The sequence below is a fragment of the Salmo salar genome, chromosome 06 (assembly GCF_965601325.2).
Source record: "Salmo salar chromosome 06, fSalSal1, whole genome shotgun sequence".
NCBI classification, from domain to species: Eukaryota; Metazoa; Chordata; class Actinopteri; order Salmoniformes; family Salmonidae; genus Salmo; species Salmo salar.
In genome coordinates this window covers 87,000,491-87,144,669 of record NC_138296.1, presented here as the reverse complement: position 1 = coordinate 87,144,669, position 144,179 = coordinate 87,000,491, and the positions used below count along the sequence as shown (strand labels likewise).

Sequence of the window (144,179 nt, the reverse complement as noted above, 5' to 3'; positions counted from 1 at the left end):
TTTAATTCTCAAACTTCACACCTATGGAAGTAAAAAGTACCAGAGATTCCTGTGAGACTCCTGGATATTGTCCTGGCACTGTATTACAGATCAGCCCCAGTGCGATTTAAAAACGACACCCGACTTCAGACAGGGAAATACTGCATTCCTAAATGCTCCACAATAGCTGTGTACACTGAGTATACAAAACATTAGGAACTGAATAATGAGTTGCATCCCCCCCCAGAACAGCCTGAATTCATCAGGACATGGACTCCACAAAGTCCATGTGGTCCACAGGGATGCTGGCCCATGTTGACTCCAATGCTTCACACAGTTGTGTCAAGTTGGCTGGATGTTCTTTGGTTGGTGGACCATTCTTGATACATGGGAAACTGAGTGTAAAAAGCCCAGCAGCGTTGCAGTTCTTGATACACTCAAACCTGTGCGCCTGGCACCTACTATTGTACCCTGTTCAAAGGCACTTAAATCTTTTGTCTTGCCCATTCACCCTCTGAATGGCACACACACAATCCAGGTCTCAATTGTCTCAAGGCTTAAAAATCATCTACACTGATTTGAAGTGGACTTAACAAGTGACATCAAGAAGGGATCATAGCTTTCACCTGGATTCACCTGGTCAGTCTGTCATGGAAAGAGCAGGTGTCCTTAATGTTTTGTACACAGTGTGTGTATACTGTACATAAATTAGAAGTGTAATTCATGTACAAAGACATCAAACTGGGATATATTTGTAGTGTGCCTTCAAAATGTTGATAACAAACCCGCCCCCCCCCCCAATGTTGTTGATCTATCTTCAGTTTTCTCCTATCACAGCCATTAAACGCTGTAACTTTTAAAGTCACCATTGGCCTCATGGTGAAATCCCTGAGTGGTTTCCTTCCTCTCCGGCAAATGAGTTAGGAAGGAAGCCTGTATCTTTGTAGTGATTGGGTGTATTGATACACCATCCAAAGTGTAATTAATAACTTCACCATGCTCAAAGGGATATTCAATGTCTGCTTTTTTTATTTTTACACATCTACCTATAGTAGCCCTTCTTCGCGAGGGATTGGAAAACTTCCCTGGTCTTTGTAATTGAATCTGTGTTTGAAATGCACTGCTCGACTGGGGGACCATACTGATAATTATATGTGTGGGGTACAGAGATGAGGTAGTCATTCAGAAATCATTTAAACACTATTATTGCACACAGTCCATGCAACTTATTATGTGACTTGTTAAGCAACATTTTACACCTGAACTTATTTAGGCTTGCCATAACAAAAGGGTTGAATACTTATTGATTCAAGACATTTCAGCTTTTCATTTTTAATTCATTTGTAAAAATGCTGAAAAAAAGATTTCCGCTTTTACATTATGGGGTGTTGTGTGTGTGTGTGTGTGTAGGCCAGTGCCAAAATATCTCAATTGAATAAATTTTTTTAATTCAGGCTGTAACACAACAAAATGTAAAAAAAAGACAAGGGGTGTGAATAACAAATGTATACTTACATCTATGTCAACCTTTTGTTGTGTGGTGGTGATATTTTCCCATGCTCAAGACGTAATGTGACTTTCAGAAAATAACAGAGAAGTTAGTAGTAGATAATAAAAAAAGAAATACTGACTATTTTAGATAGGGAAAAACATTTGGAAAAATTGAGAAGCTTTCCACCAAACCAAACACTGACGTGTAAAGCAGGCTGTAGCTATAGAGAGGGATTAAGGGACACCTTCTGCTAATGACCGCCCGCTTGCCATCTGTACAGCATTTGAACTGCGCTGCGACATTTTCAGAGAAATGCTAGGGAATAAACCTTGCTGGAAAAAGGGATAATTTTGTACTTTTTTTCTTTCTTCGAGGAGGCCAAAGTAATTTGCAACTCTTCAGTTGAGCTAAAAAGAGGTTCTTGGCCTTTTGTTAGATTTTGATGGATTTCCAAATGTTCTGTTTTTTTCTTTCATAGAATGAGAAAAATAATTTATTGATACAATAAGGTTACTAGTCTTTGATACGGATGGACTGTGGTATAATAAAACAAAATACAGCCATCAAACCCATTAGAGGGGTGAGACAGATCTTGAATTCACCAGAGTACATAATGATATAACACAATTACAGTATGTTCTCCCATGGCACAAACTAATCAAATATTCATTAAACAGAAAAAAGACAGTCATGGTCTACTGACAGGGTCAAACAAACTGACTTGTGTTTCATTGAATCAATTTCATTCCATTCTTCTCTCTAGCTCTATCCTGGCCCCTTCCTCTCCTGGTATAAACCTCTCACCTCCCAGCCCTATCCAGGCCTGGCCCCTTCCTCTCCTGGTATAAACCTCTCATCTCCCAGCCCTATCCAGGCCTGGCCCCTTCCTCTCCTGGTATAAACCTCTCACCTCCCAGCCCTATCCAGGCCTGGCCCCTTCCTCTCCTGGTATAAACCTCTCACCTCCCAGCCCTATCCAGGCCTGGCCCCTTCCTCTCCTGGTATAAACCTCTCATCTCCCAGCCCTATCCAGGCCTGGCCCCTTCCTCTCCTGGTATAAACCTCTCATCTCCCAGCCCTATCCAGGCCTGGCCCCTTCCTCTCCTGGTATAAACCTCTCATCTCCCAGCCCTATCCAGGCCTGGCCCCTTCCTCTCCTGGTATAAACCTCTCATCTCCCAGCCCTATCCAGGCCTGGCCCCTTCCTCTCCTGGTATAAACCTCTCATCTCCCAGCCCTATCCAGGCCTGGCCCCTTCCTCTCCTGGTATAAACCTCTCATCTCCCAGCCCTGGCCTGGCCCCTTCCTCTCCTGGTATAAACCTCTCATCTCCCAGCTGCTCCTCAAATAAGCAGCAGGGCAGGGCTCTTTGGATGGACAATGTGCACCATGCTGCCATATTGGGTTTCTCTACTCAAATACAGTAGAGGGAGATGAGAGACAGAGAGATGATGTGAAAGAGCGTGTTGACTTTTCACTTCTTGTACGCTCGTCTCTACGGGTCAGTAGGTGTAGTCAGTGAGCTGCTCTTGAATGGTCAAGTAGTAGTCAATGTGCTGCTGTTAAAAGGTCAAGGGCCATCCTCTCATATAACTACTGGAGTGTTACACCATGCTCTGCTAACCTACGCAAAGACAAAATGAAGAGAATGATGAAGTGGACGACAAGAAAAAAACACTCCCTCCTCTCTTTCTGATTCATCAAGTGCTTCCAGATTCTCCAGACTGAGCACCTGCCGTCATGCCATGCCAGTGAACCACACACACATTAACATGAGACAAGTCACGTAATGAACTACATCACACGTCCCAAGTCTTTAAATAACAGCCAGTCGTTCACGATAATTGGATGGACTGCAATGTCCACCATCAAGCCTGCCGACCTGGGTCAAATACATGTTATATACATTCAAACACATCAACCAAGTTCACCCGGTAGATTATGGTCATGAGACCTGGGATTTGAAACTAACTACCTTTTGGTCACTGACATGCCTCTAACCTCTATCTCACTGCACCTTCTGTTAAAATTGTACAGCCCAAAAGAGACACCACCTGACGTCGGCAGACCCTTCAGTACGTCAGCTCTAACTGTACTCCAGTGCTCACTGAAGACTAGGCTGCTTCCTGCCTATTCCATTGGGAGTATTTAGGGTCCATTATTCCTCTTCCACTCCGAGAGATTAACTAGGACAAGACGCCACCCTCTGTTTTCCATTTCCAATCAGTGGCAGAATCCACATGACATCTTAGTCATTTAGCAGACACCCTTATCCAGAGTGACCAACAGTCAACTACAGTAGGTAGAACTAGCTCTCTATATTAACTGGGTTCTAGTCCCATTATTACTGTTAGGTTCTAATTCAACTACAGTAGGTAGAACTAGCTCTCTACATTAACTGGGTTCTAGTCCCATTATTACTGTTTGGTTCTAATTCAACTACTGTAGGTAGAACTAGCTCTCAATATGAACTGGGTTCTAGTCCCATTATTACTGTTTGGTTCTAATTCAACTACAGTAGGTAGAACTAGCTCTCTATATTAACTGGGTTCTAGTCCCATTATTACTGTTTGGTTCTAATTCAACTACAGTAGGTAGAACTAGCTCTCTATATTAACTGGGTTCTAGTCCCATTATTACTGTTAGGTTCTAATTCAACTACAGTAGGTAGAACTAGCTCTCTATATTAACTGGGTTCTAGTCCCATTATTACTGTTAGGTTCTAATTCAACTACAGTAGGTAGAACTAGCTCTCTATATTAACTGGGTTCTAGTCCCATTATTACTGGTAGGTTCTAATTCAACTACAGTAGGTAGAACTAGCTCTCAATATGAACTGGGTTCTAGTCCCATTATTACTGTTAGGTTCTAATTCAACTACAGTAGGTAGAACTAGCTCTCAATATTAACTGGGTTCTAGTCCCATTATTACTGTTAGGTTCTAATTCAACTACAGTAGGTAGAACTAGCTCTCTATATTAACTGGGTTCTAGTCCCATTATTACTGTTAGGTTCTAATTCAACTACAGTAGGTAGAACTAGCTCTCAATATGAACTGGGTTCTAGTCCCATTATTACTGTTAGGTTCTAATTCAACTACAGTAGGTAGAACTAGCTCTCTATATTAACTGGGTTCTAGTCCCATTATTACTGTTAGGTTGTAATTCTCAGAGTAAAAACTCTACGGACACTATGAAAGCTTAAACCAAGTTTATTCTTCCCACAGGATCAATACAGCTGCATTAGACTAAAACATTTATACACAAACACTCGTATTTAACCCTTTCTCCTAGGCTGAGTCTTCTCCTACCCATCTGAACAAAAAATCTTTACTGCTAGGCAGGAAACGAAGTAATACGGCCATAAACTTTTCTTTCTCCTTTAACATGACCTGACCTCGGCCCCCAACACCACTAATCCATGTCTCTCCCCTTATCGACGCCTGCCACGTGATCGCTTCCCTGCACTCAAAACATTCCAAGCTTAACTGCACACACTATATACCTTCCTCCTATAACCATTAACTTCTGGTGTAGACCCTAAGCCCTCCCTCAGTGACATGAATAAGTATATTTCATATTCTCAGAACCCAACACTACCACATGTTGTATCTCATCGTTACCCATATTACAACACAGGGCCTGTATATCAGCCAGGTTGGAATTAGGGCAACACCCACATAACCCGGCAGACTGATATCAATTATTTAGATTATCCCGTCCAAATATGGAAAATGGGGATAAAACTAAAGTGATTCTGGGTCATTTTCATCACAGTAGTATAAGGAATGTATCTGATCATATTTTCAGATGTAAAAAATTTCAGATCTGAAATCTCAAAACGACTGTGAGAAAGTATGTGAAATGTAGTCGCCTTTCACCTTCATTCTTTTATTTTCTGAAGTAAGAAGATCAGGAATTCTTAAAACTTCTACCCCTGAAATGTCATGATTATACTATCCCAGTAAAGAATGCCATACACAAACCAGTTTTCATATTACTTTAATACATTTTTTAGCAAAGGCAAAAAACTCAATGGGTCTGTTCAATAAAATACTACTTTCTCTAATTAGTTGTATTCAAAGCACAGCCTTCCAAGTTATTGTCATTTACAAAGATCTTTGATTTAAAATTAAAAAACACTATGATTTATAAAACAAACAATTCATTTCCCTCGCAAACAGTTATTTGAACAGCAGTTGAAACACATGGTACATGAAAACAAAAGTTTCCAGACATCCTCTTTTGAAATGCTTATTTTATCATTATATATTTGGATAGCTGCAAGCCAAATTAAAATCCAAAAGGCACGTGTACGAAATGACATCAGGGAATTGGAACACATGGAATTACGAACTACAATAAAATCATTTTGGAATACATGGCCAAAACCACTTGAGCAGGAGCAATTTATTCCAAAACCACTTGAGCAGAAGAGTGGCTCTGGCTTATGTCATATGCTACTGCTTGTCTTAGCCACTCTGTTCTAGAACTAGAAGCCACTCTGTTCTAGACCCAGAACCTACTCTGTTCTAGAACCTGCTCTGTTCTAGAACCTACTCTGTTCTAGAACTAGAAGCCACTCTGTTCTAGACCCAGAACCTACTCTGAAATGTTCCGTTATGCGTTCATCAACAGAATGACTTTTGGGCCATTGTGTCAGACTGCACAGCCATGTGTATATACACTAAACCCAAACAGAATCAAAGACACTAAGAAAATCTGAAAACAGTTGACTTCTTTCAGAGAAAAAAAATATGCAAAGGGTACTGTTAAAAGAAAAATGTAAAACTGCAGAGAACACACGCCAAGTTGCCTCCCAGTTGAACCTGGCGTGAAGAGGACTTTTATAAAATCATTATCATGATTAAAAGTACACGACAGACAGACAGACAGACAGACAGACGAGCGCTATACATACACACAGCGCTATACATACACACAGCGCTATACACACACACAGCGCTATACACACACACAGCGCTATACACACACACAGCGCTACACACACACACAGCGCTACACACACACACAGCGCTACACACACACACACACACACACACACACACACACAGCGCTATACATACACACAGCAGTCATGACGTGGAGCACAGCACATGATGGAGCCTAGTCCAGCCAACAGAAAAACATAGGGAGAAAAGCAACACGTGGTTATGGTCATAAGAGCACAGTTTGGTGCGGCTTCTTGTCTTCTTTTTACTCTCAAAAATATAACAAATCGCCTGAGCTTTCAGGAATAAATACAACAAAAACATCTACAAAAAAGAAAAAAAAATGTATCATAAAAATATGATGCATTTGTACTGTAACGTCAGAAAGAGGATGTGGGTGACCATTCCAACAACATTGAACTGATGACAAGATCAAGCAGTGAACTCAGACAGACCTCAAACGAGTAACACTCAAATACACACAAAGACACAGGAGAAAAATAAGCCAGAAGGATTGGGCATGTTGTGGCTGTGGACAAACTCCACTGACTGACTGAACAATACATTGACACTGACAGTGCAAATCTCCCACTGGCTGATCGGTACTGATCGGGTACTGAATCAGAAGACCGGATCCACAAAATAGTAAAACTCTCAGATAAGTGTTTTGAAGACATTTTTTTTTTACAATAATTGTATCTATCCATTCATTGGTTGATTCTTTACAAAGGGACAGTCAACAATAGGATGATTCAGGATTAGGGCATGAAGCAGACAGGTTGAAATCAGAGACATATATTTAAATATATGACTCTGGAAGAAATGTTTAGACTGCACTCTCAGAGAAAATAAAAACATCCTTTTGCCTTTAGTGTTGGTCTTCATCATAATAAAACGATATTAAAACAGCAACAGGAGGGGAGCTAGACTGCTGAACACAGTGGCTATCACTATCAACAAGATAAACAGGAGGGCATTTTTAGTACGGACCATCAGAACATGTGGCAGGAATATCATATCAGTGACATGGACCCAGATCTACAAGCAGATGAAGCTAATAACGTCAGCCTTTTTCAAACAGCCATCTTAACTCAATACACTGGTGTCAACTTCACAGTGTAGTGCCCAGTCGCTGAAAAAAAATGTGATTGACTGACAGGTTTCCTAGCCAATCACTGGGCACACAACTGGGATCGAAAGACTCACTGTCCAGTCACTGGATATTTTATCTGACCTTCGACCCGGATTCAAACCTATTGGCATAAAGTGTTTAGGGTGGGTCAACTGAAGTCAGTGGTTATATCTGGTCCACTATAAGTGTGGGAGAAAACAGTCATGTCAAAATAGAGGTGAAACAAAGAGCCTAAGAAGATTTCTCCTTTGATCCCTCAGCCGTGCCGCATGGAATCCTCAGTGTCTTGTCTTGGGAGGCTTGTAGGGTATTGGGTGTTAATACAGATATACCATTCATACAGATGTGCATCAGTCAGTATCACAGTTTTGGGTGGTGTGTTACGTTTATTTCCTTCCCAAACCAACCCATCCCAGGTCCTCTGGCTGAAATATGATTCCCTGGGTCATAGTTATTGATGAGTCTCTTTCTCAAACTTGACAGAAAGTTCCAGAGTTCCTTCGTGGTGTTTTTTTGTTGTTGTGTTCCTTTTCTGTGTTCCAAATGGCACCCTATTCCCTATGTAGTGCACTATATAGGTAATAGAGTGCTATTTGGGACGCATACTTTGTGCTGTGTGTTTTACCACTCTGCGTCCCCGATGGCTTTGGAGAAGACGTAGTCTCGGCCGTTCAGGTTCATGATCCCATCCTTCAGGTGGAACTTCCATTTGTTCTTACTTCTGTGGATCTGAGGGGGAACCAATGGGCATTAGGAATGTGGGCGAGGGCAGCAGACTGGGCTATCTCTCTCACTACAGTCTGTGTGTGTACTTCTGTGGCTCTGAGGAGAGGAACCAATGGGACAGTGTCAGTGTGGAGGTTAGGAGGGGAGCAGATGGGGATACCAGTCACACATTCACTAACTAACACACACACACACACACACACACACACACACGAAGTCTGGGGTGTCCTCACTGTGATTTCTCCTATACAGGAAGTCTGGGGTTTCGTCACTGTGGTTTCCCCTATACAGGAAATCTGGGTTTCCTCAGTGTGGTTTCTCCTATACAGGAAGGCACACATGCGCTAATGTAATCCGGAGATATCTTACCTTGTCGTACTGGCACACCACCACGTTCTCTGTATCAAACAGTTCTTGGTCCTCCTCATCACTCACATCATCTTCACTATTCAGAGGCTCCTGAGAGAGTGAGGGACGGTTAATTATATCTATCCCTCTCAATCCAGTGTTTCCCCTATATTCATTTAGCCCCTGTACTACTACCATTTATATTTATCATCATCATCAGATTGTCCGAGAAACATCCAAGGTACACTAGTATGTGGACACCTGCTCCTTGAACATCTCATTCCAATATCATGGGCATTAATATGGAGTTGGTCCCCCCTTTGTTGCTATAACAGCCTCTACTCTTCTGGGAAGGCTTTTCACTAGATGTTGGAACATTGCTGCAGGGACTTGTTCCATTCAGCCACGAAGGCAATAGTGAGGTCGGGAACTGATATTGAGCGATTAGTCCAGGCTCGCAGTCGGCGTTCCAATTCATCCCAGAGGTGTTTGATGGGGTTGAGGTCAGGGCTCTGTGCAGGCCAGTCAAGTTCTTTCTGTTTGCATGTCGCTTTGTGCGCGGGGGCATTGTCATGCTGAAACAGGAAAGGGCCTTCTCCAAACTGTTGCCACAAAGTTGGAAGCACAGGATCATCTAGAATGTAATTGTACGCTGTAGCGTTAAGATTTTCCTTCACTGGAACTCAGGGGCCCGAACCATGAAAAACAGCCCCAGACCACCATTCCTCCTCCACTAAACTACAGTTGGCAACTATGCATTGGGGCAGGTAGTGTTCTCCTGGCATCCACCAAACCCAGATTCCTCCATCGGACAGACAGATGGTGAAGCATGATTCATCACTCCAGACAACGCGTTTCCACTGCTCCAGAGTCCAATGGCGGTGAGCTTTACACCACTCCAGGCGACGCGTGGCATTGTGCATGGTGTTGTTAGGCTTGTGTGCGGCTGCTCGGCCATGGAAACCCATTTCATGAAGCTCCCGACGAACAGTTCTTGTGCTGACGTTGCTTTCAGAGGCAGTTTGGAACTCGGTAGTGAGTGTTGCAACCAAGAACAGACGATTTTTAAGTGCTACACGCTTCAGAACTCGGCCGTCCCGTTCTGTGAGTTGTATGGCCTACCACTTCGCGGCTGAGCCGTTGTTGCTCCTAGACGTTTCCACTTCACAATAACAGCACTTACAGTTGACCGGGGCAGCTCTAGCTGGGCAGAAATTTGACGAACTTGTTGGAAAGGTTGCATCCTATGACGGTGCCACGTTAAAAGTCACTGTGCTCTTCAGTAAGGCCATTCTACTGTCAATGTTTGTCTATGGAAATTGCATGGCTGTGTGCTCAATTTTATACACCGGTTACCAACAGATGTGGCTGAAATAGCCGAATCCACTAATTTGAAGGGGTGTCCACATACTTTTGGCCATGTAGTGTAACTGGCTTGTAATCTTGGAAGTGTAGCCAACCTTATTAATAGATGTAATAATTGTTATGTAAAGCTCAACTATTTGTCGGGTTAATCTAGACTTGGCTTGTGATGTCATGAGATCAAGATCAAATTAAACTATCCTCGATTTACAGATGAGATTAAAAGATTCATACAAACATTCGACGGTAAAAGGTTTCAGAATCGTTGACGTCTTTCTCTCATCTCATTGAGAGTCCTACCCACCTCCTCCACCTGGCCGTCCTCTCCATCTTTTTCCTTTTCTTCATCTTCCTCCTCGTCATACTCTTCCTCCTCATCTTCTTCCTCTGAGGACGTGTCCCCCGCTCCGTCCACCTGCAGCATCATAGCAGGCTGCTGCTGTTGCTGTGGACCTCCTGGTGCAGCTCCGCCCTGGACCTGTTGAACTTGTTGGACCTGCTGCTGGATCTGCTGCACCTGACCGGGCTGGCCTGTCATCTGCATTACCTGAAGAGAGCGATGGGTTGAGAAGGGTAGGTTAGTGAGAGATGGTTGAATGTGGGATGGGGTGTTCAGCAGAGTAATCATGATCGTCTGTATAATAACATAAAAAATCCCCTTTTGGCATCTGCATATCTATAGCTTGTTAAGAGCTGAATGTAAAAATAAATTGAATATAGCTATACTAAAGCATATTTTATTAAAATAAACACTTTGTATAATACGCCGTGTGTAGTGACTAGTGAGTAAGGTCTGACCTGTGCATTCTGCTGGACCTTGTTCCCAGTGAGGATGACCTGTTGAGGCTGGATGATGACTCCTGTCTGCTGGGGGAGGCCTCCCTGGAGAGGAGCCAGCACCTGGGGGAGTCCTCCCTGGAGAGGAGCCAGTACCTGCGGAGGAGGGGTACAGCAACATGGTATTACACCCCACACAGTAATGACCATTTGAATCCACCATTCAGTTTTCAATGGCACTTGTTGAATTGAAAACTGAATTAACCCCAACTCAGATCTACCACAGCTCTGACACAGGACCAAGGGTTCTGGCCCTGGTTAGTGAGCAAGTGGCCTCAGAAAATACTATTAACTGCATGATGTTGTTTAACTGTGAGTACCTGCACCAGGTGTCTAACTCCAGGGAGCCTATACCTGCATCAGGAGGCCTATACCTGCACCAGTGGGCCTATACCTGCACCAGGAGGTCTAAATCCAGGAAGCCTATACCTGCATCAGGAGGCCTCCACCTGCATCAGGAGACCTGTACCAGGGGGTCTAACTCCAGGGAACCTCCACCTGCACCTGGAGGCCTCCACCTGCACCAGGAGGCATCCACCTGCACCAGGAGGCTCAAACTTTTACAAACACTGGGAGGACAGTGATAGGACCTACCTGTGTGATGGGGCGTACCTGCTGTATGACGGGGGCCTGCCCACCGCCAGGCTGCATCTGAGGAAGGACCTGCTGCTGAAGGACCATCTGCTGCTGAGGCTGGATAATGTACTGGGTCCCGTTAGCCGCACGCAGCACCTGGAGGATCTGACCTGGGGTCAGGGACAGGGTAGAGGTGCCGTTTAGCTATGAAGAGTATGTTCAGGATCTGACCCGAGATCAGAGGAGAGAGAGAGAGATGGAGACCAGAAACCCCAAGACCCAGACCCAACCTCGTGAGACTAAACCCAAGACCCAGAGTAGCGAAACCATGACCACATCAAGAACATTTTCAATGTTGAGAAACAAGTATATTAACAAGTCTGAAAAATTGTTTGTCATTCCTAAATGTTGTGGGGAGTATAAGTTGTACACACCGTCCACTGTTTTAAGATACATATTCTGGGGCAAATTGCCGCCTGATGTGCATCACCCGGGAAGGACAGAAGAAATTCAGGGCAGAACAAAAAACAAAACAAATTGGTATTTGGTGAGGTAATCTTTCTGCATTTTATAATCAATCAATATGTACTGTTGTAATATATTATGAAGACTGGAGCTGGTGGGATGTTAAATGCTATACCTTGGCTAGTGATGAGTTGTTGGTAGGGACTGATTCCTGTTGGTAAGGCCAAGGTTGCTGCTGTGGTTGCTGCATTCTAGAGGTCAGACAGAGAAAACACATCACAAACCAGGCAGATACCAGGAGAGATGGGTACCCCTAGTCACGCAGGAACACACACACACACACACACACACACACACACACACACACACACACACACACACACACACACACACACACACACACACACACACACACACACACACACACACACACAGAGAGAGAGAGGTTATTTGAGTCTGCTCAGATTTAAACACCTGGAGAAGCTTTTAAAATGTAACCTAGCAATTTGCTATAATAATCCTATATTCTGTACAGAAGACAGGTGTCAGTTGAGAAGACAACACCAGATGGTGGGTGGGGGAGAGGTTGGAGAGGAAACAGGGAAGAAACTAGAGATAACTTCCTATTTAGTCTGAAAAACACACACAGAGTGCGAGAGAGACACAGAGAGAGAGAGAGACAGACAAAGAGAGAGAGACACACAGAGAGAGAGATAGAGACAGAGAGACACAGAGAAAGAGAGAGACACAGAGAAAGAGAGAGACACAGAGAAAGAGAGAGACACAGAGAAAGAGAGAGACACAGAGAAAGAGAGAGACACAGAGAAAGAGAGAGACACAGAGAAAGAGAGACACAGAGAAAGAGAGAGACACAGAGAAAGAGAGACACAGAGAAAGAGAGACACAGAGAAAGAGAGAGACACAGAGAAAGAGAGAGACACAGAGAGAAAGAGACACAGAGATAGAGAGGAGAGGGGGGAGGGAGAGAACAGACGAGTGCAAAGCACTTCAAGGTTTATCTGCTCTGTAATCTAGTGTGAAATCCTTAGCTCTCAGTAAACTATTTCCTGCGTGGCCTCTCCTCCTCTCTCTCTTCCATCTGTCCTCCAGCTGGCCTGGTCGATCATGTTCAGGGCCAGCTCTCACGTTTACACTGTGTGTGAGTGTTTGGACAGGGGTCCGTGTGTGTGTTTGTGTGTAGAGGGGTCTCTGTGTGTGTTTGTCTGTAGAGGGGTCTGTGGGTCTCAGCTATTCTATAATCCATGTGAGTGAGTTCAAAGGGAAGCCACTCATAATGGTGAGGCTCTCATCATTGACACATGCATTATGTCAGCTGGGGGGAATCTGTCTGCAGTGGTTTCATCGTGGATAACTTTACAGATGCCATTGAAATATGACATCAATGAAAAAGTATCACTCGTAATGTCTTTATAATTGATTGGAATTAATTCTTCAAGGGTCCTATGGTGGGAAACTCTGGTCCTATACCTGTGGTCCAGCTACAGCCAAACCCACTACTCCACTCACCATCCCTGTTGCACTCATATGCTGCAGAATTTTAGGATCCTGCACAATGACTTGCTGCTGGGGTGCTGTGGAGAGAAATTATACAAATGTATTCAGTATTTATTACATTTTGTCAGTAATTATACATTTATGATACAGCTCCTTATAAATGCTGCTTTGGAACAAACTGTGTGTGTGTGTAATAATCATGTATAATATTACCGCTGGTGACAGTAGGCCGGGTCGATTGCCAGCTTGTCACTGTGAATGAGAAAGGATTCTCTTTTCAATGCCTTCATTGTTGTTGTTCAATCATATAGTTTGCAGATATGATAGCCATTTTAAGTAGTTATTGAAATGGATTTTGGGCAACCTTAAAGGACCTGTTGTACCTGGGTTAATGGACATAACATTTTATATAATACATTGTGAGTATGGGAAGTGCTATAGAAGGTCCTATAAATGAGAGAGAGTGTGGACAGAGTTAGCCGGCAGGGCAGGGGCTAAGGTAGCTGGCTTCAAATGGGCTAAGGTAGGTGGCTTTAAATGGGCTAAGGTAGGTGGCTTTAAATGGGCTAAGGTAGGTGGCCTTAAAGAGGTGTAGGTAGGTGGTTTTAAATGGGCTAAGGTAGGTGGCCTTAAAGGGGTGTAGGTAGGTGGCTTTAAAGCGGTGTAGGTAGGTGGCTTTAAAGGGCTGTAGGTAGGTGGCTTTAAAGGGCTGTAGGTAGGTGGCTTTAAAGGGGTGTAGGTAGGTCGTTTTAAATGGGCCAAAGTAGGTGGCTTTAAAGGGGTGTAGGTAGGTGGTTTTAAATGGGCTAAGGTAGGTGGCTTTAAAGGGGTGTAGTAGATAGGTGGCTTTAAAGGGGTGTAGTAGGTAGGTGGCTTTAAAGGGGTGTAGTAGGTAGGTGGCTTTAAAGGGGTGTAGGTAGGTGGCTTTAAAGGGGTGTAGGTAGGTGGCTTTAAAGGGGTGTAGGTAGGTAGTTTAAAGGGGTGTAGGTAGGTGGTTTTAAATGGGCTAAGGTAGGTGGCTTTAAAGGGGTGTAGTAGATAGGTGGCTTTAAAGGGGTGTAGTAGGTAGGTGGCTTTAAAGGGGTGTAGTAGGTAGGTGGCTTTAAAGGGGTGTAGTAGGTAGGTGGCTTTAAAGGGGTGTAGTAGGTAGGTGGCTTTAAAGGGGTGTAGGTAGGTGGCTTTAAAAGGGTGTAGGTAGGTGGCTTTAAAGGGGTGTAGGTAGGTGGCTTTAAAGGGGTGTAGGTAGGTGGTTTTAAAGGGGTGTAGGTAGGTGGCTTTAAAGGGGTGTAGGTAGGTGGCTTTAAAGGGGTGTAGGTAGGTGGCTTTAAAGGGGTGTAGGTAGGTAGTTTAAAGGGGTGTAGGTAGGTGGTTTTAAATGGGCTAAGGTAGGTGGCTTTAAAGGGGTGTAGTAGATAGGTGGCTTTAAAGGGGTGTAGTAGGTAGGTGGCTTTAAAGGGGTGTAGTAGGTAGGTGGCTTTAAAGGGGTGTAGTAGGTAGGTGGTTTTAAAGAGTGTAGGTAGGTGGCTTTAAAGGGGTGTAGGTAGGTGGCTTTAAAGGGGTGTAGGTAGGTAGTTTAAAAAGGTGTAGGTAGGTAGTTTGAAGGGGTGTAGGTAGGTGGTTTTAAAGGGTGTAGGTAGGTGGTTTTAAAGGGGTGTAGGCAGGTAGTTTAAAGGGGTGTAGGTAGGTGGTTTTAAAGGGGTGTAGGTAGGTAGTTTAAAGGGGTGTAGGTAGGTAGTTTAAAGGGGTGTAGGTAGGTGGTTTTAAAGGGGTGTAGGTAGGTAGTTTAAAGGGTGTAGGTAGGTGGTTTTAAAGGGGTGTAGGTAGGTAGTTTAAAGGGTGTAGGTAGGTGGTTTTAAAGGGGTGTAGGTAGGTAGTTTAAAGGGGTGTAGGTAGGTGGTTTAAAGGGTGTAGGTAGGTGGTTTAAAGGGGTGTAGGTAGGTGGTTTTAAAGGGGTGTAGGTAGGTGGTTTTAAAGGGGTGTAGGTAGGTAGTTTAAAGGGGTGTAGGTAGGTGGTTTTAAAGGGTGTAGGTAGGTGGTTTAAAGGGGTGTAGGTAGGTGGTTTTAAAGGGGTGTAGGTAGGTAGTTTAAAGGGGTGTAGGTAGGTGGTTTAAAGGGTGTAGGTAGGTGGTTTAAAGGGGTGTAGGTAGGTGGTTTTAAAGGGGTGTAGGTAGGTGGTTTTAAAGGGGTGTAGGTAGGTAGTTTAAAGGGGTGTAGGTAGGTGGTTTTAAAGGGTGTAGGTAGGTGGTTTTAAAGGGGTGTAGGTAGGTGGATTTAAAGGGGTGTAGGTAGGTGGCTTTAAAGGGGTGTAGGTAGGTGGTTTTAAAGGGGTGTAGGTAGGTGGCTTTAAAGGGGTGTAGGTAGGTGGTTTTAAAGGGGTGTAGGTAGGTGGTTTTAAAGGGGTGTAGGTAGGTAGTTTAAAGGGGTGTAGGTAGGTAGTTTAAAGGGGTGTAGGTAGGTAGTTTAAAGGGGTGTAGGTAGGTAGTTTAAAGGGGTGTAGGTAGGTAGTTTAAAGGGGTGTAGGTAGGTGGTTTTAAAGGGGTGTAGGTAGGTAGTTTAAAGGGGTGTAGGTAGGTGGTTTTAAAGGGGTGTAGGTAGGTAGTTTAAAGGGGTGTAGGTAGGTGGTTTTAAAGGGGTGTAGGTAGGTAGTTTAAAGGGGTGTAGGTAGGTGGTTTTAAAGGGGTGTAGGTAGGTAGTTTAAAGGGGTGTAGGTAGGTAGTTTAAAGGGGTGTAGGTAGGTGGTTTTAAAGGGGTGTAGGTAGGTGGTTTTAAAGGGGTGTAGGTAGGTAGTTTAAAGGGGTGTAGGTAGGTAGTTTAAAGGGGTGTAGGTAGGTGGTTTTAAAGGGGTGTAGGTAGGTAGTTTAAAGGGGTGTAGGTAGGTAGTTTAAAGGGGTGTAGGTAGGTGTGTCAGGGAACTGTGGGTTTTTGTATAGTGCTTTTCATGACCCAAATATTCTTATACACAGGAGGTAGACCCAGTAGGGATGAAATAGGATGATCAGAGGTGTTAAAGGCTTCATTCGTACTACAACGGTGGACTTTGCTCGTCCGCCTGCCGCTAAACTCTAGCAGGCTTGTAACTATGCAACCGGACTCTTCATTGAAACAATGCTGAAACATCAATCCATGGGTGAGTCCATTGAAATGAATGAAAAATTATATTGTAAATTCCAGCAGGCGATGGGGGTGATATAGACTCTTAGAAGTACACATCTTTATTTTATTAATTATCGTTAATGCCGTCTTCGGTGTGCTTATCAATGATTATCAATTATTGTATTAAGTCATACAAACCTTACTGTGTGTGAAGCTCAAAACGCATTTCTCATGACTATTTTAACGTGACTATTTAAACACAAAAACACATCTGACTAATAAAATATTTAAAAATCAGTCGTCTTCTTCAAATGAAGGGGATGATGACGCAATCTTTGCAAGAGGGAGGGAATCTGATTTCATTGGTCCTCAACCAGTGGCTCAGTCATTTCATTCAGGGTAAGTGGCTTAAAAGCTTACCTGGCTTAAAAGGTGAGCCACTTTCATTTGAACGGTTATCCCAAGTTGAACTCAGAGTTGACCAAAGTTACCTCTCTAACTCCTCAAACCTGCTTGGTAAAATACCCCTCTGGACAGATTAAGCCAAATCCTAGTATTAAAAGCATAATCAATTGACAATCTCCATTAGACATATATTTTTTGTCTAGGACTAGGCTTAATCTATGTCTAGGAAACCAGCCCATTATGGCTGCGTTTAGACAGGCAGCCTAATTCTGATCTTTTTCCCACTAATTGGTCTTTTGAACAGTCAGATCAGCTCTGAAAAAGATCTGATTTATCAAAATACAAATTAGTGAAAAGTAAAATAATTGGACTGCCTGTCTAAACACATCAAATGTAGCCTACCGGGAACAACAGAGATGGTGTGTCAGGGCCAATGCCTGGGACTCACCTTGCTGCTGCGGGGGCAGGAGGACCTGCTGTGTCTGGGCTTGCTGGGTGGCCTGCTGGGCCTGTTGTGCCTGCTGCTGGGCTGCTGCCTGGAGGGCCGCCTGCTCATCTGTGTTGAAGCCCTCCACTGCCTTACTCTGCATTAGCTTGTTCTCCCACAGCTAAAGGAGAGGGGAGGAAACTTTAAAATGGAGGGTAGACTGTTGACCACCATTTTGACATTTGTATTGTCTATTCTACTTTTTTTTAACTACAGGGAGAGAGGTTATCATAGTGGAAACTACATCAGATGGGAGCTACAAAAGGGAAGCTAACACTAGCGCAGACAAGAGAGAACAACATTCTAGAATGGAATGTTACTAGAAGGAAGAGTTCTGTGTTCTGTACCGTTTTGAGTTCCATGAGGACCTGCTCGTCCACCCCCTCATCCAGGAAGAGCTCCCGGACCTCGTTGATAACATCTTCAATCACAGACCTGTACAGTTTAGGCTGAGAAAACAGAGTACTGTTAGAAGTGCTCTAATGTATATTATAAACTGGGTGGTTTGATCCCTGAATGCACGGGTATGATAAAAACATTACACTATATACAGTGCACTTGGAAAGTATTCAGACCCTTTGACTTTTTCCACATGTTTACGTTACAGCCTTATTCTAAAATTGATGAAATAAATAAAAAAATATATCATCAACCCACACACACAATACCCTATAATGACAAAGCGAAAACAAGTTTAGATTTTTTTGCAGAAATATCTTATTAATATAAGTATTCACACCCTTTGCTATGAGACTTGAAATTGAGCTCAGGTGCATCCAACCAAGTTGTAGATGTTTCTACAACTTGATTGGTGGCCACCTGTGGTAAATTCAATTGATCGGACATGATTTGAAAAGGCACAGACCTGTCTATATAAAGGTCCCACAGTTGACAGTGCATGTCAGAGCAAAAACCAAGCCATGAGGTCAAAGGAATTGTCCGTAGAGCTCCGAGACAGGATTGTGTCGAGACACCGATCTGGGGAAGGGTACCAAAACATTTCTGCAGCATTGGAGGTCCCCAAGAACACAGCGGCCGCATCACTCTTAAATGGAAGAAGTTTGGAACCACCAAGACTTTTCCTAGAGCTGGCCACCTGGACAAATTGAGCAATCAGGGGAGAAAGGCCTTGGTCAGAGGTGACCAAGAACCTGATGGTCACTGACAGAGCTCCAGAGTTCCTCTGTGGAGATGGGAGAACCTTCCAGAAGGTCAACCATCTCTACAGCACTCCACCAATCAGGCCTTTCTGGTCGAGTGACCCCTTGGAAGCCACTCCTCAGTAAAAGGCACATGACAGCCCGCTTGGAGTTTGCCAAAAGGCACCTAAAAACTCTCAGACCATGAGAAACAAGATTCTCTGGTCTGATGAAACCAAGATTGAACTCTTTGGCCTGAATGCCAAGCGTCACATCTGGAGGAAACCTGGCACCATCCCTACGGTGAAGCACGGTGGTGGCAGCATCATGCTGTGGGGATGTTTTTCAGAGGCAGGGACTGGGAAACTAGTCAGCATCGAGGGAAAGATGAACAGAGCAAAGTACAGAGAGAACCTTCATGAAAACATGCTCCACAGCGCTTAGGACCTCAGACTGGGGGCGAAGGTTCATCTTCCAACAGGACAACGACCCTAAACACACAGTCAAGACAACGCAGGAGTGGCTTAGGGACAAGACTCTGAATGTCCTTGAGTGGCCCAGCCAGAGCCCGGACTTGAACCCAATCAGACATCTCTGGAGACCTGAAAATAGCTATGCAGCGACCCTCCCCATCCAACCTGACAGAGCTTGAGAGGATCTGCAGAGAATGGGAGAAACTCCCCAAATACAGGTGTGCCAAGCTTGCAGTGTCATACCCAAGAAGGCTTGAGGCTGTAATCGCTGCCAAAGGTGCTTCAACAAAGTACTGAGTAAAGGGTCTGAATACTTATGTAAATGTGATATGTTTTTAAAAACCTATTTTTGGTTTGTCATTACAGGGGTATTGTGTGTAAAATGATGAAGAAATCAATTTATTAAATCCATTTCAGAATAAGGCTGTAACATAACAAAATGTGGAAAAAGGGAAGGGGTCTGAATACTTTCTGAATGCACTGTTTACGAAAGCATGTGGACATCTCTTGAAATTAGTCGATTTGGCTATTTCAACCACACCAGTTGCTGACAGGTGCATACAATCGAGCACACAGCCATGCAATCTCCATAGACAAATATTGGCAGTAGAATGGCCTTATTGAAGAGCTCAGTGACTTTCAATGTGGTACCATCATAGGACGCAACCTTTCTAACAAGTCAGTTTGTCAAATTTCTGCCCTGCCTGAGCTGCTACGGTCAACTGGAAGTGCTGTTATTGTGAAGTGGAAACATCTAGGAGCAACAACGGCTCAAACGCAAGCTGGTAGGCCACACAAGCTCACAGAATGGGACCACTGAGTGCTGAAGAGTGTAAAAATGGTATGTCCTCGATTGCAACACTCAATACCAGTTCCAAAATTGCCTCTGGAAGCAACGTCAGCACAAGAACTGTTCATCATGTGATGTACTTTTTACTGTTCTACTCACCTTGGTGACCAGTTTATAATAGCAGTAAGGCACCTCAGGGGTTTGTAGTATATGGCCAATATACCACAGCTAAGGGCTGTATCCAGGCACTCGGAGTTGCGTCGTGCGTAAGAACAGCCCTTAGCCGTGGTATATTGGCCATAATATACCATCAACGGCATATTATTGCCTAATGTTAGCTGGGTGCTGCATTATTTAACATTAACTGCATTATTGCTTGGTGACAACTGGTGACAACTGAAATGCACCACGGTAAAGAATGTTGGCCTACAAACGATCCAATATTTATGTTTTTTTTTTTTAAGTGTATATTTTGAGCTTGACTACCTTTGAACTTCAGTCGCACGTATTCAAACTGCATACCATATTCAAAACTAACTTAATTTAGAAAGCCCAAAATTGCAACAGAATAAATGTGCCATTCTTAACTATGTTAAATCAGTTAGAAACTATTAAATTATGCAAGTAAAACGTTTTAGCAGCCCCCCCCCCCCCCCCACACACACAGCAAAGAGAAACGTTTTAAAGTTATTTTCCTGCAATTATGCACATTTAGCCAAGGGGAGTAGAGAACATGTTGCCGTTTTAAAGCAAGTCTGCTGCAATTCTATACGTTTTACAATGGGGAGGAGAGAAGATTTAGCCATTTTATAACTAATTTCATGCCATGGGGCAAAGATAAAATGTGCAGTTGTACAGCTAATTTCCTGCAATTCTACACATTTTTCCATAGGATGGAGGCAAATGTTTGCAGTTTTAATTATGACAACTGATGATCAAATGGGCCCCACCCCAGTTGGTAATTCGACCATGCTTCCAAGTTTAGATACCTGGCCGCTAGACTAATTTTCCGATCTAACTTGGGATGATTGAGTGACTGCTGATGCACAACCCACATTTCAAAATTGCATCTTGTTTATTCTAACTCAACAGTAAGTTGAGACCCCGACTGATTAATTTAGATGTTTTATTGGGCCGCCCGGCAGTTACCCATCCCTGGCCTACCTAACGTTAGATCATCGAAAGACAAGCCCGCAAATGTGCATACGGGAGCTTTCACACTATAAACAACACACATCAATCGGCATTTATGGTATACTCAAAATGTAAACAACCAAAAGACAGTGATCAGTTGGAGCTAGTTAAACTCAATCGGCCATGCACAAAATACACTAACATTTCAATCGACCATAATTCCCCCAAACTAAAATGGTCGCATGGACAGCGACCACTGTCCTTATTCGTCGGTGTCCGTCGTGGTGGACCTGTCTCCCTCCCTACTATAAAAAGCTCGCTGATGTTTATATGTAGAGCCGGTGACGTAGCGTTGACTAGCACCTTCCCATCCCGGACAGTCTATATTAGAGAGCCAATATGGCTGTATAAAACCGAGCTGCGGAAAGGAGGAGGGTCACAACCGTCGAGAGGAGACATGGACGCGATTTTACCGAGCCGGGTTCAACGACCATTGCCTGGTGCTCGGAGTCGCTATTCAAATGATGGATGTAAATGGAATTGCTGGTATCTAGATTGTTTTATTTTAGTGAGTTAATATGTAATTTTAGAGATGGGGCCAGGAAAGAGGACATTTGTCTTGGGGCGGCTTGCTGACGTTAGCAGCCTTGTTCTAACTAGGAAACACATTTTCAAAAATTCCTCCAAACGCACCAGCAAATGTAGGCTGATGCATGCTAACTAGCTGGCAGCCAAGATTGCAAATTAGTCTACATTGCAATTAAAAAGGCTCAAGTCACATTTTACTATTTAGCTAACTATGTCGTTAGCTTCACCAAAGACTTGTCTTCTGGCTTGTATTAACATTAGCCCAAGTTACCAACGCCATTCACCAGCTGTATTCTGAAAAAATGCAGAGGATTCAAATGGTTTCGAAAAGGGGTTAAAATGGCCGATTGTTGTACTTATGGCTATCATTTTTATTAATGAGAACATCAACTGTTTGCCAACAATACTCCCTAAGTCGCTTTTAATATGCTTCCACTCAAAATGCCAACCTTTTTTTTGGCAGCTAGCAGTTTGCCATCATCAGTTTTTACTGACTACCTCTGACAATGATCCTTACCACTTGATTCGAGTTAGCCGAGCTCGCCATTACGCGTAGTGTAAAACCACACGAAAATCAAGCGAGGAATAAGAGCAAAAAAAAAAAAAAAACGACCTAAAACAACTGGGTACGACACTTAAAAATTGCCGGCATAACTTTTGTAAATAAAACACAGATTTTAACGGTCTTATTTACAAACACGGACTCTGCCTTCCCAGCCGTCCTTCGCCCGCCGTTGTCCTCCTTTATATACCGAGCATGAGCTGCGAGTGCGCGAGACATAGGGCAACCCGGTCATTACCGCGAGATTCCGCGGGAATATCGTCCAGGAGAAAACAGGGACGAGTTCAGCAGGACAACGTTTTGGACGTTCAGATAGAAATGTATTATGCAGAATCATTCAAATGCATTTCTGACCTATAGAACAAGAAATCATGTGTAGGCTCTATTCATGGAATTTCTATCTGCCACGTTCGACAACGTTTGGCAAATGAACGTGGTCCAACTTCAGCTTTGACAGCACTGGGAAATATATTGTTACATTGTGTACTGGGAAATGCATGAATGAGAATGCTCACAAAATCAAATAGCTTTGTTTTATAATTCTGATTTGCTTTGACGTTGAACTGACGTCTGAGCCCAGCGGACATTACACACATGTACACCCACCGTATAGACAACTTTACCCCTGCCTACTTGTACGTATTGTATCTACTTCAATCACCACGTATCCCTGCACAAGGTTCATCTTGTATATAACTTCATTCTTGTGTGTTTTATTTCTCATGTGTTTAAACATGTTCTTATTTAACTTGGCATCGTTGGGAATGAGTTTATAAATTATAATTTCACTGTTTTCGGTGCATGTAACAAATACCATTGGTCACATGATACCATGCTGTGTTTCCATGTGTTGCTGCCATGCTATGTTGTCGTTTTAGGTCTCTCTTTATGTAGTGTTGTGGTGTCTCTTGTCGTGATGTGTGTTTTGTCGTATTTTTATTCTTTCTTTTGTAATCCCAGCCCCCGTCCCCGCAGGAAACCTTTTTCTTTCTGGTATGCCGTCATTGTAAATTATAAATATTTCTTAACTTGCCTAGTCATTAAAAACATTTGTGTACCCTCTCCCTTCGTAACTGTGAATTCCTTTATTCTTAGTGTTCTATTTGTCACATGGTACCGCCCAAACTTTGCAAAGTACTTTATGTCATTCAATACTGTATGACATCAAAGGTGATAAATTATAATAGATAATATTAATAATATATTATTCGCCTCGTCCTCTCAGATGTTTGTAAGTCGCTCTGGATAAGAGCGTCTGCTAAATGACTTAAATGTAAATGTAAATGTAGATGTTATCCATTTCTTCCCCTAAGGGTTTTTTGCTCGTGACAGATTCAGGAGACACTTGGATGTAGTAACTCATTGCCACCATTAGAGGGTGATCACACACCGGGACAAACACACATAGGATCAGTTTCCAAACAGTATGAATTCCCACGTCACAATCAATTAACGCAAGGTGAAAGGCATACCCAAATAGTTTTTGTCCCAAAAACTAAAAGCATTGTTTTTGGGACAAATCACTCGCTCAAAGCTAAACTATAGATCAATTTGAACAATTTGGCCGATTGAGCAAGTTGAGGGGACTAAACGGCTGGGCCCTAGATAGCACGCAAGCTGTCATGGTCAAAACATTTGGACTCAATCATTGCTAAAACGGAAGAGGTCTGGCCTTGATAAGGTATTGTTCAGCTTTCTTGACATCTCAGTCAATGAGACCTAGTTTTGCCGCACCTGGAATACTGCCCAGTTGTGTGGTCATGTGCACCTGGAATACTGCCCAGTTGTGTGGTCATGTGCACCTGGAATACAGCCCAGTTGTGTGGTCATGAGGGACATACAGTACCAGTCAAAAGTTTGTACACACATACTTATTCAAGGGTTTTTCTTGATTTTTCCTATTATCTACATTGAAAAAAAATAACACATATGGAATCACGTAGTAACCAAAAATGTTAAACAAATCAAAATATAATTCATATTTTCGATTCTTCAAAGTAGTCACCCTTTGCACACTCTTGGCGTTCTCTCAACCAGCTTCACCTGGAATGCTTTTCCAACAGTCTTGAAGGAGTTCTCACATATGCTGAGCACTTGTTGGCTGCTTTTCTTTCACTTTGCAGTCCAACTCATCCCAAAGCATCTTAATTGGGTTGAGGTCAGATGACTGTGGAGGCCAGATCATCTGATGCAGCACTCCATCACTCTCCTTCTTTGTCAAATAGCCCTTACATAGCCTGGAGGTGTGTTGGGTCATTGTCCTGTTGAAAAACATATGATGTAACCACTAAGCACAAACCAGATGGGATGGCTAATCGCTGCATAATTCTGTGGTAGCCATGCTTGTTAAGTGTGCCTTGAATTCTAAATAAATCACAGAGAGTGTCACCAGCAAAGCACCCCCACACCATCACACCTCCTCCTCCATGCTTTATGGTAGGAACCACACACACGGATATCATCCGTTCACCTACTCTGCTGCTCACAAAGACACAGCAGTTGGAACCAAAGGACAGATTTCCACCGGTCTAATATCCATTGCTCCCGTTTCTTGGCTCAAGCAAGTCTCTTCTTCCTATTGGTGTCCATTAGTAGTGGTTTCTTTGCAGCAATTCGACCATGAAGGCCTGAACAATTGATGTCGAGATGTGTCTGTTACTTGAACTCTGTGAAGGATTTATTTGGGCTGCAATTTCTGCGGCTGCTAACTCTAATGAACTTATCCTCTGCAGCAGAGGTAACTCTGGGTCTTCCTTTTCTGTGGCGGTCCTCATGAGAGCCAGTGTCATTATAGTGTTTGATGGTTTTTGCAACTTCACTTGAAAAAAAATTCAAAGTTCTTGAAATTTTTCGTGTTGACTGACCTTCATGTCTTAAATTAATGATGGACTGTTGTTTCTCTTTGCTTATTTGAGCTGTTCTTGGCATAAAATGGACTTGGTCTTTTACCAAATAGGGCTATCTTCTGTATATCACCCCTACCTTGTCACAACACAACTGATTGGCTCAAATGCATTAAGAAGGATAGAAATTCCACAAATCAACCTTTAACACGTCACACCTGTTAATTGAAATGCACATCAGGTGACTACGTCATGAAGCTGACTGAGAGCATGCGACGAGTGTGCAGAGCGGTCATCAAGGCAAAACTTTTTTTTATTTAACCTTTATTTAACTTGGCAAGTCAGTAAAAAAAAAAACATATTTTTCAATGATGGCCTACCCCAGCCAAATCCCCCCCCTAACCCTGAGAACCCTGGGCCAAATGTGCACCGCCCTTTGGGAAAGGGTGGCTACTTTGAAGAATCTCAAATAGAAAATATATTTTGATTTGTTTATCACTTTTTTGGAAACTACATGATTCCATATGTGTTAATTCATAGTTTTCATGTCTTCACTATTATTCTACAATGTAGAAAATAGTACAAATAAAGGTAAACCCTGGAATGAGTAGGTGTGTCCAAACTTTTGACTGGTACTGTATATTATCATTTGTATTTTATTTGTTGTTTCCTTTTTGGATCCAAGGAAGAGTAGCCACTCATCCGTGCATGCACTGACCAACTGGCAAGTGTCTTCACTGACATTTTCAACCTCTCCCTGTCTGAGTTTGTAATACCAACATGTTTCAAGCAGACCACCATAGTCCCTGTCCCAAGAACACTAAGGTAACCTGCCTAAATGACTACTGACCCATAGCACTCACGTCTGTAGACATGAAATGCTTTGAAAGCCTGGTCATGGCTCACATCAACACCATTATCCCAGAAACCCTAGACCCACTCCAATGTGCATACTGCCCCAACAGATCCAAAGATGATGCAATCTCTATTGCACTCCACACTGCTCTTTCCCATCTGGACAAAAGGAACTCCTATGTGAGAATGCTATTCATCGACTACAGCTCAGCGTTCAACACCATACTACCCTCAAAGCTCATCACTAAGCTAAGGACCCTGGAACTAAACACTTCCCTCTGCAACTGGATCCTGGACTTCCTGATGGGCCGCCCCAGGTGGTAAGGGTAGGTAGGTAACAACATATCCGCCACGCTGATCCTCAACACGGGGACCCCTCAGGGGTGCGTGCTGAGTCCTCTCCTGTACTCCCTGTTCAATCCCTGTTCAATCATGACTGCATGGCCAGGCACGACTCCAACACCATCATTAAGTTTGCCGATGACACAACAGTGGTAGGCCTGATCACCGACAATGATGAGACAGCCTATAGGGATGAGGTCAGAGACCTGGCAGTGTGGTGCCAGGATAACAACCTCTCCCTCAACGTGATCAAGACAAAGGAGATGGCTGTGGACTACAGGAAAAGGAGGACCAAGCATGCCCCCATTCTCATCGACGGGGCTGTAGTGGAGCAGGTTGAGAGCTTCAAGTTCCTAGGTGATCCTCAAAGGTTCCGTATCTGTACCATTGAGAGCATCCTGACTGGTTGCATCATTGCCTGGTATGGCAACTGCTTGGCCTCCAACCGCGTATGGCCCAGTACATCACTGGGGCCAAGCTTCCTGCCGTCCAGGACCTTAATACCAGGCGGTGTCAGAGGAAGGCCCTAAAAATTGTCAAAGACTCCAGCCACCCTAGTCATAGACTGTTCTCTCTGCTACCGCACGCCAAGCGGTACCAGAACGCCAAGTCTAGGTCCAAGAGGATTCTAAATAGCTTCTACTCCCAAGCCATAAGACTCCTGAACATCTAATCAAATGGCTACCCAGATGCCCCCCCCCCCCCCCCCTTTACGCTGCTGCTATTCTCTGTTTATTATCTGTGCATAGTCACTATAACTCTACCTACATGTAAATATTACCTCATTTACCTCGACTAACCGGTGCCCCCACACATTGACTCTGCACCGGTACCCCCTGTTTATAGACTCGCTATTGTTATTTTACAGCTGTTCTTTAATTATTTGTTACTTTTATTTCTTTTTTTTGTGGAATTTTTCTTCAAACTGCATTGTTGGTTAAGGGCTTGTAATTTAGCATTTCACTGTAAGGTCTACACCTGTTGTATCCGGCGCATGTGACAAATAACATTTGATTTGATTTGATTTGATCATATAAGATGTGCAATTTTGGTCAAAATAGCTCAATGATGTACACTTCAGGCAAGCTGTGTCGTACAGACTATGTTAACAATACCCTTCCTCTTCTAGGGGGAAAATTCCCTGAAAGCATAAAGCCATGGAAGGAATGCAGGATGACAAAGAACCTTATTGCTACTTCCTATTGTCTCCATGGAAACCTGGCTCAATGGACATTCAGTGGGTATGGATGATCTGGACCATAGGACACAGAACTCACCCCCACATCAGTCAAGTTAACACACTCCACACATTCTTCTTTCCTACATTTGAACAGTTTCATTCCAAAACATTATTTCCATTTTCAGAAATGTTGGTAAATTAGCTTGGTGTGTTTTTTCGCTATCTATTCATGCCACGGGGTTGTTCAATGACAGACATGTATTTGTTTAGAATCTATAATTTGATGGTTTCATTTCAGAGAGACAAATAATCATGTTTTTTGTTTGCAAAATGCTATATATTTACATTTTAGTCATTTAGCAGACACTCTTATTCAGAGCGACTTACAGTAGTGAATGCATACATTTCATACTATTATTATATTTTTTTCCTGTGCTGGCCCCCCGTGGGAATTGAACCCACAACCCTGGCGTTGCAAACACCATGCTCTACCAACTGAGCTACAGAGAAATAAGTAGTACTGCTTGGCTTTACACAGTCAAATGTAACAAATAACAAAACATGTTATAAAGAAATGTACAAATGATACATTTGTGACATCAATATATATATTTTTTACTAATAATAATTCAATACAGTAATATGATACCTGTGTGTAAAACATTTCCATTTTCCATTTTAGTCATTATCCAGAGCGACAACCACATATCACAGTAAAATATATAGGATACAAACATTCCATTCCAGCCCAAAAATTCCTATATAGCATTTTGCAAAAAAAACATCTTCATACACATCTAAAATGTATGAATAAAAAATCTGAGAACAGTCACATTTGACACACACGAGGCTATAAGCGATCATTTCTGGTGTTAAAAGCACAAATGTGAAATATTGGTGGATATAGCGTTGTAGAAGTCAACTCTTCAGTTGTTGCTGTATAGGCTACCATGTATACATTTATTTAATCCGTTTCATCTTTTCATATACTGTACATAAACTGACTATACCAAACATTAGGAACACCTTCCTAATATTGAGTTGCAACCCCCAGTCTAAATTTTGTCGGGGCATGGACTCTACAAGATGTCGAAAGTGTTCCACAGGGATGCTGGCCCACAGGTATGCCGGACCATGTTGACTCCAATGCTTCCCACAGTTGTGTCAAGTTGGCTGGATGTTCTTTGGGTGGTGGACCATTCTTCATACACACAGGAAACTGTTGAGTGGGAAAAACCCAGCAGCAACGGCACTTCAATCTTTGTCTTGATCATTCACCCTCTAAATGGCACACATACACAATCCATGTCTCAATTGTCTCAAGGCTTAAAAATCCTGCTTTAACCTGTCTCCTTCCCTTCATCTACACTGATTGAAGTGGATTTAACAAGTGACATCAATTAGGAATCATAGCTTTCATGATCTGTGCTGTGCTGAGCTATGCTGAGCCGTATCTGAGCTATGCTGTGCTGGGAGGCAGTGGCTTGTATGTAGCCTTTCCTGCAGGCAAATTACCTAGTGGCCTCAAGGGGTGGAATGTTATTCATATTCTTCTTAATTTCATCATTAATAAAAAAAATTTTTAAAACCTGCCGAAAATCCTGTGTTTCTATGTCAAACGGTTTTGTTATATTTCAGACTTCTGTGATGTATAGAAAGTGTAATATTAATATGCAAACTCAAAGTTGAATGCATTTTAAATCTATATCTGAAGTGGTACAGGTGTCTTCTTTCTTTAAGTCCATAACCATGTGTGTGAGGTGTATACTTTTGTTTCACAGTAGATTTGTTTAAGACTACCAGGAAACACTCTGTGTGAGCCAATGACAGGCACTGGCCTGAATAACCTATTGATCAATTTACTTAGTATGTGAAGAGTTCAAAGGTGAGTTCAGTCAACTGAGCTTTCAAGCGTTTGCATTTCCGTTGACATTTTAGTCATTCATCCAGAGCGACTTACAGTTTGTGCATTCATCTTATTAAGGTAGCTAGGTAGGACAAACACATATCACAGTCATAGTCAACTTTTTTTCATGCACTTCTGTAACGTGTGGGCTGATTAGGGTTGAGATCAATAACATGGTTATAACATGCTTAATACATGTTTATTACATGCTTAATACATGGTTTCTTTCGCGCACAAGAGTCGAGTTCAGGTCATCTTTTGCAACTTGTATTTTTCATTTATTGCAACTGGAAGACATTACATCACAAACATTATTGTAGGTTTTAGAAAAATGGAAAGGAAAAAAACAACATTGATACTTTTTTTTGCCACAGTTATTGGACAATATGATATTTACATGAATGAATGAATGGATGAATGAATGGATGAAATAGTTTGAAATCAGTCTTTGGCAATATTATTGCACAAAAAGGAAAGAATCAAACATTCATTTGAAAATCAATCAAACAGCCGGGTGTAGATACTCTGTATTACATTGTCATCTCATAGATAAATAATTTGACATTTGACATCTCTATCTGATGGCATTCTGACACTTCTGAAATAGTTACCAACATGGCAGTATTGTAACGTATTGTCAGAGAAAATGAAAATGGCAGGCCTTGTGTGAGTCCAAAATGGCACCCCAACGGCACTTTTGACAAACATAGTGAGCTAGATATGGAATAGGTTGTCATTTGGGAGGCACACCTTATATTGAGCATGATTAAGTTTGCCAGGTTTTTAGTTAAAACTTTTGTTTTTAATTCGAGGGCTTTTCAGGCAGTGAAGCCTTTTCTTCTCATATTTTCCATGTCATTCAGTTAGTCAGTCCTAGTTCCAGGTATCGTTGTATTTGTAAAGCCGAACATTATAGGGCCATGAGTTCATCTTCCTTCCCTGCATGTCACTGGATGCGTCCCAAATTGCACCTGAGCCCTATGGGCCCTGGTCAAAAGTAGTCCACTACACTGTGTGTACAAAACATTAAGAACACCTGCTCTCTCCATGATATAGACTGACCAGGTGAATCCAGGTGAAAGCTATGATCCCTTATTGACGTCACTTGTTAAATCCACTTCAATCAGTGTAGATGACGGGTAGGAGACAGGTTAAAGAAGGATTGTTGAGCCTTGAGACAATTGAGGCATGGATTGTGTATGTGTGCTGTTCAGAGGGTGAATGGATGAGACAAAATATTTAAGGGCCTTTGAACGGGGTATGGTAGTAGGTGCCAGGCAAACTGGTTTGTGTCAAGAATTGTAACGCTGCTTGGTTTTTCACGCTCAACAGTTTCCCATGTGTATCAAGAATGGTCCATCCCCTAAAGGACATCAACCAACTCCACACAACTGTGGGAAGCATTGGAGTCAACATGGGCCAGCATCCCTGTAGAACGCTTTCAACACCTTGTAGAGTCCAATGCCCTGACGGATTGAGGCTGTGCTCGGGGGGGGGGGGGGGGGGGGTTGGAGATGGCAGCAAGGTATACAGGGACAGTAAGTGTGTGTCTGAAATGGCACCTGATTCCCTATGTAGTGCACTACTTTTGACCAGGGCTCTCATCAAAAGAAGTGCACTATATATTGGGAATATAGAACCATTTCAGACACGACCAGGTAGCTCTTTCTTCTTCATGTAAACATTGATAGAAGCACATTGAATTGTATAGAATGTCATTGTTCTCTATCACAGCTGATAGAATACTATGACAATGGAACTCAATGGAACTCAGAACATTTGCTTGTCTGTCTCCCTGTCTAGCTGTCACAGTCACTTTCTGTCATTCCTCTAAACCACTACTGTAGTCACTCTCTGCCTTTCCTTTAAACCACTACTGTAGTCACTCTCTGCCTTTCCTTTAAACCACTACTGTCGTCACTCTCTGCCTTTCCTTTAAACCAGAGTTTCCCAAACTCGGTCCTGTGGCCCTGGGTGCACGTTTTGCTTTTTTGCCCTAGCACTACACAGCTGATTCAAATAACCAACTCATCATCAAGCTGTATTTATTTGAATCAGCTGGGTAGTGCTACGGCAAAAACAAAACGTGCACCCAGGGGGACCCCAGGACCGAGTTTGGGAAACCCTGCTCTAAACCACTACTGTAACCAACTCTGGCTCTACTCTGACTCTCTCTGACTCTTTCTGACTCTACTTTGACACTCTGGACCTCTCTGACTCTACTCTGACTCTACTCTGCACATAACCTCAGTCCAAACACTATTACCTCTGCTGGTTGTACCAGAAACATATTCATTATCTCACTCCAATGTATGTATGTATGTATGTATGTATGTATGTATGTATGTATGTATGTATGTATGTATGTATGTATGTATGTATGTATGTATGTATGTACAGTATGTACAGTATGCATTATGTATGTATGTATGTATGTATGTATGTATGTATGTACAGTATTGGGCGGCAGGTAGCTTAGTGGTTAGAGCTTTGGGTCAGTAATCGAAAGGTTGCTGGATCAAATCCCCAAGCTGACAAGGTAAAAATCTGTTATTCTTCCCCTGAACAAGGCAGTTAACCCACTGTTCCCCGGTAGGCCGTCATTGTAAATAAGAATTTGTTCTTAACTGACTTGCCTAGTCGAATAAAGGTAAAATGTAACATTTAAATGTATGCATGTATATATGAACATACCAGAGCATGAACTGACTAAGGCTTTAATGTATTCTCATTATAGCTTACACTAATCTTCTACAGCAGTGGGCTAAATGTACTGAATCACTCAAAACCTAAACAATTGGCAGGGTTTAAACATCACTCATTATATAATACTTTTCCTTTGTACTGTCATTTTTCCAAAGTAAATCATCCATAAAAACAGGCTCTATTGAGTCATACATTAATATATTGTATCTGACATAACTTTGAACAAAAGGTTTGCCTATGCTAATCTGGTGTAGGCTAGGGAGCCAATTAGAACAGTGGAACTTGTTCTGAACATTCTGAGGAATTCTAAACTCCATGTCAAACAGTTCCTTATACTCCGTCAGTTTACACTGAGGTTTCTGCCAGGAGAACTAGGACCCAATAGGAACATAGTCACAAAATGACAAAATATTGTGATAAATAAAGAAATATGTGCTGCTCAATATGAAATCATGTCAATCAAAGACATTGGAACACAAAGCCTTGAGAACAGGCACAATGTTAAAGGGTGTATGGTTGTTGGACACACACAAACACTCACACACACACACTATTGATAACTTCTGAAAAACACTAGAACATTGACATATTTATCTTTTAAGAGGAAGAAGACTGAAAACCATACTAGAGGCTTTTCAATCTTATACCTAACAGACATGGGTTTAAACGCTACAGTATTTGACATAATTTAAAATACTTGGGCTGTGCTTGATAGAGCTTGCCTCAATGGAACTAATAGAAAAGTCCCAAAAGTACAAACCCTGCCCATCTGGCACTCAACGTCATTCAAAGTATTTGAAAGCTTTCAAATAGTATTTAAACCCAGGTCTGTTATACCTAAAGCCCGGAGTAGAAGGGCCTCATAATTGCAGAGTGATTTCCCCATAACATTTCTCCCTGAAGAAGATTTGTCTTTATAAACCTGCTCATCTGAAGAAATACAATATCAATTTACAAAAAAAAATATCTAAATTAAATTAAACAAAATCGAGGGTATAAGAATTGTCTGCAAAAACTTTGTTTTCTCTTGTAGGATCTAAGTTTATATGAAAATAAGTCATGCTTCATGCTAAATACATTGTTTATATTACATGATCTTTGAATAAAAAAAGATTGACTTTTGTATCTTATTTACAAGCACCCATGCAATATAACTGAGAAAGTCCTGCAGGTCAAATTGCTTCAATTAAGAAAGGAAAAATAAAATATTTTCGAACCTTTTTACAGTTGTCCAGACTGAACAAATTGCTTGTACTTTTATGAGAGTAGGTAGAGGAAGAATGGGAAACATTCCAAACAGAAATAAAACGACAACGAATCCACAATTTATGTAAATAGTTTTGTGAGTCTGTTAAATGATAGGCAGGTGTCGTAACATGGGGTATATTTAAACTGACATTCACTTTTTAATGGAAGACAAATACTGGAAGAGTTTGAGGGACATAGTCTAAGTGAAACTGTGTCTGAAATGGCACCCTATTCCCTATATAGTGCACTACTTTTGGCCAGAGCCCATGAAGCTCTGGACAAATTAGTGCACTATAAAGAGAATAGGGTGCCATTTCAGATGCAGATGAGCAACAAGCACAAGATGGAGGAGATATATTGCCTCTGACCCGGCACTAAGTCATCACCATGACAACAAAAACATTGTAACAGTAAAGTTCTAATTATCCTTAAATATTAAAAAGTGCTCTTAAAGGAATCGTGCCCCGTTCTCCATGATGTCTTTACTATTGGTAATAGAAATTGCTGTAATGAATGTCAATTAAGTGCATGCATGATTTTCACAATTGTTTAGACATTTACGGTATTCTCCTGTCTCTTCTCTGAAGATCTTCTGATGTAAAAATATTATAATAATTGCCATTGAGCAGATGCTTTTATCCAAAGCGACTTACAGTCGTGCGTGAATACAATTTATGCGAGTGGCCACGGGAATTGAATCCACAACCCTGGTGGTGCAACAGCCATGCTCTACCAACTGAGCCATACACGACCATATATGATGTTGCAATGCCTTTATATTTGTCTTTGTAAGCAGATTGGCTACATCAGGCAACCTGGTCGCTTGTCTTTGGCACAGTCTTACATTTTGTGCTCATGGGCGTAGGATGTGTGAGCAGCAAGTTTGAACAGTTTTAAAACTGGAAGTATTATTGGCTCAACTTCCTTGCTTTCATTACTGGACAATTGCTACAGATTCACAGACGAAACACTTACAGATTACACAAAACGCTCAGCTATTCTCCTCAACCATTACATTTTCTACTATGTTTTTCCATAATTAGTGACAAAACATATTTTTCTATGGCTTACATCCCCTTTACACAACATAAAAATATCAACAGAGACACATGAGAATCAATTACCCATCAGAGTTAGAGTGAAACATATAGGAAACGTATAGGAAACGCATAGGAAAACAGAGATTTTTGATATTGCCACAAATAAGTAGGATTCTCCTAATGCCCCTGGAGGAGAGAAAGAGAGCTAGAGAGAGATAGAGAGAGATAGATGAAGTAATGTCTATTGAGACTAATGCTTGAATAGAGTTCTATCTCCTGGCCCGTTGGTGGTTGATAGGTCACTGTGTAGACCTGGCGTGTAGTCCTACTGAAGGCCTCTGTGCTCAGGCCTGGCCATATACCCTTTTCACACTATTGAAGCCAAAGTTGAGCTGAGCCAAGCCGAGATGTACTGGGGCTTCCTGGCCTGGTTACCCTCATCTACCATAGTTGCTGCTGGAACCATGCTGGGAAGGACAATCTGAAAATAAATGTTCAGAGCCAGCACAGTATAGGCTTTAGTTTGGGTTTATAGTGGGAATCAGGCGTCAGAGACACAACACACCACCAATGGTTAGAAGCAGCTGGTGTCCGTCTCCTCTGACCAGAATATCTGCCGTCCTTTTCTGTTCATTTCACGATGTTTCTACATGTTGAATCTCCACCATTTGTCAACACCCCGCAGGTGATTGCTAACACACCTTGCAACACACCATGCCAACCCGCTGCTTTTAGCCATTGGTCTTTGTGGCGTGTCTCAGCGATTACTTTCTAGCCCATGGCGATATGTGTGTAGGCCAGGTGTACTGGCCAGGTGTGTTGGCCAGGTGTTCTGGCCAGGTGTGTAGGCCAGGTGTGCTGGCCAGGTGTGCTGGCCAGGTGTATAGGCCAGGTATACAGGCCTGATGTGTAGGCCTCTCTATGGCCTGGCATTAGTTAGTTTCTGAGGGCCTCTTTCTGCTCCTTCTCTTTCTGAGCAGCCTTGGCTCGGTTTGTGATGTTGTTGAGGCACGCCCTGACACCCGCCAGGTGGAGCAACGACCCAGCCGCCTCCTTCATCTCCTCATCATCGCTCTCCAACGGTGGCTTCTCCGCCAATGCTGCCGAACGGCGCTTCTTCAGCGGCAGCGTATCACCCAGGGCCCGCAGGCGGTTTTTGGTCCAGGGCAGTCCCCGTCGCCGGGCATGCTGGGATAGGAAGGAGACGGAGGCAGAGTCCAGTGGGACTTCTTTTGGTTCGGATTTAACCCCTCGGTGGACTCCCACCTCCACTGCAATGATGTCATCGTCTTCGTCAGACACGGAGGGCCCCTGGGAAGAGCAGGGAATGCTGGGGGATTTGGCATTGCTGTAGTTGTGGTCCTCCTGGAGGTCGTCGCTGGGAGGGTGGGAGGGGTAGTCACAGGGGGTCAGGTAGTCCCCCAGAGCTGACCTGGAAAAAGACACACAGGAGAGATAGGAAGGCTATAGTTACTCTTAATGTAAACAGACTACATTCTTGGTTAGAGTGTCTGCACTGAGATTGGAAGGTTGGGAGTTCAATCCCGGGCCGAGTCATACCGAAGACTGTACAAATTGGACCCAATGCGTCTCTGCTTGGCACTCAGAAACATTAAAGAGATACTGTAGATTGGGGGTAAGGCCCTGCGATAGATTAGCGTCCGGTCCAGGAGGTATACAGGTATACTATCTTAATTTGATCACTCTGTTGTTGCAGATCATTTTCCTGCTGGGGAAATCGCAGAGGAAAATCCTAACTTGTTGTGTATTCAGGGTTAAAAAGGCTTCTAAAGTTCGTATTTTCCACTTAAAAATGTTAGACTTAATTTGCCCTAACGAAAAAGGGGAGGAGCAGGAGTAGATGTGACAGATGGTTTTGAGGCCAGGGCTCTGTACAGGCCAGTCAAGTTCTTCCACCCCGATCTCAACAAACCATTTCTTTAGGGACTTCTCTTTGTGCATGGGGACATTGGCATGCTGAAACAGGAAAGGTCCTTCCCCAAGCTGTTGCCACAAAGTTGGAAGCACAGAATCGTCTAGAATGTCATTGTATGCTGTAGTGTAAAGATTTCCCAAAACTGGAACTAAGGGGCCTAGCCTGAACTATGAAAAACAGCCCCAGACCATTATTCCTCCTCCACCAAACTTTACAGTTGCCACTATGCATTGGGGCAGGTAGCGTTCTCTTGGCATAGACTGAACCCAGATTTGTCCGTCAGACTGCCAGATGGTGAAGCATGAATCATCACTCCATACAACAAGTTTCCACTGCTCCAAAGTCCAATGGCGGCGAGCTTTACGCCACTCCAGCCGACACTTGGCATTGGACATGGTGATCTTAGGCTTGTGTGCAGCTGCTTGACCATGGAAACCCATTTCATGAAGCTCCCGACGCACAGTTATTGTGCTGACGTGGCTTCCAGAGGCACTTTGGAACTCGGTAGTGAATGTTGCAACTGAGGACAGACAAATTTTGCACGTTTTAGCACTCGGTGGTCCCGTTCTGTGAGCTTCTGTGGCCTACCACTTTGTGGCTGAGCCACTGTTGCTCCTAGATATTTCCATTTCACAATAACAGCACTTACAGTTGACCGGGGCAGCTCTAGGAGGGCAGAAATTTGACGTTCTGACTTTTTGGAAAGGTGGCATCCTATGAATGTGCCACGTTGAAAGTCACTGAGCTCAGTAAGGCCATTGTACTGCCAATGTTAGTCTATTGAGATGGCATGTCTGCATGCTCAATTGTATACGCCTGTCAGCAACGGGTATGGCTAAAGTAGCCGGACCCACTTATTTGAAGGGGTGTCCACATACAAAAGTATCTATAGTGTATTTCTGTATAGTTACTGTGTCATTACAATAGTACATTTGATATACCATAAAAGCTGATCAGAGCATCGCGCCATAAATAAATCAAAGTACTCCATCTGTCCGTTCACACCACAGCACACCCCTCGCTCGGACTGGACCTCATTTTCCTTTAGCAGGACAGTCTGGCAGCATTAATATCTCATAGGAAGGACATACCATCTTCTAAATGATGAAATATTCCATGCATACCTTATATGAGCTGCTGCCCTGCCAGTGGGGATGTTTAATTCATGACATGGTGTGCGTGTGTGTGTGCATCCATGTGTGGATGTGTGTGCCTCTGTGTGTATGAGCATGCCTCTGTGTGTGTGTGTGTGTGTGTGTGTGTGTGTGTGTGTGTGTGTGTGTGTGTGTGTGTGTGTGTGTGTGTGTGTGTGTGTGTGTGTGTGTGTGTGTGTGTGTGTGTGTGTCCTTTCATGCTCTCATGCTCCCATGATGGATAAGCATGTCCAGGCCTGTTCCTAAAGCTTCTCTGAATCACCAGGCTCTTCACAGGACTAAACCAGTGTGATGGCTGGTAGAAACACACCTGGTTGTGATAAGACTTACAAATAGCACCATATTCCCTATATAGTGCACTACTTTTGACCAGGGCCCATAGGCAAGACTGAACTCAACATGTAGTACTGTACTAAACCAAATAAAATACCAAATACCTTTGTGTGGTGGTTTCAGTTGGAGTATAATAATAATAAACAAATTAATGTGTGATTATGTAAATGGTAAACGGTGGAAAAATACTTTTGGGAAGGTGGGGGGTGAGTGTGTGTGTACTCAAGGTGCAGCCATACATCATAACCCAACATTTGATTGACAGGCTCACTGACTGTCACGTCCTGACCATAGAAAGCTGTTATTTTCTATGGTAGAGTAGGTCAGGGCGTGACATTTTTTTTTTTCTAGGTTAGATTTTCTATGTTGGGTTGTTCTAGTTTTGTATTTCTATGTTGGGCTTTGTTTGGGATGATCTCCAATTAGAGGCAGCTGGTCATCGTTGTCTCTAATTGGAGGTCATTTAAGTTGGTGTTTGTCCCACCTGGGTTTGTGGGAGATTGTTTTTGAGTAGTGTATGTTTCTCCTCTGCGTCACATTTTTTTTTGTTGTTGTTGATATTCTAGTTTATTTAGATGTATTGCATAGTTTCACAGTATAAATGAAATGTGGAACAACACACACGCTGCACTTTGGTCCGCTCCTCCTTTCGACAGCCGTGACACTGACCTTATCGCAGTGGTCCTTCTGCCCACAGGGCTAATGGGTAGGGATCGGATGACAGGAAACAGACAATGGCTCCTGACGCAGGCCCCATTTTGGATCACGCCTTCAGAAACTACAGAGAGAGGAGGAGACACAAGGATTTACATAGAGATACACACCAACAAATACATGCTAACAGACACTAGTGTGCACAAGAAAACACACACACAAAAAGGATGCAAACATTTGAAAGGTCCCTGTATGCATGGAACTCAAGGGTACAGAAACACCTCCTTCTCCAAACACACACACACACACACACACACACACACACACACACACACACACACACACACACACACACACACACACACACACACACACACACACACACACCACACACACACACACACACAGAAATGCACACAAATACACATGCATACATCTATACACAGAACAAAAAGTTGTTCCACATAGCAACATTTTCGTAAACACATAGCAACATTGTCGTAACCACATAGCAACATTGTCGTAAACACATAGCAACATTGTCGTAAATGGCTAAGGTGTTGGATTGACTGGTCTGGGCTACTCCCTGAATTCACTGTAGGGAAATAATGAATAAGAAGCCAGAATCATAAGCTAGCCTATACACCTCAAAAAGACCTGTGATCAGTTCACTGATTATTCATTGGTTCTGTGAATAGTCCAGCAGAGCGTTATTGATGGGAGAGAAGAGGCTAAATTAAGCGAGCAACTGTCATAAATGACTTCCGCATTTAACCCAACCTTACTGAGTAAGAGAGGTGCAGGGGAATGCCTTAATCGACATCCACGTCTTTGGTGCCTGTGGAACAGTGGGTTAACTGCCTTGCTAAGGGGCCCAACGCTCTAACCATTAGGCTAAATGCCGCCCAATGGCTGGGGTTAACAGGCTCATAGGTCTCAGCATTGTGTTGATGTTAACGCACACAGTCTGTTGATATTTTTTATGTAGCTATACCTTGACGTGTGTGTTGGGGGGGGGGGGGGGGGGATTGTGCGTGTGGGGAGGGGTTGGGGGGGTTGTGTGTGTGGGGGGGATTGTGTATGTGGGGAGGGGGGAATTGTGTGTGTGGAGGGGTTGTGTTTGTGGGATGGGGGTTGTGTTTGTGGGATGGGGGGTTGTGTGTGGGGGGTTGTATGTGCGTTGGGGGGTTGTATGTGCGTGGGGGGGTTGTGTGTGTGGGATGGGGGGGTTGTGTGTGTGAGGGGGGTTGTGTGTGTGGGATGGGGGGGTTGTGTGTGTGAGGGGGGTTGTGTGTGCGTGGGGGGGGTTGTGTGTGTGGGATGGGGGGGTTGTGTGTGTGGGATGGGGGGGTTGTGTGTGTGAGGGGGGTTGTGTGTGTGGGATGGGGGGGTTGTGTGCGTGGGGGGGTTGTGTGTGCGTGGGGAGGGTTGTGTGTGCGTGGGGGGGTTGTGTGTGGGGGATGGGGGGTTGTGTGTGTGTGGGGGGGGGTTGTCTGTGTGGGCTGGGGGGGTTGTGTGTGTGGGGGGGGGTTGTGTGTGCGTGGGGAGGGTTGTGTGTGCGTGGGGGGGTTGTGTGTGTGTGGGATGGGGGGGTTGTGTGTGTGTGTGGGGGGGGTTGTGTGTGTGGGATGGGGGGGTTGTGTGTGTGGGGAGGGTTGTGTGTGTGGGATGGGGGGGTTGTGTGTGCGTGGGGGGGTTGTGTGTGCGTGGGGAGGGTTGTGTGTGCGTGGGGGGGTTGTGTGTGTGGGATGGGGGGGTTGTGTGTGTGTGGGGGGGGTTGTGTGTGTGGGATGGGGGGGTTGTGTGTGTGTGGGGGGGTTTGTGTGTGTGGGATGGGGGGGGTTGTGTGTGTGTGGGGGGGTTATGTGTGAGGGGAGTTAAATTTTTTTTTTATGATTTCACCTTTATTTAACCAGGTAGGCTAGTTGAGAACAAGTTCTCATTTACAACTGCGACCTGGCCAAGATAAAGAAAAGCAGTGCGACAAAAAACAACAACACAGAGTTACACATGGAATAAACAAACGTACAGTCAATAACACAATAGTAAAATCTATATACAGTGTGTGCAAACGGAGTAAGGAGGTAAGGCAATAAATAGGCCAATAGTAGCGAAGTAATTACAATTTAGCAAATTAACACTGGAGAGATAGATGTGCAAGTAGAAATACTGGTGTGCAAATGAGCAAAAAATGTAAATAAAAATGAGTATGAGGTAGGTAGTTGGTAGTTGGATGGGCTATTTACAGATGAGCTGCGATCGGTAAGCTGCTCAGATAGCTGATGTTTAAAGTTAGTGAGGGAGATATGAGTCTCCAACTTCAGCGATTTTTGCAATTCGTTCCAGTCATTGGCAGCAGAGAACTGGAAGGAAAGGCGGCCAAAGGAGGTGTTGGCTTTGGGGATGACCAGTGAGATATACCTGCTGGAGCGCGTGCTACGGGTGGGTGCTGTTATGGTGACCAGTGAGCTGAGATAAGGCGGAGCTCTATCTAGCAAAGACTTATAGATGACCTGGAGCCAGTTGGTCTGGCGACGAATATGTAGCGAGGGCCAGCCAACGAGAGTATACAGGTCACGGTTTGTGTGTGGGGAGGGGGGATTGTGTGTGTGAGGGGGATTATGTGTGTGGGGGGGATTGTGTTTGTGGGAGGGGGATTGTGTGTGGGGGGGTTGTGTTTGTGGGAGGGGGGATTGTGTGTGGGGAGGGGGGGTTTGTGTGTGTCTGTGGGAGGGGGGGATTGTGTGTGTGAGGGGGATTATGTGTGTGGGGGGGATTGTGTGTGTGAAGGGGATTATGTGTGTGGGGGGATTGTGTGTGTGGGGGGGATTGTGTGTGTGGGGGGGATTATGTGTGTGGGGGGGATTGTGTGTGTGGGGGGGATTGTGTGTGTGGGGGGGATTGTGTGTGTGTGGGGGATTGTGTGTGTGTGGGGGGGATTGTGTGTGTGGGGGGGGGATTGTGTGTGTGGGGGGGGGATTGTGTGTGTGTGGGGGGGATTGTGTGTGTGTGGGGGGGATTGTGTGTGTGTGGGGGGGATTGTGTTTGTGGGAGGGGGATTGTGTGTGGTGGGGATTGTGTGTGTGTGGGGGGGATTGTGTGTGTGGGAGGGGGATTGTGTGTGGAGGGGATTGTGTGTGTGGGGGGGGGGATTGTGTGTGTGGGGGGGATTGTGTGTGTGTGGGGGGGATTGTGTGTGTGGGGGGGATTGTGTGTGTGGGGGGGATTGTGTGTGTGTGGGGGGGATTGTGTGTGTGGGGGGGATTGTGTGTGTGGGGGGGATTGTGTGTGTGGGGGGGATTGTGTGTGGGGGGGGGGATTGTGTGTGTGGGAGGGGGATTGTGTGTGTGTGGGGGGGATTGTGTGTGTGTGGGGGGGATTGTGTGTGTGGGGGGGGGATTGTGTGTGTGGGGGGGGGATTGTGTGTGTGTGGGAGGGGGATTGTGTGTGTGTGGGGGGGATTGTGTGTGTGTGGGAGGGGGATTGTGTGTGTGTGGGGGGGATTGTGTGTGTGGGGGGGGGGGATTGTGTGTGTGGGGGGGGGGGATTTTTTGATTTGTCTTTTTTCTTTTTTCTTTTTTTCTTTTTTTTCTTCTACTGCATCATTGATTGTATGTTGTTTTACTCCATGTGATTGTGTGTGTGTGGGGGGGATTATGTGTGTGGGGGGGATTGTGTGTGTGGGGGGGATTGTATGTGTGGGGGGGATTGTGTGTGTGGGGGGGATTGTGTGTGTGAGGGGGATTGTGTGTGTGGGGGGGATTGTGTGTGTGGGGGGATTGTGTGTGGGAGGGGGATTGTGTGTGTGGGGGGGATTGTGTTTGTGGGGGGGATTGTGTGTGGGGGGGATTGTGTGTGTGAGGGGGATTGTGTGTGGGGGGGATTGTGTGTGTGGGAGGGGGATTGTGTGTGGGGGGGGATTGTGTGTGTGGGGGGGGATTGTGTGTGTGTGGGGGGGATTGTGTGTGGGGGGGGATTGTGTGTGTGGGGAGGGGGATTGTGTGTGGGGGGGGATTGTGTGTGTGGGGGGGGGATTGTGTGTGTGTGGGGGGGGATGTGTGTGTGTGGGGGGGATTGTGTGTGGGGGGGGATTGTGTGTGTGGGGGGGGATTGTGTGTGTGTGGGGGGGGATTGTGTGTGTGTGGGGGGGATTGTGTGTGTGGGAGGGGGATTGTGTGTGTGTGGGGGGGATTGTGTGTGTGTGGGGGGGATTGTGTGTGTGTGGGGGGGGTTGTGTGTGTGTGGGGGGGATTGTGTGTGTGGGAGGGGGGATTGTGTGTGTGGGGGGGGTTGTCTGTGTGGGGGGGGGGATTTTTTATGCTTTTTTCTTTTTTCTTTTTTTTCTTTTTTCTTCTACTGCATCATTGATTGTATGTTGTTTTACTCCATGTGTAACTCTGTGTTGTTGTATGTTGTCGAACTGCTGTGCTTTATCTTGGCCAGGTCGCAGTTGTAAATGAGAACTTGTTCTCAACTTGCCTACCTGGTTAAATAAAGGTGAAATAAATAAAAAATAAATAAAAAATGTGTGTGGGGGGGATTGTGTGTGTGGGAGGGGGGATTGTGTGTGTGGGAGGGGGATTGTGTGTGTGGAAGGGGTGGATTGTTTGTGTGGGAGGGGGGATTGTGTGGGGAGGGGGGATTGTGTGTCGAAAGGAGGGATTTTGTGTGTGTGGGAGTTGGGGATTGTGAGGGGGATTATGTGTGTGGGGGGGGATTGTGTGTGTGAGGGGGATTATGTGTGTGGGGGGGATTGTGTGTGTGGGAGGGGGGGATTGTGTGTAGGGGAGGATTGTGTGTGGGAGGGGAGGATTGTGTGTGGGAGGGGGGGGGATTGTGTGTGTGGGGGGGATTGTGTGTGTGGGGGGGATTGTGTGTGTGGGAGGGGGATTGTGTGTGTGTGGGGGGGATTGTGTGTGTGGGGGGGATTGTGTGTGTGGGGGGGATTGTGTGTGTGGGGGGGATTGTGTGTGTGGGAGGGGGATTGTGTGTGGGGGGGGGATTGTGTGTGTGGGAGGGGGATTGTGTGTGTGTGGGGGGGATTGTGTGTGTGGGGGGGGATTGTGTGTGTGTGGGAGGGGGATTGTGTGTGTGTGGGGGGATTGTGTGTGTGGGGGGGGGATTGTGTGTGTGTGGGAGGGGGATTGTGTGTGTGTGGGGGGGATTGTGTGTGTGTGGGAGGGGGATTGTGTGTGTGGGGGGGGCATTGTGTGTGTGTGGGAGGGGGATTGTGTGTGTGTGGGGGGGATTGTGTGTGTGGGAGGGGGATTGTGTGTGTGTGGGAGGGGGATTGTGTGTGTGTGGGGGGGATTGTGTGTCTGGGGGGGGGATTGTGTGTGTGTGGGAGGGGGATTGTGTGTGTGTGGGGGGGATTGTGTGTGTGTGGGAGGGGGATTGTGTGTGTGGGGGGGGGGATTTTTTGATTTGTCTTTTTTCTTTTTTCTTTTTTTTTTTTTTTCTTCTACTGCATCATTGATTGTATGTTGTTTTACTCCATGTGTAACTCTGTGTTTTTGTATGTTGTCGAACTGCTTTGCTTTATCTTGGCCAGGTAGCAATTGTAAATGAGAACTTGTTCTCAACTTGCCTACCTGGTTAAATAAAGGTGAAATAAATAAAAAATTAATAAAAAATGTGTGTGGGGTGGATTGTGTGTGTGGGAGGGGGGATTGTGTGTGTGGGAGGGGGATTGTGTGTGTGGAAGGGGTGGATTGTTTGTGTGGGAGGGGGATTGTGTGTGTGTGGGGGGGATTGTGTGTGTGGGGGGGATTGTGTGTGTGGGGGGGATTGTGTGTGTGGGAGGGGGGGATTGTGTGTGTGGGAGGGGGGGATTGTGTGTGTGGGGGGGGATTGTGTGTGTGGGGGGGATTGTGTGTGTGGGGGGGGATTGTGTGTGTGGGGGGGGGATTGTGTGTGTGGGGGGGGATTGTGTGTGTGGGGGGGGATTGTGTGTGTGGGGGGGGGGATTGTGTGTGTGGGGGGGGGATTGTGTGTGTGGGGGGGGATTGTGTGTGTGGGGAGGGGGGGATTGTGTGTGTGGGGGGGGGGATTGTGTGTGTGGGGGGGGATTGTGTGTGTGGAGGGGGGATTGTGTGTGTGGGGGGGGGATTGTGTGTGTGGGGGGGGATTGTGTGTGTGGGGGGGGGGATTGTGTGTGTGGGGGGGGGGATTGTGTGTGTGGGGGGGGGGATTGTGTGTGTGGGGGGGGGATTGTGTGTGTGGGGGGGGGGGATTGTGTGTGTGGGGGGGATTGTGTGTGGTGGGGGGGGATTGATTCTGTTCCACTGCTCTGTGTATGTTGTTTTACTCCATGTGTAACTCTGTGTTTTTGTATGTTGTCGAACTGCTTTGCTTTATCTTGGCCAGGTAGCAATTGTGTGTGTGGAAGGGGTGGATTGTTTGTGTGGGAGGGGGGATTGTGTGGGGAGGGGGGATTGTGTGTGTTGGGGGGATTGTGTGTGTTGGGGGGATTGTGTGTGTTGGGGGGATTGTGTGTGGGGAGGGGGAGGATTGTTTGTTTGGGGGGATTGTGTGTGGGGAGAGGGAGGATTGTTTGTTTGGGGGGATTGTGTGTGGGGAGGGGGCTATTTTGTGTGGGGAGGGGGGATTTTGGGGGGATTGTGTGTGTGAGAGGGGGGGATTGTGTGTGGGAGGGGGGATTGTGTGTGTGGGGGGGATTGTGTGTGGGAGGGGGGATTGTGTGTATGGAGGGGGGATTGTTTCTTTGGGGGGATTGTGTGTGTGGGAGGGGGGGAGTGTGTGTGTGGGAGGGGGGGATTGTGTGTGGGGAGGGGGTATTGTGAGTGTTCAGGGGGGAGTGTGTGTGTGTGTGGAGAGGGGATTGTGTGTGTGCTGGGAGGGGGGATTGTGTGTGTGTGGGGAGGGGAGGGGATTGTGTGTGTGTGTGTGTGTGTTTCTACGTATGGCTAGGACAATGTTCTGTTATGCTCTGCCTCAGGCAGATCACTCAAGATTGACTTCGATATTGGACATCTATGCACTTCGGGAAATGCATTGAAAACCGGCCACTAGGGGCAACAGTGAGCACTATTACCATTAAGTAGACTTCAGTTTTGGGAGTGGTGTTGTGGATGGGAGTGGTGGATTGCTGAATCCCATGACACTGGATCAGAAGGTTACATGTTCAACCCCAATGGTGGACACTTTAAAAACCTTTAACCCTTACGCTACACATCCAGAATGACTGCCTAAACTTAATGTTTTAACCCTATCCAAAACCTTAACCTTCTAAATTTGGCATTTGGAGAACCAGAACTATGCTGAGCAGGAGTCAACCCAGGGTGTCAAAAACATTTAGAATTTTGACATTTGGAGAAACATCCAACTCTACAGTGAGACTGCAAGAGCTTGTTGTCTGCATAACTTACTTAGAGAAAGTTTTACAGAAAGAAATAGATTAAGAGACACAGATATTTAGAAAGAGAGGATAGAGAGAAAGAGATATTTAGAAAGAGAGGATAGAGAGACAGAGATATTGAGAAAGAGAGGATATTGAGAAAGATATTTAGAAAGAGAGGATGATCACAGACGCTCCAGTTATTTGAGGCTGGCTGCTCAGCTCAGCTCATCACAGACGCTCCAGTTACTTGAGGCTGGCTGCTCAGCTCAGATCAGCTCATCACAGACACTCCAGTTATTTGAGGCTGGCTGATGAGCTCAGTTCATCTTCACACAGACGCTCTAGTTACTTTAGGCTGGCTGCTCAGCTCAGCTCATCACAGACGCTCCAGCTTTTTGAGGCTGGCTGCTGAGCTCAGATCATCTCATCACAGATGCTCCAGTTATTTGAGCCTGGCTGCCGAGCTCAGTTCATTTCCCAGTTACCTGATGCTGGCTGTTCAGCTCAGTTCAGCTCATCACAGATACTCCAGTTACTTGAGGCTGGCTGCTGAGCTCAGCTCAGCTCATCACATATGATCCAGTTACTTGAGGCTGGCTGCTGAGCTCAGCTCAGCTCATCACAGACGCTCCAGTTATTTAAGGCTGGCTGCTCAGCTCAGCTCATCACAGACGCTCCAGTTACGCTCCAGCTCATCACAGACGCTCCCCCATATATTTTCTTGTAAATCTGTACATATACACAGAGTATTCAGACCGCTTGACTTTTTCCACATTTTTTATGTTACAGCCTTGTTCTAAAATTGATTAAATAGTCCCCCCCTCATCAAATTACACACAATACCACATAATGAAAAAGCAATAACAGGTTTTCTAAATTTTTGCAAATGAATAAAAAAAAAATACTGAAATAGTACATTTACATAAGTATGCATACCTTTTACTCAGTTCTTTGTTGAAGAACCTTTGGCAGTGATTACAGCCTCGAATTGTCTTGGGTATGAATCTACAAGCTTGGAACACCTGTATGTGGGGAATTTCTCCCATTCTTTTTTAAATAATCCATTTTGGAATAAACCTGTAAAGTAACAAATGTCAAGGTGTCTTAAAACCATCCAGGACCTCTATACCAGGTGGTGTCAGAGGAAGGCCCTAAAAATTGGCAAAGACTCCAGTCACCAATAGTTATTGACTGTTCTCTCTGCTACCGCACAGCAAGCTGTACCAGAGCACCAAGTCTAGGTCCAAAAGGCTTCTTAACAGCCTCTACCACCAAGCCATGAGACTCCTGAACAGCTAATCAAATGGCTAGCCAGACTATTTGTATTGTGCTGCAATTAGCTGCAATTAGTTGGTTGTACTTTTGGGTAGACCATACATTGCCATATATTTTAGTTAGCTGCATGTGTGACATAACTCCGCTAGACCTATTTAGGATATAATTTACAAAGATTATACCTTTTTTTTATTTATCAAAGAGTATGTTTTAGAAATCAATTACTATACTTGAGAATAAAAACAATATTTGTTGTATTATTTGTTCTGCCTTTTCTGGTGGATTAAACTGAAACTGCAACCAACTTTCTATGGCTTGTTTTAAAAATAGCTATATTTTAGAGATTATTTCATTATCAAATAACCAAAAGTGAGAAATTGTAATCTGAATAAAGGGAAAAAGCCTGTTCTTGAACATGAGAGCTTCTCTCTCTAATCTGCTAGAGAACCAGTTTGGATATAAGTGTAACTTTTGTATGATGGACGCCTTTAGTGAGAGGTCTAATGCTTTAATATTTTGTGCTCTCCGAACTCATATTGATTATATAAATAAGCCCGTTTAATTTCGTTTGGCTTGCCATTAAAAAAAAAGGAAATATTTTTGCTCATATAATTAAAAAAACGGGTTGCTGAGTGTAGGCAAGACCATAAGTAAATAGGTAAACTGGGATATGACCCAAGAGTTAATCAAGGTGATATTTCCACAAATAGACAGGTATTTTCCTTTCCATGGCAGCAATATCTTATCTATTTTGCAAACTTTCTATTAACTTGTATTGTAGTGAGATGATTTAGTTCTTTCTGGATATGTATACCGAGTGTGTCCACATCCCCGTCAGACCATTTAATTGGTAAACTACACAGTAATGCAAAAGTTGTATTTTCTAGTGATCCAATATGTAATATAGTACACTTATCATCATTTGGTTGTAATCCAGAAAGGTTAGAAAATGTATCTAGATCCTCTATGAAGCTGTGGAGGGATTCAAATTGTGAATTTAAAAGAAAACATGAATCATTAGCGTACAATGACACTTTTGTTTTTAAGCCCTGGATTTCTAACCCTTTAATATTATTGTTGGATTTGATTTTAATAGCCAACATTTTGAAGGCCATAGTAAATAGATATGCTGATAGTGGACAACCTTGTTTTACTCCTCTTGACAATTTAAAACATCTGAGATGCCATTATTTACTATTTTACACCATGGGTTACTATATATAACTTTAACCGATTTTATAAGAGATTCTCCAAAATTGAAATATTCCAGGCATTTATATATAAATTCCAGTCATACTTAATCAATAGCCTTTTCAAAGTCAGCTATGAATAGCAGGCCTGGTTTCCCAGATTTTTCATAGTGTTCTATTGTATCCAGTACTTGTCTTATATTATCTCCAATGTATTGTCCATGTAAAAAACCTGTCTGATTAGGATGAATAATATCCGATAATACCTTTTAAATTCTATGCGCTAGGCTTTTGACTGGAATTTATTTGAAGCTGGCTGCTCAGCTCAGCTCATCTCATCACAGACTCTCCAGTTCAGCTCAGTAAAACAGCTGTCATCCACATCTCTCTCTGGATATCTGGGGTCAGTGTGCTTTTCAGAAATGAGTATGTTTACATGCACACTAACAATTCGATAAAAAACTAATTATGGCAGAAGGCCAAGTATGGCATTAGTCATGTAAACAACTTACTCTGCTTATCTTAATCAGCATAAGATCATAATCAAAGTAAGCATACGCTGAATAAAACACCTGGTTTTCTGAGCAATCTTTCAAATTATTACAACATGGAAATTCCTTAATCAGAGTTACAGCAGTGTATTTGATCTGCATATGTGCTAGCATGAGCAGCACGAGTTTCATTCTTTTGCGCAAGTGAAGTGAGTTCGGAAAAACTGAAAGTATTTGTCTTAGAAATAGTTTTAGGCTTCGCACAAATATCATCGTCGCTGTGGTAGAATGTTTATTTCGAGTGCCGATTTTCAGCATTCATCAAAGTCTCATCAGGTGGCCTGATATCAGATGTGTCAGGATGTAAACAGGATTAGTAGGAAAATTGTAGTTCTTGAAACGCATGTAAACATTTAAATGTAACTATTATATTAATCTGGCTATTCACAATCATCATATTATTGTGGGTATATAACCGTACTCACTGATGACCACCATTTGCTTTTGATTTTGCCTACGACAGCATGTTGTAGACAGCATGTTACATCACAAATGTGGTCTGCCACTATCTCATCACAGCACAGCACTAAGATGTAGCCCATCTGTTTTTCTATTTCCACAAGGCACTGTACATGACTGTTTTTCTCTTTCCACAAGGTACTGTATGTGACTGTTTTTCCAGCTGTATGTCTGCTGTCTAATTCTATTAGCTCCTGAGGTAGAACTGAAGACTATCCATGTTAATCCTATTGACTCTGGTTGTGGGGCTAACTATAATACTGGTAATGCGGCTCCTTATCAGTAAGTCCTTGCGTGCCTGCCTAACTGCCTGCCTACTTACCTAACTGAATCCCTGCCTGCCTGCCTACCTGCCTACCTGCATCCTTGCCTGCCTGCCTACCTGCCTGCAGGCAGGCAAGGATGCCTGCACGCTGTCTCCATTGTAATCTCGATCACTTGCTGTGTGTGTGTGCTGTGTGCGTGCCAGTATGTACGTATGTCTATCTGTGCTAGGTCTCTCTGGGTTAACATTCCCCTCTCTCCTTCCCTCCCCCCTTTTCTGCTCTCTCTCTCTCGCTCCGGTGGTGGGCAAGGCTTTCCGTTGCCGTGGCGACCGCTCCCATTCCACATGCCAAACAGTGGTAGATCATGCTACAGCGGAGGAGAGGCAGGAAATAACTCTGTTGAGCCAGCGTCTCAAATGGCACCCTTTTCCCTTTACTACCTTTGACCAGTGCACCATATAGGGAATAGTGTAATATTTGGTAGAATATAGGGAACAGGGTGCTATCTGGGAGAATATAGGGAATAGGGTGCTATCTGGGAGAATATAGGGAATAGGGTGCTATCTGCGAGAATATAGGGAATAGGGTGCTATCTGGGAGAATATAGGGAATAGGGTGCTATCTGCGAGAATATAGGGAATAGGGTGCTATCTGGGAGAATATAGGGAATAGGGTGCTATCTGGGAGAATATAGAGAATAGGGTGCTATCTGCGAGAATATAGGGAATAGGGTGCTATCTGTGAGAATATAGGGAATAGGGTGCTATCTGGGAGAATATAGGGAATAGGGTGCTATCTGGGAGAATATAGGGAATAGGGTGCTATCTGGGAGAATATAGGGAATAGGGTGCTATCTGGGAGAATATAGGGGATAGGGTGCTATCTGGGAGAATATAGGGAATAGGGTGCTATCTGCGAGAATATAGGGAATACGGTGCTATTTGGGAGGCTGCCAGACAGATCCTGTTTACACTAGATACACACAGAATGCCCTACCCTGGCCTGGCCTAACCCTAACCCTGGTCTGGCCTAACCCTAGCGCTGCACTGCCTGGCCTAAAGTATTTCTGTAAAAAACATTTTAAATCACAACTTAAGTTGTTTTTGGGGGTATCTTTACTTTACTATTTATATTTTTCACAACTTTTACTTTTACTTCACTACATTCTGAAAGAAAATGATGTACTTTTTTCTCCATACATTTTCCCTTACACCCAAAAGTACTCATTACATTTTGAATGCTTAGCAGGACAGGACTATTAGCCCACACAAACTCATTGAATAACAGATTCACTACAGATATTATCAAATATATATTTATATATGTATTACTTTTTTTAAAACAGGTTTTTAACCCCTTATTTCTGGTACTAAACAGTCCAAACTAAACATTCTGAAATTATTCTGACCCCTTACAATTTTCCACATTTTGCTACGTTACAGCCTCATTCCAAAACGGATTAAATATTTATTTTGCTCATCAATCTACACACAATAAGGCAGGTAGCCTAGTGGTTAGAGTGTTGGACTAGTAACTGAAAGGTTGCAAGATTGAATCCCCGAGCTGACAAGGTAAAAATATGTTGTTCTGCCCCTGAACAAGGCAGTTAACCCACTGTTCCTAGGCTGTCATTGAAATCAAGAATTTCTTCTTAATTAACTGACTTGCCTAGTTAAATAAAGACTTGATTGGAGTCCACCTGTGGTGAATTCAATTGATTGGACATGCTTTAGAAAGACACACACCTGTCTTTATAAGGTCCCACAGTTTAAAAAAAAAACTTTATTTAACTAGGCAAATTCTTACTTACAATGACGGCCTACCCCAGCCAAACCCGGACGACGCTGTGCAAATTGTGTGCCGCCCTATGGGACTCCCAATCACAGCCGGATGTAAAACAGCCTGGATTCAAACCAAGGACTGTAGTGGCGCCTCTTTGCAGTGCCTTAGACAACTGTGCCACTCTGGAGCCCTTGGGAACCCAGTTGACAGTGCATGTCAAAGCAAAAACCAAGCCATTAGGTCGAAGGAGTTGTCCGTAGAGCTCGGACACACGATTGTGTCGCGACACAGATCTGGGTAAGGTACCAAAACCATTCTGCAGCATTGAAGGTCCCAAAGAACACAGTGGCCTCTATCATTCTTAAATGGAAGAAGTTTGGAACCACCAAGACTCTTCCTAGAGCTGGCCGCCCGGCCAAACTGAGTAATCGGGGGAGAAAGGCCTTGGTCAGTGTAACGCCCTGGCCATAGAGAGGGGGTTTTTGTTCTTTATTTTGGTTAGGCCAGGGTGTTACATTGGGTGGGCGTTCTATGTTCGTTTTCTAGGTTTTTTGTATTTCTTTGTTTTGGGCCGTGTGTGGCTCCCAATCAGGCACAGCTGAAGTTCGTTGTTGCTGATTGGGAGTCACACATAAGGAGCATGTTTTTCCTTTGGGTTTTGTGGGTAATTGTTTCTGTTGAGTGTTTTGCACCTGACAGGACTGTTTGGCTGTCAGTTTTCTCGTTTTGTTTTGTGTAGTGTTCTTTATTAAATTAAAATCATGATGAACACTAACTCCGCTGCACCTTGGTCTACTCTCTCTTCCGACAGCCGCTACAGTCAGGGAGGTGACCAAGAACCCGATGGTCACTCTGACAGAGCATTAGAGTTCCTCTGTGGAGATGGGAGAACCTTCCAGAAGGACAACCATGTCTGCAGCACTCCACCAATCAGGCCTTTCTGGTCGAGTGACCCCTTGGAAGCCACTCCTCAGTAAAAGGCACATGACAGCCCGTTTGGAGTTTGCCAAAAGGCACCTAAAGGACTCTCAGACCATGAGAAACAAGATTCTCTGGTCTGATGAAACCAAGATTGAACTCTTTGGCCTGAATGCCAAGTGTCCTGTCTGGAGGAAACATGGCACCATCCCTACGGTGAAGCATGGTGGTGGCAGGATCATGTTGTTGGGATGTTTTTTAATGGCAGGGACTGGGAGACAAGGCAAGCTCAAGGGAAAGATGAACGGAGCAAAGTACAGAGAGATCCTTGATGAAAACCTGCTCCACAGCGCTCAGGACCTCAGACTGGTTCACCTTCCAACAGGACAACGACCCTAAGCACACAGCCAAGACAAACCCTGAGAAGCATGCTGTAAACTGAGATGGGAGAAAACACACTTTATCTTTATGCCCTGTCATTATCAAGAAGAGAGAGAAAATACCCCAATTTCACAGCACTGACAAGTAGTTCTGGACAGAGTACCAAGACAGAGAATAGGGCATACAAGAACTAAACAGAGAGTGAGTGTGTGTGTGTGTGTGTGTGTGTGTGTGTGTGTGTGTGTGTGTGTGTGTGTGTGTGTGTGTGTGTGTGTGTGTGTGTGTGTGTGTGTGTGTTACTCTGCTTTTTGGGTCAGCTTCAGCCAGAGAGAGATGACTAGGAGGGTTCCTTCATGTGCTTTATGTTCAGACTCTTAAATTTGTTCCACATGGCTCTGGTGTGTGTGTGTGTGTGTGTGTGTGTGTGTGTGTGTGTGTGTGTGTGTGTGTGTGTGTGTGTGTGTGTGTGTGTGTGTGTGTGTGTGTGTGTGTGTGTGTGTGTGTGTGTGTGTGTGTGTGGGGGCTTGTGTGTGTGTGTGGGCTTGTGTGAGCCTGCAGCCAAAAGGGATCAGACGCAGTGTCCAGATTTCAGGGTTAAAGTTCATTCCCAGCGGACCTTGGGAAAGAAACCATTTCAAAGTGTCCTCTCTCTCAGTCAAAACACTTCTGCTGCCAGGAAAACACAGAACTCACAGAACACAGAACTCCTATATAAAACACAGAACACAGAACTCAGAACTCCTATATAAAACACAAAACTCACAGAACTCCTATATAAAACACAGAACTCACAGAATGCAGAATGACTATATAAAACACAGAACTCACAGAGCTCCTATATAAAACACGGAACTCACAGAACACAGAACTCCTATATAAAACACAGAACTCACAGAACACAGAACTCCTATATAAAACACAGAACTCACAGAACACAGAACTCCTATATAAAACACAGAACTCACAGAACGCAGAACTCCTATATAAAACACAGAACACAGAACTCCTATATGAAACACAGAACACATAACTCATATATAAAACACAGAACACAGAACTCCTATATAAAACACAGAACTCCTATATAAAACACAGAACACAGAACTCCTATATAAAACACAGAACTCCTATATAAAACACAGAACTCCTATATAAAACACAGAACACAGAACTCCTATATGAAACACAGAACACATAACTCATATATAAAACACAGAACACAGAACTCCTATATAAAACACAGAACTCCTATATAAAACACAGAACACAGAACTCCTACATAAAACACAGAACTCTAACTCCTATATAAAACACAGAACACAGAACTCCTATATAAAACACAGAACTCTAACTCCTATATACAATATGCTGCAGCTGAAAAGGACTAGGGAAGAAGAAGGTGTCTTAATGTTTATGTCTTATGGAATGTGCAACTTTATTTTATTTTACATATATGGTTTACAATGGGTTGTAACTTACACAGGTCTTGTATAATTTTGAAATGGAACGTAAAGCAGTCACCCATCACCTACACTATATAAGCTTGAAGAGCAAGGCTAGAATGGAGGAGATGCAGAGACATTATATTATTACAGCATAGAAACTTCCAATAGGCCAAGGCTGTGAGCTGTGGAACTGGGATAGTGAGCTGTGGAACTGGGATAGTGAGCTATGGAACTGGGATAGTGAACTGTGGGACTGGGATAGTGAGCTGTGGGACTGGGATAGTGAGCTGTGGGACTGGGATAGTGAGCTGTGGGACTGGGACATTGAGCTGTGGAACTGGGATAGTGAGCTGTGGGACTGGGACATTGAGCTGTGGGACTGGGATAGTGAACTGTGGGACTGGGACATTGAGCTGTGGGACTGGGATAGTGAGCTGTGGGACTGGGATAGTGAACTGTGGGACTGGGACATTGAGCTGTGGGACTGGGATAGTGAGCTGTGGGACTGGGATAGTGAGCTGTGGGACTGGGATAGTGAACTGTGGGACTGGGACATTGAGCTGTGGGACTGGGATAGTGAACTGTGGGACTGGGACATTGAGCTGTGGGACTGGGATAGTGAGCTGTGGGACTGGGACATTGAGCTGTGGGACTGGGATAGTGAACTGTGGGACTGGGATAGTGAGCTGTGGGACTGGGACATTGAGCTGTGGGACTGGGATAGTGAGCTGTGGGACTGGGATAGTGAACTGTGGGACTGGGACATTGAGCTGTGGGACTGGGACATTGAGCTGTGGGACTGGGATAGTGAGCTGTGGGACTGGGATAGTGAACTGTGGGACTGGGATAGTGAGCTGTGGGACTGGGACATTGAGCTGTGGGACTGGGACATTGAGCTGTGGAACTGGGATAGTGAGCTGTGGGACTGGGATAGTGAGCTGTGGGACTGGTATAGTGAGCTGATGGCATAATGTAAGTTCTTACACTTTCCATGCCAATAAAGCTTCTTGAATGGAATTTAATTTAGGTAATAGTGTCTGTCCTCTGTCCACTACTAAACCAGTGGCGGTCAGTGTCATTTAAGATGAGGGAGGACAATTCTCTTTTTCATGAGCATGGTCTTTTTTCTATTACAGCATATTGGAAGACTGTCATTCATATTCCATTCACCCAGTTCAATGTAACGATAGGTTTAGGCTACTACATGATACTGTCATTTTCCCAATACCCATCATGAGGTTGCTACAACCTAGCCTATGAATGAAAGTTTACAATGTAGGTGACACATTCAATACCAACTTGCACACTCTTGCCTGCATCTAGCTGATCTAGGGTGTAATCATTAGTAATCAACAGTTGCAAACGAGAGTTTCTTTTGGACAAATTCTGGTATGTTTATCCCCATTTCGTTCCGTTTCTTTCCGTTTAAGAAAAGTTTTTCAACAGAATTTGTGGAATGAAAATTCACTGAGGAGGATGGTCCTCCCCTTCCTCCTCTGAGTAGCCTCCACTGTACTATACTGTATCTCACCTCTCTGTCTCTCTTCCTGTTTATCACCCTCCCTCCTCTGAGTAGCCTCCACTGTACTATACTGTATCTCACCTCTCTGTCTCTCTTCCTGTTTATCACCCTTCCTCCTCTGAGTAGCCTCCACTGTACTATACTGTATCTCACCTCTCTGTCTCTCTTCCTGTTTATCACCCTTCCTCCTCTGAGTAGCCTCCACTGTACTATACTGTATCTCACCTCTCTGTCTCTCTTCCTGTTTATCACCCTCCCTCTCTCTCTCCCTTGCTATCTGTTAACTATCTACCCAACTTCTTTATCCATCCTTTCTAACTCCTCACCCCTCCCTCCCATCCTCTAGACCCATCAGTCACAGGCAGGTCTGTAGGGAGGCCGGGCCCCTCAGACACTCTCTACATGGGCTCCTTGACCATTACTCCATTATCATGGCCAAGGCATGGTGGTGGAGGGGATGGAGGACATGGACCAGACATCTAATGTATCCATTTCCCTCCATTTAGAGCACCGCTGTCCCACTGTACTCTCAAAATAGACTGTGATTGGGATTGAATGTCCATTTAAACTGCCAGCCAGCCCACAAGGGACAGAAGAGAGGGAGGAGAGAGGGAGAGGAAGTCAAGGAGAGAGAGAGAACGTGAAAAGAGAGAGAAGTGATGAGGAGGATGGGAGAGAGAGAGAGAGAGAGAGAGAGAGAGAGAGAGAGGAGAAGGAGGGAGGGAGGGAAAGTGATGAGCAATGGAAAGTGAAGGGAGATAGAAAGGCGAGAGGGGGATAGAGAGATAAAGTGGAGGTGGGGGGGAAAAATCACAGGATGCCTTCCCAAGCTTCAGATCAGATTGCTTTACTTGCAAATGCCCACTCAAACAGAAGCATCCTCTGGAATGTTGTCAAGTGTCAGGACGCAGCACTTGGTATTCTCAAGGTGCCTTCTAAAAAATAATTCAGAACTCCGGATAACACAGGAGTTGGCATCTGAGATGATAGAGAGAGAAAGAGAGAGTGTGAGGAAAGAGGGAGAGAGAGAGAAAGAGAGAGAGGGAGATAGAGAGAGAGAGAGAGAGGGAGAGAGAGAGAGAGAGAGAGAGGGAGGGACAGAGAGAGAGAGAGAGAGAGGGAGGGACAGAGAGAGAGAGAGAGAGAGAGAGAGAGAGAGAGAGAGAGAGAGAGAGAGAGAGAGAGAGGGAGAGAGAGAGAGAGAGAGGAAGAGAGAGAGGGAGAGAGAGATACAGACACACAAAAAAGACAAAGCAATGCTGAATGGTACCCTACCTTGTAAGAGAACTCCATTCTTCCTGAAGAAGGGACTCCTTGGCCAAAGTAGAGGACTAAGGAGAGAGAGAGCGAGATAGAGAGAGGAGGGAGGGATGGAGAGAGAGGGAGGAGAGAGAGAGTGATGGTTAATCATTTGGTCATGTAAGCTCTGCTGCAGGCTGCTTCAGACAGACAGAAAGTGTGCGTCCGAAATTGCACCGTATTACCAGGGCTCTGGTCAAAAGTATTGCCTTATATACAGTGTTTTCTCTTTTCCACCTCATGAAATAACTTCTTTTTATTTAAACTTTTTAATTCGCTTGTCAGAAAAGTATGTAGCCATGTCTGCTAGAATGAACGATATACATCTTCTAGTGATCTATTGATAGGACAGGCGCCTGTCAGTCACAAAGCCAGCAATGTTAGGGAACCACTGTGCTGTCCGTCTGTCCTGCCTCTCTGCACCTGTGTTCTTTTTTTATGCCAATTCATCCTAACAGAGCTGGTGTAACTGAGTCCGGTGTGTAGGCCTCCTTGCTCGCACACACTTTTTCAGTTCTGCCCACACATTTTCTATAGGATTGAGGTCATGGCTTTGTGATGGCCACTCCAATACCTTGACTTTGTTGTCCTTAAGCCATTTTGCCACAAATTTGGAACAATGTTTGGGGTCATTGTCCATTTGGAAGACCCATTTGCGACCAAGCTTTAACTTCCTGACTGATGTCTTGAGATGTTGCTTCAATATTCCAAACACTTGTCCTGCCTCATGATGCCATCTATTTTGTGAAGTGCACCAGTCCTCCTGCAGCAAAGCACCCCCACAACATGATGTTGCCACTCCCGTGCTTCACGGTTGGGATGGTGTTCTTCGGCTTGCAAGTCTCTCCCTTTTTCCTCCAAACATAACGATGGTCATTATGGCCAAACAGTTCTATTTTTGTTTCATCAGACCGGAGGACATTTCTCCAAAAAGTACAATCTTTGTCCCCATGTGCAGTTGAAAATCGTAGTCTGGCTTTTTTATGGTGGTTTTGGAGGAGGGACTTCTTCCTTGCTGAGCGGCCTTTCAGGTTATGTCGATATAGGACTCGTTTTACTGTGGATATGGATTCTTTTGTACCTGTTTCCTCCAGCATCTTCACAAGGTCTTTTGTGTCGTTCTGGGATTGATTTGCACTTTTCGCACCAAAGTACGTTCATCTCTAGGAGACAGAACACGTCTCCTTCCTGAGCCGTATGACGGCTGCGTGGTCCCATGGTGTTTATACTTACGTAATATTGTTTGTACAGATGAACATGGTACCTTCAGGGGTTTGGAAATTGCTCCCAACGATGAACCAGACTTGTGGAGGTCTACAATTTTTTTCTGAAGTCTTGGCTTATTTCTTTTGATTTTCCCATGATGTCAAGCAAAGAGGCACTGAGTTTGAAGGTAAGCCTTGAAATACATCCATAGGTACACCTCCAATTGACTCAAATTATTTCAATTAGCCTATCAGAAGCTTCTAAAGCCATGACATAATCTTCTGGATTTTTTCAAGCTGTTTATAGGTACAGTCAACTTAGTGTATGTAAACTTCTGACCCACTGGAATTGTGATACAGTGAATTATAAGTGAAATAATCTGTCTGTAAACAATTGTTGTAAACATGACTTGTGTCATGCACAAAGTAGATGTCCTAACCGACTTTCCAAAACTATAGTTTGTTAACAAGAAATTTGTGGAGTGGTTGAAATACGAGTTTTAATGACTTCAACCTAAGTGTATGTAAACTTCCGACTTCAACTGTAGACACGGTTGATAGACAGGCAACAGCAGTCACACACAGCATCAAATAATGTTAATAGTTTATCCTCTTTGGGCTAGGGGGCAGTATTTTCACGTCCGGATGAAAAGCATGCCCAAAGTAAACTGCCTGTTTCTCAGGCCCAGTAGCTTGAATATGCATATAATTGGTAGATTTAGATAGAAAAAACTGTAAAAATCATGTCTGTGAGTATAACAGAACTTATTTGGCAGGCAAAACCCCGAGGACAAACCATCCAGGGAAAAAAAAAATTGAGATCACTATGTTTTCAATTGGTTTTCTATGGGGAACTAGATTTATGAGGCACCTGGTTGCAGTTCCTATGGCTTCCACTAGATGTCAACAGTCTTTAGAAATTGGTTGATGTTTTTCCTTTGAGAAATGAAGAAGTAGCCCTTTCCTTTCTGAGTGTCAAGCCAAGTGTACTTTTTTGTTTGGGGCGTGCGACCTGGAACTCGCTCCACCTTCATTTTATCCGCTATTGAACACAGTACATTCCGTCTTAAATTTTATAGATTATTTATGTTTTAAAATACCTAAAGTTGTATTAGGAAAGTTGTTTGAAATGTTTGGATCAAGTTCACATGTAACTTATTAGATACTTTGTAGTCATGTTGGGCGAGTTGGAACCGGTGTTTTTTCTGAATCAAAGGCGCCAAATAAATTGACATTTTGGGGATATAACGAAGGAATTTATCGAACAAAAGGACCATTTGTGATGTTTCTGTGACATATTGGAGTGCCAACAGAAGAAGATCTTCAAAGGTAAGGCATGAATTATATCGTTATTTCTGACTTTCGTGTCGCACCTCCCTGGCTGAAAAATGTTTATCATGCATTTGTATGCGGGGTGCTGTCCTCAGATAATCGCATGGTTTGCTTTCGCCATAAAGCCTTTTTGAAATCTGACACTGTGGCTGGATTAACCAGAAGTTAATCTTTAAACCGATGTATAACACTTGTATGATTTATGAATTCTTATTATGAATATTTCTGTTTTTGAATTTGCCGTGCTGCAATTTCACTGGGTGTTGTCAAATCGATCCCGCTAACGGGATTGGCACGCGAAGGGATCCATAAGAAGTTTTAAAGAATCAGCAGCCCATTCACTCCAGTAGGCCCCATAAAATCAGAACTATACAAAAAGCACAACCATTTCATTCCAAAAAAAATTAACAAACTAGCTATCACTTCCCATTGCAAATGCATTTCATCACCATCTCACTAACCTATCATCTAAAGTTTAAATGTTTCACAGTCATTCTTTTTAAAGAGATATCTAACAGCAAGCTAGCTGCAACAAAAAACAGCGCCACTCACCAGATGCCAGTGACCGTAAAGTGTCTCGTCAGTGTAGGCTAGTGATGGGTTGGTCGCAAACGATTGGCTCTTTTTTATTAACAGATCTTTTAGGTGAAGGTTGGGAACCGCATCGGTTAGCAAGACGTTCATTTGGCTCTTTAATTTGCATACCTAATTTGCATACCACTGCTTTTTGGCAATTATCTGCAGATAAATTATAAAAACATTTGATGAAGATGCTTAATTCTCACTGCAGGAATATAGGTAGTGGAGAGAGAGACTCATTCTGGTCAAAAATATGATAAAAATTAAACAGATTGAAGGTTGTGAAAGATAATGATACTTAAATGGTATTATTTAAGATATTGATATAGGCCTAGTGCTTTGATTAACCTGTCTGGGCTAGGGGGCAGTATTTTCACGGCCAGATAAAAAAACGTACCCGATTTAATCTGGTTACTACTCCTGCCCAGAAACTAGAATATTTGGATAGAAAACACTCTAAAGTTTCTAAAACTGTTTGAATGGTGTCTGTGAGTATAACAGAACTCATATGGCAGGCCAAAACCTGAGAAGATTCTATACAGGAAGTGCCCTGTCTGACCATTTGTTCTCCTTCTAGGGCATCTCTATCAAAAATACAGCATTTCTGCTGTAACGTCACATTTTCTAAGGCTTCCGTTGGCTCTAGGAAGGCGCCAGAAAGTGGAATGAGAGCTCTCCAGTCTCTGGGCGAAAAACAGCAGGGGTTTTTGTGAGTGGTCCTTCTGAGAACAATGACACTGAGGCGCGCATGCACGAGACGACTCCATTTTGTTCTTTCAGTCTTTGAACGAACACAACGTCGCCCGGTTGGAATATCATCGCTATTTTACGAGAAAAATAGCATAAACATTTATTTTAAACAGCGTTTGACATGCTTCGAAGTACGGTAATGGAATATTTAGAAATTTTTTGTCACGAAATGCGCCGGCGCGTCACCCTTCGGATAGTGACTTGAACACACGAACAAAACGGAGCTATTTGGATATAACTATGGTTTATTTCGAACCAAAACAACATTTGTTGTTGAAGTAGAAGTCCTGGGAGTGCATTCTGACGAAGAACAGCAAAGGTAATCCAATTTTTCTTATAGTAAATCTGAGTTTGGTGAGGGCCAAACTTGGTTGGTGTCAAATTAGCTAGCCGTGATGGCCGGGCTATCTACTCAGAATATTGCAAAATGTGCTTTCACTGAAAAGCTATTTTAAAACTGCCCGCGTGCATAAAGGAGTTCTGTATCTATAATTCTTAAAATACTTCTGTTTTTTGCCAACGTTTATCGTGAGTAATTTAGTAAATTCACCGGAAGTTTGCGGTGGGTGTGCTAGTTCTGAACATCACATGCTAATGTAAAAAGCTGGTTTTTGATATAAATATGAACTTGATTGAACAAAACATGCATGTATTGTATAAGGTGTTGACGATGAAGTAGTCAACTGCTGCTTTCTGTGTAGTAAAGCCCATGTTTAACACATGCTTTATTCTTCAATCATACCTTTAGGTCTATGCTCCTGATGTTGTATAAAAGTGAGGGGTCTGGGGGAACTCCCCCCGATTTTTTTTTGCCATTTTCCTGTCATTCTATACTGAACAAAAACATAAACTCAACATCAAAGATTTTACTGAGTTACAGTTGATATAAGGAAATCAGTCAATTGAAATAAATTCATTAGGCCCTAATCTATGGATTTTACATGACTGGGAATACAGATATGCAGATATGCATGTGGTTTGGATGTACTGCTAAATTCTCTAAAATTATGTTTGAGGCAGAGAAATGAACATTAAATTATCTGGCAACAACTCTGGTGGATATTCCTGCAGTCAGCATGCCAATTTCCTGCTCTCTCAAAACTTGAGACGTCTGTGGCATTGTGTTGTGTGACAACTGCACATTTTAGAGTGGCCTTTCATTCTCCCAGCACAAGGTGCACCTGTGTAATGATCATGATGTTTAATCAGCTTCTTGATATGCCACACCTGTCGGGTGGATGGATTATCTTGGCAAAGGACAAATGCTCACTAACAGGGATTTAAACAAATTTGTGCACAGCATTTGAGATAAATACACTTTTTGTGCGAACGGAATATTTCTGGGAATTTTTATTTCAGCTCATGAAATATGGGACCAACATTTTGCATGTTGCGTTTATATTTTTGTTCAGTGTATGATGTTTCTCAACAGTGAATCCATGATGACAGAACATAACCTTTTTCTTAGATTTTTGCCAAAACAAATTACATTGAAAGAGTAGATTAAACTCGTTTTTCTGACTAGATTACTAATCATCCGCCTTCCCTCATAGTCCCACCCACAGTGATTGATTGACAGGTCTGTAACCCTACAAACTCTGTGACTCACAAACAACCTGCCCCATTCCCTGGCAATCCCAACCACAGTGATTGACTGTTAAAGGGTTAGATCACCCAAATAAAAAAATGACACATTGGTTCCCTAACCCAATAAAATACATAATTTGAAGAACAAACATCATTATAGCAATTCCTATCTTGCAGTAAATATGACTTTAATCTAAAGGTTTAATGTTAAAAAAGGTTGTCTTAGAAAATAGTGCTGATTGTATAGGCTTAGACGATATCCAAAATAACTAAAAACAAGCCGAATTCATACTGTCTCTCTGATTTCATTTTCATTCATTTTATTTCTATAGTCATGTCTTTCTACTCAATACCAAAATTAATTTAACCATTCTGTGAGGTAAAGTTGTTCAAGTATTCAATAATTTAGCTGTGTATTTCAGATGGAATTAAAGGCATTAGAATGTACCAGAGACCATCAAAATAGCTTGTTCTGATATTTTTTTCAAGGGGGCATGTCACCCCGGACCCCCCCAGCCTGGAACTCCCTGGCTGGCTACTATTTCTATTTGGCTGGAAACTCCATGTGCTTGGGGAAAACACTGTATATAGAGAATAGAGGCATTTTCAGACCCAGACAAACTGAAATGAAAGCTGGGGTTTTAGCCCATAAGCCACTGATTCTGATTACAGTGATTATATTCCTGGAAGCCCTTGCATTGCTATTAATCTATCCCTATGATTACCACAGAGAATTACAGCCCAACTGATGTGGTCCACAGAGGTGATTTCTCATGACGGGCCCCCAACACACACACACAAACGAGCTTGCACGGATGCACACACATACACATGGACGCACACAGTCGCGAACACGCACACAAACACATAACAAATAGACAAACAGACACATATAGCACACACTCACACATTTGCAGGTGAACACAGTCACACACACACACACACACACACACCTCTCGAGATTATTAAGCTGCTAATGGAGCAGATAGTGACTAATGATCGTATTCGTCTTCACAGATATTCACACACACAGAAGATCGAGATCAGTATTTTGTTCACAGAAGTCTCACTCACATGTTTTTCTCTCTTTCTCTCTCTCGGCAACAAATAGCTATGTGGTGCGGCTGCACCAGTCTCAGCCCATGTGTTGCCATGGAGGCGTTCCCGTCGCCTAGCAACCAGTGCATTAATCGGTTCGTGAGGAGCTAACTCGTGGCAGACGGTCATTCAGCCCTCGTCCTCCCTCTCTCCCCCTACTTCCCTCGAGACTCCCTCTTCCCCCTCTCCCCATCCAGATGCCTATGGGGTGTGAAGGAATGTGCCTGGTTGCTGAACAGATACCCAGCATGCTCTACTCTTTCACACTTCCTCTTTCCGCCCCATAGAACCCCTAAATGTTCTGGATGTGATGTATTGCAACACCTTGACCCTAACAACCCAGATATACTGTAGAGCCTGGCTATACCCTAACAACCCAGACATACTGTAGAGCCTGGCTATACCCTAACAACCCAGACATACTGTAGAGCCTGGCTATACCCTAACAACCCAGATATACTGTAGAGCCTGGCGATACCCTAACAACCCAGACATACTGTAGAGCCTGGCTATACCCTAACAACCCAGATATACTGTAGAGCCTGGCTATACCCTAACAACCCAGACATACTGTAGAGCCTGTCTATACCCTAACAACCCAGACATACTGTAGAGCCTGGCTATACCCTAACAACCCAGATATACTGTAGAGCCTGGCTATACCCTAACAACCCAGACATACTGTAGAGCCTGGCTATACCCTAACAACCCAGACATACTGTAGAGCCTGGCTATACCCTAACAACCCAGACATACTGTAGAGCCTGGCTATACCCTAACAACCCAGACATACTGTAGAGCCTGTCTATACCCTAACAACCCAGATATACTGTAGAGCCTGGCTATACCCTAACAACCCAGATATACTGTAGAGCCTGTCTATACCCTAACACACTTCTCTTACACTGACCATCATCCTTGACCTGACATTGATACTGTCTCAATACCCCTCACTGAAGGACACAGTCATGATACTGTCTCAATACCCCTCACAGACATGCCTGTTCTTCACATATTGTTTACCGACTACAGATTTTTTAATTGGCTCTCCTCTCCAATAACCTTGTCCACACATACAATTGAAGTTGTAAGTTTACATACACTTATGTTGGAGTCATTAAAACTCGTTTTTCATCCACTCCACAAATTTCTTATTAACAAACTATAGTTTTGGCAAGTCGGTTAGGACATCTACCTTGTGCATGACGCAAGTCATTTTTACAACAATTGTTTACAGATAGAATATTTCACTTATAGTTGTCACGGCCGTCGTTGAAGAGAGAAGGGGACCAAGGCGCAGCGTGTTGCGTGCTCATCATTATTTATTTTAATTAAAGTGAACACGAAAACAAGAAACAAAGAACGACAGTTTCACACGCTAGAATAACAGCAGTGCAAAATACAACTACCCACAAAGAGACAGGTGAAAACAAGCTCCCTAAGTATGACTCCCAATCAGGAACAACGATGTACAGCTGTCCATGATTGAGAGCCACACCAGGCCAACAAAGAAATACAAAACCTAGAAACCCAAAACAAGAACATACACCAAAAACCCCGGAACACATACATACAATTCCCCTCTACATACAGATAACCACCCGAACCATATAAAACAAATACCCTCTGCCACGTCCTGACCAAACTACCATAACCAATAACCCCTATTCTGGTCAGGACGTGACAGTACCCCCCCCCCCCCCCCCAAAGGTGCAGATCCCCGGATGCACCTCACAACAAAAACCCAAAAAATAAACCCCTAACTAAAGGGAGGAAAGGGAGGGTGGCTGCCGTCACCAACGGCTCCTATGCTACACCCCCCCTCCCCAAACCTCCTACAATGGAGGTGGCTCCGGCTCAGGCCTCAGTCCCCTACCTGACCCATCCACCCCCACTGAAATCCTCTGCCTGAGGCCATTCACTGATGACCCTGGACTGTAGGGCGACTCTGGGAGCTCCGGGCTGTAGGGCGACTCTGGGAGCTCCGGGCTGTAGGCAGACTCACTCGGTTCCGGGCTGGACACTGTTGCCGGACACTCTGGACTGGACACTGTTGCCGGACACTCTGGGCTGGACACTGTTGCCGGACACTCTGGACTGGACACTGTTGCCGGACACTCTGGACTGGACACTGTTGCCGGACACTCTGGACTGGACACTGTTGCCGGACATTCTGGACTGGACACTGTTGCCGGACACTCTGGACTGGACACTGTTGCCGGACACTATGGACTGGACACTGTTGTCGGAAGCTCGAGACTGAGCTGACGCACTGGAAGCCTAATGCGTGGGGCTGGTAGTGGAGCTACCAGACTGGAGACACGCACTTTAAGGCTAGTATGAGGAGCGGGAACAGGCTGAGTTGGACTGGGCTGACGCACTGGAGGCCTGGTGCGTGGTGCTGGTACTGGATATACCAGGCCGTGGAGACGCACTGGCGGTCTCGATCGCACCTCCTGCACAACCCGTTCTGGCTGGATGGAACTAGTAGCCCTGTATGAGCGGAGTGCTGGTACAGGGCGAACTGGGCTGTGCAGCGGCCTTATGGTTGCCGTGCGTAGAGCGGGCGTAGGGTAGCCTGGACCTAGGAGGCGCACCGGTGACCAGATGCGCTGCGCAGGCATCCTCCTACCAGGCTGGATGCCCACTCTAGCACGGCACTTGCGAGGGGCTGGGATCACTCGCACCGGACTGTGCGTGCGTATGGGTGAGATCGTGCGCACTTCAGCATACCTTGGCGCGCTCCACTTCATACGTTCCCCATAATAACCACGCAGAGCTGGCTTAGGGCTCACCCTTGGCCCAGCCAAACTACCCATGTGCCCCCCCCAAAAAATTATTGGGGGTGCCTCTCCGGCTTCCTCGCCAGCCGTGTTCCCCAGTCGCATTCCCGGTCCTCACCAGACTTCCTCCATGGGCCCTCTCCGGCCAGAATCTCCTCCCAAGTCCATGACTCACGACAGTCCACCCGTTGCTCCTTCCTCCGCTGCTTGGTCCGTGTTTGGTGGGTAGTTCTGTCACGGCCGTCGTTGAAGAGAGAAGGTGACCAAGGCGCAGCGGGTTGCGTGCTTATCATTATTTATTTTAATTAAAGTGAACACGAAAACAAGAAACAAAGAACGACAGACCGACAGTTTCACACGCTAGAATAACAGCAGTGCAAAATACAACTACCCACAAAGAGACCGGTGAAAACAAGCTCCCTAAGTATGACTCCCAATCAGGAACAACGATGTACAGCTGTTCCTGATTGAGAGCCACACCAGGCCAACAAAGAAATAAAAACCTAGAAAACCTAGAAACCCAAAACAAGAACATACACCAAAAACCCCGGAACACATACATACAATTCCCCTCTACATACAGATAACCACACGAACCATATAAAACAAATACCATCTGCCACGTCCTGACCAAACTACCATAACCAATAACCCCTATTCTGGTCAGGACGTGACAATAGTTCACTGTATCACAATTCCAGTGGTTCAGAAGTTTACATACACTAAGTTGACTGTACATATCAACAGCTTGGAAGGAGCCACTGCTCCAAAACCGCCATAAAAAAGCCAGACTACAGTTTGCAACTGCACATGGGGACAAAGTTTGTACTTTTTGGAGAAATGTCCTCTGGTCTGATGAAACTAAAAATAGAACTGTTTGGCCATAAAGACCATCGTCATGTTTGGAGGAAAAAGGGGGATGCTTGCAAGCTGAAGAACACCATCCCAACCGTGAAGCACGGGGGTGGCAGCATCATGTTGTGGGGGTGTTTTGCTGGAGTGAGGACTGGTGCACTTCACAAAACAGATGGCGTCATGAGGAGGAAAATTATGTGAATATATTGAAGCAACATCTCAAGACATCAGTCAGGAAGTTAAAGCTTGGTCGCAAATGGGTCTTCCAAATGGACAATGACCCCAAGCATACTCTCAAAGTTGTGGCAAAATGCCTTAAGGACAAGTCAATATACTGGAGTGACCATCACAAAGCCCTGACCTCAATCCTGTAAAAATGTGTGGGCAGAATTGAAAAAGCGTGTGCAAGCAAGGAGGCCTACAAACCTGACTCAGTTACACCAGCTCTGACAGGAGGAATGGGCCAAAATTCACCACAACTTATTGTGTGAACCTTGTGGAAGGCTACCTGAAACATTTGACCCAAGTTAAACAATTTAAAGGCAATGCTACCAAATACTAATTGAGTGTATGTAAACTTTTGACCCACTGGGATTGTGATGAAAGAAATAAAAGCTGAAATAAATCACTCTCTACTATTATTCTGACATTTCACATTCTTAAAATAAAGTGGTTATCCTGACGGACCTAAGACAGTGAATTTTTACTAGGATTAAATGTCAGGAATTGTGAAACACTGAGTTTAAATGTAGTTTGCTAAGGTGTATGTAAACTTCCGACTTCAACTGTATGTCCTTCCCAGGATAAAGTCTCAATAGGAAATGTATTCACCTTTGTTCCCCTCTTCCATGCTGTATAATGTAGTGGAGAAACGGACATCTTCCTTTTCCTACCATCGTCCAATTTGTTCAACCTCCCCATCCCTCATTGTTAGAAATTACACTTTTACGTCAAGCCAACTATTCCATCTTACACAGTCCAGTGGTTCTGCGAGCCAACCTGCCCACCATCTGACTGGCTGACCGACTGTCTGACTGGCTGACCAACTGGGAGTCAGAGGAGTAAAGAAGAGAAAGGAAAAAATCTCTAGAAGCTTAATAGTGATTCCCTCTGACATACCCTCTGGGATGACCAGAGAACAGAGAAAACAAGAGGAATAGAGAGAACAGGAGAGGAAGGGAAAGGAGCGGGAGAGGGTTGGTGTTGTGGGGGTAACAGGGAAGTATAGAGGCAGATAAAAAGAAGGGGATGTGGGAAGGGAGGGAAAGGAATGTGCAGATGAAATGGGAGAATTGGTTGGAGGATAAATTGGGGGGGGCAAAAAGAGAGGGAGAGAAGAAAGGACAGAAGGGAGGAGGAGTAAGAGGGCGGAAAGTGAGGGAAAGAGTGTGCGAGGGGAGTGTATGGGGGAAGTGTGTGTGTGTGTGTGTGTGTGTGTGTGTGTGTGACGTGCAGTATACTGCATACAAAAGTGTGTGGACATCCCTTCAAATTAGTAGATTTGACTATTTCAGCGACACCTGTTGCTGACAGGTGTATTAAATCGAGCGCACAGCCTTGCAATCTCCATGACAAACCTTGGCAGTAGAATGGCCTTACTGAAGAGCTCAGTGACATTCAACATGGCACCGTCATAGGATGCCACCTTTCCAACAAGTCAGTTCGTCAAATTTCTGCCCTGCTAGAGCTGCCCCAGTCAACTGTACTGTAAGTGCTGTTATTGTGAAGTGGAAACATTTAGGAGCAACAATGGCTCGGCCACAAAGTGGTAGGCCACACAAGCTCACAGAACGGGACCACTGAGTGCTGATGCACATAGCGTGTAAAAATGGTCTGTCCTCGGTTGCAACCCTCACTACCGTGTTCCAAACTGCCTTTAGAAGCAACGTCAGCACAAGAACTGTTCGTCGGGAGCTTCATGAAATGGATTTCCATGGCCGAGCAACCACACACAAGCCTAAGATCACCATGCGCAATGCCAAGCGTCGGCTGGAGTGGTGTAAAGTTCACCACCATTGGACTCTGGAGCAGTGGAAACATGTTCTCTGGAATGATGAATCATGCTTTACCATCTGGCAGTCCGATGGATGAATCTGGGTTTGGCAGATGCCAGGAGAACGCTGCCCGCTCGAATGCATAGTTGCCAACTGCAAAATTTGGTGGAGGAGGAATAATGATCTGGGGCTGTTTTTCATGGTTCAGGCTATGCCCCTTAGTTCCAGTGAAGGGAAATCTTAATGCTACAGCATACAATGACATTCTAGAAGATTCTGTGCTTCCAACTTTGTGGCAACAGTGTGGAGAAGGCCCTTCCCTGTTTCAGAATGACAATGCCCCCGTGCTCAAAGCGAGGTCCATACAGAAATGGTTTGTCGAGATCAGTGTGGAAGAACTTGACTGGCCTGCACAGAGCCCTGACCTCAACCCCATCGAACTCCTTTGGGATGAACTGGAATGGTCATGTAATGTATGTGCGTGCACATGTGCGAGATGGTGTGTGGTTATCTGTGATATGCCTGAGGGAAAAGCAAGGGAGGGGGGGAATGATACATAGGAGGAGTAAAGGGAGAGGATGAAAAGAACAGATAGAATGAGTAAAGAGAGAGTGAGAGGTGTATAGTTACCTGTGATATGCCTGAGGAGAGGTGGATGGATGGAGGGAGAGAAGGTGGGATGAGAGAGGAGTAAAGAAAGAGTGAGAGGTGTATAGTTACCTGTGATATGCCTGAGGAGAGGTGGATGGATGGAGGGAGAGAAGGTGGGATGAGAGAGGAGTAAAGAAAGAGTGAGAGGTGTATAGTTACCTGTGATATGCCTGAGGAGAGGTGGATGGATGGAGGGAGGGAAGGTGGGATGAGAGAGGAGTAAAGAAAGAGTGAGAGGTGTATAGTTACCTGTGATATGGCTGAGGAGAGGTGGGAGGAGAGGTGAAGGGGGTAACCAGTCCCGGGGAGTAGGGGTGGTACGGGGTCTTCTTCAAGGCCTGGATCAGGTTGTGTCTGTACTCTGGATCTATGGACCACAACGAGCCTTTACCTATACTCTGAGGGAGCAAGACAGAGGAGGGAGATGAGGAAGAAAAGAAAGAGGATTATTTAACTAACAACATGAAAACACAGGAAACTTGACCATTTGAACGACGGCTGTATGGCTACTGTCCACTGTCCCTCAGAAACCAGTCTACAGAGAGACAAACCAGACCACAAGTAAACACAGAGACACCAGACCACAAGTAAACACAGAGACACCAGACCACAAGTAAACACAGAGACACATGACCACAAGTAAACACAGAGACACATGACCACAAGTAAACACAGAGACACATACCAGACCACAAGTAAACACAGAGACACATGACCACAAGTAAACACAGAGACACATGACCACAAGTAAACACAGAGACACATGACCACAAGTAAACACAGAGACAAACCAGACCACAAGTAAACACAGAGACAAACCAGACCACAAGTAAACACAGAGACACATGACCACAAGTAAACACAGAGACACCAGACCACAAGTAAACACAGAGACACATGACCACAAGTAAACACAGAGACACATACCAGACCACAAGTAAACACAGACACATACCAGACCACAAGTAAACACAGAGACAAACCAGACCACAAGTAAACACAGAGACACATGACCACAAGTAAACACAGAGACACCAGACCACAAGTAAACACAGAGACACCAGACCACAAGTAAACACAGAGACACATGACCACAAGTAAACACAGACACATACCAGACCACAATTAAACACAGACACATACCAGACCACAAGTAAACACAGAGAAACATGACCACAAGTAAACACAGAGACACCAGACCACAAGTAAACACAGAGACACATGACCACAAGTAAACACAGAGACACATGACCACAAGTAAACACAGAGACACCAGACCACAAGTAAACACAGAGACACATGACCACAAGTAAACACAGAGACACATGACCACAAGTAAACACAGAGACACCAGACCACAAGTAAACACAGAGACACCAGACCACAAGTAAACACAGAGACACATGACCACAAGTAAACACAGAGACACCAGACCACAAGTAAACACAGAGACACATGACCACAAGTAAACACAGAGACACATACCAGACCACAAGTAAACACAGAGACACCAGACCACAAGTAAACACAGAGACACCAGGCCACAATTCCAAACTTAGTTAATATCCTACAACAGGGTTGGGTAGCTTACTTTCCAAATGTAATACGTTACAGTTACTAGTTACCTGTCCAAAATTGTAATCAATAACATACATTTTGGATTACCCATTATTTTTCTATTTTATTCCTTGTGTTATTATATAAATATTTTTTCAATTGTTTCCTCTATTTTTCTCTTTTTCTGCATTGTTGGGAAGGGCCCGTAAGAATTTCAGTGTTGGTCTATACCTGTTGTTCAGGAAGCATGTGACAAAAACTATTTGATTTGATGTATTTTTTCATAAATATTTAAAAGTAATCCAAGAAGTAATCATCTAGATTTTAAAAAGAATCTGTAATCTGATGACAATATTTTAGCTGGTAACGTAACTAATTACAAAAATAAAAAAGATTACAAGTAACTGATAACAAAAAATATTGTAACTGATTGCATGTAATTAGTTACTCCCCAACCCTGTCCAGCACCACAGATCAACGCTATCCAAATGTTGTGTCTTTCTGTTGTTGTCAATACAAAAATGCCCCTAGTTCTATTAAAAAAGCTGTCTACTCTCTCCCACGTGTCTCTCTCTCTCCCTTTCAATCTCTCTCTCTCTCTCTCTCTCTCTCTCCCTTTCAAGCTCTCTCTCTCTCTCTCTCTCCCTTTCAATCTCTCTCTCTCTCTCTCTCTCTAGCTCTCTCTCTCTTCCTCTCTCTTCCTCTCTCTTCCTCTCTCTCTTCCTCTCTCTCTTCCTCTCTCTCTTCCTCTCTCTCTCTCTTCCTTCCTTTCTCTCTTCCTCTCTCTCTACCCTCTTCTTGTTCACGTTCTTAACAGTTGTTCTACAGACCAGATCCTACCCACATAACAACTTTAGATCATACTGAAGGAGAGAAATGTCACGTACAGCAATGCAGCTCAATACTTGGTTGTACTTTGTTGGTTACAGCGAGCAAAGACAACCATCAACATCAACCATAGTTAACAAGTTTTTAATGTTATTCTGCCATTGCCACACACATACCACAGGTGCCGAAAAAGAGTGTCGTAAACCATCACATCAATACATACTTCACCATTTGGATCACATGATGTCAAATAGAAACAGCAGGAAGGAGTCCGACAGAGGAGTGACAAGAAATATGTGTGTGTGTGTGTGTGAGAGAGAGACTGCGCCGTCAAACAGTGCATACATAAATATAATCAATCCCAACACTGACTTTTTCTGTTTTTAAATGATGCACATACAAAGCAACAAATGTTTTGGTAACGTTGATTTGGGCCGTGTGAATAGGCTTATCTACAACATTGTGAATACTGTCACTGGATATTAGATGTCAATGTCATGTTTGTGTATCTACAGTTAAAGTTGGAAGTTTACATACACCTTAGCCAAATACATTTAAACACAGTTTTTCATAATTCCTGACATTTAATTCAAGTAAAAATTCCCTGTCTTAGGTCAGTTAGGATCACTACTTTATTTTAAGAATGTAAAATGTCAGAAAAATAGTTGAGAGAATGATTTATTTCAGCTTTTATTTCTTTCATCACATTCCCAGTGGGTCAGAAGTTTACATACACTCAATTAGTATTTGGTGTCATTACCTTTAAATTGTTTAACTTGGGTCAAACGTTTCAGGTAGCCTTCCACAAGCTTCTCACAATAAGTTGGGTGAATTTTGGCCCATTCCTCCTGACACAGCTGGTGTAACTGAGTCAGGTTTGTAGGCCTCCTGGCTCGCACACACTTTTTAAATTCTTCCCACAAATGTTCTATAGGATGAGGTCAGGGCATTGTGATGGCACTCCAATACATTGACTTTGTTGTCCTTAAGCCACTTTGCCACAACTTTGGAAGTCAATGTCCGTTTGGAAGACCCTCTTGTGACCAAGCTTTAGCTTCCTGACTGATGTCTTGAGATGTTGCTTCAATATATCCACATAATTTTCCATCCTCATGAAGGAAATTTTGTGAAGTGCACCAGTCCCTCCTGCAGCAAAGCACCCCAACAACATGAACTGCCACCCCCGTACTTCACAGTTGGGATGGTGTTCTTCGGCTTGCAAGCCTCCCCCTTTTTCCAACAAACATAACGATGGTCTTTATGGCCAAACAGTTCTATTTTGGTTTCATCAGACCAGAAGGCATTTCTCCAAAAAGTATGATCTTTGTCCCCATGTGCAGTTGCAAACCGTAGTCTGGCTTTTTGGAGCAGTGGCTTCTTCCTTGCTGAGCGGCCTTTCAGGTTATGTCTATATAGGACTTGTTTTACTGTGGATATATACTTTTGTACCTGTTTCCTCCAGCATCTTCACAAGGTCCTTTGCTGTTGTTCTGGGATTGATGTACACTTCTCGCACCAAAGTACATTCATATCTAGGAGACAGAACGCATCTCCTTCCTGAGCTGTATGATGGCTGCGTGATCCAATGGTGTTTATACTTGCGTAGTATTGTTTGTACAGATGAACGTGGTACCTTCAGGGGTTTGGAAATTGTTTCCAAGGATGATCCAGACTTTTGGAGGTCTACATTTTTTTCTGATGTTTTCGCTGATTTCTTTTGATTTTCCCATCATGCCAAGTAGAGAGGCACTAGTTTGAAGGTAGGCCTTGAAATACATCCACAGGTACACCTCCAATTGACTCAAATGATGTCAATTAGCCTATCAGAAGCATCTAAAGCCATGAAATCATTTTCTGTTGTTTAAAGGGACCGTCAACTTAGTCTATGTAAACTTCTGACCCACTGGAATTGTGATAAAGTGAATTATAAGTGAAATAATCTGTCTGTAAACAATTGTTGGAAAAATTACTTGTGTCATGCACAAGGTAGATGTCCTGACTGACTTGCCAAAACTATAGTTTGTTAACAAGAAATTTGTGGAGTGGTTGAAAAATGACTCCAACCTAAGTGTATGTAAACATCCGACTTCAACTGTATATACCGTGCCAGTCAAAAGGTTGGACATACCTACTCATTACTGGGTTTTCTTTATTTTTACTATTTTCTACATTGTAGAATAATAGGCAAGACATCAAAACTATATAATATAACATATTCAATCCTGTAGTAACCAAAACAGTGTTAAAGAAATCCAAATATATTTCATATTTGAGATTCTTCAAAGTAGCCACCCTTTGCCTTGATGACAGCTTTTCACGCTTTTACTTTTACTTCACTACATTCTTGTAGAAAATAATTTTCTAATCCATACATTTTCCCTGACACCCAAAAGTACTCCATACATTGTTTAGCAGGACAGGATAAGGGTCCAGTTGATGTACTAACTAATAAAACACGTCGTCATTCCCCTACTGCCTCTCCTCTCCTCTCATCTTGTCTCCTCCTCTCCTCTCCTCATCTCGTCTCACTGTCCTCTCCCTCTCCTTTCCTATTCGCTCCTCCTCTCTTCTCCTCTTCTCTCGTCTCCTCCTCTCCCTCTCCTCTCCTCCACCTCCTCCTATCTTCTCCACTCTTCCTCTCGTCTTCTCCTCTCCTCTCCCAGACCGTGTCATGGTACCATTCTCTAAAGCCCACTGGAGGTTTCTTCCACAGCTCTGAGTACCCTCCCTTCTGGATTATTCCATTATGTGGAGCTGGTTTATCCTAATTCACCCAGACAACACCAGGTCTGCGTCTCAAACAGTGGTGACCCGTCATTCAGGGCAGGGCCCCACCTGTTTTGAGACCCACATTTTTAGCAAAAAAATAAATAAAAAAATGATAAAATACAAATTTGAGGAGGCTTGCCTGTTATTTTGGCATTAATATGTGTCACATATCAGTTTGCAAACAATGTAAAAAAAAACATATATCATTGAGTTAATAAAGTTGCAGACAAACATGGTCTCTTTTTTATTTTCTTGAGTAAGACAGCTCCAAAATGCAGGTGTTTCATCCTCGCTCAGCGCTTTCTGTGGTGGTGGGTCAAGCCAGCAAAAAATATTGAGCATTGTGCCCATGATTGGCTCAGTGTTCTGTCACTCATGGGGACACTACATCACTGCCAAGTCTAAGGGTAGAGCTTGAAAATTCAAGCCCCTTGGGTGCTGCCATAGAGTTACATTAGAAGTGCCCATCCAAGAAGGCTCAAGGTCATTGACCACAGGTAAAATTACGTCAAAACATGTTATATCTAACGTAGCTTTGATTGGACTGATCATGTCAACATCATACTTTCAAAATCTTAGCTATCAGTCATCATCATGAATCAAGTCGACAATCTACTGGCAATCGTTGTCATATGAAGAGAAATAATGAAGAAAAATTATAGATAAAACGTATCGGTGCTCAATGGCCAGTTGACATACACATTACACATAAACATTACACTCTTCAAGAGAGCGAGAGTTGCACCCCTTCTCAAAAAACCTACACTCGATCCCTCCAATGTCAACAACTACAGACCAGTATCCCTTCTTTCTTTTCACTCCAAAACTCTTGAGCGTGCCGTCCTTGGCCAGCTCTCCTGCTATCTCTCTCAGTATGACCTTCTTGATCCAAATCAGTCAGGTTTCAAGACTGGTCATTCAACTGAGACTGCTCTTCTCTGTGTCACGGAGGCTCTCCGCACTGCTAAAGCTAACTCTCTCTCCTCTGCTCTCATCCTTCTAGACCTATCTGCTGCCTTTGATACTGTGAACCATCAGATCCTCCTCTCCACCCTCTCCGAGTTGGGCATCTCCGGCGCGGCTCACTCTTGGATTGCGTCCTACCTGACAGGTCGTTCCTACCAGGTGGCGTGGTGAGAATCCGTCTCTGTGCACCACGTGCTCTCACCACTGGTGTCCCCCAGGGCTCAGTTCTAGGCCCTCTCCTATTCTTGCTATACACCAAGTCACTTGGCTCTGTCATATCCTCACATGGTCTCTCCTATCATTGCTACGCAGACGACACACAATTAATCTTCTCCTTTCCCCCTTCTGATAACCAGGTGGCGAATCGCATCTCTGCATGTCTGGCAAACATATCAGTGTGGGTGACGGATCACCACCTCAAGCTGAACCTCGGCAAGACGGAGCTGCTCTTCCTCCCGGGGAAGGACTGCCCGTTCCATGATCTCGCCATCACGGTTGACAACTCCATTGTGTCCTCCTCCCAGAGTGCTAAGAGCCTTGGCGTGACCCTGGACAACACCCTGTCGTTCTTCGCTAACATCAAGGCGGTGACCCGATCCTGTAGGTTCATGCTCTACAACATTCGCAGAGCACGACCCTGCCTTACACAGGAAGCGGCGCAGGCCCTAATCCAGGCACTTGTCATCTCCCGTCTGGATTACTGCAACTCGCTGTTGGCGGGGCTCCCTGCCTGTGCCATTAAACCCCTACAACTCATCCAGAATGCCGCAGCCCGTCTGGTGTTCAACCTTCCCAAGTTCTCTCATGTCACCCCGCTCCTCCGCACACTCCACTGGCTTCCAGTTGAAGCTCGCATCTGCTACAAGACCATGGTGCTTGCCTACGGAGCTGTGAGGGGAACGGTACCTCCGTACCTTCAGGCTCTGATCAGGCCCTACACCCAAACAAGGGCACTGCGTTCATCCACCTCTGGCCTGCTGGCCCCCCTACCTCTGCGGAAGCACAGTTCCCGCTCAGCCCAGTCAAAACTGTTCGCTGCTCTGGCACCCCAATGGTGGAACAAGCTCCCTCACGATGCCAGGACAGCGGCATCAATCACCACCTTACGGAGACACCTGAAACCCCACCTCTTTAAGGAATACCTGGGATAGGATAAAGTAATCCCTCTAACCCCCCCCCCCCCAAAAAAAAAAGATATTGTAAAGTGGTTGTTCCACTGGATATCATAAGGTGAATGCACCAATTTGTAAGTCGCTCTGGATAAGAGCGTCTGCTAAATGACGTAAATGTAAATGTAAGTTGGAAATTGAAAATTCAACAATGAGTGGTTTGGAAGGAATCCGTGGCTAACTGCAAGCAGCAAGTGGCTGTGTGGTCCCAAGTCTGAGATTAAGGTTCTTGTTTCCTAGTTTATAATTATAAACATTCAACACTGGCCATGCTGTCAATGAAGCATGATTTGTGCCGGGCTCAAAGCAACTGTTAACTCGGAACTGCAAAATCTGAGTTTAGTGAGTTCAAGACAACTGGGAACTTGGAAAAATTAGCTACAACTGGGAAAATACGTTTTGAACTTTCATCCAACAAGAATTGTAAATCCAGAATTCGGGCCTCTTTCTAGAGCCACAACCTGAAGATCACTGACATCATAATGATTTATGATGACGTTCCCAGTTGTCTTGAAAGCACCATAAATCCAAAGAATGGCAGACTTTCATTACCTTCCTATTCAAGTGAACACAAGGTGAGTCCAAAAATGTATTGTATGCTGCTGCATAAATTATGTAATATGCCAGGGAGATATGTATACTGGGAAAGGGAAAGGGAAAGGGGGATACCTAGTCAGCTGTCCAACTGAATGTATTCAACTGAAACTGTAGCTAAGAAAGTAATACTAAGTGTATGTTACGTAGTAAGCTGTTAGTAGCCAATGTGCCTCACCCTAATAGTTTGGTCTATTTTCACCTCTTAATTTCACCTGCTGTTCTGACTTGGTGGTGCACATGTAATCTATTACCTGTTTTTGAGAAAAGTAATCATTGAATACTGTAAGAGCTTTCATTGCCTGCTTATATGCCCCCTTTATTTATCCTACGGTTCTGACTTGGTGTACAGGGAGAATACTGTAAGAACGACCCATGTTCTGAATTCTGTCGCTGTGCATATAAAATGTGTTAAACAAATAGTTATACACTGCTCAAAAAAATAAAGGGAACACTAAAATAACACATCCTAGATCTGAATGAATGAAATAATCTTATTAAATACTTTTTTCTTTACATAGTTGAATGTGCTGACAACAAAATCATACACAAATAATCAATGGAAATCCAATTTATCAACCCATGGAGGTCTGGATTTGGAGTCACACTCAAAATTAAAGTGGAAAACCACACTACAGGCTGATCCAACTTTGATGTAATGTCCTTAAAACAAGTCAAAATGAGGCTCAGTAGTGTGTGTGGCCTCCACGTGCCTGTATGACCTCCCTACAATGCCTGGGCATGCTCCTGATGAGGTGGTGGATGGTCTCCTGAGGGATCTCCTCCCAGACCTGGACTAAAGCATCCGCCAACTCCTGGACAGTCTGTGGTGCAACGTGGCGTTGGTGGATGGAGCGAGACATGATGTCCCAGATGTGATCAATTGGATTCAGGTCTGGGGAACGGGTGGGCCAGTCCATAGCATCAATGCCTTCCTCTTGCAGGAACTGCTGACACACTCCAGCCACATGAGGTCTAGAATTGTCTTGCATTAGGAGGAACCCAGGGCCAACCGCACCAGCATATGGTCTCACAAGGGGTCTGAGGATCTCATCTCGGTACCTAATGGCAGTCAGGCTACCTCTGGCGAGCACATGGAGGGCTGTGCGGCGCCCCAAAGAAATCCCACCCCACACCATGACTGACCCACCGCCAAACCGGTCATGCTGGAAGATGTTGCAGGCAGCAGAACGTTCTCCACGGCGTCTCCAGGATCTCATGTCACGTGTCACATGTGCTCAGTGTGAACCTGCTTTCATCTGTGAAGAGCACAGGGTGCCAGAGGCGAATTTGCCAATCTTGGTGTTCTCTGGCAAATGCCGAACGTCCTGCACGGTGTTGGGCTGTAAGCACAACCCCCACCTGTGGACGTTGGGCCCTCATACCACCCTCATGGAGTCTGTTTCTGACCGTTTGAGCAGACACATGCACATTTGTGGCCTGCTGGAAGTCATTTTGCAGGGCTCTGGCAGTGCTCCTCCTGCTCCTCCTTGCACAAAGGCGGAGGTAGCGGTCCTGCTGCTGGGTTGTTGCCCTCCTACGGCCTCCTCCACGTCTCCTGATGTACTGGCCTGTCTCCTGGTAGCGCCTCCATCCTCTGGACACTACGCTGACAGACACAGCAAACCTTCTTGCCACAGCTCGCATTGATGTGCCATCCTGGATGAGCTGCACTACCTGAGCCACTTGTGTGGGTTGTAGACTCCGTCTCATGCTACCACTAGAGTGAAAGCACCGCCAGCATTCAAAAGTGACCAAAACATCAGCCAGGAAGCATAGGAACTGAGAAGTGGTCTGTGGTCCCCACCTGCAGAACCACTCCTTTATTGGGGGTGTCTTGCTAATTGCCTATAATTTCCACCTGTTTTCTATTCAATTTGCACAACAGCATGTGAAATGTATTGTCAATCAGTGTTGCTTCCTAAGTGGACAGTTTGATTTCACAGAAGTATGATATACTTGGAGTTGCATTGTGTTGTTTAAGTGTTCCCTTTATTTTTTTGAGCAGTATATTTTCTACGTCCATCCTAGCTCGCTCATTAATGTCTTAATCGAAATTACGGATTGCCTCTTATCGGCTTGTCGTCCCCTAATCCCATAAATTGTACACCTCAATTGTCAGTAGAAAGCACATTTGTTTAAGCAAGTCAGCCATATCAGCTATGTTTTTTTTAAAAGGCAGTAAATGAGGCTGAATGAACTGTTTCGCTGCCAGACAAGGCTCCGCTGATAGCCAGATGTAGCAGTGGTAAGGTGTTGGGACTAGAGCTATAGGGAATGATCTGGAAGGGTCTGGAAGTGAGAGATAGATATCTCTATTTCTTCAGGATTGGTTCAAAGTGGACACAGTGGAGAAGATGGCCAAGGACAGAAGTGGGGATTCTTTATTTTCTGATGCCCTTCATGCCAGCTGGCCCAATGGGGATGAGTGAGCTGTATTTACCAGCAGAAAATAGTCCCACTAGTTTACATTGAAGGATACTCTGACATCCCTCAAATGAAAACAACAGCATAAGCTTTTTGAATTTGGGTTGGCTGGTCACCACTGTTTTTCTTTCCCTCTCTTGATGTCTTGGAAAGAGCCTTGTTCCTGGAATAGACAGCTGCATGTGTTCTCAGTGTTCTCTGTATGTGTGCGTGTGTGTGCCTGGGCGTGTGTGCTCAGTTTTTCTGTGCCTACACTACGACCCAGCTCTCTGGTTCCACGCCATCTCCCCTGTGTTTACAAAGCATTCTGGGAAGGGAGCCGAAAGCCCTGCCTTGATGGGATTGATTATATTTATGTATGTACTGTTTGACGTTGCAGTCTCACACACACACAGTTCTTCTTAACTACACATCTAGGATAAAACATGTCTGACTTGGTTACACACTTATTAATAGACAATATAATACCAGAGAGCACAAATACACTAAGTGGACATAAAATTAGGAACACCTTCATATTATTGAGTTGCACATCCACCTTTTGCCCTCAGAACAGCCTCAGTTCATCGGGGCATGGACTCGAGAGAGAGAGAGAGAGAGAGAGAGAGAGAGAGAGAGAGAGAGAGAGAGAGAGAGAGAGAGAGAGAGAGAGAGAGAGAGAGAGAGAGAGAGAGAGAGAGAGAGGAGAGAGAGAGAGAGAGAGAGAGAGACTCTAATACTCTAATACTTCGTTGTCTTTAATACACCGAAGATGTATTGAGAACTGTGTTTTTTCTTCATCTGCTGTGACCCACCCTACCAGACCCTATGAGACAACTTTAACCAGTCACAAACCAGAGATCTGAGAACCATCTGGTCCAATACCTTGAGAAAGCATTGAGAGCAATAGACTGCTCTGTTTCTCAAGCAGCATTCTCAAGCACACACACCACATACTTATGCACACAAAAAAAATTCTGCAGTAAGCCCAGTCAGTACTGCCTGCAGATGCCCCAGAAACACAATCACTTGAACAAATAGACCATTGTCATAATAATCTCCACCTCTCTAAATTGATGAAAATATGATTTGTGCATTTGCAAAGAGGCTTTTTCCTTCCAAGTAAAAGCCAATAGAGGACTTAGACCTCAGACCGACCAAGACTCTTTCACTATGCTAAACCCCAATTTGAAGATTTTCCCACCCAACAAGTTTTACATTAATGTGAACTATAATACAGTGTAAAAATGCTTACTCGACCCATACTGTGTTCAATTCAGCTGGAGATAAATAGGCAGAGAAAAGCAAGTAAAAGGCATTTATACCACAGAATTGTTGAATACTCATTTCTGATTGGCTTGAATGGCATTCTAGAATGTTGTTAAAGGTATTTATGCCACAGCATTGTTGAATACTCGTTTCTGATTGGCTAGAAGGGCATTCTAGAAAGTTGTTAAAGGCGTTTAAAAGACAAATAGGTGAAGAACAGCTTCTCCTTGGAAATAGTTTAATACTACAGTGACGTTAGTATCTCCTTGAAAACTACACAGTGGCTATAATTGAACACAAATCAGGTAAAATATCTGTCTTTAGAAAAACAGAATTGTATCCGTGCACAGGCAGCTTTACATAAAGCTTTATGTCCCGTTTCTGTAACAGTTGGTAGTCAGTTTGGGCTGAGCAGGTATTTGACAGATTTGAAGGGTTAACTAATGAGCTGTCTTAAACTGTTTGCTGTGACAAAAAGACAAGCCTCTGTGTCCCTGCCAACTACACCTCTTTGTCCTTGCCATACACACACACACACACACACACACACACACACACACACACACACACACACACACACACACACACACACACACACACACTCAGTCAGTATAACCAAATCCGTTTTCCAGCAACAGCATACTTTTATGTCAACTGCAACCTATTTACTATGGAGATATGTATACAAGGCAAACTCTGTGCAGTAGTAGTCAAGACCCAGATGGCAGAGTAACTTAAGGGCAGGCACACACACACATGCAGGCGCACACACACACACATGCAAGCGCGTACACAAACACACACACGCACACACAAGCACACACACACACAGGCAGGCACAGCACACTTCTTCTAAAACAAATGTTGTCTAATGTAGAATTAGTCCTGTGCACACGTCTGAACTATTTCATAGAGAAACTAATGAAACTAAATGGCAATCTCCCCTGATCAAAAGCTACAGCTTGTATACACATAAGACTTCTACTTCCCCATGGGTATATTATATGATGTTGTTTGACATAAATGTTCTTACGACTTTTAGTATTAATTGGGCAAGGGAATGATTTTCTTTATAAATAGCTAAACTGCTCCTGAAATAGGAGAATGATTAGTTAGTATTATAATATATAATGATTAGTTCAATATTTAAAAGCCTTTAGAAGAGACCATATCAAGATTGAAATGAAAACCGAAAGGCTGTTCCCTCCAGAAAACTCTAAACTTCAGAATTTCAACTAAAAAGACAAGATTATAAAGTATTGATAAAGCAATTCCTTGTACATTTGTATACAAAATACTGGCCGTATTTGACTGAAAACTGCTTTTGAAATGTGTTCAAGCACCTCAAACGAACTATACTCTGGAGCCCAAAAGACAAATGGAGCTAGAGAGAGAAGGGGGAAAGGGAGAGGGAGGGGGGGAGTGTGTTGTGTGTTGTGTGTGTCTGTTTGTGTGTCTTCTCCTCCTTACCTGACTCCTGTCCTTGTCCACCTTCTTGAAACACTTATTGAGTGACAGATTATGGCGCACCGAGTTCTTCCAGCCAGTTGGGGCACTAGCAAAATACGGGAAATGCTCCAGGATCCAACCATAGATATCTTTCACTGGCAGCCTCTTGGATGGCGCATCCTCTATCGCCATGAAGATTAGGCAGCTGAAGGAATACGGGGGCTTCCTATTGGCTCCCGTGGCCAGGTCGTAGGAAGAGGAGTCACATGGATCAGGGGAGGGGGAGGAGGAGGAAGGGGAGAGGGGGGGTAGGGGGTGACCATCAGGGTCCTGCAGGGGGGAGACGGAGCGGAGCCCCGAGTGGGAGAAGCTGTTGAGAAGGTTGGTGCTCTCGTGGAGCCAGGAGAGGCTTGTGAGCTCCTCGTCCTCGGCCTTGGAGAAGGAGGCCGACAGGGACAGGGACAGGTCTGTTGCCTCCGCCTCCCTGTAGAAAGGACTCAGACCCCGGGTGGCTACTAATCCGCTGTTGGGGCTCCTGGCCTTCTTACTGGGCGGCATGGTGGGTCCCATTCAACCCTGGGCTCTCTCCTGGAGGGGAAAGAGAGGAGGAGATCATATTGGGTAACTACGAATCAAGTCATGCACGCAACTCTTATGTTTCTACAGTGGTTTTTGAGACACAGTTAAGTTCCTACTGCGATCTCCAGGAATGGTTGCTGCAACAATCACACCAACCACGGAAGATAAATGAGAGTTAGAATGCATTTAGTTAACTGCAGATGAATTGATAGAACAGTATCTACATTGTCTGCATGGTAAATGCCTATGTCCTGTGTTAGTTGGTGTCTTCTGTTGGTATGGTGATGCCAAGATGGCAACATACAGAACTCAGTCATAGGGTGAGTTATCAGCATATGCTCATCACACACATGCACACATGCACACACATACACACACACAAGCACACACACAGACACACACGCACGTACACTAGGATAGGATTAATCCCAACAGCAACATGTAGTAGCCAGTTCCCCAGTAGCGCAGTGGTCTGCGTCACTGCATTTCAGTGCAAGAGGTGTCGCTGCAGTCCCTGGTTTGAATCCAGGCTGCATCACATCTGGTCATGATTTGGAGACCCATAGGTCGGTGCACAATTGGTCCGGTTTTGGCCGGGGTAGGCCGTCATTGTAAATAAGATTTTGTTCTTAACTGACTTGCCTAGTTAAATAAAGGTTCATAAAATACAAGCCAAAGTGGTCATCCCTGATCTGTCTGTTCAGTCTAAATGATTGACAGACAGCTGTCCCCCCCCCCATGACCATTGTCATGTTGTCATGGCTCCCGGCCCAGAGCTGCTGTGAAAATGGCAAGAGAACAACAGCTCTGTATCTGTCAAAAACACAGAAGCTGCTCTTCTTCCCTGCTCTGATCATTCTAAATATATATCTACGTCCTGAACTGACAGTATCCCTGTGACTCAACAGCAGTTACCTGTCATGTTGTTGCACCAATATTGACATTGACTGTAATTAATTTAAATTGGCCCCAGCACCTCCTAGCTGAACGGCAGATATTCCTACTCCTGAAAAGCCTCTGGAAATAGAATGTGCATAAACAAGGCAAGCGAGGGGTTAAGATATTAAGCGTTGTGACACGCTCGTCAAGGTGTGGCTCAGAGAGATTCTAGGGAATGTTACTGGTGTGACACGCTCGTCAAGGTGTGGCTCAGAGAGATTCTAGGGAATGTTACTGGTGTGAGAGTCTCATCAAGGTGTGGCTCAGAGAGATTCTAGGGAATGTTACTGGTGTGACAGTCTCATCAAGGTGTGGCTCAGAGAGATTCTAGGGAATGTTACTGGTGTGACAGGCTTGTCAAGGTGTGGCTCAGAGAGATTCTAGGGAATGTTACTGGTGTGACAGTCTCGTCAAGGTGTTGCTCAGAGAGATTCTGGGGAATGTTACTGGTGTGACAGTCTCGTCAAGGTGTGGCTCAGAGAGATTCTAGGGAATGTTACTGGTGTGACAGGCTTGTCAAGGTGTGGCTCAGAGAGATTCTGGGGAATGTTACTGGTGTGACAGTCTCCTCAAGGTGTGGCTCAGAGAGATTCTAGGGAATGTTACTGGTGTGACAGTGTTCCCAGTTGGACGTTGTTGAGGTGTCGGTTGTCAAGGGGAGCAGAAGAGAACGTTTTATGTTGCCATGACGGAAGGCAAGGCACCAGGCAGAGCCATGAAACATTATGTCTGACAGTAAAGTCATCTAATTTTACTGTTGCTATGACAACAAACTCCTTCCAGTTAGGGCCTGTGTTATGAGTGAGTGTGTGAGCCATGGTGAGGCGTTGTGAGCAGTGTATCTACGGTCCTCCTCAAGCTCTAAATAAACTCTTCTACAATGTTTTACACAACCCCCTGATGACAGAACAAGTTCAGACTTGATTTTGATGAAGTGGTGGAGGGGGGTGCTTGAGGTGGTGGGTGGGTGCATGAGGTGGTGGAGGGGGGTGCATGAGGTGGTGGAGGGGGGTGCATGAGGTGGTGGAGGCATGAGGTGGTGGAGGGGGGTGCATGAGGTGGTGGAGGCATGAGGTGGTGGAGGGGGGTGCATGAGGTGGTGGAGGGGGGTGCATGAGGTGGTGGAGGGGGGGTGCATGAGGTGGTGGAGGGGGGTGCATGAGGTGGTGGAGGGGGGTGCATGAGGTGGTGGAGGCATGAGGTGGTGGAGGGGGGTGCATGAGGTGGTGGAGGGGGGGTGCATGAGGTGGTGGAGGGGTGGTGCATGAGGTGGTGGAGGGGGGGTGCATGAGATGGTGGAGGGGGGTGCATGAGGTGGTGGAGGGGGGTGCATGGGGTGGTGGAGGGGGGTGCATGAGGTGGTGGAGGTGAGGGCACAGGGGTTCCCAAACTTTTTTGGCCCACGACCCCATTTTCATTTCTGAAAATTCTTGTGACCCCACCCGTGTGAATTCTTTCAAAATTAACAGCCAATGTTTACTTTTTTATTTGGGGCTATGGCAGTCAAAAGAGAAACATTCTAACAGTATTTCTGATTGTCTTCTCATCTCACCATCACATACTTGTAATATGGGGCAGTCAATTGCAAATGAGTCTGACATAATCTCTCTTATCGCACCACCACTAATGAGATGGGTATGCTTGAAGCATGCCGCGTCGGAGCTTCTCAAAGTCAGCGAGCATGGTCGACAGTGCACAGCTCATCTTTGCTGTCACATCTAACCTGGATGGATATTTAGTTTTAATGCAGACGAGAGTACTGAATCCAGCTTCACATAGATATGAGCTGGTGAAGAGACCATGAGTTTTATGTTGCTTTCAAGACAAAATATGAGGTCAAATCATGAAGTCAATGATCTTTAGGTACGAAAGTCAGAGCTCTAAAAAGTGTCCCTGTTTCTTTTATTTAACTAGGCAAGTCAGTTAAGAACAAATTATTATTTACAATGACATACTAGGAACAGTGGGTTAACTGTCTTGTTCAGGGACAGAACGACAGATTTTTACCTTGGCAGCTCAGGGAGTTGATCTAGCAACTTTTCAGTTACTGGCCCAATGCTCTAACCACTTGGCTACCTGCCTCCCGAGTTGGACTTCTGAGTTGGATGACCATTCAAAAGGATTTTTCCCAGTCAGACCTTGTTTCTTTCTGAGTTCCCAGTTATCTTGAATGCACTGTAGTTGGGAGTCAGAGATTTCCCAGTTCCTAGTTCCCAGTTGTTTTGAACGTGGCATTAATTCTCAGAGCGATACGGCAGGGTGTTCCCTTTCATTCTGGAACCAAAACTTCTCCGCAGTGACCCATGAATGTGTTGTCTGCAGCATCACATGACAGCTCGATCAGCTGTTTGATTTCACTTACAGGCATGCCAACTGAGCCAGGATCACAGACAGATTGGGAAGTTGGTCTTCAACACAGGAGGCAGCTCATAATAACGGCCAGATGGAAATGGAATGGCATCAAACACTTGGAAACCAAGTGTATGATGTATTTGATATCATTCCACCCAGTCTACTCCAGTCATTACCACAAGCCCGTTCTCCCCATTTAAGGTTCCATCAACCTCCTGTGTTGTCCCAAAGTGCTCTTCCAGGCGTTGGGAGTGAGCAGTCATCACTCGTGTGGGACACTTACTGATGCTGTTTTCTGTTCTTTTCTTTTCTTAACATCCATTTTACATAAATTGTAAATAACAACAGTTCCTCTTTCCAAGACCCCCCCCCATAACAACCAGGCCTCGGAGTGAAATAGAACTTTGTCATGCTCTGATCCCATATCTCCACATAGTTTTGATGTAGTTTATAATTGAAGTTACCTGTTACCTGCAGTATATCTCCGGGTTCTGTGCTCAGCTCTTCTGCTGCCAGTTGCTCTCCGTGTATCATACAATGGCAGAGGTAGACATATTCATAACTAGAGTGCAGAGGTCTGCCCGCCGCCCCGCTGTGGATTGAGCCTCATCTGTACAAAAGCACACCATTCGATCCCATATGGAATCGGTTTTTCGTCAATATAGCCAAAAAGCACACTGAACATTCACTATGACGCTTCATGCTCAGGAATCGTGAGACAGAACAATGTCCTTGTGAATAGCATCCCGCGACATGTATAGCGGACAAAATTCAATGTATGGGCATCTTGGGCCTCACAGCTACCGTCCATTTGGAGAGCATAAACTGGGGAGTATATGACTCGTTCAGTCAGAGCATAAATTCATTATTTAGCAGTGTTATCTGACAAAGCTTTTGATGTGATTTTCTGTGCCTCTGCCTTCCCACACATTGTTTTCACCATTTCAATTGCGGCCGGTATTATCAAAGTCTCTGTAATAGTGTGTGGTTTCATAGCGTAGTGGGCCTAGCCATTCACCGTGGGAATGATTCAAGTGCAGCAGTCAAATGCGGCCTCTTCCCATGATCTAAGGGCACTTTATCGTTGAATTTTACACTTTAGATTTTAATCTTTTTCATTCAGAGTTTTAAGGTTACAATGATTTTGAGATACAAAGACAATGTTCAAATATATATTTTTTTGTATATACAGTTGAAGTTGGAAGTTTACATACACTTAGGTTGGAGTCATTAAAACTAGTTTTTCAACCATTCCACAAATTTCCTGTTAACAAACTATAGTTTTGGCAAGTCGGTTAGGACATCTACTTTGTGCATGACACAAGTCATTTTTCCAACAATTGTTTACAGACAGATTATTTCACTTATAATTCACTGTATCACAATTCCAGTGGGTCAGAAGTTTACATACACTAAGTTGACGGTGCCTTTAAACAACTTGGAAAATTCCAGAAAATGATGCCATGGCTTTAGATGCTTCTAATAGGCTAATTGACAGCATTTGAGTCAATTGGGGGTGTACCTGTGGATGCATTTCAAGGGCTACCATCAAACTCAGCGCCGCTTTGCTTGAAATCATGGGAAAATCAAAAGAAATGAGCCAAGACCTCAGAAAAAATTGTAGACCTCCACAAGTCTGGTTCATCCTAGGGAGCAATTTCCAAATGCCTGAATGTATGACGTTCATCTGTACAAACAATAGTACGCAAGTATAAACACCATGGACCACGCAGCCGTCATACCACTCAGTAAGGAGACGCGTTCTGTCTCCTAGAGATGAACGTACTTTGGTGTGAAATGGGAAAATCAATCCCAGAACAACAGCAAAGGACCTTGTGAAGATGCTGGAGGAAACCGGTACAAAAGTATCTATATCCACAGTAAAACGAGCGCTATATCAAAATAACCTGAAAGGCTGCTCAGCAAGGAAGAAACCACTGGTCCAAAACCACCATAAAAAAGCCAGACTACGGTTTGCAACTGCACATGGGGACAAAGATCGTGCCTTTTGGAGAAATGTCCTCTGGTCTGATGAAACAAAAATATAACTGTTTGGCCATAATGACCATCATCATGTTTGGAGGAAAAAGGGGGATGCTTGCAAGCCGAAGAACACCATCCCAACCGTGAAGCACGGGGATGGCAGCATCATGTTGTGGGGGTCCCCCCCTTTGTTTTTACACTGCTGCTACTCGCTGTTTACCATCTATGCATAGTCACTTTACCCTTACCTACATGTACAACTTACCTTGACTAACCTGTACCCCTGGTCCCTGGACATAGCCTTATTATTTTATACATTTTTCATCTTTATTTAGTAAATATTTTCTTAACTTTATTTCTTGAACTGCATTGTTGGTTAAGGGGCTTTGCTGCAGGAGGGACTGGTGCAGTTTACAAAATAGATGGCATCATGAAGATGGAAAATTATGTGGATATATTGAAACAACATCTCAAGACATCAGTCAAGAATTTAAAGCATGTGTCGCAGCCCCTAGTTTGGGATCCCCTATTCTAGCAGCTTGACAGACAGACAGACAGACAGACAGACAGACAGACAGACAGACAGACAGACAGACAGACAGACAGACAGACAGACAGACAGACAGACAGACAGACAGACAGACAGACAGACAGACAGACAGACAGACAGACAGACAGACAGACAGACAGACAGACAGACAGTATTCACAAACCTAAACCTCCTTTCTCTATTATGTGAGACACGTGGACCAAGTGTTTACAGGGGTGAAGAGGTTAATGAACTCCTCAGAGAGACAATCTATTTACAGGGTGTTAAACTGACTTCAGGTCAATAAGGTTCACATGGTTAATAGGCTCTAATAGAGAAAACATTCATAACTACATACCTTAGTCTTTACAAAGTATTTAGTGAATCAGCCAATGAAGGGAGAATAGAATGAAGATAATAGGTCACCCAACTGGGCACGCACTTGTTGAATCAATGTTGTTTCCATTACGTTCAATTACGTTGAACCAGTGAGACTGGTCAAACACTTTGTACACTATATAGGGAATAGGATGCCACATGGGATGCAACCCATGAATATAATAGTAGGAGACATGAGATGTCAACATAACTAAATACAGTAGCAGGTTAGGAGATATTACTCTGAGGAGGGGATGGGAGATGTATTGCTGTCTGGCTGATGGTTGTGATAAACCCAGGACTGGGGATCCACTGAGGCAAAACTAATCTGGAGGTCTGATGACAGAAGAACAACCTTTATCATTCTCTACACACCACTGAGTCGAGAGAGAGAGAGAGAGAGAGAGAGGACCAAAGAGAGCGAGAGAGGACCAGAGAAGGAGCGAGTGCGAGAGAGAGTGAGAGAGGATCAGAGAGCGAGAGAGCGAGAGAGACGGGTTGAGAAAATAATAACCTCCTGTATGTCAACATTGGTGTAGGAAAGGTTGTGGTTTTCTCTAGCTTCAGTCCATGAAATCAGTTTCAGTTTCCATTTCCTGTGTTCCCTTGACGACAAATATCAGGGCTCTACGGGGAACACATGTGAGGCCGAGTTGACCAGTGGCACGGGAGAGTCCAGTGCGTGCGTGTGTATATGTGTTTGTGCCTCTAGCCCTGCCACAGAGCAGAGGGAGATATGAGATGGAGGTCAGAGGTCATGGTGTCTCTCAGAGGGCTGTCGACCCTGTGGCAATATCCTCCTCAGAGCTGCCCAGCAACACACCACACACACACACACACACACACACACACACACACACACACACACACACACACACACACACACACACACACACACACACATACATACCAAAGACTCGAAACACCAGCAACACAAACACACACACCAAAGACCTGAAACATCAGCAACACACACACAAACACACACACCAAATACCTGAAACATCAGCAACACACACCAGAGACCACAGACCAGAGAGGGAGAGCAGATCTTCATCGCAGTAGTAACTTAAACAGAAAAACACCTAATGTACACCAGAGACCACAGACATCACAGGAGGCTGCTGAGAGGAGAACAGCTCATAATAATGTCCAGAACTGAGTAAATGGAATGGCATCAAACACCTGGAAACTATGTGTTGATGTTTTTTATATCATTCCACTGATTCCACTCCAGTCAGTACCACGAGCCCGTCCTCCCCAATTAAGGTGCCACCAACCTCCTGTGACAGACACCAGAGACCACAGACACCAGAGACAGAGAGACAGAGAGACAGAGAGAGAGACAGAGAGAGAGAGAGAGAGAGAGAGAGAGAGAGAGAGAGAGAGAGAGAGAGAGAGAGAGAGAGGAGAGAGAGAGAGAGAGAGAGAGAGAGAGAGAGAGAGAGAGAGAGAGAGAGAGAGAGAGAGAGAGAGAGAGAGAGAGAGAGAGAGAGAGAGAGAGAGAGAGAGAGAGAGAGAGAGAGAGAGAGAGAGAGCAGTGACAGAGACAGAGAAAGCAAGAGACAACAAAATCATAAGAAAACAAAAAGATAATTACTTGACATTTTGGAAAGAATTAAAAAAAAAACTGAGGCCCTAAACAGAGACTACACGGTGGCAGAATACCTGGCCACTGTGACTGACCCAAAATTAAGGAAAGCTTTGACTGTACAGAGTGATTATAGCCTTGCTATTGAGAAAGGCTGCCGAAGGCAGACCTGGCTCTCAAGAGAAGACAGGCTACGTGCACACTGTCCACAAAATTAGGTGGAAACTGAGCTGCACTTCCTAACCTCCTGCCAAATGTATGACCATATTAGAGACACATATTTCCCTCAAACAAATCCAATTTTGATAAACTCCCATATCTATTGGGTGAAATACCACAGTTTGCAGTCACAGCAGCAAGATTTGTGACCTGTTGCCACAAGAAAAGAACAAACACCATTGTAAATACAACCTATATTTGTGTTTATTCATTTTCCCTTTTTAACTTTAACTATTTGCACAACATTACAACACCTTATATAGACATAATATGACATTTGAAATGTCTTTATTCTTTTGGAACTTTTGTGAGTGTAATGTTTACTGTACATTTTTTATTGTTTATTTCACTTTTGTTTATTACCTACTTCAATTCCTTTGGCAATTTTTACATATTTACCCAATAAAGTAATTTGAAACTGAGTTGGTCTCCCAAGTGGCGCAGTGGTCTAAAACACTGCATCTCAGTGCTAAAGGCATCACTACAGTCCCTGGTTCAAATCCAGGCTGTATCACAACTGGCTGTGACTGGGAGTCCCATAGTTTGGCCAGTGTAGGCCAATATTGGAAATAAGAATATGTTCTTAATGGACTTTCCTGGTTAAATAGAAAATTGAATAGACAGAGCAGAATGATTCTGAGAACTGGGCTGATGTCATACAGAAACACCACTTTAACTTAATTTTTTCAGACTGTACCATACAAACAAACACAATGCATGCATGCCTGCAAACCCATAAACACATCTTCCAGACAATTCGTCCATTTTGACAGTGAGTTCCCTCCTGGCACTCTGTGGCCTTTACAATGCTGACGAGTGTGTGTTCAAGTATCAGACTACATTTGATATATGGCCAATTAAGGAAGTATATTCAGTATGCAAAGCACTCATTGTACACATTTAAACAGGAGAGTAGATTGAGGATGAATTAGCGTAACTTTAAGAGTGGTGGGTGCAGACAGAGTGAACTGGATGGGTTTTATTTGTTTGAAAGCTTTAAAGTGGGAAAGTTGGCTTGGGATACATTGAGTACTGTGTCCTGTATCTAGACAGTAAGCCTCTGTAGGTCTCTTTTCTCCCTCTCTCGGTCTCTCTCTCTCTCACTTATTAAACAGCAGCACAGGCACTCAGCCATTGGCCAACAGTATGTCCCCGACACTAAACACCATGGAAACATCCACTGAAACGGCCGGTAACTTGTTCCAATGTCCCATCCATTTTGGCTCCCTCTGCTCCTCCCAGCAAATTTAGTTGAGAAAGTGTATAGAAATCAAAAAGTGATTTCTATATATCTATCTCTCTCTCTTTATATCTCTCTCACTCTGTAACGAGTGCACTGAGAGTTGGGAAGCAAGTTCAGGGAGTGTTTTATTAAAATAAACAGAACATAATACAAAACAAGAAACACTAACAGCACACAGACCAGAAACAATAACGCCTGGGGAAGGAACCAAAAGGAGTGACATACAGTTGATGTCGGAAGAATACATACAACCTAGCCAAATACATTTAAACTCAGTTTTTCACTATTCCTGACATTTAATCCACATTCCCAGTGGGTCAGAAGTTTACATACACTCAATTAGTATTTGGTAGCGTTGCCTTTAAATTGTTTAATTTGGGTCAAATGTTTCGGGTAGCCTTCCACAAATTTCCCACAATAAGTTTGGTGAATTTTGGCCCATTCATCCTGACAGAGCTGGTGTAACTGAGTCAGGTTTGTGGGCCTCCTTGCTCGCACATGCTTTTTCAGTTCTGCCCACGAATCTTCTATGGAATTGAGGTCAGGGCTTTGTGATGGCCATTCCAATACCTTGACTTTGTTGTCCTTAAGCCATTTTGCCACAACTTTGGAAGTATGCTTGGGGTCATTGTTCATTTGGAAGACCCATTTGGAAGACCCATTTGACCCAACTTCCTGACTGATGTCTTGAGATGATGCTTTAATATATCTACATAATTTTCCATCCTCATGACGCCATCTATTTTGTGACGTGAACCAGTCCCTCCTGCAGCAAAGCACCCCCACAACATGATGCTGCCATCCCCGTGCTTCACGGTTGGGATGGTGTTCTTCGGCTTGCAAGCATACTCCTTGTTCCTCCAAACATAGCGATGGTAATTATGGGCAAACAGTTCTATTTTTAGTTTCATCAGACCAGAGGACATTTCTCCAAAAAGTACGATCTTTGTCCCCATGTGCAGTTGCAAACCGTAGTCTGGCTTTTTTATGGCGGTTTTGGAGCAGTGGGTTCTTCCTTGCTGAGCGGCCTTTCAGGTTATTTTGATATAGGACTCGATTTATTGTGGATGTAGATACTTTTGTACCGGTTTCCTCCAGCATCTTCACAAGGTCCTTTGCTGTTGTTCTGGGATTGATTTGCACTTTTCACACCAAAGAACGCTTCTCCTTCCTGAGAGGTATGACGGCTGTGTGGTCCCATGGTCTTTATACTTGCGTAATATTGTTTGTACAGATGAACGTGGTACCTTCAGGCATTTGGGAATTGTTCCCAAGGATGAACCAGACTTGTGGAGGTCTACCATTTTTTTCTGAAGTCTTCGCTGATTTCTTTTGATTTTCCCATGATGTCAAGCAAAGCGGCACTGAGTTTGAAGGTAGGCCTTGAAATACATCCACAGGTACACCTCCAATTGACTCAAATGATGTCAATTAGCCTATCAGAAGCTACTAAAGCCATGACATAATTTTCTGGAATTTTCCAAGTTGTTTAAAGGCACAGTCAACTTATTGTATGTACATTCTGACCCACTGGAATTGTGATACAGTGAAGTACAAGTGAAATAATCTGTCTGTAAACAATTGTTGGAAAAATAACATATGTTATGCACAATTATATGCATATCCTTGCTTCTGGGCCTGAGTAACAGGCAGTTTACTTTGGGCACGCTTTTCATCTGGATGTGAAAATAGTGCTCCGTAGCCCAAAGAGGTTAACAAGAAATGTGTGGAGTTGTTGAAAAACCAGTTTTAATGACTCCATCCTAAGTGTATATAAACTTCTGACTTCTACTGTATCTAGGGAAGGTAATCAGGGAAGTGATGGAGTCCAGGTGAGTCTGATGACGCGCAGGTGCGCGTAACGATGGTGACAGGTGTGCGCCATAACGAGCAGCCTGGTGACCTAGAGGCCGAGAGGGAGCACACGTGACACTCTTTATATCTCCCCCCTCTATCTCTCCCTCTCTTTATCGCTCCCCCTCTTTATATCTCCCTCTTTTTATCTCTCTCCCTCTATCTCTCTCTCCCTCTCTCTATCCCTCCCTCTTTATTTCACTCTCTCTCTTTATATCTCTCCCTCTCTTTATATCTCTCTCTCCCTCTTTATATCTGCCTCTTTATATCTCTCTCTTCCTCTTTATATCTGCCTCTTTATATCTCCCTCTACCTCTCTTTATATATCTCTCCCCCTCTTTATATCTCCCTCTTTTTATATCTCTCCCTCTATCTCTCCCTCCCTCTCTCTATCCCTCCCTCTTTATTTCGCTCTCTCTCTTTATATCTCTCCCTCTCTTTATATCTCTCTCTCCCTCTTTATATCTGCCTCTTTATATCTCTCTCTCCCTCTCTCTATCCCTCCCTCTTTATTTCGCTCTCTCTCTTTATATCTCTCCCTCTCTTTATCTCTCCCTCTCTTTATCTCTCCCTCTCTTTATCGCTCCCCCTCTTTATATCTCCCTCTTTTTATCTCTCTCCCTCTATCTCTCTCTCCCTCTCTCTATCCCTCCCTCTTTATTTCGCTCTCTCTTTATATCTCTCCCTCTCTTTATATCTCTCTCTCCCTCTTTATCTCTCTCTCCCTCTTTATATCTGCCTCTTTATATCTCCCTCTCCCTCTCTTTATATATCTCTCCCCTCTTTATATCTCCCTCTTTTTATCTCTTTCCCTCTATCTCTCTCTCCCTCTCTCTATCCCGCCCTCTTTATTTCGCTCTCTCTCTCTTTATATCTCTCCCTCTCTTTATATCTCTCTCTCCCTCTTTATATCTGCCTCTTTATATCTCCCTCTCCCTCTCTTTATATATCTCTCCCTCTCTTTATATCTCTCTCTCCCTCTTTATATCTGCCTCTCTTTATATCTCCCTCTCCCTCTCTTTATATATCTCTCTCTCTCTTTATATCTCCCTCTCTTTATATCTCTCCCTCTACCTCCTTTATATCTCTGTCTCTTATTCCTTTTCTCTCACACCCTACTCTCTTTTTCTCTCCTCTCTCCCTCGCTCCTCTCTCTCTAATCACCAGCGAGCGAGGGAAAAATATCCTTGGGTCATTAGTAGCATTTCAAAGTCACAGTGTCCTCCAGCGTATGCTGTTTGACAGGCCCTGCCAAAAGAATTAGAGTGAGGAATGATGGTGCCATTATTAGATGTGGAGCTCAGGGAAGAGTGCTTGATCCAAGGGATGGTGGGTTTGAGAGAAGGAGAGGAGAGTATTTAGTATTTAATAGGATACCTATTAGTTCCTACCAAGGCAGCAGCTACTCTTCCTGGGGTCCAAACAAGTATAAAACAATTCCATCACAGAATGTACAATAATAGAATATTACAATGTGTGTGTATGTAGAGTGTGTGTGTAGAGTGTGTGTGCGTATACGTGTGTCTCTTCACAGTTCGCGTTGTGCCGTGAGGGATTGTTTTATAAAAAAAAAAAATTAAATCAAGAAGAGTTTCATGTAGTCATGGCTCTATTTGGTACTGTGTGTTTCCCAGAGTCTGTTCTGGACTTGTGAAGAGCAGTCATTATTCAACATCCAGCCATGTCTGCTGGCCCTGGTATCCTGGAAGGATATTGACCTCATCCCGTCAGTAGAGGATGCCTGGTTATTTTTTTTAAATGCCTTCCTCTCCATCTTAAATAAGCATGCCCCTTTCAAGAAATTTAGAACCAGGAACAGATATAGCCCTTGGTTCTCCCCAGACCTGACTGCCCTTAACCAACACAAAAATATCCTGTGGCGTTCTGCATTAGCATCGAACTGCCCCCGCGATATGCAACTTTTTAGGGAAGTTAGAAACCAATACACACAGGCAGTTAGAAACGCCAAGGCTAGCTTTTTCAAACAGAAATTCGCTTCATGCAACTCCAACTCTAAAAAGTTCTGGGACATTGTAAAGTCCATGGAGAATAAGAACACCTCCTCCCAACTGCCCACTGCACTGAGGATAGGAAACTCTGTCACCACCGATAAGCCCACTATAATTGAGAATTTCAATAAGCATTTTTCTACGGCTGGCCATGCTTTCCACCTAACTACCCCTACTGCATTCAACAGCACTGCACCCCCCACAGCTACTCGCCCAAGCCTCCCCCATTTCTCCTTCTCCCAAATCCATTCAGCTGATGTTCTGAAAGAGCTGCAAAATCTGGACCCCTACAAATCAGCTGGGCTTGACAATCTGGACCCTTTCTTTCTAAAATTATCTGCCGAAATTATTGCAACCCCTATTACTAGCCTGTTCAACCTCTCTTTCGTGTCGTCTGAGATTCCCATAGATTGGAAAGCAGCTCTTCAAAGGAGGTGACACTCTTGACTCTAATTGCTACAGACCTATATCCATCCTACCCTGCCTTTCTAAGGTCTTCGAAAGCCAAGTCAACAAACAGATTACCGACCATTTCGAATCCCACCGCACCCTCTCCGCTATGCAATCTGGTTTCAGAGCTGGTCATGGGTGCACCTCAGCCACGCTCAAGGTCCTAAACGACATCGTAACCGCCATCGATAAGAAACAATACTGTGCTGCCGTATTCATTGACCTGGCCAAAGCTTTTGACTCTGTTAATCACCACATCCTCATCGGCAGACTCAGTAGCCTTGGTTTCTCAAACGATTGCGTCGCCTGGTTCACCAACTACTTCTCTGACAGAGTTCAGTGTGTCAAATCGGAGGGCCTACTGTCTGGACCTCTGGCAGTCTCTATGGGGGTACCACAGGGTTCAATTCTTGGGCCAACTCTTTTCTCTGTATACATAAATGATGTCGCTCTTGCTGCTGGTGAATCTCTGATCCTCCTCTACGCAGACGATACCATTCTGTACACTTCTGGCCCTTCTTTGGACACTGTGTTAACAACCCTCCAGACGAGCTTCAATGCCATTCAACTCTCCTTCTGTGGTCTCCAACTGCTCCTAAACACAAGTAAAACTAAATGCATGCTCTTCAACCGATCGCTGCCTGCACCTGCCCGCCTGTCCAGCATCACTTCTCTGGACGGTTCTTAGAATTTGTGGACAACTACAAATACCTAGGTGTCTGGTTAGACTGTAAACTCTCCTTCCAGACTCACATCAATCATCTCCAATCCAAAGTGAAATCTCGAATTGGCTTCCTATTTCGCAACAAAGCATCCTTCACTCATGCTGCCAAACATACCCTCGTAAAACTGACCATCCTACCAATCCTCGACTTCGGCGATGTCATTTACAAAATAGCTTCCAATACCCTACTCAACAAGCTGGATGCAGTCTATCACAGTGCCATCCGTTTTGTCACCAAAGCCCCATATACTACCCACCACTGCGACCTGTACGCTCTCGTTGGCTGGCCTTCGCTTCATAATCGTCGCCAAACACATTGGCTCCAGGTCATCTACAAGACCCTGCTAGGTAAAGTCCCCCCTTATCTCCGCTCACTGGTCACCATAGCAGCACCCACCTGTAGCACGCGCTCCAGCAGGTATATCTCTCTGGTCACCCCTAAAGCCAACTCCTCCTTTGGTCGTCTCTCCTTCCAGTTCTCTGCTGCCAATGACTGGAACGAACCACAAAAATCTCTGAAACTGGAAACACTTATCTCCCTCACTAGCTTTAAGCACCAGCTGTCAGAGCAGCTCACAGATCACTGCACCTGTACATAGCCCATCTATAATTTAGCCCAAACTACTACCTCTTCCCCTACTGTATTTATTTATTTTATTTATTTTGCTCCTTTGCACCATATTATTTATATTTTATCTTTGAACTTTCTTCAAACTACAAATCTACCATTCCAGTGTTTTTCTTGCTATACTTTATTTACTTTGCCACCATGGCATTTTTTTGCCTTTACCTCCCTTATCTCACATCATTTGCTCACATTGTATATAGTCTTATTTATTTTTTTTTCTTCTACTGCATCATTGATTGTATGTTGTTTTACTCCATGTGTAACTCTGTGTTTTTGTATGTTGTCGAACTGCTTTGCTTTATCTTGGCCAGGTCGCAATTGTAAATGAGAACTTGTTCTCAACTTGCCTACCTGGTTAAATAAAGGTGAAATAAATAAAATAAATAAATAAATAAAAATGTCTGAGGACGTCGGGCAATGACGTGTAAACTGGCCACTAGGGGCAACAGTGAACACTATTACTTTGAAGTAGGTTTTGGTTTTCCAAAGGACGTTGGGGACGGTGCATCTGCTTCTGATTCCAAAGGTTGCATGTTCAAATCCATTGATAGTAAGTTGTTTTTTATATTTCTTGTTTTAAGACTATCCCAAACCATAACCCTTAACAATTTGGAGTTAATGCCTAACCGTAAGAATTCATAGTTAATGCCTAAACTTAAGCCTAACCTTAAACATTCAGAGTTAATGCATAAACTTAACCTTAAACACTTCGGAATTTGACGTTTGCGACAACATCGAAGTTTGATGTTTGAGAAACATAGATAAACATCTAATTCTGACTTGAGACTTGAGACCTTGTAGATGAAGAGTCCCCTGGTGGCATGTCTTGTGGGGTTTGTATGGGTGTCTGAGCTGTGTGTTAACTGTTGGAACAGTTTGTGCTTTCAACACATCAATACCTCTCACAAAGACAAGAAATGACACAATCAATCTCTCCTCTACGTTGAGCCAGGAGAGATTGACATGCATTTTCTGGATATTAGCCCTCTGTGTACATTTAAGGGCCAGCCGGCGCTCCATTAATTCCACGTGGTTACAGGGTTAATTCTGCATGGTTACAGTGTTAAATGTAGATATTAATTCCAAGTGGTTAAATTTAGGGCTATGGTTTGGGGAAGGCTAAAAACAAAATAATTTAAAAAATGTGTTTTTTCCATCAACTACTTTCTCTGCTTGTGAATGACTCTGGCACAGTGGTCTAAGCAGCTTACTCCACCTCTGAGTGTCGTGTTTTTTTTTTTTGGTGAGCACTGACAAAGGCATATATCGATGTCCTCTGGACCTTTTCAAACGTCCAAAATCGACAGCGCTTTCTTGTGACCAGCCTGCTCTCCTCGGTCATGACCCCAAACACAACCACCAGGCCTCAACGCTCTCCTCAGAGTCATGACCCCAAACACAGCCAGTAGGCCTCAACCCTCTCCTCAGAGTCATGACCACAGACACAGCCACTAGGCCTCAATCAACCCTCTCCTCAGAGTCATGACCACAGACACAGCCACTAGGCCTCAATCAACCCTCTCCTCAGAGTCATGACCACAGACACAGCCACTAGGCCTCAATCAACCCTCTCCTCAGAGTCATGACCACAGACACAGCCACTAGGCCTCAATCAACCCTCTCCTCAGAGTCATGACCACAGACACAGCCACTAGGCCTCAATCAACCCTCTCCTCAGAGTCATGACCCCAGACACAACCACTAGGCCTCAATCAACCCTCTCCTCAGAGTCATGACCACAGACACAGCCACTAGGCCTCAATCAACCCTCTCCTCAGAGTCATGACCCCAGACACAGCCACTAGGCCTCAATCAACCCTCTCCTCAGAGTCATGACCACAGACACAGCCACTAGGCCTCAATCAAACCTCTCCTCAGAGTCATGACCCCAGACACAGCCACTAGGCCTCAATCAACCCTCTCCTCAGAGTCATGACCCCAGACACAACCACCAGAGATCTGAGATCTGAGGGGGAAGAACAATCTGTTCCCTATCAGAACCACCGAGTTCTCAGATCCCTCACTGAGTGCTAGTCCCTTTGTTCTTTCTACATTCCTATACAGTCTCCAAGCATCCCAAATGACACCCTATACCCTTGATAGTGCACTAGGGCACTGGTTAAAATGATGCACTACAGTATGGAAAATAATGTGCCATTTGGGAGACATTGGACTACCGGAGTGTTTAATCTACCACAGTCTTCTCCAATCGCATGTAGTTCTCTACTTTTCTCACATTCTCACATTATTCTCCCATACCTGCATATACTCCCAAAGTCTCCTCCATTTCCTCAACCATCTCCCTCACTATCCAGGCAAGATACTGGGGAAAGGAGCCAGTGGTACAGTTACAAAACCAACATATCATCAATGGCGCTGGAAAAGAAGGCTCACGTTTTACGTGTTCCTATCCAATTGTGTTTTTTTTGTAACTAACTTATTTTTTAACTTATTTTGTACATAATGTTGCTGCTATTGTCTCTTATGACCGAAAATTATTTCTGGACATCAGCACTGCGATTACTCACCATGATCTTGCAGAATCCTTTTTTTCATTTAACGAGTCCGATGTGAATGACATACTGCTTTCCTGGGAACAGGCCCAGATCCCCGTCATTTGCGTGAAGAGAAGACGGAGAAAAAGGGGCCGGAGGGTGGGCTGCCTTCTGAGAATTCGTAGGCGATCGAGTAAACCCCCACTGCCTTCCATTCTGCTAGAAAAGGTGCAATCTTCAGAAAAAAAATCGATGACCTACGCGGAAGATTAAACTACCAAAGGGACATTCAAAACTGTAATATCGTATGCTTCACAGAGTCGTGCCTGAATTATCAACAACATTATCTGGTTATATGCTGTATCAGCAAGATAGAACAGCAGCGTCTGGTAAGACAAGGGGCGGCGGACTATGTATTTTTGTAAATAACAGCTGGTGCATGACAGCTGGTTTTTCTTCGACTGAGGTAGAGTATCTCATGATCTGTAGACCACACTATCTACTTAGAGATTCCATCTGTATTTTTCGTAGCTGTCTTCCAACCACAACAGACTGAGGCTGGCACTAAGACCGCACTCAATGAGCTGTATTCCCCCATAAGCAAACAGGAAAATGCTCACCTAGAGGCGGCGCTCCTAGTGGCTGGGGACTTTAATGCTGGGAAAATTAAATCCGTCTTACCAAAATTATATCAGCATGTGAAATGTGCAACCAGAGGGAAAACAACTCTGGACCATCTTTACGCCACATACAGAGATGCATACTAAGCTCTCCCTCGCCCTCCATTTGGCAAATCTGACCATAATTCTATCCTCCTGATTCTTGCTCACAATCAAGTGCAATAAGTGCATTGATGACGTCATCCCCACCATGACCGTACGTACATACCCCATCCAGAAGCCATGAATTACAGGCAACATCCGCACGGAGCTAAAGGCTAGAGCTGCTGCATTCAAGGAGCAGGACTCTAACCCGGAAGCTAATAAGAAATCCCGTATGCCCTGCGACAAACCATCAAACAGGCAAAGCTTCAATACAGGACTAAGTTTGAATCGTACTACACCGGCTCTGATACTCGCTGAATGTGGCAGGGCTTGCAAAGCATTACAGACTACAAAGGGAAGCACAGCCGAGAGCTGCCCAGTGACACGAGCCTACCAGACGAGCTAAACTACTTCTATGCTCGCTTCGAGGCAAATAACACTGAAACATGCATGAGAGCACCAGCTGTGTGATCACGCTCTCCGCAGCTGATGTGAGTAAGACCTTTAAACAGGTCAACATTCACAAGTCTGCAGGGCCAGACGGATTACCAGGACTTCTACTGCGAGCATGCGGTGACCAACTGGCAAGTGTCTTCACTAGCATTTTCAATCTCTTCCTGTCCGAGTCTGCAATACCAACATGTTTTAAGTCGTAGCACTCACACCTGTAGCCATGAAATGCTTTGAAAGGCTGGTCATGGCTCACATCAACACCATTATCCCAGAAACCCTAGACCCACTCCAATTTGCATACCGCCCAAACAGATCCACAGATGATGCAATCTCTATTGCACTCCACACTGCTCTTTCCCACCTGGACAAAAGGAACACTTACGTGAGAATGCTATTCATTGACTACAGCTCAGCGTTCAACACCATAGTACCCTCAAACTCATCACTAAGCTAAGGATCCTGGGACTAAACACCTCCCTCTGCAACTGGATCCTGGACTTCCTGACGCTCCGCCCCCAGGTGGTGAGGGTAGGCAGCAACACATCTGAGGGTAGGTCCGCCCCGCAGGTGGTGAGGGTAGGCAGCAACGCTGATCCTCAACACTGGAGCTCCCCAGGGGTGCGTGCTCAGTCCCCTCCTTTACTCCTGTTCACCCATGACTGCATGGCCAGGCATGACTCCAGCACCATTATTAAGTTTGCAGACGACACAACAGTGGTAGGCCTGATCACCGACAACGACGAGACAGCCTAATGGGAGGAAGTCAGAGACCTGGCCGGGTGGTGCCAGAATAACAACCTATCCCTCAACGTAACCAAGACTAAGGAGATTATTGTGGACTACAGGAAAAGGAGGAGCGAGCATGATCCCCTTCTTATCGACGGGGCTGTAGTGGAGCAGGTTGAGAGCTTCAAGTTCCTTGGTGTCCACATCAACAACAACACTAGAATGGTCCAAACACACCAAGACACGACAAAGCCTATTCCCCCTCAGGAAACTAAAAAGATTTGGCATGTGTCCTGAGATCCTCAAAAGGTTCTACAGCTGCAACATCGAGAGCATCCTGACTGGTTGCATCACTGCCTGGTATGGCAACTGCTCGGCCTCTGACCGCAAGGCACTACAGAGGGTAGTGCGTATGGCCCAGTACATCACTGGGGCTAAGCTGCCTGCCATCCAGGACCTCTACACCAGGCGGTGTCAGAGGAAGGCCCAAAAAATGGTCAAAGAGCCCAGCCACCCCAGTCTTAGACTGTCTCTACTACCGCATGGCAAGCCGTACCGGAGTGCCAAGTCTAGGACAAAAAGGCTTCTCAACAGTTTTTACCCCCAAGCCATAAGACTCCTGAACAGGTAATCAAATGGCTACCCGGACTATTTGCATTGTGTGTCCCCCTCCCCCCCCCACCCCAACCCCTCCTTTTACGCTGCTGCTACTCTCTGTTTATCATATATGCATAGTCACTTTAACTATACATTCATGTACATGCTACCTCAATTGGGCCGACCAACCAGTGCTCCCGCACAGTGGCTAACCCCTCTTTTACGCTACTGCTACTCTCTGTTCATCATATATGCATAGTCACTTTAACCATATCTACATGTACATACTACCTCAATCAGCCTGACTAACCGGTGTCTGTATGTAGCCTCGCTACTGTATATAGCCTGTCTTTTTACTGTTGTTTTAATTCTTTACCTGCCTATTGTTCACCTAATACCTTTTTTGCACTATTGGTTAGAGCCTGTAAGTAAGCATTTCACTGTAAGGTCTACTACACCCGTTGTATTCAGTGCACATGACAAATAAACTTTGATTTGAGTGTATACATGTACTGTTGGGGGATATTTAGTGTATACTTGTACTGTAAGGGGAGATTGAGTGTATACTTGTACAGGACGAGGGGAAGGTATTTTCCCCTCGAGTATAAATAACTGTCGGTGTCTGAATATGAACATTGCTCGTTGAGTTGTAGATTAGACCATGACTGCTGTTTTGGACTCAGAGGCCTAAGGATGTGTTTGAAATTACACCCTATTCCCTAAATAGTGCACTGGTCAAAAGTAGTCCACTACGTATATAGGGGATAGGTTTTCATGTGGTTCGTACAGCAATCAGATAATCACTGGAATATCACTCTAATGTATTTCTTTGGCTGTCTACAGCACACAAAGTCTGTTCTGAGATCCTCATACTTGGAGAGTCCAGTGTGTTGGTGGGTGTGTGTGTGTGTGTGTGTGTGTGTGTGTGTGTGTGTGTGTGTGTGTGTGTGTGTGTGTGTGTGTGTGTGTGTGTGTGTGTGTGTGTGTGTGAGAGAGAGGCAGCTTGTTAAAGAGTATGAGATAGATGGCTCATTTTTTGGGAATGAAACACATTGCTACTTTTCCAATCCCAGAAATTCAGAAGTAGATACCTCAGTTTTTCCACTTATTTGGGACTTTTTAAAAACCACTCTTAGAAAAATGTTTTCCAAAAGTTTTTTTTGTCTGTCCCCATAGGAAAACACTTTTTGGTTCCAGGTAGAACCGGTCTTGGTTCCATGTAAAACACCTTTGGGTTCCATGCAGAACCCTTTGAAGAAATAGTTCTACATGGAACCTCAAAAATGTTCTACCTGCAACAAAATGTAGGGTTCTTCAAAGTGTCCTTTAAGGTTCTAGATAGCTCCTTTCTTTCCAAGAGTGTGGACGTCTCAATTAAAATCACTAACATCTCGAAGTTTCTGACTGTCCACTTTTAGTTTTTCAGTGTCTTCCTCCTCTTGGATAGATTTTAGTTCTCAGATCAGTATCGACAACAAAGGTCAAACAGAAGAACACACACACACATTTACTAGACACAACAAAGGGCGATCAGTTTCAAAAACAGTCTGTGTCTCAGGGGCATCGATACAGTGGGCTATACAGTAACTATACAGTGGGCTATACAGTAACTATACAGTGGGCTATACAGTAACTATACAGTGGGCTATACAGTGGGCTATACAGTAACTATACAGTGGGCTATACAGTAACTATACAGTGGGCTATACAGTGGGCTATACAGTAACTATACAGTGGGCTATACAGTGGGCTATACAGTGGGCTATAGAGTGGGCTATAGAGTGGGCTATACAGTGGGCTATACAGTAACAATACAGTGGGCTATGCAGTAACTATACAGTGGGCTATACAGTGGGCTATACAGTGGGCTATACAGTAACTATACAGTGGGCTATACAGTAACTATACAGTGGGCTATACAGTAACTATATAGTGGGCTATTCAGTGGGCTATACAGTAACTATATAGTGGGCTATACAGTAACTATACAGTGGGCTATACAGTGACTGCTATACAGTGGGCTATTCAGTGGGCTATACAATAACTATACAGTGGGCTATACAGTAACTATATAGTGGGCTAGACAGTAACTATACAGTGGGCTATACAGTAACTATACCGTGGGCTATACAGTGACTGCTATACAGTGGGCTATTCAGTGGGCTATTCAGTGGGCTATATAGTGGGCTATACCGTGGGCAATTCAGTAGGCTATCTAGTGGGCTATCTAGTGGGCTATACAGTGGGCTATACAGTGGCTGCTTAACAGTGGGCTATACAGTGGACTATACAGTGGGCTATACAGTGGGCTATACAGTGGGCTATACAGTGGCTGCTTAACAGTGGCTGCTTAACAGTGGCTGCTTAACAGTGGGCTATAAAGTGGGCTATTCAGTGGGCTATACAGTGGGCTATACAGTGGCATTGCTACTGGGCTATACAGTGGGCTATACAGTGGGTTATTCAGTGGGCTATACAGTGGGCTATACAGTGGGCTATACAGTGGCTGCTTAACAGTGGGCTATACAGTGGGCTATTCAGTGGCTGCTTAACAGTGGCTGCTTAACAGTGGGCTATAAAGTGGGCTATTCAGTGGGCTATACAGTGGGCTATACAGTGGCATTGCTACTGGGCTATACAGTGGGCTATACAGTGGCATTGCTACTGGGCTATACAGTGGGCTATACAGTGGCTGCTTAACAGTGGGCTATACAGTGGGCTATAAAGGACTCTGTAGAGGTCAAATCTCCCTTCTAACATCAGAGCAGAAGGCCATTAGATCAGACTCTACCAGACTCTACCAATCTCTACCAGACTCTACCAGTCTGTACCAGACTTTTCTAGACTCTTCTAGACTCTACTAGACTCTACCAGTCTCTACCAGTCTCTACCAGACTCTACCAGTCCCTTCAGAGACTTAAATGTGTAATCTGTGATATTAATGATATACCCATAGATGTCTTTGTAAACAAACTATGTATGGCTTCAAAATATGTTGATCTCCTGGCCTGTCAATTCTAACATCCATAACTCAATCTACGAATTTGAGAGTAATTCCCCAACCCCCAAACTCTCAACTTAATGTGAAACCAAGTGTTTAGTTGAAAACGATACCCCAAAGTGTGTCATTAATGCCCCTGATAACAGTGTCTACTGTAAAGAGCAAAGCACCGAGGTAAACACATTATATAAACCTCTCCTCTCCTCTGGCTAGCTGACTGCCATGCCTTTGTATGGCTCCTTCCAACTATGACATCACTGTAGCTAGCCAGAGGGGCTGACGTCACCCCTCCCTCTCACGTAATGTGAATGAGGTAACTATAGTGGGAGCCATGCCGGTGGTGAGATCATATGGCAGTCCTCACGTGTGGGACACTATAAAACAGGCATGACATCAGCGAACGGAGAGACAGACGGAGGGAGAAGAGGGGAGAGAGAGAGGCGGGAGAGAGAGAGACAGAAAGAGAGCAGGTCCGTGCTATGGGGATAACGTCATGGGGGTTTTGGGGGAAGTGCCACGAGGTACATCAAGAAGTACAGAACATCCAAATTACACCGACCAGGACGTTATGCAAGCCAAAGAAAAAATCCAACACTAGAAGGGGGTGTGTGTGTGTGTGTGTGTGTGTGTGTGTGTGTGTGTGTGTGTGTGTGTGTGTGTGTGTGTGTGTGTGTGTGTGTGTGTGTGTGTGTGTGTGTGTGTGTGTGTGTGTGTGTGTGTGTGTGTGTGTGTGTGTGTGTGGAGGTATGCCGTGACGCTGTGCTGGTTGCTAAGCGAAGCAGGGATGTGGGTGGAAGGATTTCCTGTCGACAGGAACGTTTGTTTATCCGGGAAGCACCATGCCGAGGGAAAGTGTGTGTATGTGTTCTTTGCATGTGTGTGTGTGTTCACCACCAAGCAACACACACACACACAGAACACAACACACACTTCCCCTCCCTGCATAAACAAACGTTCCTGTCAACAGGAATTCCTTCCACCTTCCACCCACGTCCCTGCTCCGCTTAGCAACCAGCGCAGCATCGCGGCATACCTCCACCATGCACGCACACACACACACACACACACACACACACACACACACACACACACACACAAACCCACCCACACACAAACCCACACAGACACACACACACACACACACACACACACACACACACAAACCCACACAGACACAAACCCACACAGACACACACACACACACACACCCACACAGACACACCCACACACACACATAATATTCAGTCCAAAACACACTCCTTTGGACTGAACCCTTTACTATTCTACCATAAACTGCTCACCTTTAAGAAGCCAAAGCTTTTCAACAAGAGTCTTTTCCCTCTTTTACTGTGTCATTAAAAGCTAAGCAGACACACCCACCACACTGCCAGCTAGGCTTTCAAATCTATCAGCAACCAACAGCAATGACAGCAACTCCCTGAAAGACTACAATGTTGTTCATTTATATGCTCTATTGTGACCTAAGCTGGTGGCTTTATAGACCGTGAGCTAGCGAGAGCATACATACACACACACACACACACACACACACACACACACACACACACACACACACACACACACACACACACACACACACACACACACACACACACACACACACACACACACACACACACACACACACACACACACACACACTGGTGCTTTTTAACTGGCGTGAGCGGGGCCAATTGAGCCGGGCTCGCGGTACTGTGGGCAATGACTCCATTTGGGCACAGTAAGGTGGCTAGTCAATGACAATTAGGAAGGAGGAGGGAGGAGGGGGAGTAAGGCGGGAGGAGGGGGAGGTGGAGGGAGGAGGGAGGGTGGAGGAAGGAGGGAGGAAGGGGGAGAGAGGAGGGTTATGTGAATTAGCTCGAAGAGTTAAATATTGCCTTTTTCAGTGCTGACCTCTTGTGTAAAATCTAAAGTCGCTATTGACCCTTTTGGTTTAAGATGGTCTCTATGACATTGACTTGCCCTTCACTCTCATGTCCAGACTACAGAGGACTGGATATGTCAATATGGACAAAAGCAGACGACTGCTGGAAACCATAGAGGACCGATATTAGCTGTGCATTATCTGTCTATGCTAGATCAAGACAATCACATGTTTTATCTGGGATAAATGAAGGTTTCATTAAAATAAAAAGGACATGTCACACTTTTGCATCAATAGTATATTGATGTTGGTGGTGTGTCAGTTACAGGTGTCACGGTCCTGAGTTCCTCCATAGAGGGGTTCATAGGAAGACGTGAGGGTGACATCCTGAGTCAACACAGCCACGGCGGGTAATATCTGAATGAACGATGCTATGGGGCGGGTGAATTATGAATGAACTACCACACTGAAAGCTCCTGATAAGATCGTCACAGGTTCTCTCTCTCGCTCTCTCTCTCGCTCAAACACATAAGGACATGGAGATATAAAAATAGCTGAGCCAATCACGCACACAGACCACAGACATGAAGACAGAAATGGAAATAGATACACTATCTGACAAGTGAACATTCCCTGCACTGCCGTGCATATACATTTATACACACACAGACAGATACATAGATAGAGATTTAATAACACACAGACAGATAAAAATGTAGAGATTTAATAACACACAGACAGATAAAAATGTAGAGATTTAATAACACACAGACAGATAAAAATGTAGAGATTTAATAACACACAGACAGATAAAAATGTAGAGATTTAATAACACACAGACAGATAAAAATGTAGAGATTTAATAACACACAGACAGATACATATATACAAATTTAATAACACACATAAATAGATAGAGGTTAAATAACACACACACACAGACAGAGATGTAACACACACAGACAGAGATGTAACACACACAGACAGAGGTGTAACACACACAGACAGAGATGTAACACACACAGACAGAGATGTAACACACACAGAGACAGAAATGTAACACACACACAGATAGAGATGTAACACACACAGACAGAGATGTAACACACACAGAGACAGAAATGTAACACACACAGACAGAGATGTAACACACACACAGACAGAGATGTAACACACACAGAGACAGAAATGTAACACACACACAGATAGAGATGTAACACACACAGATATAAATGTAACACACACAGATATAAATCTAACACACACAGATAGAGATGTAACACACACAGATAGAGATGTAACACACAGATAGAGATGTAACACACACAGTGACAGAAATGTAACACACACAGATAGAGATGTTACACACAGACAGAGATGTAACACACAGATAGAGATGTAACACACAGATAGAGATGTAACACACACAGAGACAGAATTGTAACACACACAGATAGAGATGTAACACACAGAGACAGAGATGTTATACACAGGTGGAGATGTAACACACACAGATAGAGATGTAACACACACAGATAGAGATGTAACACATACAGATAGAGATGTAACACACAGAGACAGAGATGTTACACACAGGTGGAGATGTAACACACACAGATAGAGATGTAACACACAGATAGAGATGTAACACACAGATAGAGATGTAACACACACAGAGACAGAATTGTAACACACAGATAGAGATGTAACACACACAAAGACAGAATTGTAACACACAGATAGAGATGTAACACACACAGATAGAGATGTAACACACAGACAGAAATGTAACACACACAGATAGAGATGTAACACACAGATGGAGATGTAACACACACAGATGGAGATGTAACACACACAGAGACAGAATTGTAACACACAGATAGAGATGTAACACACACACATAGAGATGTAACACAAAGATAGAGATGTGTACACAGATAGAGATGTGTTCACAGATAGAGATGTAACACACAGATAGAGATGTGTACACAGATAGAGATGTGTACACAGATAGAGATGTAACACACACAGATAGAGATGTAACACACAGATAGAGATGTAACACACAGATAGAGATGTGTACACAGATAGAGATGTAACACACAGATAGAGATGTGTACACAGATAGAGATGTAACACACACACCCTACAATAATAGAAAAACAAACACTGTTGCAATCAAATCAAATGTATCTGACACGGGCGCTGAATACAACAGGTGTAGACCTTACCGTGAAATGCTTACTGACAGAGATGTAACACACACACACAGAGACAGAGACTTACCGTGAAATGCTAACATGCTTACTTACAGAGATGTTCACTGGCGAAAACACACACATGACACGCACCCGATAATTACAGACTCGTTCACTCTCACGAAACACACACACACAGATGTTCAGCTGGCAGGAGATTGTGTGTGTTAGCGTGTGTGAGCAGTGTGTGTGTTAGCATATGTGAGCAGTGTGTGTGTGTTAGCGTGCGTGTGTGTGTGTGTGTGTGTGTGTGTGTGTGTGTGTGTGTGTGTGTGTGTGTGTGTGTGTGTGTGTGTGTGTGTGTGTGTGTGTGTGTGTGTGTGTGTGTGTGTGTGTGTGTGTGTGTTAGCGTGTGTGAGCAGTGTGTGTGTGTTAGCGTACGTGAGCAGTGTGCTTGTGTGAGCAGTGTGTGTGTGTGTGTTAGCGTGTGTGAGCGGTGTGTGTGTGTGTTAGCGTGTGTGAGCAGTGTGTGTATGTGTTAGCGTGTGTGAGCAGTGTGTGTGTGTGTGTGTGTGTGTGTGTGTGTGTGTGTGTGTGTGTGTTAGCGTGTGTGAGCAGTGTGTATGTGTGTGTGTGCTAGTGCTCAGCCTTACCCACTATTTCCACTGTTGCTGTGCGTCTGAACAGATCTGACTCTCTCAACCTGTTTGTCACAAACAAACACACACACTCAGACACACACACACACATGCACCCACACACACACACACATGCACTCACACACACACTCAGGCATGCACACACACACACACTCACACACACAGTGGTGGAAAAAGTACTCAACTGTCAAACTTGAGTAAAGTAAAGATATCTTAATAGAAAATGACTCAAGTAAAAGTGAGTCACCCAGTAAAATTATACTTCAGTAAAACTCTAAAAGTATTTGGTTTTAAATATACTTCAGTATATCATTTCAAATTTCTAATATTAAAGTTATTCAGGATTGATGGGTCCCCTGCGGGACGGTTGAGCTAACGTAGGCTAATGCAATTAGCATGAGGTTGTAAGTAACAAGAGAATGTGTTATTTACATAGACATAGCTGATATTGTCAGAAAGCTTACATTTTTGTAAAATCTAACTGCACTGTGCAATTTACTGTAGCTATTACAGTGAAAGAATACCATGCTATTGTTAGAGGAGAGTGCACAGTTTTGAACATGAAAAGTTATTAAAAAACAAATTAGGCACATTTGGGCCTACTTGATACCAAATTTTGAACATAAATACAATGGTTCATTGGATCAGTCTAAAACTTTGCACATACACTGCTGCCATCTAGTGGGCAAAATCTAAGTTGCACCTGGGCTGGAATAATACATTATTGCCTTTCCCTTGCATTTCAAAGTTGATGGTAAAGAAAAATACAAATGAACGGGTCGTTTTTTTTCTTTGTATTATCTTTTACCAGATCTAACGTGTTATATTGTCCTACATTCCTTTCACATTTCCACAAACTTCAAAGTGTTTCCTTTCAGCTGGTACCAAGAAAATGCATATCCTTGCTTCAAGTCCTGAACTACAGGCAGTTAGATTTGGGTATGTCATTTTAGGCGAAAATTGAAAAAAAGTGTCCGATCAAACCAGATGGCACCATTTTCTTGGTTTTTATTTATGGAAAGCCAGGGGCACACTCCAAATGTCTCTCCTCTCTCTATCCTTGGACACATTGTACTGTGTAATAACAACCTAAACCTCTCCCTCTCTCTTCCTCTCTCTCTCTCTCTCTCTCTTCCTCTCTCTCTCCCTCTCTCTTTCTCTCGCTCTCTCTCTCTCTCTCTCTCTCTTCCTCTCTCTTTCTCTCTTTCTTTCCCTCTCTCTCCCTCTCTCTTTCTCCCTCTCTCTTCCTCTCTCTTTCTCTCTTTCTTTCTCTCTCTCTCCCTCTCTCTTCCTCTCTCTCTCTCCCTCTCTCTTTCTCTCTCTCTCTCTCCCTCTCTCTTCTCTCTCTATCCTTGGACATATTGTACTGTATATTAACAACCCAAACCTCTCTCTCTCTTCCTCTCTTCCTCTCCCTCCCTCTCTCCTCTCTCTCTCTCTCTCTCTCTCTCTCTCTCTCTCTCTCTCTCTCTCTCTCTCCTCTCTCTCTCTCTCTCTCTCTCTCTCTCTCTCTCTCTCAAATTCAGATTGCTTTATTGGTGTGAAATACAATTTGTAGATATTGCCAAAGCAGCATATACGTATAGAATTTCAGTAAATACAGTACAATGCAAAGAGGATAATGAGATCCCGTTTATTTCAGTAGTAATATTAATAGTCCATATAATCATGTGTACAGGTACTGTACTACTGCTGTTGTATTGGGGAATCTTTGGTTGATAAATACTATAAAAGATTTTAAAAAGACAAAATGGATGATGGTTACATTGTGTATTACTGTCAGATAAATACAATGTAAATACTACAGGGAAGTAATGGTCATGGGATGTCCCTCAGGCTATGGGAATCATGTACCTATCTGGCACTAATATTACTGGTTTCTCCCTCACCCAGAATATGTCATTAGTAAATGCACAGAAGTTTGGAATTGACTGAGATATTTTCTGTCTCTCTCTCTCTCTATCTCTTGCTCTCTCTCTCTTTTTTTATTTTTTTTATTTCACCTTTATTTAACCAGGTAAGCTAGTTGAGAACAAGTTCTCATTTACAACTGTGACATGGCCAAGATAAAGCAAAGCAGTGCGACACAAACAACACTCTCTCGCTCTCTCTCTCCATCTCTCTCTCTCTCGCTCTCACTCTCTCCATCTCTCCCTCCCTTGATCACTCTCTCTCTCTCTCGTTCTCTCTCTCTCTTGCTCTCTCTCTCTCTCTCTCTCGTTCTCTCTCTCTCTTGCTCTCTCTCTCTCTCACTCTCTCCCTCTCTCCCTGCCTTGATCTCTACTTCTAACATGAGTCATCTTCAGCGTGGACGGGATCACCCTGTTCCCTTAGAAGTGTACACTTCTCTGAACCCTTTCATTCCAGTCAACAACTGTCAAGATAGATTTCCATGTACCCCTTTCCTGCAGTCAAATGACCTAGTGGCCTCATGGGTGGAATGTTATTCATATTTTGCATAATTCATTTTTTTAAACCCTGAAAATCCTGTGTTTCTATGTCAAATGGTTTTGTTATATTTCAGTCTTCTGTGATGTATAAAAGTGTAATATTGGGATTATAAACTCAAAATGTAATACAAATTAACTCTATATCTGACAGGTGTTTCTTTTTCTGAAGCCCATAACCATGTGTGTGAGGTGTATACTTTTGTTTTAAAGTAGATTTGTTTTAGACTACCAAGAAACACTCTGTGTGAGGCTGACTTATCCCACTGCAGTAAAAGGTTAACCCTCCCTTCAAAACAGCCACATAACACTCTCTCTCTGTCTGTCTCACAGAAAAACACACAGAAAAAAACACACACACTCACACACACTCCGTTTATTTTCCTCTCTCTACTTAGAAGTGAAGCGATGCAGCACATGTCAACACTCAACCTCTTCTGGAAGCTAAAAGATCTCTTTCCACACACAGACACACATCCCTCCCCATCTCACCACATCCAGCTATTGAAAAGAGACATAAAGTCACCTTAGAAATCTTCTGTTGTGCAGACGAGCCCCTTCCTTTCCTCCTCTCCTCTCCGATAGTTCTCCCTCTCCTCTCCTCTCCTCTCCTCTCCTGGTCTATAATGTCAGTTCCCGCCGATGATCCTGAGCCCCTCCATTTCCTCCCCAGCTCCCTGTTTCTGGTACTGAGCAGCACAGGCAACTGACTGCGTTCCTGTAGTCTCTCTCTCTTCCCCTTCTCTCTCTCTCTCTCTCTCTCTCTCTCTCTCTCTCTCTCTCTCTCTCTGAGCAGGCTCCCTCTCTCTCTCTGAGCAGGGCTGTGTGTTACACAGCTCAGCCAGTCAGCCTGCCTGGCCTGCCCCACCACCACAGGAGTCCCAGCCTCCTCCAGGGTCCTAGTGCTAGTGATTTTCTTTGAAAGAATGCCATTGTCTCTGAGCGGAGCCCTCCCTGCCTCCCTCCTCCTCCCCTCTCCCCTACCTCAGAGCGTCAGCAGGTTGCCAGGACAACGAGGGCCGGCCTAGAGGGAGCCGATCAGATCATGCTGTCCAGAGGCTCCAGTAGGCTAACTGGCTGACTGACTGACCGACTGACTTGCTGTCTGACTGGCTGACTGTCTGACTAGCTGGCTGGCTGGCTGGGTAACTCACTGACTGCCTGACTGGCTGGCTGGCTGTCTGATTAGCTGACTGGCTGGCTGGCTGACTCACTAGCTGGCTGACTGACTAGCTGGCTGGCTGGGTGGGTAACGGCTGGCTGACTGCCTGACTGTCTGACTAGCTGACTGGCTGGGTAACTGACTGACTGCCTGACTGTCTGACTAGTTGGCTGACTGGCTGGCTGGCTGGCTGGCTGGCTGGCTGGCTGGCTGACTGTCTGACTGTCTGACTAGCTGGCTGGCTCACTGACTAGCTGGCTGGCTGGGTAACTGACTGACTGCCTGACTGTCAGACTGTCAGACTAGCTGGCTGGCTGGCTGACTGGCTGACTGACTGACTGGCTGACTGTCTGATTAGCTGACTGGCTGGCTGGCTGACTCACTGGCTGGCTGACTGACTAGCTGGCTGGGTGGGTAACTGGCTGGCTGACTGACTGACTCCCTGGCTGGCTGACTGACTGACTAGCTGGCTTGCTGGGTGACTGACTGACTGTCTGACTTGCTGGCTGGCTGGCTAGCTGAATGTCTGACTGTTTAACTAGCTGACTGGTTGACTGACTGACTTGCTGGCTGGCTGACTGACTGACTGACTAGCTGGCTGTCTGGCTAGCTCACTGACTGACTGGCTGACTGATTAGCTGTCTGTCTGACTGACTGGTTGGCTGACTGACATCCTGGCTGGCTGGTTGGCTGGCTGGCTGGCTGGCTGGCTAGCTGACTGACTGACTGACTGACTGACTGGCTGACTGTCTGACTGTCTGACTGTCTGATTAGCTGATTAGCTGACTGGCTGGCTGACTCGCTGGCTGGCTGACTGACTAGCTGGCTGGCTGTCTGACTGACTGGCTGACTGCTGCCTGACTGTCTGACTAGCTGACTGGCTGGCTGGCTGACTGGCAGACTGGCTGGCTGGCTAGCAGAATGTCTGACTGTCTAACTAGCTGACTGGCTGGCTGGCTGACTCGCTGGCTGGCTGACTGACTGACTAGCTGGCTGGCTGGGTAACTGACTGACTGACTGACTAGCTGACTGGCTGGCTGGCTGGCTAGCTGAATGTCTGACTGTCTAACTAGCTGACTGGTTGACTGACTGACTTGCTGTCTGACTGTCTGACTGGCTGGCTGGCTGACTGACTAGCTGGCTGGGTAACTGACTGACTGCCTGACTGTCTGGCTAGCTGACTGACTGGTTGGCTGACTGGCAGACTGGCTGGCTGGCTGGCTGACTGACTAGCTGGCTGGCTGGGTAACTGACTGACTGACTAGCTGACTGGCTGGCTAGTTGAATGTCTGCCTGTAACTAGCTGACTGGTTGACTGACTGACTGACTGTCTGGCTAGCTGACTGACTGGTTGGCTGACTGGCAGACTGGCTGGCTGGCTGGCTGACTGACTAGCTGGCTGGCTGGGTAACTGACTGACTGACTAGCTGACTGGCTGGCTAGTTGAATGTCTGCCTGTAACTAGCTGACTGGTTGACTGACTGACTTGCTGGCTGGCTGACTGACTAGCTGGCTGTCTGGCTAGCTCACGGACTGACTGGCTGACTGACTAGCTGTCTGACTGACTGGTTGGCTGGCTGGCTGACTGATTGGCTGACTGATTGGTTGGCTGAAGGACTTTCTCAAAATAGGAAACACATGAAATATTAATCTAAAGAAGGAAACCAACATTTAGCACATATTTTATATTTTGACATGAAACTGAATCATAACAGAGATATCATAATCAAAACCAGGACTAAGCTCCGACGTATATTTGGGTATCCCCTTTACATTAAGCTGCTTTTGTTCACGGTACTGCAACTACTGTGTGTGTGTGTGTGTGAGAGAGAGAGAGAGACAGAGAGAGAGAGAGAGAGAGAGAGAGAGAGAGAGAGAGAGAGAGAGAGAGAGAGAGAGAGCAGACAGACAGACAGACAGACAGACAGACAGACAGACAGACAGACAGACAGACAGACAGACAGACAGACAGACAGACAGACAGACAGACAGACAGACAGACAGACAGACACTCTGCAGACATCTATAAGATCCTGACTGTCACTAGGACTTAACACAGCCCTCTGGGTCCACACACATTCATTTGTTATACAATCCTTTTGGATGCCAAACAATTGATTAGCATTCAAAACCCTTTTTTCCTTAGCCCATAAACCTAACCCTTGTTCTTGTTTTACTAACCCTGTGAGGACTTCAGGTCCCCACAAGGATAGTAAAACCAAACACACACACACTGCCTTCTAATCAGACAGAGAGAGAGGGGAGGAAAGGGGGAGACAGACAGAGAGAGAAAGGAGGCAAGAAACAGAGAGAAAAGAGGGGGAGAAACTAAGGTAGAGAGAGACCGAGTTAGAGAGAGAGAGAGAGAGAGAAAGAGAGAGAGAGCGAGAGAGGGAGAGGAGGAATAAGCAGAGAGGATTTGGGTCTTATAAACACTGTCTTAAAAAATTAACAGTAAACATTACACTCTCTCTTTCTCACTCTATCTCACTGTGGAAGTCCTCCTCCCCTCCTTCTCTTCCTCCTCCTCCATCTCCTCCTCCTCCTCTTCATCGCCATAAGGATCTGCATGGTGATAGAGAGGCAGAGGGAGGGAGGCTGAGCGTGTGATGTGATGTGATAGCAGCAGCTATGTCTAACTGGTGCAGTATGCCAGGTAGACAACTAAATAATTTGGAGAGATAATGGAGAGATAATGTCCTCACACACTGTACACTCTATGTGCTCTATTTTAACAAACGTAATGGTACATCTAAGTGCTATAGGTTCAGCGGGTGAGTCAGAAATATTTTAGTTATTTTCACTATCACAATTATCGGTGCACTTGCTGGCGTTGGTGCTAAAGGGCTCAGTTTTGATGAATAAACAAATTGTGGATGTGTCGAGGCTTAGCCCCTCGCTGGCCAATTAAAACGTGCTCCATGGCGAAATATGTGGTTGCTTCAAGTTTTGTATTCACGGTCTTTTATGTATTGCCTTGGAATCAATTCCAATGTCAATGTTAGTCCCTTATAGTTTGTTGAATGGCATACAGAAACAAAATAACAAAATGTAGACCTATCTTTGCTAAATACAGTCTTGAACTCATTTGCAGTACACTAAGTCAATGCCGGGGTTCAATAGCATTCACACTAATATTTTAATTTAACTAGGCAAGTCAGTTAAAAATAAATTATTATTTACTATGACAGCCTATACCAGCCAAACGACACTGTTCGAATTGTGCGCCACCCTATGGGACTCCTAATCACAGCCTAGTGACACCTCTAGCACCAAGATGCAGTGCATTAGACCACTGTGCCACTGGGGAGCCAGTGATATAGAAGCTGGTGATATAGAGGCTTACTGTAAATTACATTATGGCTGGGCATGGACAAGCCAAACACTGTCAATAAGCAAGATTATATTCATTACTGATGAGGCCTAAGAAGATAACAAATAATTAAATTCTGAACAAAATGAAAAAATAACTTGTTTTAAATAGGCTATGTCACACTTACAGGCACCATCATTTCTCCCGTGGGCATATAATATTAAAACAATACAGACTGTGGAGGGTTTTACAGCAAAATCCAACTTTTCACAGTAGCTGGACAAAGATCCAATACAAAGAGAACGGGCGAATGTCCGCTCGCCATTATCCTGCTCCCAAATAGTACTATGTTTTATATTGGAACCATCAGTAATGATATCATAAAATCACCAGGACAAAAAAGACACACATTGGTGTTGAACCAGCCTTCATTACAGTAGGCTTAAGGGAGGGCTTGGGTTTAGAACATAGGAAACAGAAAACCTGTTACAGGTTACAGATAACTTCTGAATACGAGGTTCAACAGTATTCACCAAGGTTCTCATGATGGGCGTGGACACAGCCTACATGATGGAGCGGATTTTACACATGTCCAAAATGGGACCTGCATGGCTAAAATAACGTGGGCTTGCCTACAATGTATATAAAAAAAAGGGAATGTCAACTCACTGTTTTACTCCTCTCAAACTTTATATTTTGCTTAATCAATATTTAAGATTTGGTGATTAAGATTTATTTCCAAGCGGTCTCAGGAGCCAAACCCTTTATCAACAGACTACTTAGCGATTGCATTGGGCAGGACAAAAGAAGCCTACGTTGAGAGGATGGGAGGCTATGCTTGGTTTTTAACCAAGACAAACCCTTACATGTTTATGTTTCTCAATACGAAGGAAATAGGCACCAAAATCACATTAGGCTTCTCTTGTTCCATGCCCATATGGTCAATGTGCGTCACGACTGGACGGTTTATCCTCTGTCAAAATTCTTGCCATAACCAACTGAGTTACATGCTAAAACCAGCTTTTGGTTGGTCTTAAATATCCCTATCAGCACTGCCTGAAATTAGCACTTTGGATCATGTTTGTAAGGGCACAGCTCAAGTATTTCCATCCCTCCCAACCGAGTGAAAGCGAGCTGATATAAGACAGGTAAATTGCCGAACCTGACGAAATTGCAAATGAATGTGTGTTTGACTCTAGCTCCACTTTAACGCCAGAGAAAATAGAGGCCAACGGTATGTGTTATTTCTTAAGATGACACACACACACACACACACACACACACACACTAAGACACACACGCAGGAGCACGCACACACATACGCACACACTCACAAACACACACACGTATGAGCACAAAGACACACACACACAGACAGGTCTGGGAGGTAGCCATCCATGATCCCTCAAACCTTAAATGGAGCTGCCACTCCATCCAGCCTACCCATGAGCCTCGGCCAGAGGGGGCAGGCCAGCAATCAAGCGTTTGACAGGAAACAGACGGCAGGCTAAGATGTCAACCAAACAACCAGCCATTTACCGATTATTTTACTCTGTTGTGTTCACACACACACACACACACACACACACACACACACACACACACACACACACACACACACACACACACACACACACACACGTCTGGACCGCTACTATTGAACCTGTAGCGGCCTCTTATTACAGCTTGACAGTAGGATGGATGAGTGGTGTCCGTGTTTAAATCACCTTCTATCTCCTAAGCTGCTGGTGACACATACACAACGTTGCTGGGAAATTGTCTGTTTCTCCCTGACCTCTCTCTCTCTCTTTCTCTCTCTCTCCCCCTCTCTGTCTCCTCTCTCTCTCTCGCCCCACGTCTCTCTGTCTATTTCTCCCTGACCTCTCTCTCTGTCTCCTCTCTCTCCCCCACCTCTCTCTCTCTGTCTATTTCTCCCTGACCTCTCTCTCTCTCCCCTTCTCTGTCTCCTCTCTCTCCCCCACCTCACTCTCTGTCTATTTCTCTCTGGTATCTCTCTCTCTCTCTGTCTCCTCTCTCTCTCCCCCACCTCCCCCTCTCTGTCTCCTCTCTCTCCCCCCCACCTCTCTCTGGTATCTTTCTCTCTCTTGCTCTCGCTCTCTCTGGTCACCCCTCTCGCACTCTCTCCCCACCTCTCTCTCTCTCCCCACCCCCTCTCTCTTCCCCCAACCTCTCTCTCTCTCTCTCTGGTCACCCCTCACGCACCCGTCTCTCCCTCTATCTCCCCACCCTCTCTCTCTTCCCCCAAACTCTCTTTCTCTCTCTCTCCCACTCTCTTACCTTCCAAAACCAGAGTAAACTGCTGGGTACTGATCGATAGCAATACAGGACTGCGGTAGCTGTTTATTTTGGAAAGTGTGTGACGCCCAGCGGGTGACAGAGTTCACTTCTCTCACACACACACACACACACACACACACACACACACACACACACACACACACACACACACACACACACACACACACACACACACACACACACACACACACACACACACACACACACACACACACACACACTGCTTTAAATCTGTGGGCCAGAGCTGTGGCCACACACATGCACATGGACACACACCCACACACCCACACAAACACACTCCATCTCTGTTTTATGCCTGACTGTGTGAGTGGCCATGGCCAGACAGAGAAACACAACAGGGTCTCTGGTCCACTGAGCAGGACTAACAGACCTCCAGGCAGGTAAAGAGATTAAGGATTAGATAAGGGTATTTGGGACAGCAGCATACCACCCTGCATCCCACTGCTAGCTTGCCTCTGAAGCTAACTGGGTTGACCCTGGTCAGTCCCTGGATGGGAGACCAGATGCTGCTTGAAGTGGTGTTGGAGAACCAGTAGGAGGCACTCTTTCCTCTGGTCTAAAATAATATCCCAATATCCCAGGGCAGTGATTGGGGACATTGCCCTGTGTAGGGAGCTGTCTTTTGGATTGACACCCACTCTCTGTGGTCGCTAAAGATCTCATGGCATGTATCGTAAGAGTAGGGGTGTTAAACCTGGTGTCCTGGTTAAATTCCCCATCTGGGAATTACCATACCATCATGGCCACCTAATCATCCCCAGCTTTCAATTGGCTCATTCATCCCCCCTCCACTCCCCGGTAACTGTTCCCCAGGTCGTTGCTGTAAATGAGAATGTGTTCTTAGCCAACTTACCTGGTTAAATAAAACCAAAAAAAAATAGGTCAAGGAGAGTATGTGATGTTCATTATGTCTAGTGAATAATACCTGAATGAGTTGGGTGTGTTTGATCTAAGAGACAATATCACAAACATTTAATTTGTTTAAATACATGCTGTGCAATGGCACAATGATTAGAAAGGAGGATAATGGAGGGATCACGTTCAGAGTAAGAATTGAATCCCATCATTTGGATGTCGCCAGTAAACAGGATATATAGACTATGATTTAATCTTTGTCATTCAACAAAACATAATTATTTTTCAGATTTTCTCTCTCTTTTCCTTTATCCGTCTCGCTCTCTCTCTTCCCATCTCTTCTTCTCCTCTTTCTCTCTCTCTCTCTCTCTCTCTCTCTCTCTCTCTCTCTCTCTCTCTCTCTCTTCCTCTTCTTCTCCTCTCGCTCTCTCTCTCTCGCTCTCTCGCCCTCTCTCTCGCTCTCTCTCTCCCCATCTCTCACTGGGTGGGATGAGTCATTGTGGACAGAGGAAGGGAGGAGAGGGATGGAAGGGAGAAGAGGAGAGGAGAGAGAAAGAGGTAGTGGCTGTGTTTTATTCCTCCGGAGGTGTTTTTCCCTTCACACTCTATCCTGAGCACCGCGTCACAGACAGAGAACAAAGCAAGGCACAGTCCAGGCCCACATCCAGTCTGACATTGTCACGGATGTCGTATGAAAGAGACCAAGGCGCAGCGTGCATATCGTTCCACATCTTTATTTCTATGTGAAACTATGCAAGACAGACAATAAACTATAAACAAAAACAAACCGTCATGAAGAGGTGCTACATGCATAAACTCAAAATAATCTCCCACAAACACTAGTGGGAAACACAACAACTTAAATATGATCCCCAATTAGAGACAACGATGACCAGCTGCCTCTAATTGGGAATCATACGAAAACCCCAACCTAGAAAAAAGAACCTAGAACAACATAGAAAGAAATAAACTAGACAAAACCCCCCCAGTCACGCCCTGACCTACTCTACCATAGAAAAATACGAGCTCTCTATGGTCAGGACGTGACAGTACCCCCCCCCCCCAAAGGTGCGGACTCTGGCCGCAAAACCTGAAACCAAAAGGGAGGGTTAGGGGGGATGTCTAGTGTTGGTGGCGGCTTTGGTGCAGGACGAAGAACCTTCTCATCCCGCATCGGAGGCGGTTCTGGTGCAGGATGAAGAACCCTCTCATCCTGCGAACCCGCCAGCATCGCTGGAGGCTCTGGGCTGCGGACCGTCGCTGGAGGCTCCGTATTGTTATTATACACCAGTCTGACATAACCTAATGTAGTATTGTTATTATACACCAGTCTGACATAACCTAATGTAGTATTGTTATTATACACCAGTCTGACATAACCTAATGTAGCATTGTTATTATACACCAGTCTGACATAACCTAATGTAGTATTGTTATTATACACCAGTCTGACATAACCTAATGTAGTATTGTTATTATACACCAGTCTGACATAACCTAATGTAGTATTGTTATTATACACCAGTCTGACATAACCTAATGTAGTATTGTTATTATACACCAGTCTGACATAACCTAATGTAGTATTGTTATTATACACCAGTCTGACATAACCTAATGTAGTATTGTTATTATACACCAGTCTGACATAACCTAATGTAGTATTGTTATTATACACCAGTCTGACATAACCTAATGTAGCTATTGTTATTATACACCAGTCTGACATAACCTAATGTAGTATTGTTATTATACACCAGTCTGACATAACCTAATGTAGTCATTGTTATTATACACCAGTCTGACATAACCTAATGTAGTATTGTTATTATACACCAGTCTGACATAACCTAATGTAGTATTGTTATTATACACCAGTCTGACATAACCTAATGTAGTATTGTTATTATACACCAGTCTGACATAACCTAATGTAGTATTGTTATTATACACCAGTCTGACATAACCTAATGTAGTATTGTTATTATACACCAGTCTGACATAACCTAATGTAGTATTGTTATTATACACCAGTCTGACATAACCTAATGTAGTATTGTTATTATACACCAGTCTGACATAACCTAATGTAGTATTGTTATTATACACCAGTCTGACATAACCTAATGTAGCATTGTTATTATACACCAGTCTGACATAACCTAATGTAGCATTGTTATTATACACCAGTCTGACATAACCTAATGTAGTATTATTATTATACACCAGTGTGACATAACCTAATGTAGTATTGTTATTATACACCAGTCTGACATAACCTAATGTAGTATTGTTATTATACACCAGTCTGACATAACCTAATGTAGCATTGTTATTATACACTAGCTTTTACTCTAGCCCAGTTTACATTTTAGCATAGTCGGGCAGTTACAGCACAAAGAAACCAATCGATTCCTTGTGGTAGTAAGATATGTATTATAAATCATCTTAGATGTTAAGTCCCCTATTTGGGGTACTTTGAGCGGTTCTGAACCGGTTCCGACTGACATTTTGGTGTACAAAACTCTCTGTGAACGTCACAGGGTCCCGTGTCTTATAGTGCTAGAAAGACCCATCTGTCTATGAGACACTCTCTCAGCGGAATCAGGTTTCAGACCCCACATTTGCATAGGGACGTGTCACATTTTCTGGCCTATGCAGACAAATAATCGATTTTCTCTTCCTCTGAGCGACAGTGCCCAGCCTGGGAGATGGCATATGAAAGTTGACGGTCTAGTGCAGGGTTATTCAACTCTGACTCTAAGAGGTCTGGAGCCTGCTGGTTTTCTGTTCTACCCGCTAATTCATTTTGGGGTGGCAGGTAGCCTAGTGGTTAGAGTGTTGGGCCAGTAACCAAAAGATTGCTGGATTGAATCACCAAGCTGACAAGGTAATAATCTGTTGTTCTGCACCTGAACAAGGCAGTTAGCCCACTGTTCCCCGGTAGGCTGTCATTGTAAATAAGAATTTGTTCTTAACTGACTTGCCTAGTTAAATAAAGGTCTAAATCAGTCCTTGATTAGAAGGGACAATGAAAAAACACAGTGGAAATGGCTTTGAGGTCCAGAGTTGAGTTTGATGTGTCTAGTGAATCCCAACTGTTGTGCTTTCATCTCGCTGTGCTATTCTCAGCCAGATTTAAACCACGCAACATGAAAAAAACACCACCACTTTGTCTGGGTCAGAGATGCTCTTAACTAAATAATAGCAGAGAATTGAAACAGCACTTTGTCTGGGTCAGAGATGGACAAAATCACTTAGTGCTTAAAGCTGAAGTTGTAACGAGTCTACAAACATTGAATGGCGTTTCTGCGCTGCTCAGAGGACGTTTAGGAGAAAATTATCTGTCGTCAGTTATATGAAATGTTGCCAATATTGTACTGTCACTAAGTATGTTAATATTTATTTTACAGTTCTAAGAAAGGTGAAATATGATAGTAAGTCGTTTATAGTTTGATTGTTACTACACTGTCACAGTAGTCCAGTAATATCAAGCCCTATTGCCCCACTTTTATTGAATAGTGTAAGGCTTGTCGTTAGGAATGGACCAAGGCGCAGCGGGTATGTGGATACTCATAGTTTTTTATTAATAAACTCAAGTAAAGCATCCACAGGAAAACCAACAATAAACACGACAGCAACAGTTTTGCAGGCACCCACAACCCCAAAGAAAAACACACACTACTATATAGGACTCCCAATCAAAGGCAACTCAACACACCTGCCTTCAATTGGGAGTCCAATCACCAACACTTAACACACAAAACCCTGCCACATCCTGACCAAAACTAATCCAATTGCTCCCTCTGCTGGTCAGGACGTGACAAATAGGAACAAAAATAATGTATGAATTTTCACATTTTCATAATACTTATACTATGTACTTGAAGTAAGTAGACCTCAGCAATTTATATAAATGTTTTAACCAGAAATGTGAGTTCCAGATCTTTCTAAAACTATGCAACATTACCAGTTATTGTTTTTGGCCATCTCATGAAAATGATTACGTTTGGGTATGTCTATTAAGGTGGTAATCAAAATGCTGTCCTATCATTCAAACCACAATATGATTCAATGATAATGCCCTTGAAGCCAGTGTTTGAAGGATATATTGGCACGGGCATTGTTAGGCCCGAGACAAAGTGGTGCCCATATAGCCTCCAAACACCGGCTTCGAGGGCATTAAAGGGTTACCAAGATATTCAAATAATGATTGACATGCTTTCAGTAAAAACGTATTTTTTTAAAATAAATGTACTCATACTATTTAATCCTTCCACAAGATACTGTCCCGAAAACAAATCTAGGGTTGCTACCCAAGCCGGCTGGTCGTACGGCTGGTCGTACGTTTTATTGGTTCGGTTGCCAGAGACGCGACCCAGTCGTTCAGTCTTTTTGTTCTGTATCTATGTTGCTCATTCTAAATGTTCCATTGCCATACTGTCTGGCAATGCTCTTATCCCTTGCTTGCTAGCTAGCCAACTACGGCTAACTTACAGTCACGTCAAACAGTGCAGACAGAATAACAACAGTAGCTGCATTTGTTTACGCTGTTTTCTAGTGACATTTATTTGGATACATCCATAACAATGAGCTAATGAGGAGTGATTTCGCCTGGCATAGAAAATGTGCTCTCTCGTTAGGACACTGTTGTTCAGAGGAGCTAGCCAACAACACAGCTAACACAATAACATCAACTGAATTGCAAACTAGTTGCACTTCGTTTAGTTTGACCTTTTGTCAATTGACATTTCTTTGTTTATATCCATACAAATGATGCCGGTTTATACAAATCTCCACTTTTGAAAACTAAATGTTAGTCTAAAAGAAATGTGAGATAATGTCTTGATGCTTTTTATAGTGGAGATCAAGTTTATAACTTCCCTGCCTGGGCTGATAAGACAGTGGATTGATCAGTCAGATGGAACAGAGTAAATAGGCATTTTAACGTCATAGATTTAGCCGGTGGTAACTTGTGGAATAGACACCAGCAGGAATGCACTTTTACCCAATCAGCATTCAGGATATGACCCACCTATTATATGAAATTGGATACACATTATGCTGGCATGCACACTAACCTGGGTGACTGACAACACAAATTATTTTGCAGATGGTTCCTTTATGCAGCTAGCTGGCCATTTCCTGTGACAGTCGCTTGTTCTAGGAAAAAAATCAGACAACACCGAACATATACTGAACAAAAATATAAACGCAACATGCAACAATTTCAATTTTTTTACTGAGTTACAGTAAATACCCTCTGCCACGTCCTGACCAAACTACAATAACAAATAGACCCCTTTACTGGTCAGGATGTGACAGTAGCTCTCCAGTCTAGTTCACAAACCATTACTTTAAACTACTCATTGCACTGCTCATTAAATGACAGTCTGGACACTGAACTGTAAAATAGCTGTCTGGACACTGAACTGTAAAATAGCTGTCTGGACACTGAACTGTAAAATAGCTGTCTGGACACTGGACTGTAAAATAGCTGTCTGGATACTGAACAGTCACAAAGCTGTCTGGACGCTGGACTGTCACAAAGCCGTCTGGAGCTGAACTGTCACAAAGCTGTCTGGACACTGAACTGTCACAAAGCTGTCTGGACACTGAACTGTCACAAAGCTGTCTGAACACTGGATTGTCACACAACCCCCCCCCTTCCTGTCCCAGCCCCATCGGTTCAGCTCAGCTCCAAAATCCCTGTAAAACTTCATAATCATAGCCAATCACACACTCATCCCCATCTTACTCCCAGCCATTCAGGCAGCCCTGCATCACAGGCCTATTCCACAACCATCCCTGCCAACCACTCATAAGGCATAAATCCAAAAAACCATGGCGGAGTGCGATTGCCTCTCGGCGAGAAATGCGCAAAAGCTATTTTTCTTTCAAGAGATCGTAGGAAAGCATGACCCACTTAAATGGAACAATCTGGAACTCTCCTCCCTTTTGTGTGTGTGTGTGCCTGCAAGCGTGTGTGTCGGCGTGCGTGTGTGTAAAACGGTTTCCCATCGCCCTGGGACAAACAATAAACAAAATGAATGAGCTACAGGAGACAGACATAGTTATGTGATTGCTGCATCTCTGACTACAGCTGTAGTGTGTGGGTAACACAGTTTGTAAGTGTTTATTATAATGAATATTAGGGGGGGTGGCTATATTTGTCCAGTTATGGGTAAGTGTATAACGGAAATGTGTATTTTTGCACAGCCAGGGTCACCATTGTACAGCACCCCTGGAGTGCTCCTCAAGAGTACATCAACCTTGTCGGCCCAATGCTATAACCTTGAGGATACCTGACACCCTGCATTTGTGTTGGTGTGTGCACACTCATACCTGCATGTGTTTGTGCAAGTGTGAGTGAGTATATATGGTCCCAATTCCGAACCAAATTAAGCATGTTTAAATAGAACATTTCTCCCTTTTTATGCACTTTTCTCTCTATGCATATTCTGACCTTGAATTTAAGCATGAGACTATCATGCTATTCACCTGCTATTAGTTCAGGGTGGAGATGGAATAAATGAAAGTGGTGTGTCAAGGCTCCCGAGTGGCGCTGCAGTCTAAGGCTCTGCATCTCAGTGCTTGAGGTGTTACTACAGACACCCTGGTTCAAATCCAGGCTGTATCACAATTGGCTGTGATTGGGAGTCCTGTGGGCTGCACACAATTGGCCCAGTGTAGGCTGTCATTGTAAATTCAAATTCTTAACTGACATGCTAAATAAAGGTTAAATAAATGTTTAAAAAAAAGAGTGTTCTGTGTTTGATCTTGGCTTAATTCCCTACTGGTTCCAAGTGGAAAAAGCAGGTACTTTATTTTTTCTGATAGAAATAACACCATTCTCCATGCACAGTAATTTACAACTTGATAAGAGCTATTTTCATTGTTTTGTTTGCTTCCTCTTTAAATTCCGTCACGGCCATGTGGTTGTTGCTGAGGATCATTAGTAACAGTTGATAATATAAAAAAGACATGTAGGCTAATTAGATCACAATGGAGCGGAGAGCAGACCAAGCTGTAACAGAACCCGACGCATGGCGCAATACTTGTCTGTGTCATCACACAGTTCCATGGTTAGTGCAGGCAATAGACTTATAGCCTACTATTGTACACTATTCTCCATATTGTAATTCTATGTACACTAATCTTTCAACATTACCATGGGTTAATTAAAAAACTGAATGTGGCTATTTTCAGAATGAATCTAACCACTGTATTTTTGATTCATCAATATATTTTATGCTTAAAGGCTCTCCAAACCGTTAAAAAAAAAAAAAATTCATACATACTTTCCTAGCCCTAGAATTTGCCTAAATAATGTACAAGATTTTTTTTATCTACCGGTTAGTGTTGAAATGGAGACAAATATGCAGATATGTAGACGGCTTTCTATCATTGATCTCTATTTTCGACAGAATTCAAATTAAATGTACAACATATTGAAAGGAACGGCTTAAGATAAATGTACTGAAATCCCTATTGAATGAAAACTCCACGACTAAATCAGCAAGTAAGTGGGTTTTCAGTGGTTGAATTACATTTACTAAACTCGCTCAAGGGAACCAAGTCCCTGTGTGCATATCTGCACATCTATGAGTGTGCATGTTGCTCGTGAATGTGTGTGGGTGCCTTCCTGCTTGTTTGTGTGTGTGTGTGTGCGTGTGTGCATGTGTGTATGTGTGTGTGTGTGTGTGTGTAAGTGTGTATGTGTAAAAGTCTAAGAAACAGCATCACAGATAAGGATGTCTGTTATCTGTCGCATGGGCAGAACAGAGGAGGTAAGCAGCCAGCCAATATGGGTGAGTGTGTGTGAGAGAGAGAGAGAGAGAGAGAGAAAGAGAGAGCATGTGCGTGTACCCCAGCCAGCCAACCTGGGACTGCACTCTAATTGCCCCAGTTGATGTCATGTCATCTGCTGTTATGTTTCTTTGTTTATTTATTTGTTTCTCCTCCGTCTCCATCTTTAATGAGGAACACTCAGTCGTCTATTAGTCACCTGCATCGTTAGATAAAAGATAAAACCCCAACAGTCAAACAGAAGACACTCCATATCATTTGATCTGATTCCTTCCACTGTGAATATCTATTTTACATTTCCCTTTACCCTTTTATAAGACCAATAAACGTCAAGGAGTAACATAAATCTAACATGGGTTATCTCTAATAACCGGAGACGTTATATCCTAAATGTCAAAACTCGGACGATGAGGAGTAAAATAACGAACAACAGTGTAACCCAAAGTGTCATGAAAAGGAGCATTTCTCAAAGGTGTGTAACACAACGGGGTCTAAGAGAGAAAGAGTGAATAATGTCGAGAGACAATATGACTTTGCATTTGTTATTAAGAAGAAAGCACCTCGGAGAATGTCTGACTGAGTGATCTACCGGTAATGTGTAAATATAGTTGAGTATTTACTTGAAAAGAAATGACACCGGTTTGTAAGATGTCTGTAAAATAAATACATTGTAGCAGAATATTACTGTAATGTTATGTATGTGTTATATACTGTATGTCAGTGGAGGCTCCTCAGAGGACGAAGGGGAGGATCATCCTCCTCAGTGAATTTCATGAAAATAAACATTTTAAAACATTGAAAAATGTACCCTTTCAGATAAAACTACACTAAATATATTCACGTCACCAAATAATTGATTAAAACACACTGTTTTGTAATGAAGGTCTACAGTTGCCTCAGCAGCACTCTGTAGGGTAGCACCATGATGTAGCCAGAGGACAGCTAGCTTCTGTCCTCCTCTGGGTACATTGACTTCAATACAAAACCTTGGAGGCTCATGGTTCCCACCCCCTTCCAAAGACTTACACAGTAATTATGGCAAAGTCTTCCAACCTATCAGAGCTCTTCAGCATGAACTTACATGTTGTCCACCCAATCAAAGGATCAGAGAATTAATCTAGTACTGAAAGCATAAACTACAGGTAATTAGCACTGCAGTGCATAAAATGTGGTGAGTAGTTGACTCAAAGAGAGGGAAAGACAATAGTTGAACAGTTTTCAACAAATTAATTTATTCAAAAATGAAGGAGAAGCGAGAGAGAGAGAGAGAGAGAGAGAGAGAGAGAGAGATTAAAAAAAGATAACTCAGTTTTCACTTATTTAGCTAGAAAATGCAGCTGGCTAGTTTAGTTACTCAAACACCCGGCTCAAACAGAGGGATGTAATGTTAGCTAGCTGGCTATGACTATCCAACACAACACTGGAACTCTTCTTAGTCAAGGTAAGCTTTTGGTTTAATTAATATATTGCCACCAGGGCCCACCGGTGTAACTGCTAAACTGCTTACTGAACTGCTTACTGACTGTACACTGTAACGTTACTGCATGATTGTAGCGGGTTTACTAACGCATTAGTTATATTAGTTAGGTTGACTAGGGCGTTACTTTAGCTAAAATGGTGACAACGATGTAGGCTGTGTGCACTGGTTATTATATGGTTTGGCTTGGAAAGGTTTATTCGCCTGGTCACATAGAGCTGATGTGTTGTTCATTGAAGTCCACAAACGAAGGGAAAAGGTGTGAGGAGGAGAGAGTATAGATGCGAGAAGGAATACAACAAGGCTGCTATGAAAGTGAACTGTGAGTTTTTCAGGGGTGATCAGGGGTGTATTCGTTCCGCCGATTCTGTTGAAAAACGTTTCTTAAAACAGAAGCAAACAAAACGGAGATAAAAATACCTGAATTTGTCCGATAGAAACTCTCCTTTGCAACTGTTAAACTAATGATTACACCCTAGATCAGCTAGATGCAAGCAAGAGTGTACAGTACAAGGCAGTATTGAATGTCACTGTCTGTCATCTCAAATGTTTCTCTCAACCTGTGTGCACCTACATTGTAAACTGTCATTCATACGCTAGGTCTTAGCAATGTCATGATGGGTATAGGGAAAATGTGAGTATCATGTAGTAGCCTAAACATATTGATGTTACATTGAACTGGGTGAATGGAATATGAATGACAGTCATCCAATATGCTGTAATTGTAAGGGTGCGTGCTGGTTGCAGGGAAGTCAGGCGCAGGAGATCGAACTTGGTATAAAACGGAGCAGTTTAATAAGTGCTCTAAAACTCAGAAAACCAAAATATACAAAATAATACAAGTGAGTACAAAACCCGTCGCACACCAGAACATATCTTGCACATAGCTTACAAACAAACAATCACCGACAAGGACAATGAGGGGGAACAGAGGGTTAAATACACAACATATAATGATTGGGATTGGAACCAGGTGTGATACAAGACAAGACAAAACCAAAGGAAAATGAAAAGAGGATCAGCGATGGCTGGAAGGTCTGCGACTTCGACCGCCGAACGCCGCCCGAACAAGGAGGGACCAACTTCGGCGGAAGTCATGACAGTAATAGAAATAAGACCATGCTCATGAAAAAAAAAAATGGTCCTCCCTCATCATAAACGACACTGACCACCACTGATGTATGTGTTACTGTAATGTTATGTATGTGTTACTGTAATGTTATGTATATGGTATGTATGTGTTACTGTAATGTTATGTATATGGTATGTATGTGTTACTGTAATGTTATGTATGTGTTACTGTAATGTTATGTATGTGTTACTGTAATGTTATGTATATGGTATGTATGTGTTACTGTAATGTTATGTATATGGTATGTATGTGTTACTGTAATGTTATGTATGTGTTACTGTAATGTTATGTATGTGTTACTGTAATGTTATGTATATGGTATGTATGTGTTACTGTAATGTTATGTATGTGAGACCGTGTCTGTGCTGAGACCGTGTCTGTGCTGAGACCGTGTCTGTGCCTCGATCTAGGTTGGGCAAAATTAAAAATGGCGGTGTTCGCTTTAGCAATCTCACTAGTATAAAGACCTCCTCCATTCCTGCCATTATTGAAAGAGATTGTGATACCTCACATCTCAAAAATTGGGTTACTTAATGTTAGATCCCTCACTTCCAAGGCAGTTATAGTCAATGAACTAATCACTGATAATAATCTTGATGTGATTGGCCTGACTGAAACATGGCTTAAGCCTGATGAATTTACTGTGTTAAATGAGGCCTCACCCCCTGGTTACACTAGTGACCATATCCCCCGCGCATCCCGCAAAGGCGGAGGTGTTGCTAACATTTACGATAGCAAATTTCAATTTACAAAAAAAAAAACAATGACGTTTTCGTCTTTTGAGCTTCTAGTCATGAAATCTATGCAGCCTACTCACTCACTTTTTATAGCTACTGTTTACAGGCCTCCTGGGCCATATGCAGTGTTCCTCACTGAGTTCCCTGAATTCCTATCGGATCTTGTAGTCATAGCAGATAATATTCTAATTTTTGGTGACTTTAACATTCACATGGAAAAGTCCACAGACCCACTCCAAAAGGCTTTCGGAGCCATCGACTCAGTGGGTTTTGTCCAACATGTCTCTGGACCTACTCACTGCCACAGTCATACTCTGGACCTAGTTTTGTCCCATGGAATAAATGTTGTGGATCTTAATGTTTTTCCTCATAATCCTGGACTATCGGACCACCATTTTATTACGTTTGCAATTGCAACAAATAATCTGCTCAGACCCCAACCAAGGAGCATTAAAAGTCGTGCTATAAATTCTCAGACAACCCAAAGATTCCTTGATGCCCTTCCAGACTGCCTCTGCCGACCCAAGGACGTCAGAGGACAAAAATCAGTTAACCACCTAACTGAGGAACTAAATTTAACCTTGCGCAATACCCTAGATGCAGTTGCACCCCTAAAAACAAAAAACATCTGTCATAAGAAACTAGCTCCCTGGTATACAGAAAATACACGAGCTCTGAAGCAAGCTTCCAGAAAATTGGAACGGAAATGGCGCCACACCAAACTGGAAGTCTTCCGACTAGCTTGGAAAGACAGTACCGTGCAGTATCGAAGAGCCCTCACTGCTGCTCGATCATTCTATTTTTCCAACTTAATTGAGGAAAATAAGAACAATCCGAAATTTCTTTTTGATACTGTCGCAAAGCTAACTAAAAAGCAGCCTTCGCAAATGGAGGATGGCTTTCACTTCAGCAGTAATAAATGTATGAACTTCTTTGAGGAAAAGATCATGATCATTAGAAAGCAAATTACAGACTCCTCTTTAAATCTGGGTATTCCGCCAAAGCTCCATTGTCCTGAGTCTACACAACTCTGCCAGGACCTAGGATCAAGGGAGATACTAAAGTGTTTTAGTACTATATCTCTTGACACAATGATGAAAATAATCATGGCCTCCAAACCCTCAAGCTGCATACTGGACCCTATTCCAACTAAACTACTGAAAGAGCTGCTTCCTGTGCTTGGCCCTCCTATGTTGAACATAATAAACGGCTCTCTATCCACCGGATGTGTACCAAGCTCACTAAAAGTGGCAGTAATAAAGCCTCTCTTGAAAAAGCCGAATCTTGATCCAGAAAATATAAAAAACTATCGGCCTATATCGAATCTTGCATTCCTCTCAAAAATTTTAGAAAAAGCTGTTGCACAGCAACTCACTGCCTTCCTGAAGACAAACAATGTATACGAAACGCTTCAGTCTGGTTTTAGACCCCATCATAGCACTGAGACTGCACTTGTGAAGGTGGTAAATGACCTTTTAATGACGTCAGACCGAGGCTCTGCATCTGTCCTCGTGCTCCTAGATCTTAGTGCCGCTTTTGATACCATCGATCACCACATTCTTTTGGAGAGATTGGAAACCCAAATTGGTCTACATGGACAAGTTCTGGCCTGGTTTAGATCTTATCTGTCGGAAAGATATCAGTTTGTCTCTGTGAATGGTTTGTCCTCTGACAAATCAATTGTAAATTTCGGTGTTCCTCAAGGTTCCGTTTTAGGACCACTATTGTTTTCACTATATATTTTACCTCTTGGGGATGTCATTCGAAAACATAATGTTAAATTTCACTGCTATGCGGACGACACACAGCTGTACATTTCAATGAAACATGGTGAAGCCCCAAAATTGCCCTCGCTAGAAGCCTGTGTTTCAGACATAAAGAAGTGGATGGCTGCAAACTTTCTACTTTTAAACTCGGACAAAACAGAGATGCTTGTTCTAGGTCCCAAGAAACAAAGAGATCTTCTGTTGAATCTGACAATTAATCTGGATGGTTGTACAGTCGTCTCAAATAAAACTGTGAAGGACCTCGGCGTTACTCTGGACCCTGATCTCTCTTTTGAAGAACATATCAAGACTGTTTCAAGGACAGCTTTTTTCCATCTACGTAACATTGCAAAAATCAGAAACTTTCTGTCCAAAAATGACGCAGAAAAATTAATCCATGCTTTTGTTACTTCTAGGCTGGACTACTGCAATGCTCTACTTTCCGGCTACCCGGATAAAGCACTAAATAAACTTCAGTTAGTGCTAAATACGGCTGCTAGAATCCTGACTAGAACCAAAAAATTTGATCATGTTACTCCAGTGCTAGCCTCTCTACACTGGCTTCCTGTTAAGGCAAGGGCTGATTTCAAGGTTTTACTGCTAACCTACAAAGCATTACATGGGCTTGCTCCTACCTATCTTTCCGATTTGGTCCTGCCGTACATACCTACACGTACGCTACGGTCACAAGACGCAGGCCTCCTAATTGTCCCTAGAATTTCTAAGCAAACGGCTGGAGGTAGGGCTTTCTCCTATAGAGCTCCATTTTTATGGAATGGTCTGCCTACCAATGTGAGAGACGCAGACTCAGTCTCAACCTTTAAGTCTTTACTGAAGACTTATCTCTTCAGTAGGTCCTATGATTAAGTATAGTCTGGCCCAGGAGTGTGAAGGTGAACGGAAAGGCTGGAGCAACGAACCGCCCTTGCTGTCTCTGCCTTGCCGGTTCCCCTCTTTCCACTGGGATTCTCTGCCTCTAACCCTTTTACAGGGGCTGAGTCACTGGCTTACTGGTGTTCTTCCATGCCGTCCATGGGAGGGGTGCGTCACTTGAGTGGGTTGAGTCACTGACGTGGTCTTCCTGTCTGGGTTGTCTTAGGACGGTAAGTTGGTGGTTGGAGACATCCCTCTAGTGGTGTGGGGGCTGTGCTTTGGCAAAGTGGGTGGGGTTATATCCTGCCTGTTTGGCCCTGTCCGGGGGTATCATCGGATGGGGCCACAGTGTCTCCTGATCCCTCCTGTCTCAGCCTCCAGTATTTATGCTGCAGTAGTTTATGTGTCGGGGGGCTAGGGTCAGTCTGTTACATCTGGAGTATTTCTCTTGTCTTATCCGGTGTCCTGTGTGAATTTAAATATGCTCTCTCTAATTCTCTCTTTCTCTCTTTCTGTCTTTCTCTCGGAGGACCTGAGCCCTAGGACCATGCCTCAGGACTACCTGGTATGATGACTCCTTGCTGTCCCCAGTCCACCTGGCAGTGCTGCTGCTCCAGTTTCAACTGTTCTGCCTGCGGCTATGGAACCCTGACCTGTTCACCGGACGTGCTTGTTGCACCCTCGACAACTACTATGATTATTATTATTGACCATGCTGGTCATTTATGAACATTTTAACATTTTAACATCTTGACCATGTTCTGTTTTAATATCCACCCTGCACAGCCAGAAGAGGACTGGCCACCCCTCATAGCCTGGTTCCTCTCTAGGTTTCTTCCTAGGTTTTTGGCCTTTCTAGGGAGTTTTTCCTAGGGAGTTTTTCCTAGCCACCGTGCTTCTTTCACATGCTTTGCTTGCTGTTTGGGGTTTTAGGCTGGGTTTCTGTACAGCACTTTGAGATATCAGCTGATGTACGAAGGGCTATATAAAAATAAATTTGATTTGATTTGATGTGGTATGTATGTGTTACTGTAATGTTATGTATGTGTTACTGTAATGTTATGTATGTGTTACTGTAATGTTATGTATATGGTATGTATGTGTTACTGTAATGTTATGTATATGGTATGTATGTGTTACTGTAATGTTATGTATGTGTTACTGTAATGTTATTTATGTGGTATGTATGTGTTACTGTAATGTTATGTATGTGGTATGTATGTGTTACTGTAATGTTATGTAGGTGTTACTGTAATGTTAACTATGTGTTACCTGTGGGCATCCTTACTGTATGATGTTACTACTTGATGTGTTGTATTCTGGGACTACGGACAATATGCACATGGGTGTGCCATGCAGTCTAGTGGACATTCATGCGGTCACGCGGTTTGAGTCTTATTTGATTAATTTATGATTTAATTCATTCTGTCTAATGAAGTATTTAGACGGAGACAGCAGAATAAAGGAAACCCAAGGACAATCACCACCTTTGACAGCTGGTAGAGGCCATACTGTCATGTCTTTGTTCATGTAGCATGTGATTACAGTGGTTGAACATCACCTAATGTGATTTCACCATAACAGACATAGTTAACATGCCACACACGCACACTACGGGCCAGACGTATCATGGTGGAGAGATATCACACTGGCCAGCACCATAAAACCCATAGACAGTGTCGTTGTACTTTTATCTGGGCTTGTTTTGAGGTAGCTGGGCTCAATCAAACCAATAGAATAGTTTACAGGACTCTCCCTAACATTCTCTTCCCCCCATTTCAATTACAAGGCCGTGACACTAACTGCAGTATATTGTCACACTGAAACGCACACGGCACAGTGTAATACAAAACCCCATTGAGAGCAGCTAAGACAACAGCAGCCAATTGAGAGAGGTTGACCTCTATGGTACAGAGAGGGCTGTAGATCACTGTAACCTTTGTGGAGCAGACTGGCTTTATTGTGTCTCTATAACAGGGGCGTGGAACAGGCACATGCAAAGACACATTTATCCTCACAGCAGAGGGAGGGAAAGAAGAGAAGAGGTGGGGAGAGAGAGAGAGGCTAGCTCTAACTGAAAGAGAGAGATCAGTGACAGGGCAGCTAGCTCTAACTGAAAGAGAGAGAGATCAGTGTCAGGGCAGCTAGCTCTAACTGAAAGAGAGAGATCAGTGTCAGGGCAGCTAGCTCTAACTGAAAGAGAGAGATCAGTGACAGGGCAGCTAGCTCTAACTGGAAGAGAGAGAGATCAGTGTCAGGGCAGCTAGCTCTAACTGAAAGAGAGAGAGATCAGTGTCAGGGCAGCTAGCTCTAACTGAAAGAGAGAGATCAGTGACAGGGCAGCTAGCTCTAACTGAAAGAGAGAGAGATCAGTGTCAGGGCAGCTAGCTCTAACTGAAAGAGAGAGATCAGTGACAGGGCAGCTAGCTCTAACTGAAAGAGAGAGATCAGTGTCAGGGCAGCTAGCTCTAACTGAAAGAGAGAGAGATCAGTGTCAGGGCAGCTAGCTCTAACTGAAAGAGAGAGATCAGTGACAGGGCAGCTAGCTCTAACTGGAAGAGAGAGAGATCAGTGACAGGGCAGCTAGCTCTAACTGAAAGAGAGAGATCAGTGACAGGGCAGCTAGCTCTAACTGAAAGAGAGAGAGATCAGTGTCAGGGCAGCTAGCTCTAACTGGAAGAGAGAGAGATCAGTGACAGGGCAGCTAGCTCTAACTGGAAGAGAGAGAGATCAGTGTCAGGGCAGCTAGCTCTAACTTCAGTGACAGGGCAGCTAGCTCTAACTGGAAGAGAGAGAGATCAGTGTCAGGGCAGCTAGCTCTAACTGGAAGAGAGAGAGATCAGTGACAGGGCAGCTAGCTCTAACTGAAAGAGAGAGAGATCAGTGTCAGGGCAGCTAGCTCTAACTGAAAGAGAGAGATCAGTGACAGGGCAGCTAGCTCTAACTGAAAGAGAGAGATCAGTGACAGGGCAGCTAGCTCTAACTGGAAGAGAGAGATCAGTGACAGGGCAGCTAGCTCTAACTGAAAGAGAGAGAGATCAGTGACAGGGCAGCTAGCTCTAACTGAAAGAGAGAGAGATCAGTGACAGGGCAGCTAGCTCTAACTGAAAGAGAGAGATCAGTGACAGGGCAGCTAGCTCTAACTGGAAGAGAGAGATCAGTGACAGGGCAGCTAGCTCTAACTAGAAGAGAGAGACCAGTGACAGGGCAGCTAGCTCTAACTAGAAGAGAGAGATCAGTGACAGGGCAGCTAGCTCTAACTGAAAGAGAGAGATCAGTGACAGGGCAGCTAGCTCTAACTAGAAGAGAGAGATCAGTGACAGGGCAGCTAGCTCTAACTGAAAGAGAGAGATCAGTGTCAGGGCAGCTAGCTCTAACTGAAAGAGAGAGATCAGTGACAGGGCAGCTAGCTCTAACTGAAAGAGAGAGAGATCAGTGACAGGGCAGCTAGCTCTAACTAGAAGAGAGAGACCAGTGACAGGGCAGCTAGCTCTAACTAGAAGAGAGAGACCAGTGACAGGGCAGCTAGCTCTAACTAGAAGAGAGAGACCAGTGACAGGGCAGCTAGCTCTAACTAGAAGAGAGAGACCAGTGACAGGGCAGCTAGCTCTAACTGAAAGAGAGAGATCAGTGTCAGGGCAGCTAGCTCTAACTGAAAGAGAGAGATCAGTGTCAGGGCAGCTAGCTCTAACTGAAAGAGAGAGATCAGTGACAGGGCAGCTAGCTCTAACTGGAAGAGAGAGAGATCAGTGACAGGGCAGCTAGCTCTAACTGAAAGAGAGAGAGATCAGTGACAGGGCAGCTAGCTCTAACTGAAAGAGAGAGAGATCAGTGACAGGGCAGCTAGCTCTAACTGAAAGAGAGAGAGATCAGTGTCAGGGCAGCTAGCTCTAACTGAAAGAGAGAGAGATCAGTGACAGGGCAGCTAGCTCTAACTGGAAGAGAGAGAGATCAGTGTCAGGGCAGCTAGCTCTAACTAGAAGAGAGAGATCAGTGTCAGGGCAGCTAGCTCTAACTGAAAGAGAGAGAGATCAGTGACAGGGCAGCTAGCTCTAACTGGAAGAGAGAGATCAGTGACAGGGCAGCTAGCTCTAACTGAAAGAGAGAGATCAGTGTCAGGGCAGCTAGCTCTAACTGAAAGAGAGAGATCAGTGACAGGGCAGCTAGCTCTAACTAGAAGAGAGAGAGATCAGTGTCAGGGCAGCTAGCTCTAACTGGAAGAGAGAGATCAGTGTCAGGGCAGCTAGCTCTAACTGAAAGAGAGAGATCAGTGTCAGGGCAGCTAGCTCTAACTGGAAGAGAGAGATCAGTGACAGGGCAGCTAGCTCTAACTGAAAGAGAGAGAGATCAGTGTCAGGGCAGCTAGCTCTAACTGAAAGAGAGAGAGATCAGTGTCAGGGCAGCTAGCTCTAACTGAAAGAGAGAGATCAGTGACAGGGCAGCTAGCTCTAACTGAAAGAGAGAGATCAGTGACAGGGCAGCTAGCTCTAACTGAAAGAGAGAGAGATCAGTGTCAGGGCAGCTAGCTCTAACTGAAAGAGAGAGAGATCAGTGTCAGGGCAGCTAGCTCTAACTGGAAGAGAGAGAGATCAGTGTCAGGGCAGCTAGCTCTAACTGAAAGAGAGAGATCAGTGTCAGGGCAGCTAGCTCTAACTGGAAGAGAGAGAGATCAGTGACAGGGCAGCTAGCTCTAACTGAAAGAGAGAGATCAGTGACAGGGCAGCTAGCTCTAACTGAAAGAGAGAGATCAGTGACAGGGCAGCTAGCTCTAACTGAAAGAGAGAGAGATCAGTGTCAGGGCAGCTAGCTCTAACTGAAAGAGAGAGATCAGTGACAGGGCAGCTAGCTCTAACTGAAAGAGAGAGATCAGTGTCAGGGCAGCTAGCTCTAACTAGAAGAGAGAGACCAGTGACAGGGCAGCTAGCTCTAACTAGAAGAGAGAGACCAGTGACAGGGCAGCTAGCTCTAACTGGAAGAGAGAGATCAGTGTCAGGGCAGCTAGCTCTAACTGGAAGAGAGAGACCAGTGACAGGGCAGCTAGCTCTAACTAGAAGAGAGAGATCAGTGACAGGGCAGCTAGCTCTAACTGAAAGAGAGAGATCAGTGACAGGGCAGCTAGCTCTAACTGAAAGAGAGAGATCAGTGACAGGGCAGCTAGCTCTAACTGGAAGAGAGAGAGATCAGTGTCAGGGCAGCTAGCTCTAACTGGAAGAGAGAGACCAGTGACAGGGCAGCTAGCTCTAACTGAAAGAGAGAGACCAGTGACAGGGCAGCTAGCTCTAACTAGAAGAGAGAGATCAGTGACAGGGCAGCTAGCTCTAACTGAAAGAGAGAGACCAGTGACAGGGCAGCTAGCTCTAACTGAAAGAGAGAGACCAGTGACAGGGCAGCTAGCTCTAACTGGAAGAGAGAGAGATCAGTGTCAGGGCAGCTAGCTCTAACTGAAAGAGAGAGAGATCAGTGACAGGGCAGCTAGCTCTAACTGGAAGAGAGAGACCAGTGACAGGGCAGCTAGCTCTAACTAGAAGAGAGAGAGCGAGAGAGAGAGAGAGAGATATGAACCTGGGGAAGAGTCCTCTAAGCAAGCTGGTCCTGGGGCTCTGCTCACAAACACAGACAGACAACGCAGAGCCCCAGGACAGCAACACAACTTACACCCAAACAAATGAGGAGTAAAGAAAAAGATAATTACTGGATACATTGGAAATAACTTTCCAAAAAACAGAGCAAACTAGAATGTAATTTGGCCCTAAACAGAGAGTACACGCTGGCAGAAAACCTGACCACTGTGACTGACCCCAAATTAAGGAAAGCTTTGACTATGTACAGACTCAGTGAGCATAACCTTGCTATTGAGAAAGGCCGCCGTAGGCAGACCTGGCTCTCAAGAGAAGACTGGCTATGTGCACACTGCCCACAAAATGAGGTGGAAACTGAGCGGCACTTCATAACCTTCAGCCAAATGTATGACCATATTAGAGACACATATTTCCCTCAGATTACACAGGCCCACAAAGAATTAGAAAAAACAAGTTCAATTTTGAAACTCCCTTATCTATTAGGTGAAATAACACAGTGTGCCATCACAGCAGCAATATTTTGACCTGTTGCCACAAGAAAAGGGCAACCAATGAAGAACAAACACCATTGTAAATACAACCCATATTTATGTTTATTTATTTTCCCTTTTGTACTTCAACTATTTGCACATCGTTACAACACTGTATATAGACATAATATGACATTTGTAATGTCTTTATTCTTTTGGAACTTCTGTGAGTGTAAAGTTTACTGTTCATTTTTATTGTTTATTTCAGTTGCTTTGGCAATGTAAACATGTTTCCCATGCCAATAAAGCCCTTAAATTGAAATTGAATTGAGAGAGAGAGAGAGAGAGAGAGAGAGAGAGAGAGAGAGAGAGAAAGAAAGAGAGAAAGAAAGAGAAAGAGAGAGAGAGAGCGAGAAAGAGAGAGAGCGAGAAAGAGGGAGAGAGAGAGCGAGACAGAGAGAGACAGAGAGTGAGAGACAGAGAGAAAGAGAGAAAGACAGAGAGAAAGAGAGAAAGACAGAGAGAAAGAGAGACAGAGAGACAGAGAGAAAGAGAGACAGAGAGAAAGAGGCCTTCTCTGACGTCCATATTGTTTACCCCTTGTGGTAGCCCAGTGATATAATTAGAATGGAAATTACAGAAAGTTATAGCAAGCTAAATCCCCCATGAATTGCATGGCTAAAAATGTCCCAGCAACGCCAGTGAATGTATCACCATAGCAACAGCCTTCTTCTACACTCTATTTTGGGCGGAAAAGCGAGAGAGAGAGAAAGAGAGAGACGGTGAGTAGAGAGAGAGAGAGAGAGAGAGAGAGAGAAAGCGACTGAGTAGAGGGAGAGAGAGGAATAGAGCCTACAGAAAATAAAACGCAAACATTGCTGTTTCTAGGGGAAATTGATACATTATTCAAGTAGAGGAAACATCTCTTAGAGTGTTGGGCGGTGGGCGGGTGTGTGTATGTATGGCTTGACGTTGTTAGGGTTAGCGTGACGGTCATCCAAGGACATTGAGGGCTATAGGGTTGTACTCAGTACACCACAGCCGAGGTCAATGTTTTACTATAAATACGTATGTAGCATCAGTCAGAGCAGTCAGTACAGCACTAATTGCCTTATTGTAACATACACTTGTGACAGAAGAGGAGTGGAATGGAAAATAAAGAACAATGTAATGTGAGTAGAATCAATTAAGGGGTTCTGCAGTCGAGGGCACACTGTCATTGCTTGATAAAAATGACAATTTAAAGTCAAATGTCAATTCATCCACAAACGATCTAAAACTAACACATACTCAAATATGATATCCCCCACTCTCTCGCTCTCCCATCTCCCCTCTCTCACACACTTTCTTCCTTCCCACATCTCTCTCTCTCTCCTTCCTCCCCCTCTCCTTCTGCTCCCTCTCTCTCTCCTTCATCCCCCTCTCCAGCCCCCCCACCCTCTCCTTCCCTCCTTCCTCTGTCTCCACCACTTCTCCTTTTCTCCCTGTGGGGTTGTGATTGATCAGCATGGGAGGGGAGGCATTACTGATCTCTGTGTATCTATCATCAGCCTGAATCACTGATCTCTGTGTATCTATGATCAGCCTGAATCACTGATCCCTGTGTATCTATGATCAGCCTGAATCACTGATCTCTGTGTATCTATCATCAGCCTGAATCACTGATCTCTGTGTATCTATCATCAGCCTGAATCACTGATCTCTGTGTATCTATCATCAGCCTGAATCACTGATCTCTGTGTATCTATCATCAGCCTGAATCACTGATCTCTGTGTATCTATCATCAGCCTGAATCACTGATCCCTTTCCCAATGTTCTCCGTCTTCCTCCAGACTCACCTTTTAACACCCTCTTCTTCCCTTCAAACACACACTCCCTCGTCCTACACAACATAGCCTGAAACACCCTCTTCTACCCTTCAAACACACACTCCCTCATCCTACACAACATAGCCTGAAACACCCTCTTCTACCCTTCAAACACACACTCCCTCATCCTACACAACATAGCCTGAAACACCCTCTTCTTCCCTTCAAACACACACTCCCTCATCCTACACAACATAGCCTGAAACACCCTCTTCTTCACTTCAAACACACACTCCCTCATCCTACACAACATAGCCTGAAACACCCTCTTCTTCCCTTCAAACACACACTCCCTCATCCTACACAATATAGCCTGAAACACCCTCTTCTTCACTTCAAACACACACTCCCTCATCCTACACAACATAGCCTGAAACACCCTCTTCTACCCTTCAAACACACACTCCCTCATCCTACACAACATAGCCTGAAACACCCTCTTCTACCCTTCAAACACACACTCCCTCATCCTACACAACATAGCCTGAAACACCCTCTTCTACCCTTCAAACACACACTCCCTCATCCTACACAACATAGCCTGAAACACCCTCTTCTTCCCTTCAAACACACACTCCCTCATCCTACACAACATAGCCTGAAACACCCTCTTCTTCCCTTCAAACACACACTCCCTCATCCTACACAACATAGCCTGAAACACCCTCTTCTTCACTTCAAACACACACTCCCTCATCCTACACAACATAGCCTGAAACACCCTCTTCTACCCTTCAAACACACACTCCCTCATCCTACACAACATAGCCTGAAACACCCTCTTCTTCCCTTCAAACACACACTCCCTCATCCTACACAACATAGCCTGAAACACCAAACACTAGTGGTCAACAACATACTTTAGACAGCATGAAGGGCAACTTGGAAGCAAAGCTGGCTGCCGTTAATAAAGATGACATCATGTAGGAAGTTGTTGATTGCAGGTTCTGGTTGCAGGACGTTGAAGGTTTTTTCATGATTTCTAAGGTTGGTGTAAATATTCACTAGACATTCTTCTTCTTTGATAAATACATCTGTTCTGAGACTTGATATTCCATTCCGATGCCAACAGAGTGCCTCTTTGCTAATACAGACATATAACTTTAAACCCCCAAGGCATGACGTATTCATTACCCTGTGCCCGTCCGTGCCCGCCTGCCGAAGCAAAGAAAGGTCTGGACGTGCATCCTGATTGTCCTGTTTGTTTTGTCGTTGTTTTTGTCATCAAATCAGGCTGACGTCCCGTCTTCCCCTCCTGATGTCACCAGAGTCTGATGAGTCATATAGACACACACAGTGTGTGCACACACACACACACACACCACACACACACACACACACACACACACACACAAACACACACACCATACACACACACTGAGAGTGAGAGGGAAACAAGAGAGGTATAGAATGGAGAGAACAAAAGAAAAGTGAAAGAGGCATGAAGAGACTGAGAAAGTCAGACAGGGATAGCAAACCCACCTGATCACCTGACCCTGACCCCCTTCTGCCTCTCTGCCAACAGATAAACAGGTGTATCATGTACCAGGA

At 44.2% G+C, this 144,179-nt stretch overlaps 2 protein-coding genes across 5 annotated transcripts; both read right to left on the bottom strand.

Moving 5' to 3' along the window:
• Positions 1-5,456: 5,456 nt before the first annotated feature.
• On the bottom strand, positions 5,457-22,241 carry LOC106608227 (transcription initiation factor IIA subunit 1). 4 transcript variants are annotated; one of them, XM_014206060.3, is made up of 12 exons: positions 22,010-22,241; positions 17,716-17,817; positions 17,330-17,489; positions 13,597-13,635; positions 13,396-13,460; positions 12,044-12,119; positions 11,838-11,879; positions 11,422-11,573; positions 10,789-10,923; positions 10,295-10,537; positions 8,650-8,739; positions 5,457-8,283 (listed from the first exon to the last, which is right to left on the bottom strand). In XM_014206060.3, the coding sequence occupies exons 1-12, from the start codon at positions 22,037-22,039 to the stop codon at positions 8,176-8,178; spliced, it is 1,242 nt and encodes a 413-aa protein (XP_014061535.1). In that variant the 5' UTR covers positions 22,040-22,241; the 3' UTR covers positions 5,457-8,175. The 4 variants fall into 4 exon arrangements, with proteins under 4 accessions (XP_014061535.1, XP_014061536.1, XP_014061538.1 ...); XM_014206061.3 differs by having other exon boundaries at positions 11,440-11,573; XM_014206063.3 differs by lacking the exon at positions 11,838-11,879.
• A 6,612-nt stretch (positions 22,242-28,853) lies between these two features.
• On the bottom strand, positions 28,854-114,066 carry ches1 (checkpoint suppressor 1). Its single transcript, XM_045721092.2, has 6 exons — positions 113,773-114,066; positions 82,562-83,128; positions 69,783-69,931; positions 56,676-56,731; positions 38,267-38,375; positions 28,854-35,606 (listed from the first exon to the last, which is right to left on the bottom strand). Exons 2-6 carry the CDS (start codon positions 83,108-83,110, stop codon positions 35,111-35,113), a joined length of 1,359 nt encoding a protein of 452 aa, XP_045577048.1. The 5' UTR covers positions 83,111-83,128; positions 113,773-114,066; the 3' UTR covers positions 28,854-35,110.
• Positions 114,067-144,179: the final 30,113 nt, after the last annotated feature.

Excerpts from the sequence above, each read along its gene's own strand:
- LOC106608227 (XM_014206060.3), bottom strand. The coding sequence starts at position 22,039 with ATGGCGAGCTCGGCTAACTCGAATCAAGTG. Across the intron at positions 13,636-17,329 it reads CCTGCCCCCGCAGCAGCAAG|TGACAAGCTGGCAATCGACC; the intron begins GTGAGTCCCAGG and ends TCTCATTCACAG. Across the intron at positions 11,574-11,837 it reads GTATCTTAAAACAGTGGACG|GTCAGATCCTCCAGGTGCTG; the intron begins GTGTGTACAACT and ends CCCTGACCCCAG.
- ches1 (XM_045721092.2), bottom strand. The coding sequence starts at position 83,110 with ATGGGACCCACCATGCCGCCCAGTAAGAAGGCCAGGAGCCCCAACAGC. Across the intron at positions 56,732-69,782 it reads TCTCCTCAGCCATATCACAG|TCCTCTACTTTGGCCAAGGA; the intron begins GTAACTATACAC and ends CTCTCTCCTTAG. Across the intron at positions 35,607-38,266 it reads AGAAGGACCACTGCGATAAG|GTCAGCTCTGGGGGACTACC; the intron begins GTCAGTGTCACG and ends GTCTTTTTCCAG.